We start from the raw sequence: 144,179 nt of genomic DNA, 5'->3' as shown, positions 1-144,179 counted from the left end.
TACCTAAGAGGATCCCTGCCCACGGCTTTTGCGGCTTAAGGCCGAGGCCGGACGGCATGGCGTTCTTTCTTTTGCGGTAGGAGGTCCCCTCAAATGTTATTCAATGTCTTTGCCTTACCTCCCGGCAGGACCTGGATGCCTTCCTCTGCTGACCAGATACCAACCGCCGCACTGCAAGACCTCACCTCCCACGGACGGCAGAAGCGGAAGTGTACGTGACATCCGGGCATCCTGCCCACGGCCCGCAGGGCTGCCAGCAAGGGCGGCGTGGCGTGACTTTTCTGTGGCGCCCTCTTTGTTATGGAGTAGTAGTAATATTAAGTCCTCCTCTCGGAAGTAGATTCGTATTTTCGCTCCTAGTTCATTGACTAAAAGCTCCTTAGGGGAAAAAAATCACCAAACAAGCCCTGGACAGTTTCGCAACATAAACCCTTACGGACAATGGGTCTGCGTACCAGGGTTGACGGGAGAAGAGAGGCTGCAGCAAAAAGGTAGGGTGCCCAAGACAGATTCTGAGATGTCAGAGTAAGTGCATTATGACCCTGGGGTCTCTTCACTGGCCAAATGTAGACATTGGGAACTTTCTGTTCTAAAGGATCTACTTTCTATAGAGAAGCCACAGGTGTACACAGGTTTTTGAGACCCGGATCTCTTGACTTTATCTAACTTTGCATTGTATTGTGCAGTGAAATTCATTTTAATTGTGATCTCATTTGTTCCACCAAATATGTTATATGCATGTTCTAATACTACTGCTTTGTGCGGCAAGGTTTTTGATTTTGCTACAGTGATTTATACACCACTTTTCAGAAGTCATTTATTCATTTGGAACGGGTGTGGTTTTTCCTTTGGATTTTCTAAAATGATCACATTTTCACCAAATAATTTCTATTTTTATTAAATATTTCCAAGTTACATTTGTTTTTATAGTCTTATCCTCTGGCCATGTATTCAGCATACATTTATGTCTGGTTCCTTGCTTTAATGAGAATGCGTCCAACATTTAGCATTTCACATTTAAGTTTGTTTGCCACAGGTTTTAGGAAATAAAAATTATCTTCTGATGTTAGTTTGTGGAATGTTATCAGGCATTTGTGTTGAATTTTTGTTTTGAAAAATTTTTCTGTACCTCAGTACATGATCAAATGCCCATTAAAAAAAAATCTAACGGCCGAGCACAGCTACTTGGGAGGCTGACACATGACGATTGCTGGAGCCCAAGAGATCGACACCAGCCTGGGCAACATAGTGGGAGTCGGTCACTATAAAAAATTAAAAAAAAAAAAAAAATTAGACGGGCAAGGTGGCGTGCGCCTGTAGTCCCAGCCACTCTGGAGGCTGAAGCCCAAGGATCTCTTGAGTCTAAGGAGGTCGAGGTTGCTCCAGTCTGGGCGACAGAGCAAGACCCATCTCAAAAAAAAAAAAAAAAAAAAAAAAAAAATTAATAATCTAATCTGTTAGTGTGGGAATATTTTAGGCAGTTTTTCCTAATGTTGTATTTTCTTTACATTTCATGGATGCAGACTTTTTTTTCCCATTGAATTAACTGCAATATTGGACCTGCTATGTGTTTATTGAGGATCTTTGCCTCTGTGTGGGTGGACTTGGCTCAATTATTCCCCTCCCCTTACCCAGGGTATCCTCAGCTTTTTTTTTTTTTTTTTTTTTAAATCAAAGAAAGCTAGCCTGGGAAAATGAGTTGAACATCATAAGATGGTGGTTATTTTTGTGTTTACATAAGATGGTCAGTTTTTCACTGATTATTTGGTAGAACTGGTCCCAAAATATTTGAGGGTGGCTGGATCTTTGATCAGTTTCATTTTGCATTTCTCAATTACAGATTTTTATTTCTATTTGGATTAATTGGGCCATTCATATTTTCCTAAATAATGGTCTGTTTTCATTTGGGGTTTCAAATTTAATGGTTATATATATTCTTTTTATTGTAGAAATTCTCAAATATATTCAATTGTAGAGAGAATATACCTGGAACTCAGAATCATCAACACATGTACAATCTGGCTTCATCTATACTCACACAAAACACCATGTCTGCCACTGGAATAATGTGAAACAAATCCCAGACATCACATCATTTTATCTTTAAATATTTCAGTATGTGTTTTTAAAGGCAGAAATATCAACCGATAACACTATCCCACCTTAAAAAGTTAACTCCTTCATGTAATTAACTGTCCAGTTATTTTCACATTTACCCACTGACATCATTTAAGTGTGTTCTTTCTTGAACCCGGGTTCAAATAAATCTAATCATTATCATTGCATTTTATGACCATTAATTTATACATTCTTCCCCCCAACACACATACATTACTTCTTTATCCCTGCAATCTTGGTTTTTACAAAAAAACAGATCTTGTGCTCTGTTCAGTTTCACATGGTCTAGCTTTTGCTTTGTGCAACATTAATGTCATTCTTCTCTGTATTTCTTTGAATTGGTAGAGGTTTTATCATATTAAAATTTAATTTTTATTCTCTCTCTTGTTTTATTTGGAAAGATCACTTCATAGGTGATGTGAACTTTCATTACAAGGAAGTAACTTCCATTATGTGGGAGACCGAATATTTGTCTCCCTTTTTGTTGATGTTGGCAGTCTTTGGAAAATTAGTATATTTATCCACTAATTAATTAGGGGTTGCAAAACGTTAATTTTTCTAATTCTACCATTCCTTCTGATTTCATTAGATGAAATACATCTTTATGTAGAAATCATCCCTTGTCTATCATTTGTTAATATTTACAGTGTTCTCTTATGGTATTCAAGTTCCTTCTGCACCTATATTTTGTACAGTATTTTAAAACTACTATCACTTAGTTTTCTTTTGTAATGAAGATGTCTATAAAATTGTCTCCTATATAAATCTTTTAAAAGAATAGGCTTTTGTTAGTAGGCTCCACTGTCTTAATTAGCCATTTCTGCATTTATCTTAGTTATTTCCTATGTTTTATTTCTTTGGGTAAAATATGGTTTTATTTCTCTAGCTTCTTGAAGTTTTGCATGTTTAAAATAATTCTGTTTTTTTCTAATCAATTTATTTAAGGCTGTAAATATCCCTTTGTGTACCACCTTATTAGTTTCCCACAGGTAATGCTATAGAGTTTTATGTGCAGTGCTTGACTATTTTACAAGCTGAATATATCTCTGTATTCCTAATGCTCTTAGAATTTTTTGAATATGTGTGTGCAAATGCTGGTGAGTGCAAAAATTATTTTGGTGAATGATGTGAAGAAGAGAGACATAGTTATTTAGAGGAGGTTTCAGTCTCCCGGGGTGTTTTGTTTTGGTTACATATAATATAAAAGACTTGAACACATTTTACTGCTAGTGACTAGTTGAGTCGTTCCTATGAATGAAATGGTCTCACATTAGAAAAATCAATCAGTGTAATTAGCCAAGTATAACTGTTAAAGATTATCCAGGAAAACAGAAATTACTTTAAATACATAAGTCAGGTTGAATATGATGCACGAAATTGGTTACTCAAGTGATGGAGAAGCCAAACAGGGGAGAGGTGAGCAAGCCAATATTTGGCAGCTTAAGAAATTTTCTTCAGTCTCTAGGGTAGAAACATAAAGGAGATAATGTTAATGGAGCCTTGGAGTTGGGGTCAACAGGATCTGGAACTAAGGTGGATAAGTATGATGAGGGTGAGAGCCATGGAGAAGACAGTTGAAGGCAACTAATGCAGAGAGAGAAAATAAAAAATAAATTTTAGCTGCTTCTGTCCTCCTGTACTGTACTAACCTCCTGCTGGTGCCTTATGTTACCTGAACCATGATGGCAGCCAAATGTTTGAGAACATAGGAATTGCAGCCTGCAATCATCTCCTGAACACTGGAGAACAGAGCAAGGAAAGAGTGAGAAATGGATCTGAGGCCAATCAGGTCAAGGACTGGCATATTGCCTTGACATATTGTGAGAAAAATCATACCTAAATTGATACAGAAAAGTATTTTGTAAAAATCAGCATTAATTCATGATAAAAAGATATGTTATCAAAGTAGATAAAGGATATCTACCAACATCTATAACAAATATTACACTTAGTAGAAAAACATTGGCTATTGGAAAATAAATAAGAATAACTGCTATCACTCTTTTTATTCCACATTATAATGGGGGTTCCTGCCAATGCAGTAATGGGAAACAGATGAAATAAAGGATTGGAAAATAAGGTGATTTAGATGTCAATTCTCAAATTATCTTTAATCAAAATCCCAGAAGGATTTTTGTAGAAGTTAATACACTGACTGTAAAGTTAATATGGACATGTTATCGACCAAGAATAGCCAAAACGACTTTGCAAAACAAGAGCAAAATAAGAGGACTAATACTACCCAATCTCAAGACTTATTATAAAATTAATCATGATAGTGTGGCATTTTTGTAAAGACAGGCAAATAGATCAGCGAAACAGAATAGAAATACCAAAATGTCAAAACTTATCAAATTGTATGTAGTTTATTGTATTCCAATTGCATCTTTAAAAAGCCATTACAAATTCTGGAACAAGCAAATCTAATGTACAGTTGAAATCAAAACTGTAGAGGAGGGATGATGTGGAGGTGTTCTATTGTGAAAGATGTGATTGACCTTTATGATGCACTAAAATTTTACTCTATATTTTGATTGGGGATTGGTTACACAGATGTATGCATATGTACATTTAGGTTCTGGCATATGTCCTATTAATACTATTTCACAATAATAATAATACACATATTGTATCAGAATAGAACCACAAAGAACTTTAAGGAAAACAAATATCCAATAAGCTATATATGGGTTATGCTTAATTAGCCACTTTATTTAATTTGTTAATAAGCATAGGTCAAATATTACTTAATTATTTTTAGCTTTGTAGATGCCCAATATTTGAGTAATTTCACTAGATTTTCAATTTCCTATAACTGTGATAGTATTGTATATTATTCAACTGATTTTTGAAATCTCAGATGTTTTAAGACTCACTTTATTGCTTAGTCTATAAATGATTCCTAATATTGTTGGTCATAATTAAGCAAATTCCAAATTTCACAATAACAAAAATAACAATGTGATGGTGCTTTGTAATTAATGCTAAGTAAGTTCTAGGTGAGTAACTTTTTGAGGCCAGAGCTATTATAAGACAATCATATAGGTGGCGTAACCATGTAATGTTACTAATAAACATCCATTCATATACCATAATGGGGCCGGGAGCGGTGGCTCACACCTGTAATCCTAGCACTTTGGGAGGCCGAGGCGGGTGGATCACAATGTCAGGAGTTCAAGACCAGCCTGGCCAAGACGGTCAAGCTCTGTCTCTACTGAAAATACAAAAATTAGTGGGGCATGGTGGCGGGCGCCTGTAATCCCAGCTACTCAAGAGGCTGAGGCAGAGAATTACTTGAACCCGGGAGGCGGAGGTTGTAGTGAGCCGAGATTGCGCTGCTGCACTCCAGCCTGGGCGACAGAGTGAGACTCCATCTCAAAACAAAACAAAACAAACAAACAAATAAAAAAAAAACCCCATAATGGAAGCCTATTACTGAATAATTACCACAAAAGTATAAGAAATATTCAATACGTTATTTTAAACAAAAATAATAATTAACTTGTCATGAATAAACACATTTCTGTGGGCTAAAATAATTATGCACAGCACTTACAAGGCATAAGCCCCAAAGAGAGTGAGATATAGTATGTGACCCATGTGTATATTGGCTAGGCCTTGCTTAGAAGGATTAGCTTTTTGGCTGTTCATATCACATATAAGTGATACTTTGCTCAAAATGGGCTATTCCTCTTTGAGAATGGCAACTAGATTGATAGCTGTGCTTTACTGTGCTTTACCTATGTATTTGATGTGGTTATTCTCATATAAATCATATTTTGATATTCACATTGATTTTACAATCACAAACCAGCTATTAAGATCTAAGATTATTTTGGCAAGTAATTCGTGCAGAAGGCATCCATCCTGCCGGGCGCGGTGGCTCAAGCCTGTAATCCCAGCACTTTGGGAGGCCGAGACGGGCGGATCACGAGGTCAGGAGATCGAGACCATCCTGGCTAACATGGTGAAACCCCGTCTCTACTAAAAAATACAAAAAAAAACTAGCCGGGCGAGGTGGCGGGCGCCTGTAGTCCCAGCTACTCGGGAGGCTGAGGCAGGAGAATGGCGGGAACCCGGGAGGCGGAGCTTGCAGTGAGCTGAGATCCGGCCACAGCACTCCAGCCTGGGTGACAGAGCGAGACTCCGTCTCAAAAAAAAAAAAAAAAAAAAAAAAAAGGCATCCATCCTTTTACTCACTTTCTGATACTACCACCATTCCTGAAATCCTTATCTAATCAGTGCCTTTATGGACATTACTTCATTGACAGTGTCTCATGCCCTGATATTTACCACCTCCTTAATCTTTGTCCCATTATTTAAGCTTTAACCAATTACTGACCCAGTTTCTATATGTTTCCAAGAATTAGACTTCGGGATGAGTTGAGATATTTAGCAGTATAGAATTAGTTTTAAAAAGAAAGTAAATACTTTCATCATTTATAACTTAGATATTCCAATCATCAACATTTTTGTTTTAATTTTTTTTATTTATTATTTATTTATTTTTTAAAATTAATTTATTTTTTTATTATTATTATTATACTTTAAGTTCTAGGGTACATGTGCATAACGTGCAGGTTTGTTACATATGTATACTTGTGCCATGTTGTTGTGCTGCACCCATCTTAACATCCATATTTTTTTAGCATACTGCCTAGAAATTAAGTGCAAATGTTAGTTTTGCCTTTTCTGTGAATTTCTAGGTCTGAGAACAGGAGTAATACAAGAGGAAGCAAGGACATCAAACATCCTCAAACTAATAATCCTGTGGGGGAATGCCCAAACATTTCTTTTCTCATGTCTACTTATGTCTGGGTTTTTAGGGTCTAGTCCTAAGCGTGGAGTGATGCTGAGACTAAATCTGAAGGACGTTTAACAGTATTCATAGTGTACTGAGGTAGAAAAGTTTCTTAAAAGTTCAAAAATATAATCCAATTTTATCTTCCAAGATTACCATAAAGACATCAAGTGTAACTGCATAAAAATGATTGACTAAAACTATACCTGTTCTTCAGGCAAGTCCTTGTTCTTTGGTGATAGAAACAAATCTGTCATCTTGCCCAGAGCTCTAACTCCACCAGCATCAGCATTCTGATTAACATTGGGGCCAGCAAGTTAATCCTGATGATATTGAAATACAGAGAGATGGTATTCTAGCAAGCATTATAGTGGTAGATAACTGTGACATGGAATTAGTAAAACTACTTCCCATGTGCATGCAGAACTCAACGATAATATTTGCAGTACCACACAGGCATGTAAAACTGCACGTCCTCTCTTACAAGAGTAAATGTTTGAAATTGTGCAGTACCTGAAATTAAAAAACAAAATCATGGAGAAGAGAGTAGGACAAGAACCTATGACAGAAAGTCATGCAAATTTTCAGTAGTTAAGTACCTTTGTATTCCCCTATATTCTTGAATATAATCCAATGAAAAAGTTGCATGCAATTATCTTAGAGAATTTCATAAGATAATCAATGCAAATTATAAGTAGAATGAATTGTTCCCTACCTTTCTTAATTGTCTATGTTACGTACTCATAGAAGAAAGAAGACAAAAATTTATATAAGTAATTAACAAAGGAACTTAGAGTGATATGGATTAAATATTCACATATATTTCTCCAACTGTATATTTACATATACAATTTAAATATTATACATAGTATAATAATTTATAAATTATACTATTTTTAACATTCTGACATTTAAAGTAAAAATGAACATAAACAAGTAAAAATAATATATGTAACAATATAGAATTTATGTACGTATGTAGGTATGTATGTATTTATTTATTAGAGACAAGGTCTTGCTCTGTTGCCTAGGCTGGAGCTCAGTAGGAAAATCATAGCTCACTGGAATCATAGCCCACTGCTGGGCTCAAGTGATCATCCTGCCTCAGCCTCCTGAGTAGCTAGGATAACATGTGTGTGTCACCACACCCAGCTAATTAAAAAAAAGTTTTTGTAGAGATGAGGTGTCGCTATGTTGCCCAGACTTTTCTGGAACGCCTGGTCTCAAGGAATTCTCCTGCCTCAGCCTCCTAAAGTGGTAGGATTACAAGCATGAGCCAGTATACTGGGTCTAGAATTTACTTTTATCATGATTTCTTAACCTCAGTGAGCTTGGTGTTCTGTTAAAATGCAGTACTATAAGCAGACACGTTAAAATAGTTGTAAATTCACTTTGATAAATAACTGATGTCAAAACTGTATTCCTTGTTTTACTTCTACTCTTCACTGTATTACATATATCAAATTTTAATGGGCTATTTTAAGCCAGTTAATTGGCTTGAAGTTTGAACTGGTAATACACATTAAGTTGATCATAACGCAAAACAGGAGAAAAATGAAAAAAATTTAAATGTTATCTATGTTTACATCTCCTAAAGTCTATTAATAGGTTTTCATTTACAAACAGGAAAAACAGATATGTGGTTGCTGTCAAGAACTGTAAAGAGTCTGAGACTTTGCCCTTCTTGCCAACTAACAAGTTAGCCTGCCACTGTTTCATTTATGCTGGCAGAAGACGCAAAGCTCTTGGGTAAGAGACAAAAAAACTATTAACCATAGCAGTAGTACTAGCATTTTCTTCCACTGATCCCTTTACCCACAGTTCCCACAGGGTATCAGCATTTTTCAGAGTATCAGCATTTTCTTCCACTGATTCCTCAATCCACAGTTCCCACAGGGTGATGTGAAAAGGTCTGGGTGACACAGGCACATGCGGTGGATTGCATTACAGGAGAGGAATCCTGAGCCTAGGAAACTGATTTTGCATAATGGGCAGCAAATGTAGCTTCCCTGTGATCTGGAGATGTTATATGTGTTTTCAAGGCTGTTCTCTACACAAACTTCCTTGAAAAGATAGTCTAGAACAAAGGGCAACTAGTGTCTCACAAGATGTGCAGAAATGCACGTGACCCATAGAGAATTGTCTCCTAACAGTGGCATATTTAATAGTGTGGCTGATTTTCTCCTTCTTTCACTTAAACTTTTGGTAATATAAGTGGATTTACTTGGAGGGGGGGAACACCGCTACAAAGACGATTGTCTCACCTAATTCGTTTTCTAAGCATCCATATGAATATCATATGTTTGGGAGAAAAGAAACAGTAGGACATCAGTTAAAATTCACATAAAGAAATTGGTTTGAATTATTATATGTTTAAGTGACAAGTTGCAAAATGCATTTACTATTGTAAAACTTATTTCAGATGAGTTTCTTCAACAGAAGGTTATAGTTTAAGCAAATTGTAATAAGGTCCCTTTTTTCCATTTTATATATAAAATAAAATATTTTGTTAAAATATGAGTCACTAAATGAAATGAATTGAAGCTATAAAAGACAGATAGGTGAATATAATGGAAGTCGTAGGGTTGGGAAAACTCTTCATCTTACATTTTACATACAATTATCATTAGTGTATGACAGGTAGATGTTCTTAATTGTTCTTACCTCAAGGTTTTAAACTTCTCAATGGCACAATAGTAAGCATTCATTCTCCTCCACAATGAAATATATTGCATGGTTTCTAATATTCTATGAAAAAGTAATCAATTAGTTGTCATGATAAATGACTCCTTACCAGTTTCTAATGGAAGTAACTTCTGGTTACAGGGAGATTTTTGAGGCATTAAATATAAAATTTGATGTAAAGATTTAAAGATTTACAATTTAACATTCTAAGCATTGTGATAACCTCCTTACAAAAAAAAATCTGAGTGGTCTTCATTACTTAGGATTCAAAAGAAAATTTCTCTATTTGTATGTTTGAATCCACTAGTGACTTTCACAGATAAAATTTCTTGTTATGGAGGTTGAGGGGGTGCTTCTGGAGCAAATAGTCATCAGATCAACTCAAATCACAGATATACACAAAACTGCTAAAAATCTTCTGGTTATTATGTCACTTATCAGAATGTGTTGAAGCTATGTTTCAAAACCAAATATAGTAACATTAAAACTGCCTATAAAATTGTCCACAACATATCAGCTCTGCTTCTAAAAATTCAAAAGAGCATAAAAATAAACACTGCATATACCATGTTAGGTTGAAGATCCGTTATGATTACTTTTTATTTCTTGCTACAAGTTTGTAAACATGCCAGTAATTACTGCACTAAATGAAAAAAAATCTTTCTTATGAACTGACCATGATCAAACAAATACAAAAGTCTACATTTTAAAAATATCAAATCAAATTTCTTTTAACACTGACATAAAAACAGGCAGTGACTAGAGTTGCATCAATCCTTCCCAACTGTCTCAAAAAATATGTGCACTGTTACAATAAAAACAGTTCACCAGCTGTTTATGTAAAAATTATTTGATGAAAAACAAGCATGGCCATATGGTGCACTAGCTCTGCTGTGGGAGCATGAAGAATAATTTTGTAGGCTGTAGTACATAATGGTCATGCTAAGTAGGGTGTCAACTATTGCAGGCACATTACATTAATAGTTAATCTGTCCTTTTATCCTCTAAGTACTTACATATCTTAATAGCTTGTAGTTTGGAAACAAGTTAACAACTCACTGATTAAGAATTAAAATTTTGGAGTTCGTGACCAGCCTGACCAACTTGGTGAAACCCCGTCTCTACTAAAAACACAAAAATTAGCCGGGCGTTTTGGCGCATGCCTGTAATCCCAGCTACTTAGGAGGCTGAAGCAGGAGAATCACTTGAACCCGGGAGGCTGAGGTTGCAGTGAGCGTGAGCTGAGATTGAACCATTGCACTCCAGCCTGGGTGATGGAGCAAGACTCCGTCTCAAAAATAAATAAAATAAAATAAAATAAAATAAAATTTTGGAAATGACAAAATATTTGATGTAATGTCGACATACATAGTATTCATTTGTTAATTAAATATATTGTTTAAATCATATATTAATGGAATGATATGAATGTGATAGGACAGCTGGTTCTCATTTCTGATGAGAAGTTCCAAAACTATGGAGGTACTACTCCACTGATTTAGAAGAAAAAAAAAAACCTAGTTAGAAGAGGCACTTCACGTAAGAGCCAAATCAACATACACACTTGCATTCCTAGAGTGTTAAGAATTGTACCTTACGCACCTGTATATATCTATTGCTGTGTCTGCACATAGTAAACATGAAATAAATATTGGCTGAATAGAATCCTTTTAGAAATAATGAGTTATAAATGCCACCAGCAGACCCTCGAGTCTCATAAGTTTATTTTGAAATTCTGGAATACATCCGAGAACAACTCTTATCCATTACTTACACTGCACACATGAGTATTTATTAGGTTTTGAAATTCCAGTATTTAACTCTCATATCAATATTTCCTTCTTGAGTTGTTTACATATTGAGAGCTAGAGTCAATTGAAAAAAAAAAAAAAAAAAAAGACTGAACAGCCTAGCTCTCATTCAGCAAATCAGAGTGCTTGACTTAAGATCCTTTAAAAGAAGATGGAAACCAAAATGGAAAAGGAAAAAGTGAGGCTAGAATCCAGTCACTCACATTTGTATGCTTTGGTGGATACCCTGACAAAAAGTTCATTGACATGTGGCACTATCATTAATAATTTCAAAATGTCAGTTGAGTGTCATGATGACATTAATAACTGAGAAAGAAACCACAGCAGAGATAGTTCTGTAAGAAAAATGTTGCAGATGTGCCATCTATTTCTAAAATGCTCATTCTCTATGGTTTTCATGGTTCATTTGATACATGAATGTCTAGTTTAAACTCATGATCGATGTGATTTTTTTCACTTACACCAATTCCAAGCCAAATATATTACTTTTTAATTTCAGAGAATTGGAACGCCATATTAAAGAATTTCAGATTGGTAGTAATATCCTTGTTTACAAGTGGCAAACAAAACTAGTGTGTAGGTGATTAAGTCTCAAGACTCATGGTAAGAATGCTAGAAACTCTGGTATGGATACACACCTAGTATTAGTTCATGGAATATAATAGTCATAATAAGGATGTATTAGGAAAATCACTTCAAAGAATATTTTAGGGAACAAAGTAATTAAGTTGATAGAGACACAGATAGGGAGCTCTCAAGGCTTAATATTTGAATGATGGGACAAATACTGGAATCACAGAAGTGTCAGTACTTTAGTAAATGACAGTAGCAGTGGAGCAAAGCTCACAAGATTAGAAGAGACTGTAAGATATAAAATTATTATCTATGATATTGATGTTTAAGGAAGATTAAAGTTTTTAGTTTAGTTTGTTTTACATATTACAAAAACCCTATTAAAAAGACAGTTTTCCTGGAGTGCACATCTTTTTATTGATTTTTACTATGGTATGTGATTAGAGTGATTTTTATCACTTTACAATATGTTTTTATAAAACAAGAAAACCTGCTGTTTATTTGTTGACTGTGACAAATAGTATCTTTAGTAAAATGTTAGATATGTATTTAAGATTTCAAGGGTACCCAGAAAAGTTGAGAAGGCAACAGTTTGAATGTTAAAATATGTATTCACCCAGAATGGAACAATATGGGTAGTGTGAGGTAATGGGTGATATTATATGGTGAAGTACAATTCTAATTAGTGAAATAAAAGTCATCTGGTATTAAGAAATAAAAATATGTTTGAAGTAGTGGTTGAGATTTCTTGATTTATGAATATATATTTTTAAATATTCATTATATGCTATTCAGATATTTACACTCAGATGTTTATTTTTAACAGTAAGGAATTGTTCAAAGAAGAAATAAAAATTATCATAATTTCCTAACAAGAGATAGCCAATATATGTATTTTAAAATGTATTAACAATATTTTAAATTTTCTGTAATATTAGTTGCAGATACTTTCCCACATATATTTTTACATATGGAATTATTATTATTATTATTATTATTATTATTATTATTTGAGATGGAGTCTCACTCTGTCACCCAGGCTGTGGTGCAATGGTACAATCTCGGCTCACTGCAACCTCTGCCTCCCGGGTTCAAACAATTTTCCTACCTCAGCTTCCCGAGTAGCTGGGATTACAGGTGCCTGCCACCACGCCTGGCTAATTTTTGTATTTTTAGTAGATCTTTTTTTTTTTTTTTTTCTTTTCTTTTTAGAGATGGGGTGTTGCATTGTTGCCACGGCTGGCCTGGAACTACTGGGCCCAAGCAATCTTCCTGCCTCAGCCTCCTGCCTAGCTGGGACTACAGGCGCACCACTGCACTCTGCTTCCTTTTTATATGATTTCTGTATTTGAAGTCATAAAGTTTGTTCTTTCTTCCAAATGTTCTTTACTATTATTTCAAGACTTTTTTAACCTTTAAATTTATAATACATTTACCAGGAAAAAAAAATCATAAACTGGTGGTCTGCAGGCTGGATTTGGCCAGGAATTTTTTTTTTAATTCACACAGTGAAGTTTTTGTGGTTGTTGTCATTAGTTTGCCTTAGTTTGTTAATGTGTCTGCTTATATACTTATTACTCAAATATAATATACACAGGAACAGAAATGTGAACAAATCACAAATATACAGCTTGATGAGTTTTCAGTTTCAGCTTGATGAGTTTTCATAAACTGAACACACTCATGTAACCATCATCCAGATCGGGAAAGAGAACCACATCACAGTACTGTAAAAAAAAAAATTCTGCAGACATGCCATCTACGTCTAAAACTCAGGACCCCCCACACACCTTCCAGTTGCTATCGCTTCCCAAAGATAACTACTATCCAACTTCTTAAAGTTCTAAAAGATAAATATACCAGTTTTAAACCTTATGTAAATTGAAACGATGGAAATTACTGTGTTTTGTATGATTATTGGCCATTTTGATATCCTCTTTTGTGGAGTTCTTAAGTCTTTTGTTCATTATTTCTATAGGGTTGTCTCCCTTTTACTTATTGCTTTATAAAAGTTATCTATGTATTTTGGAAATAAGAACTTTGTTGGAAGTTTATAGTCAATCTATCTCTACTTATGCTAATCTTAATATATTCTAATTGATCAGTTTTTACCATTTTTGATTATTTTTTGTCCTGGTTAAAAAATTGTTGCCAACTCCATGGTTATGAAGCTGTTCTACCACATTTTCTTCTGAACACTATATTGTTTTACCTTTCACAGCTAGATAGGGAACTCATCTGGAAGTCTTTTTTTATTATGTTAATTAGAAGTCAAGGTTAATTTTTTCCTCATAAATATCTAGTTGATCCAGGACTATATACAAAAAAGATAGTCCTTTCCTTACTGCATTCCAATTTTCATAATTCAAGTGACTATATATGAAGGTTTATTTCAGTACTTTCTAGCCTTTTCCATTGGCCTACTTGTCTATTTTTCTGCAAATATTGTATTGTCTTAATTACTGTAGTTTGGTATGTAAAATAGTATCTGGTAATTAGTGACAATTCATAGCCATTTATTTTTTTCTTTTGAAACCTTATGTCTCAACTTATAGTATATAAGTAAGTATTTTTGCCTCATTGAACTGACTGGAACAGCTTTTAAAATGATAAATAGAAGTGATAGCAGTATTATTAACATGAGTATTTGTCTTGTTTCTGATCTAAAAAAGAAAACTTTCAATTATGTTTGCTCTGGTAATTTAGATGTTCTTCATTAAATTCAAGGCATTTTATTCCTTTTCTATATCAATAGCTTTTATCAGTAATGAGTACTAAATTTTGCAAATACATTTTCATCATTGATATATACGATTTTCTTCTTTTGTTCCTGTTCACTTTATGAATTAAAATGTTTGATATTTTTAACGTTAAATAAATCTTGTATTCCTGCAATAAAACCCTCTGGTCAGGACATATTATCTTTTTATTTATCTTTTAGTCTATATTTAAATTTTATTCATCTTTATTTATTTACATCCACTTGGTAATGATGTATTATCTATTTTCCTTGCTTTTTTATTATTTAATTTCTTCATTTATCACTAGATTTTAATTTGCTGATAATTTGTTTAGAATTGTTGTATCAGTGCTTATGAAAGGAATTAGTTTTAATACTTTTTCATAATGTCTTTTTCAGGGTTTGATGTTATAGTTATACTGCTATTATAAAATGAGATGGGATATGTTTTCCCTTTTTCTGCTCTTTAGAAGTACTTTTGTATAATGTTGGTTTTGTTGTTCCTTAATGAAGCCATCTAATTCTGGAGTGTGCTTTGAGGGAATTTAAGTTATGGATTCTGTTTCAGGATTTTAAACAACGAAATTACAAATTCATTATTACACATATTTTTTATTTCTTTTTTGTCAATTTTATTTAGACGTGCTTTTCTAGGAATTTGGCTTAATTTTTCAAGTTTTCCATAATATTGTTGTTGATGCTATCATATAGTATTTTATATGGGTGTTGGATTTGTAGTGATATTTCTTTTTCATTCTGACAGTGGCTTTTTCAGCATTTATTTTTTTCTTTTTCTTTTTTTTTTTTTTTTTTTTTGAGACGGAGTCTCACTCTGTCGCCCAGGCTGGAGTGCAGTGGCTGGATCTCAGCTCACTGCAAGCTCCGCCTCCCGGATTTACGCCATTCTCCTGCCTCAGCCTCCCGAGTAGCTGGGACTACAGGCGCCCGCCACCTCGCCCGGCTAGTTTTTTGTATTTTTTAGTAGAGACGGGGTTTCACCTGTTAGCCAGGATGGTCTCGATCTCCTGACTTCGTGATCCGCCCGTCTCGGCCTCCCAAAGTGCTGGGATATTTTTCTTAATCATTCTTGCCGAGAGTTTATCTGTTGAATTTATCATTTTAGAGAACTAACCTTTAGTTTGGTGATACTAAGTAATGAATTTGAACTCTATTTCATCAATTTTTGCTCTTATAACATTTTGCTTTATTTTCTTTTGCTATTTCTTTTCTTTCTTTTTTTTTTTGTCGTCGTCTTTTTTTTTTTTTTTTTTTTGTTTGAAATGGAGTCTTGCTGTGTTGCCCAGGCTGGAGTGCAGTGGCTGAAATTTCAGCTCACTGCAACCTCAGCCTCCCGGGTTCAAGTGATTCTCATGCCTCAGCCTCTTGAATAGCTGGGATTACAGGCACGTGCCACCACGCCTGGCTAACTTTTCTATTTTTAGTAGAGACGGGGTTTCACCGTGTTGATCAGGCTGGTCTCGAACTCCTGACCTCGTGATCAGCCTGCCTCAGCCTCTCAAAGTGCTGGGATTACAGGTGTGAGCCATTGCGCCTGACCTGCTATTTTCCTAATATGGGTGTTATTTTGTTGTTAGTTCATCAATTTTTACCCTGTCTTATTCTCTAACATATGTCTTTTAAACTGTAAACTTTCCTCTAAGTACATGTTGAACATTATACTCTAAATGTTATGGTGTATTTTATTTTTCAGTCATTTCAAAATACATTCTAATTTCTGTTTTTTTTTTCTTCTTTGTGGTTTATTTAAAGTTCATTTATCAATCTCCTAAGTTCTTAAGTTAGGAAGATTTTGAGGTTTTTATTATTGATATTTACATTTAATTACACTGTGATTAGTGACTGTAATTTATAATTTTCAATTCTTTCAAATTATCTTAAAGTTATTTTATGGCCCAGAATATACTCAATTATTTAAAGTGTTTGCTGTCCGAAAAAAAAAAAATGTGTGTTATGCATTTTTTGGACAAAGTGTTTTGTGTATATAGTTTGCCTCAAATTTGTTAAAACTATTAAAATATTCTCTATTTTGTGTTCTATTTGATCTGTGTGATCTACCAATTCAGGTAGGTATATTAAAATCTCTTGTTATTATTTTCTGAGATGGAGTCTCACTCTGTCACCCAGGCTGGAGTGCAGTGGCGTGATCTTGGCTCACTGCAGCCTTCACCTCCTGCGTTCAAGGGATTCTCCTGCCTCAGCCCCCTGAGTAGCTGGGATTACAGGCGCCAGACACCATGCCCAGCTAATTTTTGTTTTTTTAGTAGAGATGAGATTTCACCATATTGGCCAGGCTGGTATCATACTCCTAACCTCTGGTGATCCACCCTCCTCGGCCTCCCAAAGTGCTAGGATTACAGGCGTGAGCCACCGTGCCTGCCTCATTATGATTTTAAAATTTTCTATGTCTACTTGTAATTTTGTCAATTTTTGCCTGTCTATGTAGAGTCCATTTTATCTGAGGTATGATAATTTAGAATAGTTATGGCCTTCCAGAGAATTACATTTTTGATCATTCAGAAGTAATTTCTGTATATCTATTATTGCTTTTTGGCTTTAATATGTATTTTATCTGTTATTAAGGTAACTATACTAGATTTGCTTTGATTAGTGATTACATGATAAAACTTTTCCTATACTTTGTCAACCTTTTTGTACTTTTGATTTCACACAATTCTCCTGTAAATAGCATGTAGTTGATTTTAAAAATCAAGTCTGAATTGTTTTCTTTATTTTGTAAGAGTCATTCTATTTCCTTCATTAGCTAATGTGTTCAGTTTATAAATACTATTTATTATTTGCATTCTTATTGTCTCACTTGTTTTAGGAGTCCCTTTTTCTGCTTCCTTGCATTATTTTGAATTGCACATTTTTATTATTCCTTGTCCCTCTATGATGCTTTTAGTTTTATATTCTTTAATTCTTCTATTCATTTTTCTCTAGAAATTACAACATGCATGATGAAATCACCAAAATCTATTATTTGTTGATTATTTTATTTTCCTCTCAGAAAACAATGAAAATGTAGACTCTTCATTACAATTACTTCCTTTGTTGGTTTACATACTATTATTTTTGTGGATTTTAATTGGTTAGTAATGGATTTTTTTTTTTTTTTTGGTCAGTCTACGTCTATATTTCACATCCATCATTGAAGGATACTTTTGTGAGAAATAATTTGTGTTGGTAGTCATTTTAACACATTGAAGTCATAGTCCTTCAGCTTCTGGATTTTATTGTTGTTGTTGCAAAGGCAGCTGCCCTTTTGACTGTTGGTGCTTTAAATGTGATCCCTTCATTAGCTACTTTTAAGATGTCCTTTGTATTTCGTGTTGGTTTTCTGTAGGTATACCATAATATACCTATTTCTGATTTTCTTTTGTATATCTTTCATGCAATTTGTTGTGATTCTTGAATATGTGGATTGATATTTTCCATTAGTTTTGGAAAATTTGTAGCCCTTTTTTTGTTTCAATTTCTTTCTTTCCTTATAAACTTCAATTAAATGTGTTTTAGAACTTTTCATTACATTCTCTGTTTCTGTCTTTTTTTCTGTATTTTCTCCACTCTTTTGTCTTCGTGATTCATTCTGGGTAGTTTCTTCTGACCCATCTTTCCAAATCATAAATGTTTCAGCTGTATTAAATATGCTGTAAAATCCACCTTCCATGTTCTTAATTTTTGCCATTGTATCTTTCAGTTCTATGATTTCTGGTTGGTTCTTTTAAAAATTGTATTGTCAGTTTTTACACTTTCTTATTTCTTGGTAAATATTTTAAGTTCAGTACTTACCTCCATGATCATAGTTAACATAACTATGTCTGTTAATTATAATATCTAAGTTCATTGTGAGTCTGTTTCAATTATCTTGTCCCCTCATGTGCTAGGTTATGATTATGTATTGATCATTTTTGTACACATTTTTAGATATTTTATTGTGTTCTGAATATGAATTTGATGCCTAGATTCAGGTATTTGTCCTAAATCCTCTAGGGAGGATTTTTTTCTGTATAGTGTTTGGAGGCACTAGCAATGTATTATCACCATAATCCAGTTTCAGGGTTTGAGATTTTCTAGAGACCAAATGACCTGAAACTGAGCTTCAGCTCATGCGAGGGCTTGTTTCCTTCTATTTCACGCTTACTCCTGTATGCAGGTTCGCAGGAACTATTCTAAATAAAGTATACCTTACAAGACTGCTCTCCATCTTGGCAGGACCTGGAATTCATCTTTTGATCACCTGCCCTTTGAACCTATCACAGGCATTACTTGGCCCCTCAGTAACCTGTGAAAAGTGGCATCAAATACTGCAAGTACTGCTTTCACTTCTGTGGGTTTCTGTCTTCCCCAAGATAGTGTCTCTTCACTTCCTCATCATTTTGCTACTTTCTGATTACATATTTTTCTTGTCCATATTTTTCAGTTATGTTTATTGGGGTGGAGGTTCTCAACTATGTAATCCATCATTTCAGTAAACTTCACTGGGCTTTTCTCAGTCATTATTTTATACTATTGATACACAAGGGTTGGAAATGAGTATATGTTCTGCCTCCAGTAAGATTTCCTCTGCCTCTAAATTTGATAGGGCAAAGACTATGTATGAAACTTTCTCTAGAAAATACAAAAATTGGCACATATTTAGCAATGGTTATATATAGAATATGCAAGAAAACTTTTTGTCACTTTCTGTTAGCCTTTAAATTCTGTCTTCTATTTTTAGGCTTGAAAAGATACATTGTTGTCACATTAATTCTCTTTAATGTAAATCTTGAAATATGTAACAAAAACATAAGCACAAAGCTTAAACACATTTGGCTGCTGGCAGGATGGATGATTCTCCTTGTTTGCCTCTAGAAAATCATACTGGGACAAACTGCAATAAAAAATGCTGATATACTGGGCATCTTGAACCATGCTGAATTTCTCATCTGGGCATTTAATCACTTTATTTAACAACTTTTAATAATAGCTATCATGTGAGGGTATAGAACATGCAGTTCCTGTTTTCAAAGATGCCAGAGTCTCATGGTAGCAATTGTTCAGTAAAGAGATACGTGTAAAAGAATGTAGTGAGTTATCTGGTAGGGGCATTGACAATCAGTTCTCAGAGTCCTGATGATAAAAGTGTCAATTGACAACAGCACAGCTCTGAGAAACTGATGTATCTTTCCACTTATCCTAGCTAAGGATGTGCCTAAAAGCTTATTCCAAAGCCAATCCACCTTTATCCCCTCTCTTCTGCTTTCCAAGGGAGAATGGCATCATTTCTAGGCTTTCTTTGCTACTGCATGCCACATTCACAAGTAGAATACTAAAAATATTTAAATAAAAATCACGAGCAAAAATGGCATATAAAAATGTAGAAAAAGAGGTGACAGAAGTAATACTAATCAAACACATCGTTTTTGAAAAATTATCAAAGAAAAACAATGCATTAAGGAAATACAGCGATTTTTTTCTTTGATGACTTTACAATCTTTAAAGTAAATTTTAAATACTTTTCTGAAATATTTCAGATCTTATTTCCTTTTATGCATTAATTTACTGGCAATTGTAATTGTAGATATTGAGTTTATTACCATACATAATATCATGAGTTTCAAATTCCTTCAAAAATGAACCTTCAAATAAAAGTGAGTTTTTTGAAATAAACTAACTCATGGCATCACTTCAACTCAGAGACTTATGAAGTGTGTGGAAAGAATTATTTTGATTACTTTTAATTAACTTTGGGCCTATGCAAGTTAAATATATTAACAAAAGGATTTGATTATTTTAACAAAGATAAAGGACCACCATTTGGAGGAAAGTACAGATTCAAAACAAATCTTCTTCAGTAAATAAAGGGATATGAAACCAAATTATTTGGACTCTACACTGAAATAGAAAACAAAAGAAAAGTAATAAAATGAATTAACTTAGATCAATGGTGATACTCCAGTTAGCCATGTATTCTTCCATATTAATTTCTTTCCATTATTCCAAAAATGTTAGCATATGAATCTCATTTTAAAATATACTTGCATATGTTAATTTCAGTCTGTCTTCCAAAAAATATGAAAATTTGCCTTTAAAAATGAACATGACTAATCTAAGAAAAGTATGTTAAAAATGTAGGTTCATATATTAAATAGTACAAAGACAATATGGTTGAGGATTGCTTCTTTTTCATCATATAACACTTCTGTGTTTACTTATATACCCTGATGACTTTTGATGAAAATATAGTTTTAAAGTAGGAAAGCTTTTCTAATACTCAGGCGCATGGCCTCATAAAATTTCCTTTTTGTACCACTGATTATATAATATTTATCAAATGTAGATAGAATTAAGCTCATTGATTTCATGAGTATGTGAGGAAATTCACTTTGTACATCTATGCTGAGAATTAACATACACAAATCTATACATATGAACTGTTGTACCCCTCTTTTGATAATGTTATTTCATTTAGTAGATATTGAAGTCCTTTTTAAATTGGATGATGGAGTTATTAGATAAAAGGAAGAGCAGAAAAAATGTTAAATATTTGTTTCAACCTACTTGGATGATATCTGCCTTTTCACCTATGTGTCTGATTATTAAGTAACAATTTTAATTAAAAATATATGTATCAGTCAGGGGCCAGGCATAAAAAGATAATTTAAGCTATGGAGTTCAATAGAGGGAATTTAAATTGGGAATATTAATGTCGAAAAGTGTTAGAAGAACTGAAAGGGCAAAAAGAGGACCATGAGGCAATCTGGCTGTCAGCACTGAAGGAAACAGGTCCTAGTGCTAGAGAGGCAAGGATACAAGGTGGTGTTACCAGGTGATGTTACCAGGTAGTGAACAGAAGTGAGGGCCTTCTGGTAGGAGCCAGAACTTAAGAAGGGGGAGCGCCTCTGGAAGCTAGAACCACATAGGAGAAGCAACCATATCCCAGAAGGCCATCTGAAGCAGTGAGAGGTGGGAGAAACACCTTAGGTTCTCCTCTCCATTCATTCTCAAATATCTGGCCAGTAGCTTTCAGTGGCAGAACTCAGTCAGAGGCTAATTGGTAAGTAATTGGTAAACTAATCAGTAAAGGATGTACTTGTGGGGCTCAGTCACCCAATACACACAGTAGAGTAGGAGGAAAGAACGGCATGGCTCTAAGTGCATGCTGGCTAACAAACAGAACAGTATATTCAAAATAGTCAGTAGAAAAGAAAAAAATAGCATTATATAATATTATTTATATAATGTTATTTATAACATAACAATCTCAAATTCATAGAAGACTGGAAGAAATCAGACTAAAAAATGACAAACTTTAAATGACTGCATGGGTTTGAGGTAGTAGGAAAAGATTTTTAAATAAAAAATTTAAACAGTGTACTAAAAGGCACTTGATAAAAAGAAATGTTAACCTCTTCTGAAAAATTAATAAATATAAATACAAGGATTATTGCTTAATGTCATAAGGAATACCTTTGTAACAGCTACATTGTCAAGCATTGAATTTACATTTAATTCTGAAATTAGACAACATCGATATTGCTACTGTATTTCTTGGTATTGCTCTGCTAGTCCTGGCCTATGGAACAGTGTGGCAAAACAAAATGAGATATAGTTAAGTGAAGGTAGTGAAGAAAATTACCATTATTTCCAAATAATATTATCTGTATAAAAACTCAGGAACTTATATGAAAAAATGTTTAAACTTAAAGTGTGTTTGATTACTGAGAGCAAAAAATAAATAACAGTTGCTAATAAAACTTTTATGTATTATCACAATTAATGTGGTGGCTGGGAGTGATGGCTTACACCTGTAATCCCAGCATTCTGGGAGGCCGAGGTGGGGGGATCACTTGAGGTCAGGAGTTTGAGACCAGCCTGGCCAACATGGTGAAACCCTGTCTCTACTTAAAAAAAAATTCAAAAATCAGCCAGACGTGTCTGTAGCCCAGCTACTAGGGAGGCTGAGGCAGGAGAATCTCCTGAACGCGGGAGGCGAAGGTTACACTGAGCTGAGTTTGCACCACTGCACTCCAGCCTGGGTGACAGTGTGAGACTCTGTCTCAAAAAAAAAAAAAAGAAAAAAGAAAAAAAGAAAAAGAAAAGAAAAATTAATGTGGTAATATAATGAAAAAAAAAAACAACACTTCCATTCACAACAATAACAAAAAGTAAGTACCTAACTACATATAATACGTTGGAATAGTCATAAAAAAGGAATGTAAATTTCATGGAAAATTTTACACAACTTTAGATGAGACCTAAAATGTTAAGTAAATAGAGACTTATGTCAGGTTTTTGGATTAGAAATCTTATTTTAAATATCAGAATTCCTCTTAAGTTAATGGGTTGGTTTATTACAAGTTTATTCACATTCTCACTGGGGTATTTTGGAGGGATAGTATTGAAAATGATGCCAACTCCCATTTGGAAAAGAAGTTAATGATTGAAGTCAAAAATATTGTGAGAAAGAGAAGTATGAGATTTTAAAATGTAATATCTCTTTTCAATTCCACATGACAGGCTGAGCAACTGTGACTATCACCCCTGACTCCCTATATCCACTTAAAATTGCAGACAGCATATTGGTGAGTGTGTGTGCATATGCAAACAAAAGAACATAATAAAATTGTCAATTAAGAACATTTTATATACGTAGATAAGAGAGTTATTGGTAGATAGAAAGTTGATGGGTTCAGATTGAAAGGAAATTCAGAAGTGCCAAAAGTGAAGCAAATACCCGAGGTAAGCAGATTTTCTCAAGGAAACCCTGGGGAAAACAAAGCTGAGAGTGCACAAATATCAAAGCCAGACTAAGCCATAGGACAATCATCAAGATAATTACTGTAACAAATTTTATTGAGAATAACTGGATGTTTGTGCCCCCGTGTCTCCAGCTCATCGACAGAACAGCTGGTTGTAGTGAATTTTGTACTCAAAATAAAGCCCAAGAAATTCCTCTGGATAAAATAGTCTGTTCGAGGGCGGGGTTACTAGTAAGGGGATTGTAGCTTGGAGAAGGAAGCCAAGCTTAAGTTGGGACAATCCTCAAGAGATTAAAAAGCAAACAATGCTGCACAAAAATAAAGAGAAATATATTGGATATGTTTCTTTCCAGAGTAAAACTCTTTGGTTTGGCAATTATGAAGACTTTGAGCCTACCTTCTTGTCTTCTCACCATTCACACAAAGGTCAATACCTGTCCCAGAGTGTAACTTGTTTACTTATGTAGAGTCTGTGGTCAGGCTTAATTACAGAAAAGTCTTATTGTATAAATACACCTACAACCACTGTGGAATCCAGCATGCTATGCTGTACTTCATTTGTAAATATTAATAGACCAACACATATGATAAGACATTTGAGGAAAACACAGAGTGTGAAGAAGGGAGACAAAGAAGAACAAACAGAATAATATAATTAACAAATGAAAACATTCAGAGGAAAAATAATTCAAGGAGAAAATAAATTAAACCCGATTGAGATCATGAGAGAAAATTGTGATGAATATTGCTTCCATGAAACAAGAATGCTTGTCCATGCAAACAGAAGAAGATACAACAATTAGAATACGGTTTTTTGAAATGTAAAATTCAGTAAACTGACTAAATTACTAAAGTACATAAGTTATGACGTTATGACTGAATTGCAGATCTAGACAGTATCATAGAATAATCAAGACAAAATCAAGGCAAAGTATGAGACGTGGTGTACAGATTCAGGTAATTCCAGAAGAAAGAGGAGCTAATGAGCTAAAAATATGTCTCTGAACTATAGAAACATGTAAACTTTCAGATTTAAAGGATTCATTTACTGCCTATCAGAATAAATAAAATAAGCCCACACTTAGCAAATTTCATCACCAAGGTCAAAATAAAAATCCAAAACATTTCATAGAAGGAAAAAAAGTTTGTTTACAAGGAAAGGAAAATTTCAGGGAGGTAACTAGTATTCTCATAAAAATACAAACTCTTCAAAAAAATGATACAATAGCTTTATATTTCTATGAAAAATAACATTTTAAAACTATAAGTATATACTCATATCATTAGTAAGTCATGAGTGTCAAATAAATATACTTTCAGACACTTAAGAGCAGAGAAACCTAATGCCTGTGAAAAGTTACCCAAAACATATTCCAACACAACAAAAAAGGTGGCGACATGTAATATAAGAATGATTGGTATCATAGTATGGCCTAGAAAATAAAGAATGATGAAGTTTACTTCAAAGAAAATCCATTATATGTTTAGAGTATTTTTTCACTTTCAGCAGGAAATAATGATTCAAAGGTCTGGTGAATTGTACTACTTAATTCTATGACAGACATGATTTGGCTAATTGAATAGAAAGTGCTGTTTGTTACTTTTCGTGATTTAATATCAGCATATAGAGGAAATCTTTAAAAATTACAGATAGAGAAAAAAGTATAAATATTACAAATGTCACACCATACATATATGATGAACAGAAACGGAAAGTATCATGGGAAAGTGTGGTATACAGAAGCATGTTAATTCTAATTTCTTTTATGAATAGCAGAGTTATGTTCTAGAGGTGAGATCAAGAAGTGCAAGTTTAAGTACATTGTTTAAATTTTACAAACCAACCAACAGAAAAACTGAAAAGAATAAATGTAATACATTCCTCTCTTTTCCCAGAGAAGAGACAACAGAAACTGTATCTTTTATCTTTGGCAAATAAAACTATTTACAAAGATATAATCATAATTATCATAAGAACTAAGCTCAAAATCCATTATCTGTGAGTGACTCTAAATTGTGTGTGTGAGAATGTGAGTGATGCAGGAAAGAAGAGGCTTTGACTTTTTTGCTTTAGTTTCTTCTATAATATTTTATTTTTCTTGAAATTTACATGCATTATCTTCATAAGGAAATATCATTTCATAAGGTTTGAACTTTCTAATAATGTATCAACAAATTATTTTAATTGAAAGTGTTGCCTGTCTGAGGATGAAAAAAAAACTTAAAAAAAAAAAAAAAAGGAAAAGGGCCTGATATAAAGTCTAAAAGTTCTGTAAGGAAAGGAAGTATTTGTTAAGTAAACATTGCTAGACTATTTAGAAAATCAATAAATACAGAGGCATTTCTCATGAATCATATGTGCATATTTGTATTTTTATGTGCGGAAATATTTTTATTTTTCTGTGGTGTATTTTGCTTTATCATGCATTAACATAATTATAAGGGCAGATAAAAATTATTTAAAGATTTTGATCATCTGTAATTCTTATCTTGTGATGACCTTTTTTTTAAACGAAAATAATGATTTGTAAATCTTATTCAATCTAAAACAAAGTCAGAATGTGTAGGCCATACATAGGAGAGAAGGCATCCCCTGATACCCCAATAACTTATGGAAAAATAAAATAAAATAAAAGAACAGCTGTGGAGATAGGAAACACTCCTTTAGGGTATTTTTTAAGATATTCAAATAAAATGGAACCTTCTTTTTTGTTTGTTTAGTTGTTTTTTCAGCTTCATTGAAGTATGATGGACAAATACAAACTTTCTGTGCATGAAGACAATGTTAGGTGACAGAAGGTATATATTGTCAAATTTCATTTTTTTAAATACCACAAACAAAAATATACAGAAAATATTAAAATAGAGAGGAAATAATGTAAAATATATTTTATCAAAGTTACTAAAGGATGCTGTTATTATTAAGGAACACTTTATAAAGCAACGGAAACCGACTTTCATATAAATAAGTTATGAGTTTAAATTTGTAAAAGAATATGGATGGTCAGTAAATATATAAAAAAATTAAGTCTCAGTAGTGCCCACATAGTTTTAAAATACCATTTAAGATCATCAGATTAGCAAATGTTAAAGTTATAAACACATTTTTGGAAATGAGCATTTTTTTCATTTCTTGTAGGAGTATGTATAAGCATAACCTTTTTGAAAGCCCATTTGCAATAAATATTTACTAGCATTAACAAGGCTATTGCTGATCAGTATAGCAAGCATTTATCATCAGTCCTGTGAAATACAAAGAAATACAGTCAAAGACATGCGCAAAAAGGTCATTGCATTATGCTTTATATAATAGCAAAACAATGGCAAAATAAGCCTCTCCAAGTAGTGAAAGAGAAATGTATAAATACATTAAGAAAAAAACTATTTTCTTAAAAAAAAAATCTGAAGCAAGGACTAAGTTGCTTACATTTCAATTAGGATGTGCCAACTCAGTGCTGTGATGATGAGGACAAGAGGGAAATGAGTTAAGATCCAAAGTAATGCCAAACAATGCATCGCTGTATTTGCTACTGCTTCAGGCAAGCCACTAAGAGAGTTCACCGTGACAGAACAGATCACTCAGGAAGCATATTCATTTAGCATCTGAGATTTCTCTGGAAGGGTAGCCAGTCCTGAGAGTAGTCCACAGGAGAGAGAATATAGGGGTACTTGTCAGCCCTTCTCTCTATTGTTTCTAATTTTCTATTGGCCAAAGGCGATCTTGGGATAGCTAATCCCCCAATACCGATTTGGTGATCACTCTGGAAGCCAGATTCTGCCCTTAACAACAAACTCTACTGTTCCATCCAAGTCCAAACAGGGATGACATGATCTGGAATGGCTTGGCCACCAGCCAAGAAAGTGAAAAATTAAAATAGTCAAGGAAATATGAAAAGGCATACAAGGTTGGCATTTCAATAAAATATAGTTGAATAATTATCATAGAACCTTTATAATCAAGTTTTCTAAAAATTAAGAATGACACAGAAGTGTTTATGAAATTATGTCAAATTTTAAAAAAGCAGGAAAAAGTGGCTACATGTTTGCTATGAACCCAAGATCGTGAGATAGATATGTGGGTAGATAGATAGGCTGATAGTTAAATTGATAATCTAGAAATAAATTTATTACCAGTGTGTTGCTTTCTGTGTAAGGTATTTTTACTTTAGATTCATTTTTTTCCAAATAGTGACTGTGATATTCTAAAATTTCACCATGATTTTGTATTAATTTTATAATTCAAGTAAACAATAAGCATTAGCACACATGAAAAAAAAATACAGCTGAAGTTGTTATAATGGGATCCAGTTTTACTAAATTTTAATAAGCTATTCTTCAATATACATATAAAACTTCAGGAAACTTCAGACACATGAATATAAACTCCATGGGGATGCATAAAATATGGAGTTTAAAAAACTAGTTGATGTGACAGATGTTCCTTTTCCATCCTGTCGGATAAAACTACCATTATACCATTTTTAGGAAGAATTGTTTTTAGTAAAGTTCACTAAACAAATAAGCTACATTGGTTTGGCATACTAATAGAAAAAAAAATAAAATATTTCACATTTGTGGTCCCAAGAACCCTTAGACACATAAAATAAAATTATCAGTTGTAGTTCAGCCTTTATTAAAATAATCTGTGGTACTTTAATCTAGAATATGTAAGGGGATTGGAGAAAATTCAAAGGCATTTAATAAAGGGGATATCATGACAACAATTTACTTTTGGATGATGGATGGAAAAGGAGACATAAGCATTTTAGCCTCTCTGTAGTTTAACCAAATCTATATTCTTCCATCTTTATTTTGATCAGATTTACACAAAACCACCAAAACTAATGTTTTAAAACAGAACAAAAGCCAGCCTTCTGTCTAAATACATTTGTAATTAGATGGTGAGAAAATCTTACAAACGTCAATAAAATCTTCTTAAAGCCCAACTATAGATATTGTTTTAGTTGTGCCTTCCTTTCTATTACTTTGTTTGTTTTCTGAAATGTTCACCAGCACTCTGTGAGCCCTAAGTAATGCTCCTGTAGCAAAAGAAAAAAAATGAATGGGTAAAAAAAGAGGCATCATAATCATAATAGCAGATATTTAATGAACATCTTATAATTGCCAGCTATAATTCTCAGTGCTTCACACACATTATTAACTCATTTAATACTGACAAAACCTATGAGGTATATGAGGTGAATATTATTATTGTCATTCCCACTTTACAGATGGGAAACAGGCAGAGAGAGGTCAAACAGGCAGATCCAGGATTTGAACTAAAGAAGACTGGCTCCAGAGGCTGTGGTATTAACCATTATAGCACATGCTACCTCTCATGTCACTTAGGCACTTGCTGAAAAAAATAAATTATGCATTACATAGAAAATAATCTGCCACAAGGAATCTCTTTGACTTCTCTTTGTTGCAGATGCCTAATTATAGCTGACCAAGAATACGTTTATGGTACAGATATCTACAGAGCTGAGATCTTACATCTGCTTTCCTGGTCCTTGTTTCTCTAAAGCACTTGCCAACCCATGAAAAGGAAGTAATCATGCTGATTTGTGTAATTGCTCTGTTTTATTTCTTAGTACACTTCCCATGAGTAATGACTACTAAATATTATAACCCTTTAGTCTATTGATTTTACCATTCCAAGGTTTAATTCCAGGAAGTATGACATTTAGCAGTAACATATTTATAGTTTACGCAAATTTTGAATTTTCAATTTATTATTAATTTCAGAGAAATAAAAATTAAAATTTGTTTTCTTAAAGTCATCTATTTTACTACCAATAACATGCAGACCATTAAGAAAGTATGTAAGTTTCATTTTTGCAACAAATAAATTTATAATTATAAGTTAGTAAATTGTAACTTTATCAATGGTTAAGTGTAGTGAAGATTTCAGAAATGAATGCTTGGTTATTCTTTTTAATTTAAATATGGGGAGAGGAAAATAGAATAAAATTTAAATGAATTGACAGAAGTAAAACAGTACTTCCAGACGGATATGGCACTCACATCTTCAATATAAGGCTGACTGTACACCTGAAAAAACATCTAAAAATTAGGGAAGATCCAATAATGAGCTATTGAAAGAAAAATTCTATTGTTTAAACAGAAGGAAGTAGACTCAAAAAATACGTGGCCTTGACATGCTCTTTAGTTACATATATAAATGAATGTAGAAGGAAAGACAGGACTGATAATATATTTTCCTTTAACAGGTATAAGAAGTCTTGTGATTGCTTACTCAGCTTTCTAACTTTTAAAATGAAATGAAATACATGCAGATAAAAATAACCCAAGATCTATCTCAAAGGACTCAAAGTAAAGTAAATCAATGAATGATGTTTGTACTCCTTAAATTAAGATTAATAATGATAACACTGAAAAAGGTAAACACTGGACTTGTCAAATTAAAAGATGAACTTCCTGAAGAATCAAACGTGGCATCTTGATGTACCAGAATGGGAAAAAAATACTACAGCTAGAGAATATTTCATTCTTTCATTCTGTAATTAAGAATATTGAATATTATTGAACATCCATTACTGTGGTACTATTTCATGATAAAAAGTATGATACATTAATTATTGCCTTATTGTTGGATAGTTAGATTTTTGCCAATTTTTCTTTTATTGAGCTAGGATAAATATCTTTAAACATCCCATAGTTCTGATGATTTCTTCAGAATACAGCATAAGAGGTTTACTGGGATAATTTTTATAGGTGATGTAAAAGTAATTTCCATTGACCTGTTAGAGGAATAAGTTGTGACATAAGTTATCATTTAACACAACTCAACCATGAAAAAAAGGGTTGTCTAGTATTTTGTTTATCACTAAACTTGAGTTATGTAACTTGGAAACCCTTACATAGTTGAATTTGCAATTTCCATTTGAAACATCTTCACAAACATTTTTCTATGACACCTACACTGACTTCACTAACTCAAAAAGTGATTTTTTAAAATAGGTTTTAAAAAAGTTTTTAATTACATTTTTTACAGGACATGACTTGTCAAGAATGAGAGGAAAAGCAGGAAAAATTGCCTGTTTGCTTGATATCTAGATCATGGGACAGTGCAAGCTAAAAACATGTTTGTGGCCAAATTTATGTGATATAAACGGCTAATCCTAAGAATAATATTATATATTTTATTTATATTTCCTTCGATTTTTCTTAAATTTAGGATGCAAATGTGACCTGGTTATACATCAGTATGTATGTCTTAAAAGTAAGCTGTCAGTCCTAAAAGTAGTTACCCTGTGCACTGTTTACTAAAATGTGACATGCTGATTAAAAGAAACAAAGCTAAACAACAAAAAACAAAGAACAATTCTCAATGGCCCAGCACACTTACTGAGAATCCAATTCAAAGCTCATATCCAGGCCTACAACACTTTACAAAGCCTCATGCTCTGGCTCCTGGACCCCTCTCCAAGCGCATCTCCTGTCACTCTTCCCAGTACCACTACCTTTATCACCATCCCTCTATCACTTGTTGTTCCCTCTATCAGGAACCTTCTTGTAGATTTTCACATGGTTCAGCCTCTTAAATTTTTCAGAGCTCTTGATAAAGGGCTTCCCTAACTATCCCCATCATTCCATAAGGCTTCAACTGCCTTGTTTTAGTTCTATAGCATTTACCTGCACCTCACATTATATTATGTGTATGCTTCTTTGTCATTTTCTTCTTCCAATGAAATCTAAGCTTCATTAGGACAGAGGTTGCTTTCTTAACCACTGCGCTTCTATTACATTGGACATTGTTTGTGGCATAGTAGGTTCTCAGTGAATATATATCCAAGGAGTGATATAACATGATCTGCTGGGAGTCAAGAGAGACTAGGTAAAATATTTATATTTTCCATGTGAACTCAGCTTTGTGAAGTGGAGAAAGAAGTCAGCAAATTATTGCTTAAATTAATGTATATAATCAAGTGATAAAATTTTAAAAATCAGTTGTGTGCTTCTTGTAGTAATTATTTCATGAAAAGCTCTTATTAAATCAATGTCATGGCATTATAATCATGACATCTTTTATATGTTGAACACATTGTTAGGTTATTTTCATTGTTTCAGGAGAGGACTCAGAAAGCAGAAAAGAGACTTTAAGTCTCTTCTGGATTTAGACACATAAAAGATAAAGTTCTTACACAGAGAATGTGTTGAACATTGACAAAAATGGAAGAAAAATCACAATGAGCAGCGTTTCTTCATTTTCTTAATTTTCTTTACCCAAAAATATGTTCCAAGTTTTAGGGTGGGAAGAAGACAGTACGTAGAGTGATATTCAAAATATAGAATAACTGATGTTGGTCTGCTGTTGACCTACCAGGCACATCTGTTGGTTGTGTACAATCTGTGTTAGCTATTTTGAAGGTAACCTGCTAGACAAGAATCTATATGTTAGAGTGTCTCTGAGAAAAGGGCAATCACTGGGAAAAGAGAAAGTCTGCAGGGAAAAGGATGGCTCCACAAAGGACCTAGATGCCCTGGATCTTCGGTGACCTAACCAATAACTGTCTTTGTAACTTTTTAGCAAGTTTAAGTACCCAGGAACTTTGACCAAACCTCCAGGAAAGAGGATAAAGACCCAGTTGACTGAGAACAAGTTTCCACTGCTCCAGAAGAATGGGGATCTTAAATATAAATTAAGCTGGTAAAAGAAAACAATAAAATAATTGTATTTTGTGCTCAGCTATACTCTATACACTGGCTATCCACATTACATATACCCAGTGGTAGATCTGCTGCAAGAGTAATGAAGCTTAAGCTTCAAGGCCTCTCCCTTGCACCTGTTTCTAGTAATTCTCAGAATTGTAGTGTGTGGGAACTCATTTGCACGAAAAGCATTTCTCTACAAGTATTTCAGACCCCAGACGAAATGAATATGAATTGTTAAGTCTCCAGTCATATTTTATGATTTCTTTCCTTATTCACACACACACACACACTTCCTAACCTAATTATAAATGTATAATTTTGTAATTTCTTATTTTTTAGTAAGGTCCTAAAATTGTATAAGTTTTAGATTCCACTTAACCTGGACTCACCCTTGTATATACATAGAACTTTTGAAGGATAGCCACCAGGTTGATAAGTGTATTGATTTTGGAGAAGTAATTGTGACAGACCAAGGAGGGACAAGTTTTTCAAATTTTACCTCATATGCTTTCACAGTTTTTGACTGCATCGTGTTTTGTATCTCTCCTTTTAAGTTCCCTGATAAAGAGAAACAAGAGTCTCATTTCTTCAAAATAACTTAGCTTCCAATAAAAGCTGCCAAAACAAACCAAAACAAATGAAATAAAGTGTTTGAATATGTCAGTGAGAGAAACTGATACCACACCTTCCTCATTTTATTCAGAGCCAAATTTTTATAAAGGTTATTATTTTTAAGTTTATTATTGTATAATTTATATATAAATTATGTTTATTATTCATAAAATTTTACAAATTATGTCAATTCAATGGGTTTTTTAAGTGAATGTATAGACTCATGCAATCAGTATCACAATCCAGAAATACTCTTATCATCCCCCCAAAATTTCCTTGAGCCAGTGTGCACTCTATAAATTACTATTTTTAAAAATTTGTTTTTATTTAAGAGCTATTGTCTTCACTTCTCCTTATTTAATCCCTTTTGACTTCTGCTGCTTCACTCATTGAAGCGTTTCTTGCCATGATCAGTAATAAATTCTGTTGTTATTGTTAAAATTAGTGGATGTTTTTCAGCTTTTATCTTACTTGATCTTTCAGGTATTCTTGTATTGTTGGGAATTCTTTGCTTTATAAAATACTCTTAGAATTTGTGGCAGTAAGTCATCCAATATCTATTGTTTCTTTCCTTTCTCCATGCTAATAGAAACTGTAGGTAAGATGTTACCAAGTGTGGAGCTCAAGTATATAAATTACAAAGAACCCTTGCATTTGGCGGGGTGATGTAAGAAATTGGCTAAGTATTTCTGGGAAAGATTTTGATTTCCTGATATAGATGCCACCTCTTCTTGCTTCCCTCACTTTCTTCTTCCTGTCTGGAACACAATAGCTTATTGAAGTTTTATGGATCATCTCCCACCACCATCATAAGAATGGCAGAGCATAAAACTAGAAGCTCCTTGGGATATTGAGGTCATCACGTAGCCTTTATAACAGTCCTGAACTGCTTATCTATGGACTTGTTGAGATGAGAAAAAATAAACTTGCATCGTGTGAATCCCCTGATATTTCAAAATTATCTTACCAACATCTGATTGCACTCACTAACTAAAATAGCTTAGATGGCTTTTCTCAGTTTGAACCTATGGGTAATAGTGCCACCTGGAAGAGTCTTTATAGAGAAAAACCAGGGATGTTATCTGATGACTCTCTTTCTGAGAATATCCTGTTATACGAATCCTCTTCTATTTGAAAGAATGCAGTTTCAACATTTGGTTGTCCATGTCTAGTAGCTAAATATATGTGAGACCACGGATTTTAAGAACTACAATTTTGTACATAAGAACAGACTGGTATGCTAAGTCAGTAAACAACTTTGTTTAGAAAATCAAAGGTACCATTTGTACATTAGCGTTATAGCCCTGGGGGGAAATATCCTTTGGCTATCCAAGATACCAGGATGAAGTTCTTTTTAGAACGATTCTCTCTCTATCTTCCCTCCCCCATTAATAAGCCCAAAAGAGCATATATGGGGATGACTAAAAGATGACCAATACTCATTTTTCCCACTTTGAGATATGGATTCTTTTCACTGTTTTAAATCCAATGAAACAATATATTTTGGCTATTATAAACATATCAGACAGAAACAAAAGGATAAAGAGAGTAAGTATCATAAGAAAATTTCAAAATAGAATTTTCACGTTTACATAGTATACACAGTGTGAGGAAACCAGCATGCCTTAAGTTGTCGATTGGAGTTAAAACTGAAACAAATGCATATGAGGACATATTGTACAGGAAAAAAAACCCTTAATCTTTTATATATCATTTAGCCCAGCAATGCTATTTCTGTGTATTTATCCTAAAATAATTCTGCAGAAGCCTATTTGGAGCAGAGCTTGGTATTAAAGTTAAGATCTTGCTTAGCTATCATTCTTGTGCACCAGCCAGGCAGTGAATGAAGCAGGATGGGGGAAGAGCACTCTCTTTCCTTAAAACATAACAGATCTCTTTTTTCCACAATTAAAAGTTTTTATGAAACTTTTTATTTTGATGAAAACCCTTAGCTACATCCTGTATTTTTCTCTATACCTACTGCAAAGTGGTTTGTTTGTGACCTAGTTTGATAATTAAGGTCAGGGACAAATTGCTTCCTATATTCTGTACAGTCATCATTAGAATGGCGTGCCATACTAATTTTCCTAGGAAAATGTTTAAGATGTCAAATTTAATAAATCTGAAATTCTGTTTTTATTAACTATATGGGAATATCCACTACCTATAATTGAGGCCAGAGGGAATATTTGAATGGAAAATTGTATATTTTTATTGATCATAAAATCACTCAAGGAAATACTAATTATATGAGGTGATATAAAATTTCCTTAAAATAAGTACTTATATATCTTGTAAACATTTTTTCAGGTATTTAAAAATATTCATGTTTTGTGAACGAGACCTCTGAAAGTGATTCAGTTTACTATCTTCATTTTTGTTTTTTTTTAACCAAGCAACCAAGTAAGAAAATCATTCAGTGCAGCATGATTGGGGACTTTCTTTTTGCCCCTTGTAATGAAAGTATGTATGGACATTTATTCCAGAAAACCATTACTTATAAACACCAACCAACTTCCTTCCACCTGATCTGAGATTCTTCAGGGAAGTCCTATCACCACAAAAACAGAGGATGTAGCCTTCCCAAAGCTATAGGACTCAGTGGGTTTTAGAACTACTGAACTGTATGACCCTCTGGGATTTTCAATTGTTTTGCATTGTCTTCTCTCTATTCAAATACCTTCTTGGGATCTTTATATGAAGGTGATGCCTCAGGGTGAATTGCCAGAAGTTCAGTACCTCACCCTTTCATTTTGGCTATCTAATCTAGAAGATCAAAATCCCCTAGAACTTCCTAAGCCTGGGATGCCCAGCCTAAATCTAATTTGTTCTTGAGCACACTGAAGCCACATGATTCAAACAGTGAAGGTTAACCGATTTTTCTCTGCCCAGCTTCCACCGCGCTTCCCCACTCAACAGTAATAGGGAAAGTTTATGCCTATCTTTTATTGGTCATGACCATCACATCCCTTAGATTTGTAAATATGTTTTTCCTCTTTTTAAAAATGACAGTAATAGGAAAATAGTTATAAATATGTTTTCTGTAAAATTTAAAAAATAATGAATCAAGTGCTTATAAATCATTTACATATCTCAGTGTGTTTTGATGAAAGGATAATGGAATTTCAAAGTATCCTAATATGCACCTGGGGAGGGCAGTGTCAGGAAGTATGTAAAATTTCACAATTTAAAGTGGTAGCATTGCTAATATTAAACTTCTAAAAATCCCAAAAGGAGTAAGGAATGTGAATTGTTATGGCATAAAAGATAAAAAGTCTTCTGCCTCTCGTGCTGATTAGTCTATTTAATAGAAGAAAAGACTTGCAATGATGGTACAGCACACTATTGAAGTGTTATAATATGGGTCTAAAAGTTACTAATATAATGCTATGGATAAGAAAATATGTATAAAATTACAAAAGAAAACTACATTTCTACCAGAAAATATGTGGAACGACTAGTAAAACAGAGTCAGTAAAGGAATACTGAAATACATAAGACAAACTGAATCATATGTGCGAGGAAGACTGCTACAAAGGGTGGAAATTAATGCAAGGATGTTCCTTGATTAGAGAGGATTGACAGGGAAGAGTAGAAAGCCTTGCATAAAACAGTAAGGTGATTATTTGGCATAGTGTAGTAGAAGCTGAGTATTGAATACATGTTCTTCCTTGTTGAGACCTCATCTCCTCCAACTTGAGCTAGGGAATGAGGAAACAGAAGTATTTGCTCCCTTATGATTTCAGGTATTTTGTCGCTTTTTTAAAAAAAGAACAGCACCTTCCCATAAGAATAATTACCTTCATACTCCACCCTGTTCCATAACCTATCACTGCTCTAGAAATGGGGAATGATAACCAGGTATCTTATAGAGAGACAGAAGATTAATTCAAGATCCTAAAATAACAAATATTGAGATGGATAGTAGAAACGGTAAGAAAAGAGGAGATAATTAGATGTTCCAAAAATACGTCCAACAGAAATTTCAGAAAGAGGAATAAGTCAGCAATAATAAAATAACGTCTGATCAAAATGAAGAAAGTCATGAATCCTTAGTTGGAAAGGGCCCATTCTATATATGAGCCCTGTTTACCTCCATCCTATCAATGAGAACTGTGAAATAATGTGGAAAAGTACACTTGGGAAGTTCTTATAGCCTAGGTCTGGGAATGGAATGTATGTTTCCACTTACATCTCTACTGTCACGTGGTCATACATCACTGAAAGGGAGGCTATGAAATAAAGATGAACTCTGTGTTCAGAAAAAGAAAATTTAGTTTTGGTAAACCATTGGCAGTTCCTCCCATATTCTGTACTTCAGACTACTAAATATCCATTTGGACTCTTCTGTTTTAATAGGAGGAATACTTTTGCCCATTTATCTCTGTGTCCCTTGGCTCTAACCTCAGGAAGATCTTGCAAACCCATTATCCTACTTGGCCAAATCTGAAACGGATGTTGGGGCACCGGGGATTATACCAATAACCATACACTTTACACATATACTGAATAATTATACCTAAAACATTTACCATACCAAGTCCTTACTCAGTCACTTTGTTTATTCACATGTTTTTTGCTTGCTTGTTTACAGCTTCTTTACCTCCATCCCATCAGTGATTGAAAAATATTAGATAATGATATAAAAGGATATTCAGAATATCTTTGCGGTGGATAAATGCCTAATATGATCCTGTGGTAGGCAGCCTCTGAGACAGCCCTAAATGATATCCTCTTCCTGGCATTCATGCCTTTGAATGTGAGTAAGGTTTACTGACTCACTTCTAGTGAATAGAACGTGGCAGAGGTGATGACTTGAGAGACTAGGTTACAAAAAGACTGCAACATAGATATTTTGCCCTCTTTCACTCACCTCTTTGCTCTGATGGAAGTCAGCTGCCACGTTGTGAGCTGCCCTATGGGGTGGTCTACTTAACAAGGAACTATTGTCTCTAACCGTCAGCTAGTAAGGACCAAAGGCCTGCCAACACCCACATGAGTGACCCTGGGAGCAGTTCCTTCCCCACTTGAGCCTTGAGATGACTGCAGCCCTGGCTGAAACCTTAATGGCAGCCTCATAAGATACTCTGAGTTAGATAACTTGACTCATAAAAATGTAAAATTAAGATTCAAATGTTTGTTGTTTTAGGCAACTAAGTTTTGGGTTAATGTGTTATGCAGCTATTGATAACTAACTCAGACCCTCTTTGAGTAAAATTTTACAAAATAGGTGTGCTCTTATATCCTTAAATTATGTTTCATGAAAAGGTTCAAGAAGTTGTCAGCGCTGCTTATCTTCAACAATAGAGTATGGATAATTGGGGAATTAATTTTACTTTACACTTCATATTGTTCTCCACTTTTTGGATATTTTACCATGAAAGTGGATTACTTTTTAATCATTATATAAAATAACTAGTTAAAGGTAACCTTTGTTTTAATGAGGAAATAATAACTAACATCACATGCTTTTTAGAAAAAAATTAGGACACTATATATTAAAACCTATGGAGTGTGCTCTAAATCACATTCAGAGGAAATTTTAAAGAACTGAACAGATTTGAACTATAAAAGAAAAATTAAATATAAAGAACACAGCTTTCTGTTTAAGAAGAAACAAAAGAAATAAAACTTGGATGAATTGAAATAAAGCATTAATAAATATAACTGCAGAAATTAATGAGGTAGAAAATAAACTGTCTGGAAAAAAAAAACACAAACCAGTAATCTTGACCAGTAAAACCAAAATCTACTACTGAGAAAATACTGATAAGATATATAAAATATCGACAAATACAAACAAGAAAAAAGAGATAAGGCACAAATTTACACCAAGAATGAAAAAACTCAAATGATTACAGATTAGAAGTATTCCCGTTAACATTAAGAACCAACAAGGATGTGTGCCAGCACTGCTACCATTTGACACTGCTTAGGAAATCCCAGTAAAAATAGGAAGCAATAAGGGAGAAATAATAGTATAAATATTGCAAGAGGAGAAATAAAAGCGTAACTGATTAGAGATTATATGATAGCACATATAGACAATTTGAGATCACACAGTTAATAAATGATTAAAACTAATATGAGAGCTTAACAATGACCATTTACAGAAAGCTCACATGTGATTCCTACATTTAAGAACAATTCCTTATTGTCTTTGCTCTTTAACTGTCTCTAAAATAGCAATTGCCCTGACGTGGTTTCTGATTCCAGTGGACAATTCCAGCCTTTAATGATGATCCTATTAGACCCATTCTGTCCTTTAACAGATATCTGTACTCACTTAGAAATCGAGGGAACTATTTTGCTGAACTTTTTCTTTATATATTACTCTGGACTGTATTGGAATGGTCATTTTCTTATCTCAGGGCATGTAATACTCATTACAGAGATTTCTTAGGTTGTACTCCACTATGTTTGAGAGCCAGTGTTAATCTTACTGTGTTTCTAAGAGTACCAGAGCACTGCTATCTACTATGGTACTCTGCAGAAGGCTTCTTTCCTGATGACTCTGGGAAGGGCCTGGATTTGTGTATCGCTGGAGTTGTGAGCACTCTCTCAATGTACATGTGTCTGCATAATTAACAGACAGCTCTTTAAACATTTTGGTGGGAAGTTCCAATTACATAATGAATTCTAAACGAAGCTGATTTGATATGCACGTGGATACCATATAATGTCTGTTACCTAAATCAGGCAGAGACACCTCCCCTGTCTCCAGTGAAGTGAGGTTTTAATGCACTTAAAATCAATTTTTAAGCTACATCTGTATTTCAAATAAAATGTCCTTAAGGTGATGGCCAAGGCAAATTGTTTTGTTTTTAGAGACAGGGTCTTATGCTGTTGCCCAGGCTGGAGTGCAGTGGTGCAATCTTGGCTCACTGCAGCCTCAACCTCCTGGGCTCAAGCAATCCTCCCATCTCAGCCCCGCGAGTAGCTGGGACCACAGGCACACACTACCACTCCTGGTTAATTTTTGTATATATATATATACAAAAATTTGTATATATATATACAATTTTTTTTTTGTAGAGATGGGGGTCTTGCTATGTTGCCCAGGCTTGTCTTGAACTCCTGAGCTCAAGAGACCCACCTGCCTTGGCCTCCCAAAGTGCTGGGATTACAGATGTGAGCCACCATGCCCAGCCTGTCAAATTCTTTTAGTTACGACTTTATTTTGAAAATTGTGAATTCCTTGAAAATATTATATTTTCCTAGGAAGTCCGTTTTCTCACTTTCTAAGAAAATTATGTCCAATTTTATCCTCTCTTTTCAAACTTTTTTTCAAGAAAATTCTTTCCCCCACAAAAGTCTAAGCCAATGGTCTTATCTCACATTTTACTAGACAGAAAGTCAAAGCAATAACATCAGTATCCTAACACCCATCTTCCCACCACCAAACCTGTCGACTCACTTGACTGAATTTACTTTGTCTGGCTTGGTCCTAGAAAAGGCCATTATTCCACTAGTTTCTAGATCATATATCCTTCTCAAGAGCTGGAATCCTGGAGTTTTCCACTCCTTCCTACATCATTGATTTCTCTCTCACATTCAGATATTTACTATCAACAATTTTTTTCTAATATATTTCTTCTAAAAACTTCCCTAATTCTACATCTTGTTCCAGCTGTAACTCCATTTTTCTTTCTTTCTACACAGCAAAACTTCTTGAAAGATTTGCCTACACTCGCCATTTTTACTTCCTCTCCTATATACCCTTCAACCAACTCACATCTGACTTTCACTCAATCTCTCTGCTAAAAATGTTGACAACATTTTACAAACTGCAAAAATATATATGTTTTGTGGTAAATGATCAGTGTTTAAAAAAAAGCAGTGATGTGTGAATATTTTCTAAGTCCTTATTTACTAAGTACTTTACAATTTTCTTTGGTGATAAGTCTCCCTTTAAGGAAATTTCTTTTAGGAATTTACTAAACATTGTCCTTTAAAATTTTCATCTTTATTTCAATTTACAGCTTTTATTTGACTTTTTTTAGAAGCAGCTTACCAGAAGCACATCATTGAACAAAACAGTCAGAGTGATAAAAGGAAGAACATTTTCAAAAGGTCACAAATAATGAAAATTACTCAGCATGAATCACAAAATAAGTAGAGATTTCAAAAACCAAAGAAACTGAATTATTTCTACTCATAAGATAAACTACTAGAATCATGATAGCTACTATAGTTAGGGAGTTTTTCCATGGATATTTTTTGCATGTAATAATTTCTTACTATTTTGAAATAATTTTAGATTTCCAAAGATTTTTCCCACATATCCCTCACCCAGTTTCCTCTAAACTTTACATCTGACATTGCCATTGTATATTTATTAAAACTAAGAAACCACCGCCAGTTCATTACCATTAACTAAACTACAGACTTTATTCAGAGTTTACCACTTTGTCAACTAATGCCCTTTCTGTATTCCAGGATCCCATCCAGGCTACCACATTGCATTTAGCCATCATGCCTCATTAGACTCCTCTGATCTGTGATAATTTTTCAGCCTGTCCTTGTTTCTTGTAACCTTAAAAGTCTTAAGGATTACTAGCCAGGTATTTGTAGAATGTTCCTCAATTTGGAGTTGTTTTGTACTTTCCTCATGGCTAGACTGAAGCTATGGTTTTTGCAAAAGAATAATCATAGAGGTTAATGTCCTTATCTTTATATCATATTGGAGGCATATGATATCAACGTGACTTATCACTGGTGACGTGAACTTCTATCACTTGGTTAAGTGGTGTTCATCACATTTCTTTACATAAAATGACTACTATTTCCTCTTTTTATACTCAGCGCTTTAGATGCAACACACTAAATTCAGCCCACATTCAAACGGGGAGGGGAATCAATCTCCGTCTCCCGAAGAAGGGAATATCTACTGTTATTTCGGATTATTCTGTGGAGGGAGATTTGTCCCTTCTCCCTTATTTATTTATTTATTTATTTATTTATTATCAGTATGGACTCATGAATATTTTATACTTTGGGTTGTAGTCTAATGCCACATTATTTGGGATTTTTTGGTCAAATTATTACAGCTTTGGCCACTGAGAACTCTTTCAGTTGGTTTATGTGTCCTTTTGATAGACTCTCATCCCTTTGTTTTATGAGAACTTTCTGACTCTCTAGCACTACAAGATGCTCCACGTTCCTCTTGTATATTCACTGCCCCAGCTTTAAAATCAGCCATTTTTCTGAGGATTCCTGGTTCTTTTTATTGAAGAATGGGGTTAGAAATCAAGATCTGGGTGCTGGGTGTGATCATTGCTGCTGAAGTGTCATTGCTCCCAGAGTCTCTCCGTAGAGAGAGCAAGAAAATGTATGTATGTACTCTAACCCATGTATATACACATTTCTTTAATTATTTCTGCATCTGTCCATCTCTCTTTCTCTCTGTTTCTCTCTCTCTCTCTCCATATATATATATATATATATGTGTGTGTGTGTGTGTATGTGTGTGTGTGTATATATATATATACTAGGGCAAGAACCCCTTGATACAGAAAGCCCTCTGTCCTTGCAATAAGGCAGAGGGTCTAATTGAGCTGATAATACAAGCCATCTGCAGATGGCAAAACTGAAAGAGCACACTGTAACACACACCCACTGGGGCTTCGGGAGCTGTAAACACTCAACCCTAGATGCCACTGTGGGGTCAGAGCCCAAAAACACTCCCCACGACCTGCCCTTCTGCATGCTCCCCCTAGGGGGTTGAGCAATGGGACACCAAAGAAGCAAGCCACACCCCTGTTACATACCCAGAGAGGCGGATAAGGGAAATCTCCTCCCATTTCATATATAAAGCTAATTGTGAGTTCATAGTGATGTCTCTAACTCTAATTTGGTACTACAGAGTTCATTTCACCTTTATTTCTTGTTTATCTATAATCTCCCTCTCTGACAGTGAGAAACCTGGTTCTCAACATGCATCATGAATTTACTTATTTATTCAACCCTAGACATACGTGCAGGTTGAGAATTAGTAACCACAATCCCAGTGAAAAATAAATTCAGCAACTAGAGTTCAGTTTTTATGGACCATTCCTTTTGTCTTTAGCTTTCAGTTTCCTTCAAAACACCATTCAGCAAAGTTATTTATGCTAACTTCTTTTCCCCCACCTGCTTCAGCGAGGTTATGTCAAACACTGTAATAAAGGCAGATTTAGTTGTCATAATCTATATTCCATCCTGAGATCCCCTGATATCCTGCTGATTTTTTTTACTATGCATACATTAAAATGTACTCTTTTTTGACGTACGGTTCTATGAGTTTTGACAAATGCATTGAATCATATATCCACTCAGTGTTTTCAGTAACATACAGATCAGTTCCATCATCCTAAAATCCTACAGATTTTTGTTGAGGGGGGACTATGAGAAAGCACTTGGAACAAAATCTTTTTTCCTTTAAATATTTGGTTTTATGTGATGATGTTAAGGTCAGTTTATTTCCATATTTCCAAAAACATGTTTAAAACTTTTACAAATATCCTTACTCACCAAGAGTTCCTAATTACAGACTTTAAAAAATATTTATAGGTGTGATTATTAATTGTCAATTATAAGTCTTAACAGAGTAACACTGAAGGCCCAAATACTGTGTCTTACTTTGTAACTCTCACTGCAAAAAAGAGGAGCTTGTCTATAGGATGCAAGCTCTTAATGGTTACCTATCATGAATCTCAGTCCCTCACAGTGTTTGTCATACCACTATCTAGCAAAGAAATATATATTCAGTGTTCCATTAAGACATGAGATCTAAATTTGAAAATTCAACCCTCTCATTTTACTGTTGAGATTAAAATTGAGAAAATTTAAGATAGTGAAGTTCCTAGAAGTCAATCACAGGATGGCTAAGATTCAGTCTATTGTGAATTTATTGCATTATGCTTTTGGCTCACAACATGGGAAAATAAGCACTGCTGACAGTCACTGTTGGACTTTGACAAATCTTCAAAATTGTTTTGGCCTACCATTTAGCAATTATGCTCCATTATACATATTTTTCATCTCTATTCTTTTCCACACCTGTCTCCTTAAGAAATGGCTGCCAGAAGATTTCTTTTTAAAAGTATAGTTTGGCATCTCTCACAACTTTATGCAGATAAATCCTGTGCATAATTAAGAGACAATTACAATATTTCATAAAGGTCATGAAAACCTACACAGAACTGTCCTATAGACAACCCACATTGGATGAAAATAATTGGTGTTGAAAAATTAAAGCTAAAGGGGCAGCTTCACCTGCTTATTGAACTGACGGAATTGTTAGTTTTGCCCAGTATCTCATAGCTGTCTGGTGGTTGTATTCTGTTGCTCTCTTCTATGTGCTAATAGGAAACATATGTGCATACATTAAAACCATAACAATTACTTCATTTTCTAGAACCTAAAAAGCATATCTCAGAGATATTGCACGTTCAGTTCCACACTACTGCAATAAAGTGAATATCACAATTAAGTGAATCACACCATTTTTTGTTTCCCAGTGCATATACAAGTTATGTTTATACTATACTGTAGTCTATTAACCGGGCAATAGCATTATGTCTTAAAAATAATGTACATACCTTAACTAACAGTATTTATTAATAAAAATGCTAATGATCATCTGAGCCCTCAGAAAGTCATAATCTTTTTGGTGGTGGATGGTCTTGCTTTGATGTTGATGACTGCTGACTGATCAGGATGGTGGTTGCTGAAGATGGGAATGACTGTGGCAATTTCTTAAAATAAGACAACGATGAAGTTTGCCACATGAATTGAATCTTCCTTTCCCAGAATATAGTGCTTTCAAAAAATGTGATGCTGTTTGATAGTATTTTACCCACAGTAGAACTTCTTTCAAAACAGGCATCAATCTTAAACCCTGGCACTGTTTTATCTGCTAAGTTTATGGAATATTCTGGATCCTTTATGGTCAATACAACAATGTTCACAATGTCTTCACCAGGAGTAGATTCTGCCTCAAGAAACCACTTTCTTTGTTCATCCATAAGAAGTAATTCCCCATCCATTCAAGTTTTATCAAGAGACTGCAACAATATAGTCACATACACAGGCCCCACAATTAATTCTAGTTGTCTTGCTATTTCCACTACATCTGCAGTGACTTCTTCTACTGAAGTGTCGAACTCCTCATAGTCATCCATGAAGACTGGAATCATCTTCTTCTAAACTCCTGTTAACATTGTGATTCTGACTACCTTCCATGAATCATGAATGTTCTTAATGGCATCTGGAGTGGCAAATCCTTCCCAGAATAATTTCAATGTACTTTGCTCAGATCCATCAGAGAAATCTGCATCTATGGAACCTATAGCCTCATGAGGCTTATTTCTCAAATAACAAGACTTGAAAGTTGAAATGGCTCCTTGATATAGGGGCTGCAGAATGGATGTTGTGTTAGTAAGCATGAAAACATTAATCTCCTTGCACTTCCCTCTCAGAGCTCTTGAGTGACCAGGTACATTGTCAATTACCAGTTTTATTTTGAAAGGAATCTTTTTTCCCTGAGCAGTAGGTCTCAACAGTGAGATAAAATTATGAGTAAACCATGTTGTAAACAGGTGTGCTGTCATCCAGGCTTTGTCATTCCGTTAACAGACCACAGGCAGAGTAGATTTATCATAATTACTAAGGGACCTAGGAATTTTGGAATAGTTAATAAGCATTAGCTTTAACTTAAAGCCACTAGTTGCCTCAGCCTTTGATAAGAGATACAGCCTGTCCTTTGAAGCTTTGAGGCCAGGCATTGACTTCCATTATCTATCTATGGAAGCAAGCCCTAGATGGCATCTTTTAACAATACAAGGCTATTTTGTTTACATTGAAATCTGTTTAGGCATGGATGCAGCTGGAAACCATCATTCTTAGCAAACTATCACAAGAACAGAAAACCAAACACCGCATGTTCTCACTCGTAGGTGGGAACTGAACAATGAGATCACTTGGATTCAGGAAGGGGAACATCACACACCGGGGCCTATCATGGGGAGGGGGGAGGGGGGAGGGATTGCATTGGGAGTTATACCTGATGTAAATGACGAGTTGATGGGTGCAGCACACCAACATGGCACAAGTATACATATGTAACAAACCTGCACGTTATGCACATGTACCCTACAACTTAAAGTATTATAATAATAAATAAATTTAAAAAAAAAAGAAATCTGTTTAGGCTAGTCACTTCCATCAATGGTTAATATGGTTTGGATGTTTCTCCCCTACAAATCTGATATTGAAATGTAATCTTCAGTGTTGGAGGTGAGGCCTGGGGGGAGGTATTTGGGTCATGAAGGAAGATGCTTCATGAATGATGGCTTAGTGACATCCCACTGGAGATGAGCGAGTTTTCACTGTGAGTTCACATGATATCTGGTTATTTAAACATGTGTGACACCTCTCCCCTCTGTCTCTTGCTCCTGCTCTTGCCATGTGACAACCTGCTCCCACTTCACCTTCTTCCATGAGTAAAAGTTTCCTGAGGCCTCACCATAAACCCAGCAGATGCTGGCATCATGCTTGTACAGCCTATAGACTCATGAACCAATTAAACGTCCTTTCTTTATAAATTATCCAGCCTCAGGTATTTCTTTATAGTGACATAATGGACTAACACAGAAAATTGTACTGAGGACGTGGGGGCTCATGCCTGTAATCCCAGCACTTTGGGAGACTGAGGCAGGCAGATCAGGAGTTCGAGATCAGCCTGGGCAACATGGTGAAACCCCATCTTTACTAAAAATAGAAAAATTAGCTGGGCATGTGGCACATACCCGTAATCCCAGCTACTTGGGAGACTGAAGCAGGAGAATCACTTGAACCTGAGAGGTGGAGGTTGCAGTGAGCCGAGATTGCACCACTGCACTCCAGCCTAGGCGACAGAGTCTTAAAAAAAAAAAAAAAGAAAGAAAGAAAGAAAAAGGAAAATAAAAGAGAGAAAATTGCACTGAGAAATGGGACATTGCTACAAAGATACCGGAAAATGTGGAAGTGGTTTTGGAACTGGGTAATAGGCAGAGGCTGGAAGAGTTTGGAGGGCTCAGAAGAAGGCAGGAAGATGAGGGAAAGTTTGGAACTTGTTAAAGACTGGTTGGGTGGTTGTAACCAAAATGCTGATAGAAATATGGACAGTGAAGGCCATACTGATGAGGTCTAGGTTGGGAATGTGGAAGTTATTGAGAACTGCAGTAAAGGTAAATCCTGTTACACCCTAGCAGAGAACTTGGCTGCATTATGTTCATGTCCTAGAGATCTGTGGAAGTTTGAACTTAAGAGGGATGACTTACCATATCTGGCAGAAGAAATTTCTAAGCAGCAAGGTGTTCAAGAAGCCTGTTAGAAGACTAGATGCTTCTAAAAAGCTAAATCAGGAGCAAAGGAATGACTTAACATTGGAACTTGTATTTAAAAGGGAAGCAGAGCATAAAATTTAAGAAAACTCACAGCCTGGCCCCTTGGTAAAGAATCCAGGCAGGCTGCAGAGCAACCACTTCCTAGACACAGTAGCATAACTAAAAGGCAGCCAAGTACTAATATCGAAGACAGTGGTAAAAAGGCCTTGAAGGCATTTCAGAAGTTTTTAAGACAGCCTCTCTCATCACAGGCCCAGAGGCCTAGGAGGAAAGGGTTGTTTCAGGTACCAGTCCCAGTGTGTTACTACCCTATTCAGCCTCAGGAAACTGCTCCTCACATCTTGGCTGCTCTGGCTCCAGCCTTGGCTCAAAGCGGCTCAGGCACAGCTCAGGCCACAACTCTGGATGGTGCAAGCCATAAGCCTTGGCAGTGTCTATGTGGTGTCAAGTCGGTGCATGGAATGCAAGAGTGAAGGAGGTTTGGAAGCTTTCCCCTAGATGTCAGAGGATGTATGAAGAAGCCTAGGTGCCAGTAAGAAGCCTTCCACGGAGGCAGAACCCTCACAGGGAGACTACTAGGAAAGTGCAGAGAGGAAATGTGGGGTTGGAGTCCCCACAAAGAGTTCTCCCCACCAGTGCACTGCCTAGTGAAGCTGTGAAAAGGGGGCTGCTGCCCTCCAGACTCCAGAATGGTATAGCCATGGACAGGTTGCATCCTGAGCCTGGAAAAGTTACAGGCACTCAACTCCAACCCGTGATAGCAGTCACAGGGGCTTCAACCTGCAAAGCCACAGGGATAGGGCTGCCCAAGGCCTTAGGAACCCAACCCTTGCCCCAGTATGCCCTGGATATGGGACATGGAGTCAAGGAGATTATTTTGGAGCTTTAAGATTTAATGCCGACCCTGCTGGGTTTCAGACTTGCATGGAGCCTATAGCCTTTTTCTTTTGGCCAATTTCTTGCTTTCAGAATGATAATGTTTATCCAATGCCTGTACCACCATTGTATCTTGTGAGTAAATAACTTGTTTTGACTTTATAGGCTCGTAGGTGGAAGATGAGTCTCAGATGAAACTTAAGACTTTGAACTTGATGCTGGAATGAGTTAAGACTTTTGGAGACTATTGGCAGGGCGTAATGGCATCTTTCAATGTGAGAAGAACATGAGATTTAGGGGGCAAGAGGTGAAATTACATGATTTGAAGATTTATCTCCTCTCTTATTTTGAAATGCAATCCTCAATGTTGGAGGTGGAGCTTGGGGGTGGTGTTTGGATCATGGGGGAAGATCACTCATGAATGGTTTAGCACTGTCTCCTTGGTGATGAGTGAGTTTTCACTCTGAGTTCGCATGAGATCTGGTTGTTCTGGTTGTTTAAAAGCATGTTCCCCCCACCCCTGCCACCTTATTCCCCTTTTTTGCCGTGTGATGTGTCTTCTCTGGCTTCACCTTCTGACACGAGTAAAAGCTCCATGAGGCCTCACCAGGAGCTGAGCAGATGCCAGTGCCATGCTCTTACAGCCTGCAGAGCCATGAGCTAATAAAACCTTTCTTTACAAATTACCCATCCTCACATACTTCTTTATAGCAATGTAACATACAAACACAATGGTTTTAGTTATATTTTCTGGATAATTTGCTGCAGCACTTGTTGCTTTACCTTGAACTTTTATGTTATAGAGATGCCTTCTTTCCTTACACATAATGAACCAACCTCTGCTAGCTTCATGATTTTCTTCTGCAGCTTGCTCACCTCTCAGCCTTCATAGAACTGAAGAAAGTTAAGGCCTGCCTGACTCTGGATTAGGTTTTAGCTTAAGGGAATGTTGTGGTTGGTTTGATCTATGCAGATCACTCAAACTTTCTGCATATCAGCAATAAGGCTGTTTCAGTTTCTTATCATTTATGTGCTCACTGGAGTAGTACTTTTAATTTCCTTCAGAAACTTTTCCTTTTCATTTACAACTTAGTCAACTATTTGGCACAAGATGCCTAGCTTTTGACCTATCTCAGCTTTTTTGATGCTTTCCTCACTAAGCTTAATCATTTCTAGCATTTGATTTAAAGTGAGAAACGTGTGACTCTTCCTTTCACTTGAACACTTGGAGGCCATTGTTGGGTTATTGATTGGCCTAATTTCCATATTCTTGTGTCTTAGGGAATAGGAAGGCCATAATAGAGGGAGACAGACACCGGAATGGCTGATCAGTGGGGCACTGAGAACACACACAACGTTGATTGAATAAGTTCATCATGTTATAATGGGCACAGTTCATGGTGTGCCAAAACAGTTACTATGGTGATATCAAATATCACCAATCACATCTTGCCTGTAATCCCAGTTGCTCAGGGGGATCACTTGAGGCCAGGAGTTCCAGACCAGCCTGGGCAACACAGCAAGACCCCACCTCTAACAAAATTTTGTAAAAAAATAGGCTAGCCAGGGGTGGTGGTTCAGGCATGTAGTCCCCCTACCTGGGAGGCTGGGGTGGGAGGATCCCTTGAACCCAGGAGGCTGCAGTGAGCTATGATTGCACTACTGCACTCCAGCCTGGGTAACAGAACAAGACTGTCTAAGAAAAAAAAAGAAAAGATCATCAATTACAAATCACCATAACAGATAAAATTATAAGGAACATTTGAAGTATGGCAAGAATTATCAAAACGTGGCAGAGGCATGAAGTGACCACATGCTGTTGGAAAAATGGTGCTGATAGACTTGCTTATTGCAGAATTGCCAAAAAACTTCAATTTGTAAACAAAACAAAAGCAATATCTGCAAAGCACAGTAAAGTGAAGTGCAATAAAACAAAGTATGCCTATACTACATCAGCTTCATTGAGAGAGAGAGAGACAGGGAGAGAGAGAGAACGAGGGAGAGAGGAAGCCAAGGAGGATGACTAAGAGGCAGTCGCCCCCGGCCAGGACTAGGATGAGGTGTAGAGGCTGTGTCCCCCATCTCCAGGGCTGGACTGAGGCCCGAGCACTCCTGCAGCAAAGCCAGCCTTGCCAAATAATGTCTCTATGAGACCGGAGGACTTTCTTTTCTTCTAGGCAGGTTTGGATTTGGGGTGGATTTTAGTTTTGTTTCTCTCCCCTCTTCTTTTTTAATGGTGTATTATCTTTGTTATTTTTATTTTATTTTTTGAGACAGAGTCTTGCTCTGGAGTCACCCAGGCTGTAGTGCAGTGGTGCGATCTTGGCTCACTGCAAGCTCTGCTGCCCGGGTTCAAGTGATTCTCCTGCCTCAGCCTCCCAAGTAGCTGGGATTACAGGTGCGTGCCACCATGCCCAGCTAATTTTTTTGTGTGTTTTTAGTAGAGACGGGGTTTCAGCATCTTGGCCAGGCTGGTCTTGAACTCCTGACCTCGTGATCCACCCGTCTTGGCCTCACGAAGTGATGGGATTACAGGCATGAGCCACCGCGTCCAGCCAATGGTGTTTTACCTTTGATTCACTTTTAGACCTCACCCCTGGTTGTTATCTTTCTTCATCAACATCTTTTCCCGATTTTGTCCCCTTCTCTCCCCAGATCTCTTAGCTACCTTCCAACCCAGGGAGCAGCAGTGTAGACAGGAAGCCACAAGCCTGAGACTCCATCTCCTCTCCTTCTTAGAGCCTGGAGCAGGCCAGGAGAAGGAGGTGGTGTTCTCCAGTTCCCCAGCACTGAGGAAGAATGGGGTTCTTACCATGTCACCCTTCCCTTTGTCTCCTGCTCCCAGGACTGGGCCACTTCTGAGTGAGTCAGCAGATCCCAGCTCAGCTCACACTGAGAATGTAAGAATGTGTGTGTGTGTGTGTGTGTGTGTGTGTGTGTGTGTGTGTGTGTGTGTATCAAGTTCAACTTCTCCCTTTAGGGACCTATAATTCCTCCAGATGGCAAATGTCCAAGTCTAAGTAACCAGGGGATTTATTCAGTCCAAAGCATGTGGGGGAGGTTGTATCAGTCAGGGTTCAATCAGAGAAACAAACACTCTGATTGAACAAATATAAGATGATACACATATGGGGGTGATACACATATAATAAGGGCCTTATAATAGGGTCTAGGCCTTATTGAATTGTGAAAGCCGGTTAATCAGTCTCAGTGAGGCTTTTGTCTTTGCATCATATGCTGGAACCTGAAGTCAGCAGGGAATTCAGGAAGAAGAGATGTTGCAAAGTAGAGGTAGCAAGGGTAAATAGAATCCATGAGGAATATCTGGTGCTCTCAAGGACTGACTGGGACCCATGTTGATCTTCCACTGCCTCTAAACCTCCAATTTCAATGACATGAATGTCCTGCCAAAAAAAGTGGGCATTCTTTTTTATGGAGCTGGTGAAGAAGAAGGAAGATATGAAGGAGAACTGGAGCAATTGTGGGCCCAGCTGCTGCCCCCACACCAAGGTAAGCCAGGATATAAGCAAAAATATTCATGAGCTGTAGTAGCACCTTTCTTAGCATAAAACAAATGTGGCTACTACTTTACCTTTGCCTCCTAAATCTTTTACCAAATGCCTCTTGTAGCACAAGCTATCTCAGAACCATTCAGGGAACTCTGAGTAAAGTTTTAGTTCAGCTAAGTGAGCAGAATATATATCCCCCAGAGGCAGACCTTCTAAACAGCAGGTGGGGAAAGAACTGCGTAATTTATCTGCTTTCACTTTTGCTAACACTGACACTGTCACTTGAAATCCCAAATGATTTTTTAAAAATGTTTTGTTAATATTATTGCTGGTATGTATCCCATGAAGTTATACAGGGTGCCCCAAACTTGGAATTCTAGTTTTAACGCTCTTCTTATGGACTATAAATTCTCTTTTGGGACTCTTAAGATCTTTTCCTGAGAGCAGACCTTGGTAGGGGCTTCTTGAGGCTCCCAGACCCCCAGGCAGTTGTCCCTAACTTTGGATCTCAGTGAGTAGGAACTTCGGTCGTTATGTTCCACTCTAAATTCTAATCTCATTATGCAAATTGCTCTACATTTTCCCAAAAACACAGAGATAATACTCATTTCAAGAAGTATTATCAAAGAAAGCCATTGTCAGGACACAGGATGTTTCATTACATCCTTCTTTCCCAAGAAAAGTCTACAGAGAATGGTGTGGTATAGTTCATGGGTGTTGGGGAAAAGGGGATCTTCTGAATTCATTCACACAAATAACACATATAAAATAAAGATGAATATTTTTATTGAGCAGTAATTGGACATCCAGTGCCCTTATTTAATTTATATTAAATGAGGCATAAAACAATTTTTAAAGCAATTTAAACAGCAGAGAGAATTTTAAGCAATGTGAGGATGTCAAATAGGATTTTTCTACCAATTACACCAGATGGTTATGTGTAAGTATAAACAATTTTTATTGCAACTTGTTCTTAAAAGTTAATTAAAATGTATTTTCAAATATGAGAGAGTCTTATACCAGTAGCTGGCATTTACAGGAAATAGCTGTCCCAGGAGGACTTCCTGGAAGGTAACCCTGTAGGAGTTCCCAACCTTAAAACTTTAAGAAAACTTAATGCGCAGAGTAAACAATGTCATGTGATCAAATTTAATTTAATTCTTACCAGCTACAGTGTACTCAAATTTTTAAAAATTAATATATGGATTCAGAAAATGTAGACAATCTCATGTTATTTATTCTGAGGGAATGAATTATCTGGTTAGGAATTAATCTACACACTACTTCTTCTCTTTTCCTTTTCTGAGACTGTGTGTGTGCATGGCCAAGTGTTAGGAATTAATCTGCACACTACTTCTCTTTTCCTTTTCTGAGACTGTGTGTGTGCAGCCAAGTGTCAGTATCGACAGAACAAAACTATAGTTTGTCTTATTTTACTTCTAAAGAAGAAACATATTTCTGAAATTTTCAGGTTAACTGAAGAACTTGATCTTCAGAAAAAATTGTTAAAGATGAAAAAAAGTAAAAAGGTAACTGTTTTCAGAATGTCAGATTTGAGTAGATGCATCTAATAAGGGTATTAATTTTTTCAACAAAATTCAGAAAATCTAGAGGTCAACTATAAGGGAACAAGGGAAAAGAGGCATAAATAAGTTGCGTATGCACTCATGTAAGAATAAGGGGTAACAAAAGAGGCATAAAGAAACCAAGAGGAAAGGAATGAGAGAAGGAATGTATGGAAGAAAGAAAGGAAAGCAGAGAGGAAGGAATGGAAGAGATGGTTTTCAGCATATATTGTGGAAATTAGAAGACAAAAAGCAAATCTATTAATCTATTGACAATTCTAAATTAGTCAAACTGAATTTTAAAGTCCAGTGTACTTAGGTGGCATCTAGCTGGACTGGGTATGAGGCCTTCAGGATGGCATGCACTGCACTCGGTCTTGGCCCTCCTCCTCGGATGTCTCTGAGGTGCTGGAAGACTCATCCGATTCTTCATCTGGAAATTCGGCTTCACCACTTCTCCAGCCCCGGTGATGACCTCTCTGTGTCAGGTGACGCATGAGGAACCAAAGCATGTACTGGTCAAACAGGCTGGCATGGTGCAAGCTATCTTCATCTCGTTCCCACTTGTTCTTCTTAATCACCTTCTTTAATCCAGTAAGCTCAGTGGCAGCTTTAGCTGTGGGTGTCCAGATCTTCACATTATGATCTAGGCCACTGGTCGCCAGCACAGGTAGGTAAGGGTGGGGTTCAAGACAGTTTATTGTACCTTCTCTGTTCCCCTTTAGGAACTGGATGATCTGGCAGGATGATTTCTCCCAGAAGAAGATATGCCCGCAATCACTACCGCTCACTACAAACTCACTCCTGGGGCCATAGAAATTAACACCTTTGACTGTGGTATTATTTCTGTGCCCCTTAAATCTCTTAGTGTATTGAGCACCATCACTGTGAGAGGAGTCGAAGAGGTAAATATCTTCATCATTGTAGCTGGCCAGAAGCTCTGTGCCATCGTAACTGTACACAACACAGGTGATGTTTGTTGGGAAAACACAATTAACCAGATGATGAGGAGTGAATTTCTTGAGCACTCCATTGTTTTCTTTCTCATCAATTCTCCTCTGGTCATAAATTCTTACAAACTGATCTTGTCCGCCCACTGCAAATTGGTAGGTATTGGCGGGATTCACAGTAATTGTATATAGTCCCACTTTCTTATCCTTTTCTCTTGTTACCACAACTTTTGAAGCTGGCCGGTCTTGTCTGAGGTCAATGGTGAAGACAACAGCATCTTCACCTGAAGTGAGGAACTTAGAAGGAGAGTCAGGCACCAGAGCCAACTTGTGGGCAGGTCCCCTGTGCTGGGCCACACACTTAGTATTCTCGAAATATGATGCATTAATTAGTTCTGCTACCCGTACCTGCCCATCACGGGCACACATGGCCAGGGTGGAATCACCACAATTAGGAAGGAATTTGGCCTGGAAGACATTATTTGTGTGACCACTTTCAAAGTTGAGTACTGGCCTCTGCCGTACCCAGTCCCACACTATCACCTTTAGATCATCACCGCTACTGGCCAGCCGGGTGCCACGCTGGTTAAAGTGTACAGTATTGACACAACCGACATGGTCTGCAAGACGATATTGCAGGCGGAAACGCTGCACAAAGGCTCTTGCCCCACAGGCCTCATATACAAAGCGGGGACGTGAACCCAGCTGCCGCTGGTGAAGAGCAGTAACGACCTGCCAGCGAGGTAGGGGCAGGGCAGATGTCTCTGAGGAAACCCACTCCTCCAGCGCCCGATCCTCCTCTAACAAGTACTGCTCATGGTTGGCACCACTGCATTGTGGACCCGCCCGAGGCTGTTCTTCTTCCTCCTCCTCCTCCTCCGCCTCCTCCCCTCCCTCCGCCTCTTCCCTTCCCTCCTCCTGTATCTCCTCTTCTTCATCCTCCCTTTCTGTCTCCTCCTCTCCCACCAAAGGGTAATGGAATAAACTTTCACCACTCATGAGGAAATGCTCAAAGTCCTCCATGCTGTCAAGTTCGATGTCTTCACTTGCACTTTCTCGGTCTGAGCTTCGATTTTCTGTGCCGACATCGTTGGGGAATCCACCATCCCTGGTATCACTGTCATCTCCGGTCATTGTCACACTCTGCTCTGAGGTCGCTATGTCAATGTCTGAGGAGTCCTCTGTCGCCGCCACTGCTCCAGACTGCTCCTCTGGGCTGCTGAACAGGCTTTCAGTCCCTAAGTCTGGTAAGCCATCTGTGCTTCCCTCTTGGTGGGACATCTCGAACGATCTTTGCTGTAGTTGATCTGGAACTGCAAAGGCCAGGCCCCTAAAAGCTCTGGGAAGAAAGTTGGCCTGCGGTTAGGACTGATGGTCGTGAAGGAAGTAAGCGCGTGGCAATCAAACGCCAATCTGATTGGCTAAAGGGGACAATAAACTATTCTGCCAAGGCAGTTGCCAGTATGGGATCCCATGAGGTTCAGAAAGCTTCTTACCTGCTCGCCTCCTCGCAGCATCCAGATTGCTCTAGGTTTCCCAGGCCCAGAGCCCCACCCCGACAGGCATCTTACACTGTGAGTAGCTGCGGGTTTTTGAAGATGAAACTTGCTGCACCTTGGAAAATGTTCTTATTAGAGAACCATGAGCAAAAGTGATCCTCTTTAAGCAAAATAGTTTTTAGAAGCCTCTCAGTGTTTTGCTTGAAGGTAATGTACTCTATAAAATGAAGATGTAGGCAAGAACAGTGAAAAGTTAGCTAAGTGTCCCACAGCTAGTGACTTTTTGACATACAAGAAATATCTTAAATCGAGCAGCTTGAGGGAAACCTTGAGTGCTCTAACTGGTAGAATCGATATAGGGTTGCCAGATAAAATATGGTATGCATAGTTAATTGCATTTCAGATGAAGGATGAATACTTTTTTTAGTATGAGTAGGTCTCAAATATTACATTAGATATATTGCCACTAAAATTTTATTTATTATTTATCTGAAATTCAAATTTAACATGGTGTCCTCTATTTTTATTTGTTAAATCTGGCAGGCTCCTTTAGTGAAAAGAATTTAGACCCTCAGTGTAATGAGGGCTGAAATCAACTGATCAATTGAAAGTGGACATTGAAATGAGTAATGGCTTCACCTATTTGAGATAGAAGTAGTACTTCCTTTTTTTCTTATGCCACTAGAGTTCTTATATATTTATTTAGAGTTAATTCAATTTAAGATACTTAGGGAACACCAACACAATTTTATGGAAAAAGAAATTATGTGATGTCATAGAACTATAAAATCTCTTACATATCACCCACAATATGTCAGAGGTTTCTGTGGGGCCTCTAAGGAACAGAAAACAGCTCTACAGAGACAGTTAATTGGCATTACTGTGTTAATTTAATAGTTTCTGTGAATGAATTATCTAAGGTGATGTCAGCATATTTTCAAAGGGCTACAGTAAACTGCTAACTAAGAATGCCAGAATGAGGAAAACAAAGTTTCCCTCAGAGTAACTGCAAGATAAATGCAAAATTGATTAAAAGTAGAAGTACACAGTCTTCTAAAGAAAGCGGATGGTTCCAAGGCCAATAGTAACAGAAAGATATGTAAAAGAGTATTCATAGCAACTTGTAAAGCCTAGCACAGCAAACTGAAAACCACTGAAAAGCCCATCAGGAATAACATGGATATATAATGGAATAATGTACAGAAGTGAGTAGACTAGACTAGAATTGAATACATGAGCATGGATGAATCTTTAACACAATGATGAGTGAAAACACAATTAACAAGGATAGTCAATAATTTCAATTTTTTGCAAGTCTATATTATTTTCATATAAAATAACATCATTTAAAAAGGCAAGGGAGTAATTGATTCACAACTCAGGATGATTAAATTTCAAAAAGAGAAGAAGGTTGAAATCTGAGAAAGATGGAACTTCAAAAATTCTTGGCATTATTTATATCTTATCCTCAGTATAGGTGTCCAGTTATTCTTTTTATTATTTATTGCTAGGCATACACATTTTATGTGTATGATATATTGCATAGTAATTATTTAAAAGAATTCATGTTCATAAACAAAGGGTCTTGCTCAGCCATGGAACACAAAAACAGGAAACCTAGAGCATCAAAGCCTAACATACCCATAAAGGAATTGTCCAGGAAAGGAAGTGTCTTAGTCCATTTTGCTTTGCTCTAAAGGAATAGCTGAGGCTGGGTAAGTTAGAAAGAAAAGTGGTTTACTTGGTTAAAAGGTCAGCAGGCTATACAAGAGGCAGGCACGAGGTTCTGCTTTTAGTGAGGAACTCAGGAAGCTTTAATCATGGCAGAAGGAGAAGGGGAGCGGGAGTGTCATGTGGTAAGAGAGGGAGCGGGAAAAGAGGAGGTGCAAAGCTCTTTTTAACAATCACATCTTGTGAGAACTAATAGAGTGAGAAATTACTCATTACCTGGAGAGAAGGCACCAAGCCATTCATGAAGGATCTATCCCCATGATCCAAACACCTCCCACCTGGCCCCACTTTCAACACTGGGCATCAATTTTTTTGATAGCTTTTAATTGTGCTTTTCTTCAGCTTAGTTCATTAAAATATATTTATTTTAAACATCCTATAAATAAAGTGACCACCAACTAATATGGAATATAGGTCACCCTTCAGTATGATATTTGTTTTAAGCAGTGTTTCTCATAGGAATTTTATTGATTGTACAGTAGTTACAGTAATGTCAAATATAATGATGTATACAATTTAAACGAGATAGGCCAGTTAAGAACTTACATAATATAAAAATATACATATTAAAAGTTAGCCAAGTGGACAGATGCATGTAACAGGGAGAGCAGGTAACAAGAACCCCTTTAATAATCAGTCAAGGGCCCAGATGCAGGAATCTTGTTTTCCCTTCCATTACAGTAAACAACGTTCATTAACAGATACAGGTCTTCCAGATACATCTAAACACACAGAAGTAAGTTGTGAATTGCTACGTGTACAGTCTAAAGTGCTGTAATTGTGATCTTCCTGTGATACTCCTGAGAAAAAGTAAATAGTGAACCCCAACAAGTAGTAGGAAGCATTGGTCTTTTATCATAGGTTGGACTTGAAGATATTTAACTCCTGACATTAATATCTGTAAACAGGCCAGGCATGGTGGCTCACATCTATAATCCCAGCACTTTGGGAGGCTGAGGTAGACATTATCATTTGAGGTCAGGAATTTGAGACCAGCCTGGCCAACGTGGTGAAACCCCATCTCTACTAAAATACAAAAAATTAGCCAGGTGTGGTGGTACACACCTGTAATTCCAGCTACTTGGGAGGCTGAGGTGGGAGGATCACTTGAGCCCAGGAGGTGGAGGTTGCAGTGAGCTGAGATCACACCACTGCACTCCAGCCTGGGCGACAGAATGAGACCCTGTCTCAAAAAATAAATAAAAATTATAAATAATAAAAGCCAGGCATGGTGGCTCATGCCTGTAATCCCAGCACTTTGGGAGGCTGAGGTAGGTGGATCACTTGCAGTCAGTAGTTTGAGACCAGCCTGGCCAACATGGCAAAACCCCCTCTCTACTAAAAATTAGCAGGTCATGGTGGCGTGAACGTGGTCCCAGCTACTTGGGAGGCTGAGGCACAAAAATCACTTGCACTCGGGAGGCGGAGGTTGCAGTGAGCCGAGGTTACGCCACTGCACTCCAGACTGGGTGACGGAGTGAGACTCTGTCTCAAATAACAAACAAACAAAATATTCGTAAACAGCGCATGCCCCCTTTTATGTTTTCTCCAAAAATGGCATGGACTTAGGGTGGGAGAATTCTGATGGTCGTTTGACCTAACAGTGAACTACTGAACTACTGTTTAAAATGTGAGAACCTTTCAAAAAAATTAGACAGGTGTGATAGCACGTGCCTATAGTCCCAGCTACTCAGAAGGCTGAGACAAGCGAATCCCATCCCTTGGGCCTGGGAGATCGAGGCTGCAGTGAGCTGTATTTGCGCCACTGCACTCCAGCCTGGGTCATGGAGTAAGACCCTATCTCAAAAAATAAAATAAAATGAAATAAAAAATAAAGTGTGAGAACCTTTTAATACTATTTAGTTACACAGTTTAAAAAATGGGGATCATCCATAGCTATAAGCCAAAAGGTAGAAGGGAGTGCATCTTAATTTTTATGCTTTTAGTTTTACTGTTCTGTGGTTTCTATGGCTGTCCTAAAGAATGACACTGGTACACTGCTGGTTTCTTTACCAACGCAGACACTAGTTAGAGCACTTAGAGCAGACAAAACCTGAAATAGAAGAAATGCCACTCTTTTTCTCTGGGATATTCTAAGAAACTAGACTAAAATTATGAATTATTTAAGTTTCCTATTGAGTGGTGGTGTTTTTATGTATGTAACTATCCAGAGAACAAATCAAATAGCTGTCTAACACTTGCGAGAGCATAGACTTTTGGTATACTTCTGATAGGGATCAAGAACCCCGAGCAGCAGTCAGAGTTCTTTTCTTTTTTTTTTTTTTTTTTTTTTTTTTTTTTGAGATGAAGTCTCGCTCTGTGGACCAGGCTGGAGTGCAGTGGCATGATCTCAGCTCACTGCAACCTCTGTCTCCTGGGTTCAAGCAATTCTCCTGCCTCAGTCTCCCGAGTAGCTGGGATTACAGGCGTGTGCCACCACACCTGGCTAATTTTTCTATCAGTAGAGACAGAGTTTCACCATATTGGCCAAGCTGGTCTCAAACTCCTGACCTCAGGTGAGCCATCCACCTCGGCCTCCCAAAGTGCTGGGATTATAGGTGTGAGCCACCAGGCCTGGCTAGAGTTATTTTCCTACACACCCCATTTACCCTGCGCTTGTGCCAACTACTATGATATATGCATTTTGAGGGATTATGGTTCACAACGTATGCTTAAAGATCCTCTTAGAGAGATTTCTCTAGTTGAGTAAAAACCCCTCTATAAAAAGGTGGCAGGTTCTGTGAACCTAAAGATAAGACTCAGTGTCTCTCTGAATACCTTTAAATTACTGCTAGAATGGGAAGTTCCTATTTAGGGGAAAACAATATTAAAATAACTTGAAAGTCTATTTTATTGGTAACTTAGAATGCAAAATATTTTATTTTAAAAATTCTAAAATTTGGAAGCAAGCTAGCCTAGGTTAAATAATATAGTTTCTAGACCTGAGTGTGTTCATTTGGGGCTCAGTTTTTCTGTTTAATTACAAGAACAACTTCCTAACTTCCTAGGTGGGAACACTACTGTTTTGGAGATCTGCAATTAGATAAACTGATCCATCTCAGTTGGTAACACTTCTTTTTTTCTTTGGTAATGGTGTAAAATTCTAGAATAAATGCATTTTTATCTAGTTTTACAGTGACAATTTCATTCCAAAATCTATTGGGAGGCATATACCATATATAGGAAGCCATCTTCATCCTTCTCACTCTTCATACACCTCTGAAATCAGCGAGGTGATGCTCATCATTCTGTGCCCAGTCACCAACAGGAAGAAGGCTTGATTAGCACAAGGAACTTTGTTTCATCCAGAACAGGCAGCTGCTTCTCACTCTTGTATCCTGTTATCACAGGGATTCTGGTTGGATGCTGCTCTCCGGTAAGTGAGACATCTACTCTTTGTCTTAAGGTGCAGGCTGCTTGAAGGTCTTCTGAGGCATGGTGCTGGGGCCTGGGGGTGGGGGCAGGGGGGGCTAGGCTGAGGAGGCAGGCTGCAGAGACCCTGAAGGTCTGGTGGCTCTGGAGAGGGGAAGAGAGGGAGAGTGGTGGTGGCTCTGACTCTCTTCGGGATCAAATTTTAACACAAGATTTGAGGGTACAAATATCCAAATTATATCAGGAAATCTTAATCGGCTTTGGATATGTCTTGACCCGTTGCAAAGAACAGTTCCAGTGTTAGAGGGTGAATCAGATTACTTTAACCTGATGCTATTTTATCAATCTGCTTTTCATATTTGCTTATTAGGCAAATTTTGACTATAAATTGGCTTTTCATTTAAGTTTTTGTTTAAGTTTGGCTTTACATCTCATCAATTCATTTTATATATTTCCATTCTCGTTCATTAATCCACCATGCATTTATTTAGGACTTCTATGTGCCATGTACTATTCTAGGTACTGATAATACGGTGGTGAATAAAAGTGGCATTCCGTTGACTCATGGAGTATGTAATATAGTGGATGAAAGAGAAAATAGACAAATTAATATATAGATAGACCAGATGAAGCAGTAAGGAATATTATGGAGAGAATTAAAGTTGTGTAAGTGCATATAAAATATGAGTTGTTATTTTAGATAGCACATTCAGGAAGGACTCCTTAATGGGGTGACATTTAAGTAGAGGGCCGAATGAAAAGAGAAATAGATCCTTAAGTACCTAGAGTAAGAACATTCCTTATAAAGTGATACTGAGTGCAACTTATCTGAAGTAGGATCACAATGTGAGTGTTCATGGAACTTCAAGGAGGCTGTGATTCAAACAGTGCGAGTAAGCTTTAGGGAGAGTGACAGGCAATGAGATTGGAAGTAGCCATGGCCAACTAAACAGAACCTTGTTGACCATTATAAGGAATTAGAGTGCTTTATTTTATTCTAAGTGTGCTGGAAAACCTTTGGGAGCTTGCCAGCAGGGGAATGCATTGTGTGACTTACTTTTTAAAAGGATGACACCAGCTATTGTATGGAGAATAGCATGGGAGGAGAAGAGAGAACAGATGTACTAAACTATTGCTCTAATCCAGGTGAGAAATTAAACTGGATTAAACTAGTGTTGGAATGGTGTAGGTGGAGAAAATTAGTTAAGTTTGGAATATATTTTGAAGTGGAAAAGGCAGCATTTGCTGATGAGCTGAATATGAGTGTGAGGTGAATTAGCCTGTCAGCAAGAAACATACCAGTTGGGTAATTGGAAGCAGTTCAACAAGTGGGCTCCTTACAAAGGTGAGAGCAGGCTAAATCACAAGGGAAGCATGCGGACATCATTGCTATTACGAACAGGAAGACATTATACTCCTAAGCCAAAAGGTATAGAAGGCAGAGAGAAGTTATCAAAAACTTGAGACGAAAAAGGGAGTGTGGAGAGTCTGGTGTGACATAGCCATTCCTCTGTGAACCCATAGAGAGGCAGTCAGATAAATAAATTCCCCAGATTTATTCTCCTTTCTGTGCTCTCCTGCTGGTGCTTCCCACTCAATCACATTAAGAAGGGAGGAGAAGGAATCTGGATGTGTAAATGTAAGCTATCCAGCCTCTGGTGGACAGATAGGAATCAATGGTAACTCCTAAGTATTTGACAGGAATAATGGGTTAATGGTGGTGACATTTACTACAGTGAGGATTAGGGATGAAGATGGGGAATCAAGAGTTCTGTTTTATTTACATCAAATATAAAAATGTCCACAAAACATTGAGAAAACAGAAGCACTGAGTTGGCAATTGGATACACATGTCTGGAGTTTACAGGAAAGATTATAAATATAGATATAAATTTAGAAGTCATTAGCCACTGGGAGTAAAGGAGATCACCTAGGGAATGAATATAGTGAGAAAGCAAAGATCTGAGAACTAGGCATTGGAAAACTCCAACATTTATTTTAGGAAGAAAGGAGAAAACAACCATATGGAGCAGAAGGAGCAGCCAGTTATGTAGGAGAAAAATATGAGAATATGAAGAAAGTGTAGAATTTATTTTACAAAGTTGGGTGTGATTGACTGTACCAAATATTGCCAAGAGGTTAAGAAAAAGCCTTGGAAGTGACCACTGAATTTGGTAAGAGGGAGGTAACCAGTGACTTATTGTAACTCTTTTTATAAGACTTACGAGAAAAAAGCTTGGCCAGGAATGTTTGGGGAGAGAAAGAAGAGGGAAGAAGTGATGATGGTGAGTGAGGAGAGACAACCCTTATAGAGTTTTGCTGCAAAGAGAAGAGAACTAGAGTGATAACAAAGCGAAATGGGGTCAATAGATTTTTTTAAAAATCAGGTTTATCACAGGATGTCATATACTAACGATAATGATTCAGTAGTGAGGGGAAAGTTGTAATGCAGGGGGGACAGAAGTTTCTGAAAGTCTTAAATAGGGGAGAGAAAACAGGATTCAACGCACAGGTGGAGGGGTTGTAGCAGGAGAGGAGATGAAATATTTGGCATGGAGGCAGGCAGGTTGTTAGATCTGGTGGTGAAAGAGTATATGCATGTTATCTTCTAACTGCTTCCGTTCCTGAAGTGAATAAAGAAGCAAGGAAATCACTTATGAATGAGAAGGAATACTTCTGTGCTAGAGCTTTGAGACAGAAGAAGGTTTGGAACTGCCAACTCAGAGAATGAGAGAATTAGTCCAATAGAGAAATGGAGATTTGTTGCCTGGAAGCAGATCAGACCACTTTTAGTTTCATAACACAAACATAAAGTGAGACAGCATTGCTACTTGTTTTTCTCTAACCATTTCAGATACTTGAGGACAGAAATGGAGTAGGCAGATACCTGGATTGAAGTAAATTCCAAATTCTTTTGCTAGTTGATGATGACAGAGAGTTGGGGGTGGGGGACAAAGGAGCTTAGATTTTACATAGTGAAATTTTATAATAACAAACCATGAAATTTAACTATATTAAAAAGGGAATTAAGGACTTGAGGAAGAAGATGGAAATGGCAAATATGATAGGGTCAGCAGGTTGGAGGTCCTAGGGAAGTCAAAGTTTGCTCTGATCAGCAAATGTGTTCAACTAGGCCTGCAAGTATATATGAAGCTTAGGAGGACAGGATGATTCAGAGCACTGTCATGTGGACTCAAGCTATTAAGGCAAAACAATTCGATTAAAAGAGTAAAGTAGTTCATTCTAAGATGTGGCTCAATTTTCTTAGAAGCTATTTTCTTAATCTAAGGGGAACTTCCTACTCTGGGGAAGATGCTTTTTAGACAAAACCTTCCAGTGCCACTTGAATATCCCAGGACATTACCGTAACTACTCTTGGAGACCAGAAGTATGGCAGCCTGATTCTGAAAATGTCAATCAAAGAAAAAGATGGGTTATTAATCTGATTGCTTTGGTGGGTTTAAGGATTTAAAAGACAATCATTTCTAAAATGCTATATCACCTTCCTTATGTAGTGGGTTTGTCGTGTTTTCTGCCCTCATGGAAATAACATCCCAGTGGGAGAGATACATTTGCAAACCAGTAATGATTTTAAAGTGAAATGCATACTAAGATTAGTAGAATTTTTTGTGTGACGATTTCATAAGGTGTTGGCAAACCTTACATTTAAATGTGCTTCCTAGATTTTAGAAACACTTATTCAAATTTCTGGGAAGTCCATTAACTTCAGACTGTCATTTGGAAACAAAAGAGGCAAAAAAAAAAAAAAAAAAAAAAAAGATTCTCTATATTCTAGAACAATTTCCATTAAAAACAATTAAAATAGCCAAATATATGCTAATTGAATTATTAACAGAGGGTCCTGTGAAAGTACAGTGAAAGGAGATACTGTTTTGGGGTAGACATAGTGTTTAGATTGGCTTCCAGAAAAGATATTTGAGCAAAACATTGAAAGCAGGAGCAACAGAGCAGCACATAGCCACCTAACGTGAATTTTCTTCTGGGCCCTTATGTATGCATGCCCATGCTCCTCTGGCTCAGACTCACTTTGTTTCAGTCCCTTTTCTGCCTAGTATCCAACAAGGTGGGAAGCAGGTGGAGGTGGGAAGCCTCCTGTGACAGGAGGGAGGAAAGAGCATGATACATTTTGGAAAATGGAAAATCTTAGTATGGTTGGAACACAGAGTAAATGTAAGCAGCAATACAAGACAAGGCCAGCTCACAACTTGGCATGTTTTAATGCAGCATTTCTCAAACTTTTTGGTCTCAGAGTGCCTTTACGCTCTTAAAAGTTATTGAGAATCCCAAAGGGCTTGCGTGTGTATGAATTATATCCATTTATATTTGCCGTACTACAAGTTAAAGCTGATAAACTTTTAAATATTTATTAATTTATTTTAAACAATAATCAACCCAATACGTGCTAACATAAATAATACATTTTATGAAAGATTTTTTCCCAACAAACCAAATTTAATAAGGAGATTGGCATTGTTCTACAATTTTGCATATTTTTATTGTCTGGTTTAATAGAAGACATCTGGATTCTCATATCTGCTTCTTCATGCAATCTGTTGCAATATCACACTTTATGCAGTGTCTGGAAAATTCGACTGTACATTTGTGAGAGAATGAGACTGGAAAAAATAATATTTTAGACTTACCATAAAATAATTTTGACCCTGCAGACCCACTTAAAAGGTCTCAGAGACCACCCTCAAGCTCCCCAATCACACTTTGAGAACTGCTGCTTTCTTATAAAGGCATGCTGAGAAGAAGTTAAATTTTAACTAATGCACAGATAATTTAGGCAAAGGATTACCTGATAGGATTTGCATTTTATAATTATTGCTCTCAGGGTGGGAAATGAATTGGAGGCAGGCAAGGCAAGATGATTGGAAATTAATTACATTTGAACAATTTCTCACATTCTATCTGAAATAAATATTTTTACAAACTTCTATAAAATGCCGGTAATACTTTTTATGTGTCTAGTTTACTTTGCTCAAGAGAAAGTTACTTGAAAGCAGATACTGCTTTTGATTCATCCATATGACTATGGCTTTTGGTAACGTGTACAGAGTAGGCACCAAGTAAAGATTTGTTGAAAATAAATGAAAGAACCAACTAAGTGGCTATCAGAATAGTGCAGATAAAAGACGATATAGTCCTGACCTTAATGGCAGTGGCAAAACAGAGTGCAGATAAAAGACGATATAGTCCTGACCTTAATGGCAGTGGCAAAACAGAGGAGTAAATTCAAGAGAAGTACTGAATTCATTGTTGACTGCCTGGAAATGTCACTGACCTACTTGACAGATAAGTGCTATGAAGGAAAGAGAAGGTACGCCACCATGTCGGCCATCTGTCTGCTTCATGTGGCCCTGATTCAGGAAGTAGTGAAGGGACAGAATGGGGTGGAGTATGAAGGGGTGACTTCTGGTTTCATTTTGAATATGAATTCCAGATGCCTATAGGACTTGAGCCACCTGTAGCACCTGAGGCTGTTTTAAAGTTACATAAGTGTCTTATCTAATTAAGCCAAGATCATAGTGTATTCTAATATTTGTTCTCAATGCTTTAATATTTTAGCATTTGTTTTTAGTACTTTTGATGTTTTAGTGTTTATTTTTAATGTCTTAATATTTTAAATATTTAATCAGAATTCTTGGATTTTTGCTGGCCTAAATTTCCGATTCTATTAGTGGGTGCCCATTTACTGTCAAACACATGGGATTAATTTGGCTGCTACACAGTGGACGCTATTTTGCTTTCTGATTCACTGTAATGTACTTCTAGATTCCATCCAGAGTTTGGGAAGCTGAATTCCTCCTACAACTGTGTGAAGGAATCTGCAGACCCCATTCTTAATATGCATGTATGGTAGAAAGTAGAAGACGCAGCATTGGACTTATTTACAGAAACTGATCGAGTCTCCTGTCACCATCCTCCCACTTTGCAAGTCCTAATTAAAGTTGATGACACATTTAAAAGTACAAATATCTGCAAGTATGGATTTTACTAGTTCACAATTCATTAGATAGACAACATGTGATTGAAAATAAAGAAGCATTATGCAAAGAGTATGTTTTGAAAAACTTAAAATGAGTTCAGAAGGAAGCAAAACAAACTGGCTTTATGTTTCCAAGAGAGTAGCCCCAATAGACAGAAAGGAAGCCTTTAAACACTAAAAGAATTTAGTTCTCATATCCTTTATTGCTGCTTATCTTTTCATCTGGTTGGAGTTGCTGTTTTATCCAGTACTTCACTATTTAGCACCATCCTGTCTTTATATTTTGATTCCAATCTACTCTGCAAGCCTAATTGTTGCCCTGTCCCAGGAGGATGTGAATCATTTTAAAGTTAGAAAGAGAAGCATCTGCATAGATAGAAAATAATTGTAATTTCATTATAATTACTCTATTTGTTTTTCTCTTAATTATGCTGAAAATGTATCAATATCTCCAAAGAATGAATGACTACCACCTGTCATAAATGTGGAATTTGTTTTTAGTACTTTTGATGTTTTAGTGTTTATTTTTAATAACTCTAATCACTTTCATCACTTCAAATTAAAACTATAGTGTTTATGAAAGTTTGAGCTCTTGATATAATTTCTATTGGTTGCATAATTTAGTGAGTTACAGAAATTGTACCATTTAAGAAAAATAAGATATACTTTGAAAAGTATATTTTGCTCGCTCTTCACCAGTTATTAATTGTGTGTTTCATAAAGCACATATTGAACACATAAAACTGCAAGAATTTCATTAGAGACATTTATATACTTGAAATGGAATACAGGACATTATTTCTAAGACTGTCCAAGGATACTTATGGTAATGTGTAAAATACAGATATAAAACTAAAACACACAAAGTTTCTGGGGTCACCTAACAGAATTTTTATGCTCCCCAATAGAGAATTAGGCAGATAAGTTTAAAAAGTAACCAAAGGTATATTTTATCAAACATGTCATTATTATTATTGAGAGTGGTGCCACAATTTCTTTCTCCTCTCATTTACACGCTCAAAGGAATTTTTGCTCTTCTCTGTTTTTGGAAATTCTGCCTTTACTCCTAATGTGATACTTCAGACTTTGAAATATGGTGGGTTACATTTTACTCTTGCACAGAGTCATGGTTCATGTGTTACAGACCCTCTTGCTCTCTCATTTGCCTCAATGCTCAGGCACGAAGGGCACTCTTGGGTTTTTTGTTAATGTGCTTGGACAGTGCCCAGGATCTAGTAGGAATGCTGGCCCTCCTTCTTACAGCTACTCTCTTTCACCACTGATTCTATGTGTTAGTTAGACCAGGCATCTGCAAACAGGGATATTTTTACTTCTTTCTTTCTGATGTAGATAGGTTTAATTTTGTTTTCTTGTCTGATTGCCCTTGCTCATACTTTTAGTACTATGTTGAATAGAAATGCCAAGGGTGGTCATCTTTTCCTTATATGGGATCTTAGAGAGAAAGCTTTCAGTTTTCCACTGAAAACTATGATTATTATGTTAACTGTGGGCTCTTCATAAATGAGTTTTACTGTGTTGAGAAAATCTCCTTCTATACCTATTTCGTTGGGAGTTTTTTATTTATCAAAAAATGATGCTTAACTTTGTTAAATACTTTATCTGCATCTATTGAGATGATCATGTGGTTTTTATCTTTTATTCTGTTAATGTTGTATATCACATTGACTGACACAGAAAAATGGAACAGAACAGAAACCTTAGAAGTAAATCCAACCACACATGATCAACTAATTTTTGAAAAGGGCACCAAGAACACACAATGAGGAAAGGATAGTTTCTTCAATTCATGGTGTTGGGAAAGCTGGATATCCACATGCAAAATAATGAAATTGAACCCTTATCTTATACTATACACAAAAATCAAATGGAAATGGATTAAAGGCCCAAATATAAGAATGAAATTGAAATTTCTAGAAAAAAATACATAGGGGAAAAATTCCTTGACATTGGCCTTGGCAATGACTTTTTGTGGCATATCATACCACAAGCTCAAGCATCAAAAGCAAATATAAAAAGTGGGACTACATCAAACTAAAAAGCATCTGTAGAGTAAAGGAAACAACGAAATGGAAACACAGCTTATGGATTAAGAGAAAATATTTGCAGACCATATATTTGATAAGAGCTAATATCCAAAATATATAAGGAACTCACTCTAATCAATAGCAATAATAAAAATAATATCCAATTAAAATATGGCCCAAGGACATGAATATATATTTTTTCCAGACATAACTAAATATGGTCAACAAATATATCAAAAGTGCTTAATATCATTAATCACCACAGAAATGCAAATCAAAACCAAAATGAGATATCACCTCACACCTGTTAGGATGAATATTATAAAAAAGTCAAGAGATAACAAGTGTTGTTGAGGGTATGGATAAAAGGGAACCCATGGCCGGGCGCGGTGGCTCACACCTGTAATCCCAGCACTTTGGGAGGCCGAGGGGAGTGGATTACGAGATCAGGAGATTGAGACCATCCTGGCTAACACAGTGAAACCCAGTCTCTACTAAAAATACAAAAAAATTAGCTGAGCATGGTGGCACGCACCCGTAGTCCCAGCTACTCAGGAGGCTGAGACAGGAGAATCACTTGAACCTGGGAGGTGGAGGTTGCAGTGAGCCGAGATTGCACTGCTGCACTCCAGCCTGGGCAACAGAGCGAGGTTCCGTCTCAAAAAAATTAAAAAAAAAAAAAGGGGGGAACCCTTGCACACTGTTGGTAGGAATGTAAATTGGTATAGTCATTACAGCAAATACTATGGAGATTACTCAAAAGATTAAAAGTAAAATTATCATATGACCCAGCAATCCCTTTTCTGGTTATATACCTAAAGGAAGTGAAATCAGCAACTTATGGAGATATTACTGCAGCATTTTTCATAGTATCCAAGATATGGAAACGACCTAAGTGTCTGTTGATGGATGAATGCTTAAAGAAATTTTGATAGAGTGTATATATGTGTGTATATATATACATACATAATTTCTGCTATGTGAGGACATAATTATAAAGAGGAATCTAATCAGCTGGCACCTTGACACACACACACACACACACACACACACACACACGAAAATTATTAAGCCTTAGAAAAGGAGATCCTGCCATTTGCAGCAACATGGATGAACCTGGAGGCCATTATGCTAAGTGAAATAAGCCAAGGACAGAAAGAAGAATACTGCATGATCCCGTGGATATGTAGAATCTAAAAAAAGTGGAATACATAGAAACAGAGTAGGATGGTAGCTACCAGGGTTGGTGGGAGAGGGAAATGGGGAAATGTAGGTCAAAGGGTACAAAGTTGCAGTTAAGTAAGATGAATAATTCTAGAGATCTTATGTACAGCATGAAGACTATAGTTGGTAACATTGCATTGTTTACTGGAAATTTGCTAAGTCAGCAGATTTCTGGTGCTCTTATCACAAATAAGGTTAACTATGTAAGGAGACGTATATGTTAATTTGCTTAACTGTAGTAGCAATTTCACTATGTGTATGTAGATCAAAACATCATGTTGTACAGCTTAAATATATACAATAAAAACAACAACAACAACACGGGACCCAGGACCAGGGTTTGAATCATGGTCTTACCCTTTTCCAATTGTATCATCTTGGGCAAACTATATAACATTTCTATGTTTCTGTCTCACTGTATGTAAAGTGATACCGATTATACCAATTACTTCAGAGAGAATTGTGGGATAAATAAATAAATGTAAATGGAATAAATTATTAACATTAAATAAATTAATAGTTTTGAAATGCTTAAAACGTTTCATGGTACATAGTGAGCACGATGTAAAGGTTAGCTGCCATTATTAGTGTCAGCCTGTTATGTACTGTGTATTTGTATCTTCCTAAAATTCATATGTTGAATCCCTATGCCCTAATGGGATGCTGGAGCTTTTGGGAGGTGATTCGAGTTAGATGAGGTTATGAGGATGGAGTCCTTATTTGGTAATGCATTTATTAAAAAAGGAGGAGACCAAGGATATTTCTCTCTCTCTTTCTGCCATATGAGGATAGAATCAGGAAGAGGGCTTTCACCAGCAATCTAATCGGCTGGCACCTTGATTTCAGACTTCCTAACCTCTAGACCTGTGAGAAGTAAAAGGGTTTTGTGTTTGTTTTTTGTTTTTGTTTTTGAGACAGAGTCTTTCTCTGTCACCCAGGTTGAAATGCAGTGGTGCAATCTTGGCTCACTGCAACCTCCGTGTCTCCAGGTTCGTGCCTCAGCCACCCGAATAGCTGGGATTGCTGGCATGTGCCACCACGCCTGGCTAATTTTTGTATTTTTTTTTCTTTGTAAGTAGAGACAGGGTTTCACCATGTTGGCCAGGCTGTTCTCGAACTCAGGAGTTCCACCTCAGGAGTCCTGACCTCAAGTGATCCACCTGCCTCAGCCTCCCAATGTGCTGGGACTACAGGTGTACCATGCCCAGCCTAAATGTCTGTTGTTTAAGTCACCCAGCCCATGGTATTTTTATTACAGCAGTGCAAACTGACTAAGACACAGCCAGAGCAAGTTCGGTGGTCACAAAGTTCAAGATACTGTACTTGATTCTAAATATTTCAACATTTGTGTCAAAAGTTTGAACAATGATATTAAAGGCCTGTGATACAAAATGGGAGCTATATCTCTGATGCTAGGCTAAAGTCAATGACATGAAATATGTTTAGGTCCCCCAAAACAAAGGTTTACATGCCAAATATTTGCCAGCATTGTGATATATTTATTTTAAATATATGAGTGCCATGTTGTGATCTGTTTCACAGCTTGAATTGCAAATACAGCTAAACAAACTTTGGTAAGTTTTTATTTTCTTTTTCAAAAATGAAATATGTGGCTGTGTGCAGAGGCTCACGCCTGTAATCCTAGCACTTTGAGAGGCCGAAGCGGGTGGATCACCTGATGTCAGGAGTTGTAGACCAGCCAGGCCAACATGGCAAAACTCCGTCTGTACTAAAAACACAAAAATTAGCCAGGCCTGGTGGTGGGCACCTGTAATCCCAGCTACTCGGGAGGCTGAGGCAGGAGAATCGCTTTAACCAGGGAGGCGGAGGTTGCAGTGAGCCGAGATCGTGCCACAGCACTCCAGCCTGGGCAAAAGAGCGAAATTCTGTCTCAAAAAACAAAATAAATAAATAAAATAAATAAAATATGTGATTCAGTTATGTAAGATGAATAAGTTCTAGAGGTCTGCTGTACAACATTATCTGTGGTTAACAATACTGTATTGTGTACTTAAAATTTGTTAAGGGTAGATCTCATGTTAAATGTTTTTATCACAATATATAAATAAGCAAACAAACAAACAAATAATATATGTGATTTCAAATGTCATAGGATGAAATTAGTAGAAAATCCAATATCTTTTCTCCTCTCACCACCTTTACCTCCAATTTGTTGAAAACTTAGGACTTATAGAGACCTAAATATCTTCAGGTGTCATGGGAAGGGTGGGTCATTCCAACTTCTAAACCCACACGAGGATTATGTAATAAGTTCCTTAATGTTTTGTCTTATCATTGCTACATAAAGACATTTTTGACAACCAGTCTTATAACATTATGAATTCCACCAGCAAGAACCTTTGAGGGAGACTGATCCATTCCTGCAGTGCTTATCTCAACCATGAAGCCTCTTACTTTGGGTACCCATGGATATACTTCTTAGGACTCAGTATTTTTCATCTCGTATTCAGGTAGGAGTACAGCATCAAAATTGGTTTAGGACTGCAGTGGACTGAATGCTTGTCTTTCTGTAAATTAATATGTTGAAATTCTAATCTCCAAGGTGATGGTATTAGGAGGTAGCACCTTTAGGTGGTGATTAGATCATAAGAGTAGAGCCCTCATGAATGGGACTAGTGACCTTTTAAAAGAAACTGCAGAGAGCTAACTTGTCCCTTCCACAATGTGAGAACCGAGGTAGAAAGTACCATCTATCAACCAAAAGCAGGCCTTACCACACACTGAATCTACCTGCACCTTGACCTTGGGCTTCCCAGCCTCCAAACAGTGAGAAACAAATTTCTGTTGTTTATAAACTACAGTATTTTGTTACAGCAGCCCAAATGGACTAAGATGGGATGGCAATAGGAAAAAGAAAATTTAAAGATCAGTTATTTACTACCGTACAGCTGGGGTCAGCAGAGAGGACTGAGTGCAAAGGAGCATGAAGGAACTTTTGTGTAGATGATGGAAATATTCTGTCTATATCATAATTGCCTTGATAGGTATATGACTGAATACATTTCTTAAAACTCATCAAACCATACAATTAAAATGAGTGGATTGTGTTGAATACAAATTATACCTCACTAGAGCTTCCTCCCCCTGTCTTCTTCATTCCCACACCCTAAAGAACTGAAGACTCCTCACTTTCATCTTGCTAAACATGAAGTGTCTTATAGTACTCTCTCTCTCCAGGGAGCTTTATATTCCACCTATTATTTAATTTTATGTTTTAAGTTAAATTTAATAAATTATTCTTTCAATGGTTATTTCAAACATTTTCTTGTTTTGCTTTCTTTTTACATATGTGGAGGGATGTCCTTTCCCCTTTAAAAAATTCACTTGACAAGATATTTAATGAATCCTTACTAAAAGTCAGGCAGTTTTATAGGCACTATGGATACAAGAGTGGGGAAGACATGTCCTGATAAATTAATATTAGATGATATGCTAAGTAGAAAAGTAAAGCAGAAGATAAGGATAGGAATGACGGGATGGGGTTATGTTTGTTGCAATTTGTTAAAGTCTGGACAAAAAGACATCACAGAGAATGTACTGACTGAACAGACTTTAAGAAGAAAAAGGAAGGCACATGGAGATATACCTAAGTATCTATAGCTGTATCTAATAGTCCAAGCAGAGAAAGTAGCAAACATGACTTTTTTGAGAAGAGAGGATATCTGGAGTGACTGAAGAATAGCACAGGGGCCAGAATGGCTGGAGCAGACTCCAAAAAGGGAAGTGTAGAAGACATGAGGCCTGAGAGGTAGCAGGAGGCCAGATTATTTACAGCCATATGACTCACTTGAAAGGGTTGAGGCTTTCCCTTAAATAGGATGGTGAGATGTCTTGACAAGAAAACTGATTTTGGAACAAAGGTTTGTGTGTGAGTCATTTATTGGGGGGGGATGTGCTCAGAAAGTGGCAGTGAGGACCAAAGGAGATTCCAAGCAGGGAAAAGAGGAAAGGAAAAAAAAAGACATTGAATTGGCCATTGCTACAAGTGACTAGTGGTTCTATCCATGGGATCATGTAAAAAAATTGTATTAAATGTGCCCCAGGAACATTCACGCAGGGGGGAAAAGGGAGGAGTTTTTATCCTTGAGATTCCATAATTTTGTTGAACCTCCCTAAGGTGCATTAACTCATCTGAAGTTCTGTGTTGCCTATTTACTGTAGCACCCCATGCCCAAATTTAGTAGGCAAGCCCGAAGCAGGAGGTGTGATATGCAGAGTAAGGTGGAAATGTAATGTTCTCAGGACATTACCCCATGAAGCTGGTCGGAACCCAGGCAGAACTAGTCATTGCAATTGTATTTCTATAGACAAGATACAATTGGAATGTGAAATTTATAATAATGGTGCCATTTACAATAGCATCAAAAGATGCCAAATGCCTAGGAATAAATATAATTAAACATATCCAAAATCTCATAAGAGAAAACTATAACTGAAGGAAACAGTGCAAAAAGAGATTAAAAATACAGAAGCAAATGAAGTTATATTCATGTTCATAGATTGGAAGACTCATTATTGAAAAGATGCCAATTTTCCCAAAATTGATTGGTAAATTCAATACAATCTAAATAAAATTTTTAGCACAGTGTTTATATGTGTGTTTTGGGGCTAGGAAAGGAAAATCTGAAAAATTATAAGTGATTCTAAAATTTTTAAAGAATACAAGTACAGATAAAATATATTTGAAGAAAAAAAGTTGGAGAATTTATATTTGCAGATATCAAGATTATGATTAAGATAGTGTGCTGTTGATACAGCGACAAACAAATAGATCAATGAAATAAAACAGAGTCCAGAAGCATGCCCACACACATAAGGGCATTCAAATGATTAAAAAAGTGGGCATAAATGAGTCATAGAAGAATATCTTTATGAGCTTTGGGAAGAGGAAAAATTTCCCAAAAGATAAAGGGAAAGACTGATATGTTGGACTATTTTAAAAGGAGGAACTTCTGTTCATGAAGTGATACCATTTAAGATTTTTAAAACCAGTATATTTGCAACCCATATACACAAATGAGACATATAGATTAATGAAAAAAGTTGGAAGACCCAAGTGAGTAAAGGGACAATAAATTTTTAATATCCTCTATAAAATATAAAAATAGCTTATGATCCTATGGAAAGATGCTCAACCTCTTTCTTAACCAGGGAAATTCAAACTAAAACCACAATGAGATGTCCACTAGAATACTACAATTTAAAAGACTGAAAACATCCAATATTGTTAGTAAAGAGCTTTCATTTCCTTCTTATTTAGGGTGTATGGTGAAAAGAACTATTTTGGGAAATTACTTGGCAGTATCTATTAAATTTGCAGATATGCAGATCCCCTGATCCAACAATACCACTATTCAGTATATACCCAACAGAAAAGCACACATATGCGCATGAAAAAACATAGGAAAGAATGTTCATACAATCATTATTCATGATATCCTCAACTTGGAAACAACCAAAATGTCATGCAAGAATGAAATGGATAAGTGAGTTCACGCTATACAGCAATGAAACAAGGACTGCTACTGCACAAAACATTATGGATAAATCTCACAAACACATAGAGCAAAAGAAGCCAGATTAAAAAGAACTCAATTATGTGATCGCATTTGTAAAATGTTCCAAAACAGGCAAATAATCTGTTGTTGGAAGGCAGGACAGTCATTACCTTTTCAGAGAGGGGAGGGAGTATGATGGGGCCTCTGGAGCAATGGTAATATATTATTTCTTAGTGTGAGTGCTTTATGTGGGTGGTTTTACTCTGTGATAACTAATGTTCTACACATATGATTTGCTTAGCTTTGTATGTATAATACATAATATTTAAAAGCTTATAAAATTGTTGTACCTACCTTAATATGTTCCTAAAAATAAATGAGACAATACATGTCTCATGGCTGGCACATAATTCATGTTAGCTAGTGGCATAAAGAAAGGAACTACATAATCTTTGGTTTTAAGTAGAACTGTAAATTAGCTTAGAGAAAGAAAGAGTTGTTAAGAACGAATTTCCCAAATCCCATTCAGATTACGAGGTTATGAGAACTGAGAGGGGAGAAAAATAATCACTTAGCTGCCACTGAGAATATTTATTATGAGGGAAAGGACTAGAGAGAAATGCCCTGCAGGGCACTGAAACATGAATAATAAGTGGCAGTTTTTGGTCAATGTTGTGATATAAGTTATCAAGCTTGTGTTAGACCAAGTAAGGTACTCAAGCAAGAGAGTATAGCTATATAGATTTAGATAATACCAAACCATTAAGATAGGTTGCAAACTCATTTCTCTTTTTCTTTTCAAAGATAGCTATATTATTGTCAGAAAATAAATTGAAAGAACATTTGTATTTGCAGTGTTTTGTTTTTAACAGAGGTTCTGATTTATATTTATAGATATATTTATTTCGTATATTTATTTTATATATTACGCTTAAAAGATGAGCAACCGATTTCTTGTTCTGAGCATTTTCATAACATACTTTGAATTATTCTGATACGCTTATATTTAGCTTCAAATATTATTAATTTATAATAATTTTAATTTGCAAGTTATATTATTCTACTTGTAACACTGTCCTCTGTATATATGTTCAATTACATTTAAAATGCAATTTATAATATTTGTCTTTACAATTTTTAATCATGTATATTATTGGACCCATCTAGATCTTTATAAAACATATTTATATTTTAACTCTGAAAACAAAGACTTAAAATATAAATACATTATGTTGTCAAAATGCCATCATCTATATTCAGCAGGTCAAATTTATTATCTGTCGTTATCACAAATAAATATTTTTGGGTGGATAAAAACAAAATTCTCCAATTCTAGCTACTATTAACTCTCAATGCAGCCTCCATTTGGGGATTGCTGAGCTAAGAGTCTATCTTAATACTTAAATAGTATTTGCAGTATCTTTGAAGGGAAATCCTTTCCTTGGGCATTTTGCATGTCCTTGGAAATGAGATTAGTATTTGATTTTTGTTTTCCTAAATATGACCAATGTAACCATCGCTGGGGATGAATCTTACAGAGCTGCTTGCTGAAAGATTCAGCTAAAAATTCTGACTTGGCGTATACAGTTTTCTCTTGTGGATGGAGTCTTTCTGTCTTGCAATTAGAATGTGCCACAACTTACTATCATGTCTCTTATTTTTAAAAAAAGAATTTATAAATATGGAATTGCCAACATGAAATCTGGATGCAATATTTGATATGAGTCTCATAACAATATTATATTTTATTTATTTTCCTTAATAATTATTTAGAGTCAAATAAGTTTAAATATTCAAGCTGTTAGTCCATTTTCTCAGAAACGGAATATATACACTTACTTATAGTAATGTCATATAGGTAGTTCTTTTTGGCTAAAATATGACTTTTTCCCCTCCCACTTTAAAGTATATGTGAGATGGCTGAATTTGAAATAACAATATACCTAGAATATACAAACAGACAGAATTTAGTTAAAAACCTGGCAAAAATCTATCAAATTGTTAATAAATGTGAATATAAATCTGTTACTTGGAGAATTGATTCTGTAGCTGTGAAGAATTGAATGTGCTTACATCTTTTGTATTTTTTAAAAAAGAATTAACAAATAGATTTTTATAACATGCTTTTCTGTTGCCTGATAAATTTAATATATTCCACTAAAGTTAGTATACAGGTAACCCAGTATATTAGTGACTTCTGGAGTAGGAACAGTTTTTTCCCCCTTGTTCTTCCTAGCAGAAAATTAAAGAATTTTTATATTCCAAACAGTTACAAGCTCAGTTTTCCAGTAGTTTATCCCAGTCTTCAATGATGTATGAAATAAACAAGTGATACTGTTCCCAACAAAGAGGTGGAGACAATAATTAACGTTTGTTAATTACTCTTTGTTGTCTTATAGTTGAGAAATATATAAAGCCTCTTACATCAAATGTATCCAGTAAATCTTATTTTTCTTCCTATGTAAACATATCTAAAATGAAGTAGAAACATAAATTTAAACTACTATTTAAAATGATACTTCAAAATAGAGAGCAGGGCCATATTCCTATGATTGTTTTTTAAGAGTTAATTTTTTGAGTAGATAATAGATTTATTCAAAATCATATGAGATGCATGTTTGGAAGTCTTGTTGCTATCCACCCTCTTAACCCACTCTACTGCACTGTGTACTGAGAAATATTTTTATTGCATTTTTCTTATCCTCCTAGTGTTTAATGCAAATATATGCAAATAAGAAAATATATTCACTAGCTTCATTTCTTAGGAAAAAAAGGTAGCACACCAAACAAGACAATATTTTACCTTATTTTTTTTACTCTAAAATGTTATTGGAGATCACTCTTTCTTGGTACATAAAAGCTATACTCATTCTTCTTACAGATGCATAATATTCTATTATGTAGATATAGCTCCAGTTATTTCATAAATTTCCCATGGTTTACTTACAGTTGTTTACTATTACAGTGTCTCAATGACTAATCCTGTTCATATATCATTTAGAATGCATGATCATTTTTGTAGGACAAATACCTGGAAGAGGAAATCTGTGGTCAAAGGGCAATTGCATTTGTATTTTGGTAAATAATGGCAGATTGTCCTGGATAGGAGTTGCATCATTTTCCACTCTTAGCACTAATGTATGAGAATGGTGTTTTCCCGTAGTCTCAACAGCCATATTTTGTTAAAAATTTGGAATAGGATAGGTAAGGAAAAGCTTCTCTGTAGAGTGTGTTTGCATTTTTTAATTTATAAAAACCTCAGAATCATTTTCTATTTTAAAATTCAGTTTGTATTTGTTTTGCTAGGAATCATCGGTTCATTTCTTTGCCCATTTTTTCTGTTTTGTTGTTGGTCTTACTAGTCTTGATTTCTAGGAGTTTTTTTTTTTTTATTCATTAAGCAGGTTAGTCTGTTTTCTGTGGTACAAATCGTAAAGATGTTTCACAGCTTTTCATTTGTCTTTTGACTTTGCTTTTGATTTAAAAAATAGTTTAGAAACATTTATTACTCTTTTCATTTAGGCCTTCTGGATTTTGATTTTTTATTATTTATAAATTTTATAATTTATAAATTAACTTTGGGGGAATGGACATCTTTATATTGCTCAATCTTCCTAGATAAAACATGGCATAGTTTTCCATACAAATATAATTCTTGCATACTTCAGAAAACCTATAGTTTTATTTCAGGTTTGTTTCTCTATATATTCTCCTGTTCTGTTGCCATTGTAAACGAATACAATTCTTTTAATGATTTTTAATGGATTTTGTTTGTGCATATATCTATTGATTTCTGAATACTAATTTTATAACTCAATAACTTATTTTTTTTCTAGTAGCTTTTCAGATCATTCTCCTGGGGTTACAGTTACGCTTTCTTATTATCTGTTATATGAAATACTTTTACCTCCTTGTTTTACATTGTTATACCTCTTAATTTCTTTCCCATATTAATCTCACTAGCTAATGCACCTTATAAAATGTTAAGTAGCAGTTGTGGTAGTGAGCATTTTGTTATCTTCCTGTTTTTGTCTGGAACACAAGCAGTATATTATAATAAACATGTGCTTTAAGATTATACACATGCACACATACATACACACAGAGACAATCCTCAACTTATAATGGTTCAACTTGTGAATTTTTGACTTCATGATGTTGTGAAAGTGATACACATTCAGTAGAAACCACACTTCCAATTTTGAATTTTGGCTAATTAAAAATTCAAAATTTGAAGTATGCTTTCTACTGAATGTGAATTAAACATTCTTCATTATAAAATAATATTTGCATTAGAGGGTTTTGTCCAATTTTAGACTAATGTAAGAGTTTCGAGCACGTTTAATATAGACTAGGCTAACCTATGATCTTCAGTAGGTTCAGTGTATTAAATGCATTTTCAACCTACAATATTTTCAGCTTATGATGGGCTTATCAGAACGTAACCGCATCGTTGAGATTTATCTGCACATAAATCATTTTAATGAAGTATCTGTTGAATTCTGTTTTATTTTACCAAGGTGTTTTTATTTTGTTTTCTTTTAAAAAAGGACAGATTTGAATCCAGTAAAAATGTCTTTTCAACATTGTTAGAGATCAATCATATTAATTTGCATTAAATTGCATAAATGAGATGCCTCAATGAGAGATAAATGAAAATGTTCTGTGGTTTTCCTTTTTGTGCATTTTTCAGGTTATGGATAAAATGTCATTCGTGCTTGATAAAAATAATTTTAATATATTTCAGCTTTTTATGTACTCATGAATAGGTGGATTACCATCAGAATGATCTGTTCTTTATGGATTTGGTAGGATTTCATGTGAAACCATCTGAGCTTGGTGTTATTCACAGGGAGGAGGGCATTATTTTATTTACAAATTTCTCCAGTTGTCTAGGGAAATTATCTGCTTCAAATTTCTCTTCTGGTAATTATTCTTCTATTGCATTTTTCTAGAAAATTATCCATTTAATTTAGATTTTTTATATAGGGCTGCATAAAATAGTTTGTGAGTGATTTTTTAAAATTATGAGTTACTTGATTGACTCCTATTATTTCTTATTTTGTGTTTTAATGCTCTCTTTTTTGTCTCCTATGTGAGCTAAACTACTTTGTTATTTTAAACAATCTTATGTTTTCTTATTTTGCAGATTTTGTTTTCTAACTAATTTCTCTTGTCCATCAATTCATTTTCAATCTTTGTTTTATTCCATAGATTAGAATTAGGTTTGCTTTGTGTTTCAATCCTAAACTAAAAAATTATTAGGTGAATTATGTCCATTTGTATTTATTTAAATATGTTTAGTATTTTGTAGTTCTTCGATATTTAGGACTTTAAAAAATCCTTGTTCTATATATATTTATATGACATCCTTAGTCTTTTGTTTAAAAATTATGTATCAGAACCTTATTATGAGCAACAGTGAAATTAATTAGCTTTTAACTTTTCCTTTTTGCTCTCCTCACGCACCCATTTTCTTAAATTGGATTAGCTTTAAAGTATTTGCTACCATTATATTCAACATTATACTGGAAGTATCAGGTAGTGCAAAAAGATAAATTGAATGAATGGATAAATAAATAAAAGGCCTACAATTTGATTGAAAAATAAAAAAGCAAAGCCATCTTGATTTGCAGATAATCTAATTATGTATGTGGAAAATCCTTTAAAATCTACAAGATAGTTATTGCAATTAACAATCACATTTTTGAAGCTTACAATTTATAAGACCAATACAAATACAAAGACCAATACAATATAAATTAATTGTCCTTCTATAAAATAAAAATTAATATATAAGAAATAAATTTAAAAATTCAAATTTTAATAATGTAAAAAATAAACTATTTATAAATGCATTTAATAAAATATATGTAAGGTCTGAACACCGAATTACAAAACATTGGTGACATTAAATTAAAGAAGACACACATAAATACATATAGTTTTCATAAATTAGAAGACTAAACTTTTTTGAAATGTCAGTTCTTCTCAAATTGATCTATAGATTTAATGGAGTCCTAGTCAAATTGATAGGCTGATTATAATAAATATATGAAAATAAAAATAATCTACAATAGCTGAAATAGCTTTGAAAAAGAATAACTTTGGGGAACTTTCACTATCTGATTCAAGACTCGCTATAATGATAAAATAATTAATGCAGTGTAGTACTGGTGTAATAGACAATATCTAAATGAAACAAAGTCAAGATTCCAGAAACAGACCTACATATATATGGTGAAGTGGTTTTTGACACAAGTATTAAGGTATTCCAGTAGGGGAAAGATACATTTTTAGATAAATATTACTGGAACAATTGGATATCTGTATGGTTAAAAAAAACCTTGGACTCAAAATCATATACAAAATTTAGCTTAAATGAATTATAGACCTATATGTAAGATGAAGATATAAAATCACTGGAAGAAAACATGGAAAAAAATTTTTGTCATATTGACTTTGACAAAGTTTCTTAAGCAGGACATAAAAAAAGCATAATCCGTAAAAGAAAAGAAAAAAAAGACAAATAGACTTTTGTTCTTTTACAGACATGGTTTAGGAAACAAAATTGATTGCCGTACACTGAATAGAAGAAAATATTTGTAAATCATAAATTTAACAAAGGTCATGTATCCAAAAAATATAAAGAACAAATTTAATTCACTATCAAGAAAATAACATTTTTGACCTGGTACAGTGGCTCACGCCTGTAATCCTAGCACTTTGGGAGGCTGAGGTGGGCAGATCGCTTGAGGTCAGAAGTTCGAGACCAGCCTGGGAAACATGTCAAAACTCCACCTCTACTAAAAATACAAAAATTAGCCAGGCGTGGTGGCAAGCACCTGTAGTCCCAGCTACTCAGGAGGCTGAGGCAGGAGAATCGCTTGAACCCAGGACGCGGAGGTTTCAGTGAGCCAAGATCATGCCACTGCACTCCAGCCTGGGTGACAACAAGACTCCATCTCAAAAAAAAAACAAAAAAAATTAATAGGTAAACGATTTTAAGAGGTACTGTACCTCTTAAAATACACTTTCTTTATATATGTTTTATATTTTACACATTTTCCTTAACAAAACAAAATAAGTCTATGGCCAATTATAATATGAAAAAGTGTTCTATGTCATTAACCATGAGGAAATTAAAATTAAAACTACAATGATATATTCACTAGAATTGCTAAAATCTAAGAAATGGAAAATACTAGGTTTGGACAAAGATGAAGCAACTGCATTTCTCATACATTGCTGATGGGGATGCAAAATGTTGCAGCCATTTTGAAAAAAATTGACAATTAAATATCGGCATTATATGCACTTTTCATCAGAAGTCCCACTCCTAGATGTTTGCCCAAGATAAATTAAAAAATAGATCTACAGAAAGACTTTGTACTAGTCAAAATTCTTCAGAAAAACAGAAGCAATAGGATATATGTGTGTGTGTATGTGTGCCTGTTTTATGTATACATATATACATACATACACACACATGCATATGTAATAAGAAATTGGCTGAGAAGCACCAAGACCTGCAGTTAGCAAGACAGAGACCCAGAAGAGCCAATGGTGTTGTATTAGATTGAGTCTGAAGTACCGAGAACCAGGAGCACCAAGATTTTAAATTCCATTTGGAAAGCCAGCAGGCTTGAGACCCAAGGATAACCAATGTTTCAGCCATGGTTTGAAAGCCAGAAAAGAGTAATGTTGCAGCTCAAGCAGTTAAGCAGGCAGTGTTCCCTCTTGTTCTCAGAAAGGTTGGCCTTTTTTTTTTTTTATTCTATTTAGGCCTTCAGTTGATGGGATGAGGACTCCCCCCACATTAGGGAGGGCAGTCTGCTTTACTGAGTCTACCATTCAAATGTTAATTTCATCCAGAAACACTCTCACAGACACACCCAGAATAATGTTTGACCAAGTAACTGGGCACCCGGTGGCCAAGTCAAGTTGACACATAAAATTAACCATAATAGGCTTATACACAAACTAGAAGGGGGGGAATTGTCCTAAAAGTGGTGATCGAATAAACAAATTGTGGTATATTTATACCATGGAACAAAACGACCAAAATAATGATATACACAAAAACATGAATGAATCTCACATGATGGTATGTTAGAAAGTGAAACATGAAAGACTGCATACTACATGATTCCATTTATATGAAATTCTAGAAAAAGCAAAACTATAGTGACAAAAAACTGATCAGTGGTTACCTGGGGTGGAGGATGAGAAGAGGAAATCTAATTCAGAGTCACTATGGAATTTTTGGGGTTTATTTAAAAGATCTATATCATGTTTGTGGGAATGGCTACACAAATACATACAATCACCAAAACTCATCAAACTATACATTTAATATGTGTTGGTTTTATTTTATGTAAATTATTTCTCAAAAGTTAGGAAAAATGATGTTAATTATAACATTGTTAACAAGAGTAAAATATAATATTTTATAATAGAGAAATGACTAAAGTTATGGCAATTCAACTGAATAAAAAATGATGCCCTCTTGAAAATTATAGGATTGAAAATGCAATCAGAACTGTACATGGTTGGTAGACTATGCTTGTATGTATTTTTAAAATTTCACATTTCTCTAGAGACTGAAAAGAGAACATGGCTATTTTTAAATATTGTTTTAAGGAAACAAAACATGTATCTTAACAAAAGCAAAAATTGACAAATGGTATCTAATTAAAGAGCTTCTGCACAGCAAAAGAAACTATCAGAATGAACAGGCAACCTACAGAGTGGGAGAAAATCTTTGCAATCTATCCATCTGACAAAGGTCTAATATCCAGAAGCTGCAAGGAATTCAAACACATTTACAAGAAAAAAACAAACAACCCCATTAAAAAGTGGGCAAAGGACAGGAACAGACACTTCTCAAAAGAACACATTCATGCAGCCAACAAACATATGAAAAAAAGCTCATCATCACTGATCATTAGAGAAATGTAAATCAAAACCACAATGAGATACCATCTCAAGTCAGTCAGAATGGCCATTATTAAAAAGTCAAGAAACAACAGATGCTGGTGAGGTTGTGGAGCAATAGGAACACTTTGACACTGTTGGTGGGAATGTAAATTTGTTCTACCATTGTGGAAGACAGTGTGGTGATTCCTCAAGGAGCTAAAACCAGAAATACAATTTGACCCAGCTATCCCATTACTGGGTTTATAGCCAAAGGAATATAAGTCATTCTATTACAGAGATATATGCACACATATGTTAACTACAACACTATTCACAATAGCAAGGACATGGAATCAATGCAAATGCCCATCGATGAAAGGCTGGATAAAGAAAACGTGGCACATATACACTATGGAATATTATGCAGCCATAAAAAGGAAGGAGATCATGTCCTTTGCAGGGACATGGATGAAGCTGGAAGCCATTATCCTCTGTAAACTAATGCAGGAACAGAAAACAAAGCTCCACATGTTCTCACTTGTAAGTGGGAGCTGAACAATGAGAACATGCGGCCACAGGGAGGAGAACAACACACACTGCAGCCTGTCGGGGAGTGGGGTGGGAGGAGAGAGTATTAGAAAGGATGGCTAATGCATGCTGGGCTTAATACCTAGGTGATGGGTTGATAGGTGTAGTAAACCACTATGACATACCTTTACCTGTGTAACAAACATGCACATCCTGCACATGTCCACCAGAACTAAAAACAAAAAAGGAGTAAATGTAATCCTAAAGCAAAATAAAATACTTGGGTATCACAAGTTTTACAGCTCAGAAATACATATAGTCTCAGTTTCCCGTTTTTAAAATTGAATGACACATTTCCTATGGGAGCTGATGGTAAGGCTTGGAAAGCCAGTGATATAGACACAGCGGCACATTAAACTCTTATAAAAGCGAAGATTTTATAAATATGAGCAAATTGTAAACAGATAAAGAAAAGGTTGTTTGCGTTATTTCTGATTATTGTTGTTTCATTTTGTGACAAGATTTACCTTTGTGTTTTTCAATTGCTTTGTATTTTTCATGAGTTATCATAGTTAATGGGAAAATGTATCTGACACAAACTAATATTCAAGTACTTTTATTAGGCAAACTATTATTTGTAATGCCTTCACAGTTTTACATTTTAGTTAGATTCTTCCTGTGCCTAAATCATTCTCTGTTAATGACTTTGGCACTAGAGGCATATTAAAGCTTTTTAACCACTAAGTAATCACAGGTCTTTTAGGAAATTGCTGCCGCCATGCATAATTTGCTACCCATGCCACTCACCTGTGTCAGTAGCAATTAGAGATTTCCCCACTGATTCCACACCATCCTGAAAGAGTTAATGGACCTCTGCAACAGTGCAACTTCCTAACAGGATAAAATAAATTGTTTCAGTGCAAGTCTAATCAGATTTCTTAATAAAGATAATAAACTAACCAAGTCATTGGATTTTAGTTTGTCCAATACTGATGAAGGGAGAACGTAACAAATTTAAGTTTAAGGTTATGCAATGTGTAGTTCAAACATATGTGACAATAATAATGTTAAAAGCTCTGAGAAAGAAAAGCAAAAATATTTATATCCATTCTGAAGAAAGGACTATCATTAATTTAGCATTAGTCATCTCTGAAAGTCTGATGTACTTGTAGCTAAAGTTATTGAAGCGGAAATGACCTGGGAGCATGAATACTTAGTTTTTATTATGACATAGCTTGACGCGGTGATACCCCCAAGCTCTTTTCCTGGGCCACTTTCTTTTGCATCAATAACTTCCCCTCATGCATTATTTATTTAGTTTTTATTTAACTGACACTTATTGTGCTATGTACTGTTCTGCGTTTTTGACAAGTATTAAAACATTACTCCTTATGATAACCCTATGAAGTGGGTATTACTGATTTCTGTTTTACAGATGAGCAAGCAGAGATCCTGAGGCATAAGTAACTTTCTCAAACTTGTAAGTCTGGATCCTGAATCTGTGCTCTTAACCATTGAGTTAAAGTGCCATGACGGTTTATTAGTTTTTCCAAATTCCACCACAGATTTCAAGAATAGATCTACTCTCAGTTCCCCCCCCCTTTTTTTTTTTTGAGATGGAGTCTCGCTCTGTCACCCAGGCTGGAGTGCAGTGGCGAAATCTCGGCTCACTGCAAGCTCCGCCTCCTGGGTTCATGCCATTCTCCTGCCTCAGCCTCCTGCCACCAGCCCAGCTAATTTTTTGTATTTTTAGTAGAGACGAGGTTTTACCGTGTTAGCCAGGATGGTCTCGATCTCCTGACCTCGTGATCCACTCGCCTCGGCCTCCCAGGGATTACAGGCGTGAGCCACCGTGCCTGGCCTACTCTCAGTTACCTTTGACTTCCATTTCCACTCAAATATTATTTTCCCTACAAATTATTGTACACTATATCTTGTGAAGAGAAAAATATTAGTGTCATAGTAAAACCATTTTAAGTCCCCAACACACGGATGAGAAGCTATTTTCTGAAAATTATGTCTGAACCCGGAACTACTTGCCTTTAACTAAAATAATAATAATAATAATAATAATAAATCCATGTGGTTTCTACTTTAAACATGTTTTATAAGGTGGCTTCAGGGTTCTTACTCAAAAGACTGAGGTAATATGGCCTTAAACCTGACAGAATCCAGGGCACTGACATTTGCAATTACTTCAAATTTTGGAAGAGTAAGGAAAATGGGGAGGCTAGAAAGACCTGTCAATATAGTCAATCTCAGAAAACATGATTTTCTCAAATATCTGTATTCTCGTTGCTATAACTTTTGCAATCACTGTAGTTTACAGCACCTTCTGTAATGTAATGTTGGCTGCCATAGAAGTACTCCACCAAAATAGAATGCCTCCTAAATCTTAGTGGTGTTAAAATGTAGTCATTTTATACAATGGGAATAAACATTTCTCTATTAAACTAAGCATATTTAGAGAAAAGTTTTTGAAGTCAAATAATGGTTGGGAAAGAAATTGCTAGGAATATTTTCTTTGCCTTATTATGATACACAAACAGGAAAAAGATGTTTTAGGTGCATTTTTAGAACAATCTCAAGTTAAAAAACACACACACACACACACAATGAATTACCATACATTTAGAATCTGGTTTGGTAAAATCAAGGGTTAACAGTAATTCTAACCACTTGATTTCTTAGACTGTTCTATCGTTTTAGGTGTTTAATGAATGAGAAGCAGAATTAGTGTTATTTGAGAAACCATTAAAAATCATTTTGCATTTTCCTCTCTTTTTTTCTATTATAAAATGATTCTGTTACTGTTAGCAGAGCCTGGAATAGGGGTTGGCAAAGCTGAAGATGTTTATCAGGGATAGCTAGGATAATTAAGATCAAGTGGATGACTTAACATTTCCTAACATGGAAAAACAGAAGAAATCTAAAGGAGAGTTGTACATGCTTCTACAACCACCATCTACCATTCTACCTGTATAAGGGTCATATTTCACCCTAAATTCTATTAAAATGGATGAACTTTTTCTTTTTTGATCAAATGATGATCTCTCTACTTGTATATTGGATCCTCTCAAGGCTTGCCTACTCAAGAATTTAATTTCTGATATTACCCTCTTTTCTCTTAATATCAGTGGCCAGCAAACTAAGGTGCACAACCCAACCCTGCCTTTCATCTGTTAGTAAATCAAGTTTCATTTGAACACAGCCATGCCCATTAATTTACATGTTACATATGGTTGCACTTATGATAGAGCTCATACAGCTGACAAAGTTTATAATATTTAATATCTGTCCCTTTAGAGAACATGTTTGCCAACTGATGTCCTACATCTTCCATTTTCTTTTCCCTTGGTTAGATAACTTCTGGCAGCAAATAAACATTGTGTATTGTTACTTTTAACATTAATACCTTTTTTACCCCAGTTATCTCCTTCAATTACTGCCCCATTACTCTGTTCCCCTTTACAGAAAATCTCCTCAAAAGGTTTGTGTATGTCCTAGATATTTCTGCCTCTTATTACCTATTTTTTTCTTGAATCTCCTGAAGAGTTTCTTTCAACCACTTCATACACACTGCTCTTTTAAGGTAATCAATAATGTACATTAATCCAATTTTACCAGCCAATTTTCAGTCCTCATCTTATTTCATTCATTAACAACATTTGGCAGTATTCTAATCAAATTTTCTTGAAGCATTTATTTGATTCTCCTCATACCTTCCAAGTCCATTATTTTATTCTCAGTCTTCTTTCCTTGTTTCTTCTTATTTTCCTGGCTCCTAAAGCTGTGAAATGTCTCATTTCAGTCCTCAGACTTTGTTCTTCTTTACATAAAATTATTCCCTTCATAGTTTAATCCAGTATAATTCACTCAGATGCCATACATTCTATACACTGGTGATTACCAAAATTCTCTTTCCAACTCAGACCTCTTCCTCAAATTCTGTACACCGGTCTGCCTCAGCATACCTACTTGGATCATAAATACGGATTTCACTGTTAATAAATTCAACACAAACTCCTTACACATATTTTCTGATGGGTCCACTTTACTAAGGCTCATGCCTTTGCTCAATCCCAAGTGAATACAGTCTATCTCTACAGAAACAGATAATTATCTGTTTTAAAGATTCCACTTGCGGTTTCTGCTTCCATTTTGGAGGAGTAAGCGCCTAACATATTGATCCTCCCACAAATATCAGCTATAAACATTAGACAAAAATAAACAAACTCAAATACCTGGGGCTCTAGAAACTGTACAAATAAAAACATTTTTAGAAGGGACCAAGTGACCAGCACCGTGTGAATATCCTGTATTTTTACAGTTTTACCTGAGAGTAGCTGCAGTCACAGAGGCATGGAAGCAGCTAAAACGCTAATGGTAAACTAGAAATGTTTCTGGTAGTCAAGTGAACACAGAACCCTGGAAAGAAAATAATCAAGAGAAACTCTAAATTTTGTGTTTAAACTCACTTCAGGCTGGGCACGGTGGCTCATGCCTGTAATCCTAGCACTTTGGGAGGCCGAAGTGGGTGGATCACGAGGTCAGGAGATTGAGACCATCCTGGCTAACATGGTAAAACCCCGTCTCTACTAAAAATACAAAAAAAAAAAAAAAAAAAAAAATTAGCTGGGCGTGGTGGTGTGCACCTGTAGTCCCAGCTACTTGGGAGGCTGAGGCAGAATGGCATGAACCTAGGAGGCGGAGCTTGCAGTGAGACGAGATTGCAGCACTGCACTCCAGCCTGGGCAACAGAGTGAGACTCAGTCTCAGAAAAACAAACAAACAAACAAACAAACAGAAAAAAACCTCACTTCAACCTGTGAAGCATGCATATGTAGGCAAAACTGGAAACAGCTTTGAACAACTGAAATTTGAGCCACTGACCCCTTCAGTTAGGATATTTTGCAGTTTGGGTCTAACTATTTTAACTACTTACTGGAAGAGAAACAAATTGCTACTGTTCAGAGCAATATAACAGAATTCAGAGTGTCTACAACATGAAATTCCTAGTGGCCATGATACAATTTGAAATTATCTGACACACAAAGAACCAGGAAACTTAGACCCCACTTCAAAGGAAAAGACAGTCAGCAGATGCCAATTCTGAGGTGACTCAAATGACAACAATATGTTAATTGGGTTAAATACTCCAAAATAAAATAACACCAAAATCTGGTTCTTGGAAAATATCAACAAAATTCATGACCCCTAGCTATACTACTAATAAAAAACGATAGAAAGAAAATACCAGTATCTTGAAGGAAATAATGAATATTACTGCAGATCCTATATCTATTAAAAGGATAATAAAGGAACATCATGAACAACTTTATGCAAACCAATTCTAAAACCTAGATGAACAGACAAATCCCTTGGAAGATACAAGCTCCCAAAACTCCTTCAAGAAGAAATAAATAACCTGAGTAGTGCTAGATATATTAAAGTAACTGAATTCATAGTTAGCTATCTTCCCTCCAAAAGCCTCCATGTTTCTGGTGGCTTTTTTGTTGAAATCTAGTGAACATTTGGGAAATTATACCAACCTCAAACTCTTTCAGAAAATTCAACGGAGGGAACACTTTTCAACCCATTTTATGAGGCCAGCATTACTCTAATGCTAAAATCACAAAATGATATTATTAAAAAAACTGCAGATCAGTATTCCTTTTTAATTATTTTCTTTATTCTTTATTCATTTAAATCAATTTTATTGTGTATATTTGAGGCTTAGAACATGTTGTGGGATACAAATAGTAAAGTGGTTACTATAGTGAAGCGAGTTAGCATATCCATCATCTCACATAGTTACTTTTGTGTGACAAGAGGCATATATATATATACACACATAAGCACTTTTAAACTGAAGAACAAAGCCAAATATACACACACACACACATATATATATATATATACACACACACACATACACACACACACACACACACACACACACACACACACCCCTACAGATGTAGTGGAAAATTATTCACCCATAAAAAGGAAGAAAATTCTGCTATTTGTCCCAACATAGAAAGACCTGACGGACATTATATTAAGTGAAATGAGCCAGACACAGAATGAAAAATATTGCGTGGTCTCACTTACATGTTGCATGGTCCAAATATTACTGAATCTAAGTCCACCATATATAAAATAATAATACACTCTGACTAAAGAGGGTTTATCTACAGAATTCCAGTTTTGTTTAATACTGAAGTAATCAGTTAATGTAATTAGCAAACCATATTAAGAGAACAAATGGAAAAATAATTGTCTTTTTTATTATTTTCAATTTTTATATTTTTAATTTTTGTGGGTATGTGTATATTTTGTCATTTTACGAGATGCAGAAAAATCATTTTACAAAATCAGATAGCCATTCATGATAAAAATATTCATCAAACTAGTAATAGAAGACAACTTCCTCAATTTGATAATGAGCATCTACAAACAATGAAAATCCTACAGCTAACATCATACTTAATGGTGAAAGAGTAAATCTTTTCTTCTAAGGTCAGAAACAAGACAATGTCCCCTTTCAACACTTCTCTTAAACTTTGTGTTGGAGGCCTTAGCCATAGCAATGAAGGAAGGAAAAAAATGAAACTGATAAAAATGTTAAAGGAAGAAGTAAAACTATATACACATGCAAAGGAAATAATTGTTAAAATAGGAGAATGCTGAGGAATCTGCATATAAATTCTAGAAAAAATAGGTGACTTTATCATGGTCAGAGACTAGATTAATATACAAAAATGAATAAAATATTAGTTTGTGTTTACAATAGTACCTAAAATCACCAAGTACTTATGATTAAATTTAACAAAAGACACGAAAGACAGAACAATTGAGACTAGAGAACACTGACAAACAGACTAGAGAATATTTAAATAAATTAAGAAAAATACTCTAATTCTGGACTGGATGACTAAAATAGATAATATACAAAGTTACCCCCAAATTTATATATTCAACACAAAACCAACCAAAATTTCAGAAGTTTTAAAAATTTATAGAAATTTGAAAGTTGATTCTAGGATGTATATGGGAATTGAAAAGACCAAGAATGCCTGCCCAAAGTACTTTTAAACTGAGGAACAAAGTCAAAGGACTTACACTACTTGATTTGAAGAGTTACTCTAATGGTGCATTATAACATTGGGCTACAGGATAGGCACGTAGTCAATGAAACAGTACAATGTGCAGAAAATGGATAGAAAATCGATGGGAAAAGAATCTTCAACTACACTTGAACAACTGAACATCTACGTGGAAAAAAACTGAGCATAGGCCCTTAATGCAAACCATATACAAAAATTAATTCAAAACACATTTCATAGAAATGTGAAAGCCAAAAATAAAAAAATCCTAGAAAAAGTAGGGCAAATTATTTGCAAAGATTTATTAGATAAGACACACAAAAAGCATAATCATAAAACGAAACAAAAATTGGACATTTCCCACATTTAATCTTTTGCTTTTTGAAAGACATTGTTAAAATAAAATGAACATGCCAGCCACAGAAACAGTCTATGAACATGCCAGCCACAGAAACAGTCCACAGACAAGGACTGGTGAGGAGACAAGATTTAGGCCCCCATGATCTTTAACCCCTTTAGCCCATGGTGTTACTTCTGCGATTTTTATGTTACATGGCAAAAGAGACTTTGTAGATGGAATTAAGATTTGCTAATCAGCTGACAATAGAATAGAGTGGTTATTCTAGATTATCCAAGTAGGCCTAACGTAATCACACAAGCATTTAAGAGTGGAAAGGGAAGGAAGAAAAGTCAGTCAGAGAGATACAGTGTGAGAAGAACCCCATCACGGCTGCTAATATTTTATTGTTTATGGCGTAGTTTAAAATCAGCTGGTTCCTTGCCTTACTTTTCATGTAGACCTTGAATCAATCAACTGTAAAGAAGTTCAGTTTTTTCTCTCTCTCTATGCACTAATCAGCAAAATAAATTAATATAATGTTATACAAAAAGTGTTACAACATAATGCAAGGAAAATACAAACACAAATGAAAGTCCTTAAGGTCCAGTGAAGAGAACTAGCCCAGAATGTAATAGAGTGGAAAGGTACCAACTTAAGAAGCAGTTGGAACTGGCCGGGCGCGGTGGCTCACGCCTGTAATCCCAGCACTTTGGGAGGCCGAGGCGGGCGGATCACCTGAGGTCGGGAGTTCAAGACCAGCCTGACCAACATGGAGAAACCCCATCTCTACTAAAAAAATACCAAATTAGCCAGGCATGGTGGTGCATGCCTGTAATCCCAGCTACTTGGGAGGCTGAGGCAGGAGAATTGCTTGAACCTGGGAGGCTGAGGTTGTGGTGAGCTGAGATCGCACCATTGCACTACTCCAGCCTGGACAACAAGAGCAAAACTCCGTAAAAAAACAAACAAAAGAAGCAGCAGCAGCAGCAGCAGGTGGAACCAGAACTATGAGAAACTCAACTGAGCTAGTGAAGAAAAGAAAATGAAATGAAACACTAGAGGCATTTTCCAGTAATGGAAGAGTAAATGGGTAGTAGAAAGAAATGCTACTTGAGATTGGGAATATTAAATAGCAGAGGATAGCAGTGTTTTGAGGAGAAGGGGAAGATACTTGTCCTCAATAGATCGGTAGGGGTTTCACCTGAAAAATCTTCTGTAGCAATACCTTTGGCATCTACTAAAATCAATCTATGTAGGCTAAAACAAATGGGTAGACAATAGTACAAATATTCCTTAAAACATCCTTGAAAGAAGATTGCATATATGTAAGCAATTATAAAATCAGAGACAGTAGATATAGCTAAGATAATACAAGATTGAAAATGCCACCTTATGAGAGTCGAGTGTAGCACTATGTGACAGAAAGGCGAAACTCCCATCCAAGAACTAACCAGGCATGACTCTGCTTAGCTTCTGATATCAGACACGTTCAGGGTGGTATGGGTATAGATGTCAATGATGGACTGGATAAACAGAAGGTGGTATATATACACCATAGAATACTATGAGCCATTAAGAAGAATGAAATCATGTCCTTTGCAGCAACATAGATGCAGCTGGAGGCCATTATCCTAAGCAAATTAATGCAGGAAACAATACCACATGTTCTCACTTATAAGTGAGAGCTAAGCACTGAGCACATATGGACATAAAGATGGGAACAATAAACACTGGTAGCTATTAGAGGGGGAAGGGAGGCAAGGGTTGAAAAAGTAACTGTTGGGTAGTATGCTCACTGCATGAGTGATGGGAATCAATTGTACCCCAAACCTCAGCATCACTCAATGTATCCAGGTAACAAAACTTCACATGTACACCACAAAACTAAAATAAAAGTTGAACATTTTAAATAAAGTAAAATAAGAAATGTGAAACTCACAGAGAAAACACATACTAAAAGATTTTGAAATTGGTGGATAGGAAAGAAAAGCACCTCAAATAAGATGCCATTTTTATTTATCATAACTTCCATAATCACAAAATTCTACTTTGTCAAAAAAGCAACGGTATTTCCAATAACGCTCTCAGTAACTAATGTATCTATAGTTTTATTTTCCCTCCAGATATTATAACCCCCTAGTGCAAATATTAACATATTATGGGAACAAAAAGCCCAATTTAATCCTAAACTCATAGACCATGGATTCCAAGCAACAGTAATAGGCTGATTAGCATCCTAGTGAAATGAAAGCCAAGATGATTTCCATATATGCTCTTTTCCCTAGATATTACCGAGTTTTCATTCTGGATTGCAACACTCGGTTCTGGTTTACAGAACTATAATTTGGCTTCAAATTACTTTTTTGGTATTTTTCCATCATTATATTTGAAATTTTTCAAACATATAGAAATGCCTTATCCATATAATTGCCACCTAAATTTTATGATTGTTAACATTTTGCTGTTTGATTCATCACATATCTGTGCCTCTAGCCATCTACCCATTTATCCAATTATCAATCCATAACATATTTGATCAATTTCAAAGTCAGTTTCAGATATCAGGAAACTGCATCCCTAAAAACTACAACATGCACATTATTTATTTTTAAACAGGCTGACTGAGTTATTAACATTCAATAAAAATCATCCATTGAAAGTATACAAATCAATAGTTTTTAGTATATTCACAGAGCTGTGCAGCCATCACCACAACCTAATTTTAGGACATTTTCCCCACCCCAGAAAGAAACCCCATGCTCATTGGTAGTCACTTCCCATTTTCCCCCATTCACCTAGCCTTAGGCAACCACTTTCTGGCTCTACTCACTTGCCTATTCTAAACATTTTATGTAAATGGAATAATACAATATGTGGTCTTCCGTGACTGGCTTATTTCATTAGCATAATGTTTTCAAGGTCCATTCATATCGTAGCATGTATCAGCACTTCATTCCCTATTTTTGCTGAATAGCATTCCATTTTATGATATACCACATCTTATTTATCCATTCATCAGTTGATGGATATTTGGGTTGTTTCCACATTTTGGATATTGTGAGTAATGTTGCTATAAACATTCATGTACAGGTTTTTGTGTTGGCATATGTTTCCATTTTTCTTGGATACATAAATAAGAGTGGAATTGCTGGGTCATATGGAACTCTATGTTTAACTTTTTGAGGAACTGCCAAACTGTTTTCCAAAGCAGCTGTACCACTTCACAATCCCATCAGCAATGTATGAGGGTTCCAATTTCTCCACGTCCTTGCCAACACTTTTTATTGTGCCTTTTTAAATTTATAGCCATCCTAGTGGGTGTGAAGTAGCATCTCATTGTAGTTTGATTTGCATTTCCTTAATGACTAATGATGTTGAGCATCTTTTCATGTGTCTATTGCCTATTTATGTATCTTCTATGGAGAAATGTCTATTTAATTCCCTTTCCCAGTTTTTAGTTGGTCCATCTTTAGAGGAAGAATCAATAATGTTAAAATAGTCACATTGCCCCAAACAATTTACAGATTCAATGCTATTCCTATCAAACTACCAATGAAATTCTTCACAAAATTAGAAAAAATTATTTTAAAATTCCTATGGAATCAAAAAAGGAGGCCAAATAGCCCAGGCAATACTATGCCAATAATAATAATAATAATAAAGAAACTGGAGGCATCACGTTATCCAACTTCAAACCATACTACTGGGATACAGTAACCAAAACAGTGTGGCACTGGTACAAAAAACAGGCACATAGACCAATGGAACAGGATAGAGAGCCAAGAAATAAGGCTGCACACCTACAAGTACATGGTCTTCGACAAAGCTGACAAAAACAAGCAATAGGGAAAGGAGGGCCACCTATTCAATAAATGGGGCTGGGATAACTGGCTAGCCATGTACAGAAGATTGAATCTGAACTCCTTCCTTATACCACATACAAAAAATCAACTCAAGATGGATTAGAGACTTAAATGTGAAACCTAAAATTATGAAAATTCTGGAAAATAACCTAAGCAATACCTTTCTGGACATAGAAACTAGCAAATATTTCATGACAAAGATGCCAAAAACAATTCCTACAAAAACAAAAATTGACAAATAGGATCTAATTAAACTAAAGGACTTCTGCACAGCAAAATAAACTATCAACAGAGTAAACAGGCAACCTACAGAATGGGAGAAAATATTTGCAAACTATGCATTTGATAAAAGTAAACTATCCAACATCTATAAGGGGCTTAAGCAAATTTACAAGAAAAAACAACCAACCCCATTAAAAAGTGGGCAAAGGACATGAACTCACTTTTCAAAAGAAGACACTCATGCAGCCAACAAGCATATGAAAAAAAGCTCAGCATCACTGATCATTAAAGAAATACAAATCAAAACCACAATAAGACACAAGTTTGCATTCAGTAGGATGGCTATAGTGAAAAAGAATGACAATAATAAGTGTTTACAGGGATGTGCAAAAACTGAAACCTTCATATTTTGCTTATGGAAATGTAAAATGGTCCAGTCACTTTGGAAAACAGTTCTTCAAAAAGCTAGTCATGGAGTTACCATATGATCCTATAATTTTACTCCGTTATATACCTAAGAAATGAAACATATCTCTACAAAAAAACTTGTATAGAAATGTTCATTGCAGCACTATTCACAATAGCAAAGACATGGTATCAACCTAAATGTCCATAAATGGTAGACTGGATAAAGAAAATGTGGTATATATACACCATGGAATAGTATGCAGCCATAAAAAAGAATGAGATAATGTCCTTTGCAGGAACATGGAGGAAGCTGGAGGCCATTTTCTTTTGAAAACTAACACAGGCACATAAAAACAAATATTGTATGCTATCATTTATAAATGGGAGCTAAAATGATGAGAACACATGAACACTAGGTAGGGAAGAACAGACAATAGGGCTGTTCTTTTGTCTGTTGGGGACAAAAGAACAGACAAAAGACATGGAGGGGAAGAGGAGGGAGAGGATCAGAAAAAATTCTTATCGGGTACCATGCTTATTACCTGGGTGACAATCTGTACACCAAATTTTTGTGACATGCAGTTTCCCTATATAACAAACATGCATATCTACCCCTGAATCTGAAATAAAAATTTTTGAAAATTTCATGTAATTTTTAAAATTTATTTTATTGCATATTGTTAAGGTGTTTAACATGATGTGTTGCTATACACATACATAATGAAATCATTACTACAAACTAACAAATTAACACATTCATCATCTTCCATAGTCACTTTTTTTAGGTAAGAGCACCTAAAATCTACTTTCTTAGTAATTTTTCAGTATACAATAAAATACTCTTAACTATAATCCTTATGCTGTACATTAAATCTCTAGACTTATTTATCCTACATAAAGGATCGTACCCTTAGACATGCTTCTTCCCATTTCCTCCCCCTCTTCATACCTGGCAACCACAATTCTCTAATTCTATTTATTTGACTTTTTAACAAAATTCCACATCTAAGTGAGATAATACAGTATGTTTCTTTCTGTGTATGGCATATTTTATTTAGCATAATATTCTCCAGGCTCACTCATGTTGTCACAAATGGTAGTATCTCCTTTATAAGGCTGAATAATATTCCATTTTGTGTGTGTGTGTGTGTGTGTGTATATATATATATATATATGTACTGCAGCACTATTCACAATAACCAAGATATGGTAACAGCCTAAGTGTCCATCAATTGATGATGTGTATCTTGATTTATACATATATATATACACACACAATGTTATCTTTACATTATGGAGTCATAAGAGTTCTTTATGTATGCTGATCCAAGTCCCTTATCACTATATGATTTGCTAATATTTTCTCTCATTGTGCAAATTTTCTTTTCACTTCCTTTATGGTAATCTTTGAGTGCAAATATTTTTAATTTTGACGAAGTTTAATTTATTTTTCATTTATTGCTTAGATATATACTTTTGGTGTCATATCTAAGAAAACATTGCCTATTTTTCTAAATACAATACAAATAAATACAAATATTTATTCCTATGTTTTCTTTTAAGGCTCTCATTGTTTTAACTGTTACATTTATGTGTATGATGCATTTTGAGTTATTTTTGTGTGCATGCATGGTGTGAGTTCAGGGTCTAACTTCATTCTTTTGCATATGGATATCCAGTTGTCCCAGCACCATCTGTTGAAAATCATTATTTCTCTATTGAATTGTCATGGCGCTCTTTTCAAAAATCAGTTGACCATGATTGATTTTCAAAAATCAATTGACCAATTCAAAAATAAACTGACCATAAAGTAAGGGTTTATTTCTGAGCTCTCAATTCTATTCAATTAATCATCATGTCTAACCTTATGCCAGAACTTTACTGTCTTAGGTACTTTAGCATTGTAGTAAGTTTTGAAATGGGGAAATAGTGTCCTTTGTCTTTGTTCTTCTTTATCAAGATTGTTTGGGGTATTCTGAGTCCCCTACATTTCCATATAAATTTAGGATCGGCTTGCCAATATCTGCAAAAACGCCAGCTGCGATTTTGATAGAGGTTGTAGATTAATTGGTAAATATTGCTATCTTAAGAATATTAAATCTTTCAGTCTGTCAACATGGGATGTGTTTTCATTTATTTAAATCTTTCATTTCTGTCAAACTGTTTTGCAATATTCTGTGTACAATTCTTATACTTCTTTTGTTAAATTTATTCCTAAGAATTATGTGATTTTGATTTATTGTAAATGTGTTTTCTTAATTACATTTTCAGATTGTTCATTGTTATTATATAAGAATACAATTGATATTTGTGTATCGGTTTTGTATCCTTCAACCTTGCTGAACTTGTCTATTAGTTCCTATACTTTTCGAGTGGATTCCTTAGGTTTCCTGTACACAAGGTCAGGTCATCTGAAAATAGAGTTTTACTTCCTTTTTAATATGAATTATTTTTATTTATTTTTCTTGCCTAATTTCCCTGGCTAGAACTTCCAATACAGTGTTTAAGTGTCAAGAGCAGACATTCTTGTCTTGTTCCTTATCTTAGGGAGAAAGCATTTAGTTTTTGACCATTAAATGTGATGTTAGTTATGGATTTTTATTAGATAACTTTTATTAATTTGAGGCAGTTATCTTTCATTACTAGCTTGTTAAGATGCTTTATCATGAAATGTTGAATTTTGTGAAATGTTTCTTCTGTATCTATTAAGATGATTATGTGCTTTTTGCCATTTTTACCTATTAATATGATATATGAAATCAATTGCTTCTTAGATGATAAACCAAACTTGCATTCTTGGGACAAAACTTATTCAGTGATGATGTGAAATTATTTTTGTATGCTCTATATTCAGTTGTCTAGTATTTTTTGAGGATTTTGGATCTATATTCATAAGGAATATGGCTTGTAGGGTTTTTTGTTGTTGTTGGTATCTTTGTCTGGTATTTCTATCAGGGTAATACTGGACTCAAAGAATGATTTGGGATCTGCTCCATCTTCTATTTTTTTTCAAAGAATTTGTGAGGGAATTGGTATTAATCTTCTTTCATTGTTTGGGAGAATTTATAGTGGGGTCTCTGGACCTGGGAATGTTTTGTGTATTAGTGGCAGAGGAGTTACTTACTAATTCAATCTCTTTACTTTTTATGTCTACTCAGCTTTTCTATTTCTACCTGAGTCAGTTTCAGTCATTTATTGAAAGCTGCCTATTTCATGAAAGTCATCTAATTTGTGGCATGCACCCTTATTCACATTATTTTCTTAAAATTATTTTCTCGTATCTAAGGTCAGTAGTGGTATATTCTCTTTCATTCCAGATATTAATAGAAGAAAAGTCTTCTCTTTTCTTGATAAATGTAGCTAAAAGTTTGTCCGTTTCTTTTTATCATTTCAAAGCACCAACTTTTGGTTTCATTGATTTTCTTTGCTTTTTTTCCTCTCTAATCTCTGCTTCATTTATGTTCACTCCAATCTTTATTATTTTGAGCCTTTTGCTTTATTTGGATTTAGTTTGCTCTTATTTTTCTAGTTTCTCAATGTGGAAGTTTATGTTACTGATTTGAGAGTTTCTTCTTATTTAATAAAGGCATTGCAGCTATAAATTAAGCACTACTTATAGCTGTTCTTTGGACATAAGTTTTGGTATGTTTTTCCTTTTTTTTTTTTTTTTTTTAACCTAAAAGTGTTTTCTAATTTCCCTTGTAATTTGTCCTTTAACTCATTGGTTATTTAGAAGTATATTGCTTAATTTCCACTTATTTATTGATTTCTCATATTTCATTCTGTAATTTATATCTAGTTTCTTTTTTAGTAAGAGATCATATATTTTATTGATTTCAGTCCTTTCACGTTTATTGAGGCTTGTTTTATAGACTGGCATATGTTTTATCCTTCAGTGTGTGCTTGAGAAGAATGTATTCTGCTTTTGTTGGGTGGAGTGTTCTCCATGTCTGTTAGGTCTAGTCACTTTATAGTATTCTAAAGTCTTATATATTCCTGTTCTTCTAACTTGTTCTATCCATTATCAAATTGTTTGGATTACCTTTCTCTCTAAAATTTGTAGCACTGGATACAATGCCATGATAATGTTCCCTGTTCCTTTACTTTAATCCATTGTTTCTTTGACTCTTTAAAAATTAAAGCACGTTAGGATCTTGGTGTTGAATTAATAAAAACACTGCCCTGAATTATACTCATCCCAGTAAGAAACATCCCATAATGAAGCTTCTAAATGAATTTTAGTTTGGAACTATCATGAAGAAGCCTCCTGAATGAGATTTTTGCAGGATGAGAGATTGGGAATATAAATTATGGATTTTAATTTCTTTGGATCTTTAACTCATGAGAGGAAGGTGATTTTATTCGTGGGGTTTATTCAGGACTTTAACTTACAAGGAATTTTAATCTGTGAACTCTAATTTCTTCCCAGGAATTTTATATGGGAGTGATATGATTTTTATTTAAGTTTAGAGTGGCTTTATATTGGCATTTTATTATTAGAGTATTTTAATTGTGTCATTTTATTCTGTTGCAGAACGTTTGGCAATATGGCTAGAAATAATGTACAGTGAAAAAAGAAAAATAGTGAGTGAATATTGGTCTTGGCTACAAAGTAGACTTAGAACATAATAAATGTAGTATTCAGTTCCACTTCAGGGGTTTCAGGTGGAAAAATTCATATTTCCCAGTAATTCTCCTGGAAGGATAACCAAAGAAGCAGTGAGCACCATCCAAGAAAGAGTCTCATAAAGGTGAGAAAAGAAAGGTCCTGAGAGATAATCAATCAACTCTAATAGGAGAATGAAAAACTGTTGCTTGGTCAATGGTTTTCATCAATGGTAAATAATGCAAAGAGAAAAAAATATTAAGGGGAAAGGTTCTTCCCACTCCTTATATATCCTTTCCCCTCCTATGAGGATGGATTTTTTTTTCCTTAACACTTATGACCCATCTCCAGATGTGTTAATACTCCTCAACACATAAAATGCTTTAATGATCGTTCCTCCTTTTTCAGTTAGTTTCATGTATCCTGTCAAAGTTACAGCACTCAGGAGAACTGGTCCCTTCTCCAATTTAGGAGTGAAAGGCAAAGATCTAGATACATTGGTCTGAAGACACAATCTTTCATTGGATGGGTTGATCCAAGGTTTAGACTAGGGGCCAGGAAACTATCAGTCCATTTTGGCTCTTATGATAGGCTACATGCTCCAGCCTAGATTTTATCAGTATAAAATAAATATAGGTAATATTTTGGCCCTGTGTTTTCTCCCTTCCCCTTCCCTTCCCTTCCCCTTCCCTTCCCTTCCCTCCCTCTTCCCTCCTCTCTCCTCCCTTCTTCCCTTCCCTTCCCTTCCTTTCCCTTCCCTCCCTCCTCCCCCCTCCCCTCCCTTCCCCTCTCCTCCCCTCCCCTTCCCTTCCCTTCCATTCCCTTCCCTTCCCGCCTTTCCTTTCCTTTCCTTCTCTCTCTTTCTTTTTTTTTTGGACAATCTGTCACCCAGGTTGGAGTGCAGTGATGCAATCATAGCTCATCTTGATGTCAAACTCCTAGGCTTAAGCCATCCTTCTCCCTCAGCCTCCCAACTAGCTATGACTACAGGTGCACACCACCATGCCCAGCTATTTCTTTTGTTTTATTTTTATTTTTGTAGAGATGGAATCTCCCTATGTTGCCCAGGCTGGTCTCCATCTTCTGGCCTCAAGCAATCCTTCTGACTTGGCCTCCCAAACAGTGGGATTACAGGTGTGAGCCATACACCCTGCCTATATTTTGGCAGTTATCTGCTTAACCTTTTCATTTATATCCTGGTGGTCTCAGAACCTGAGCATGGAAGCAGGTGCTATTTAATGGATTGCCTTAACACTTCAGAAACCCACTACTTTGATGCTACCACTTGGCTTGAGACATCATTGTCTCTGGCCTGTGTAATTGCAATAACCTCACAATCAGTTGTTCTCTATCATTATTTGCTCCTCCATAGACCCACTTTTTGCCATATAAACCAAGTCATGTCAATCTGTCAATGCTCAAAACTTTACAGAGATTTATCTTTCTTAGAGTGATAGTCATATTCCTTAAAAATGCCTATAAGGCCTTTTCTCTCTCCTAAGTCATCTCTTGCTTTTCCCTCCCTTGCTGACTATATTATGCTCACTTTAATATCATTGTTATACTTTGAATGAGACAACAATATTTCTACCTAAGGGCATTTGCCCTTTCTGTGCTGTCTTCCTGGAACATTATTTTTCTGCAAATATCCACGTGGTCCCTTACATCTATGAATTCTTTTCTAAATTATCCCCTTAACATGGAAGGCTTTTATAAAGACACTATAAAGTATAACATCTTTTTCCATCCCCAGCACTATCTTTACACTGAATCACATTTTTTCAAAACATTTCTTGCTTTGCTTATTAGCTATTTATTTATTAGCTAATTATTATTTTCTGCCAATTTTTGTTACAATATAATCATCATGGCTTTTTTGTTTGGTACTTTTGGCCTAGTCCCTAGACCACAGCCTGAGATTCCATAACTTCTCAATGAATATTTGGGCAATGAAAACCCTTTTGATAGATACTGTGCTGAGAAAAAGGTTTTAATTAGAAAAAGGACATTTAAAATAGTCAAAAGAATAAATGTAGAATATTTTGCATAGTGTCTGCCCCACAGTAGTAGCAGGTTCTCAGAAAGCATTAGTTCCAACTTTCTCTGCATCATTCAATTGTTTCATACATTTGAGAGTTTGAGATTTCCTACACATAAAGCAGAAAGAAGTCATTTTTTAAAAGAAAAGGTCAGATGGTATACAGTTAAGATTCATTCAACAGCAAGTGACCAAATACGCAAATAATAGTGGCTTAACTACTACAAGCATATTTTTTTTTTTTTTTGAGACGGAGTCTCACGCTGTTGCCCAGGCTGGAGTGCAGTGGCGCGATCTCGGCTCACTGCAAGCTCCGCCTCCTGGGTTCACGCCATTCTCCTGCCTCAGCCTCCTGAGTAGCTGGGACTACAGGCGCCCGCCACCGCGCCCGGCTAATTTTTTGTATTTTTAGTAGAGACGGGGTTTCACTGTGGTCTCGATCTCCTGACCTTGTGATCCGCCCGCCTCGGCCTCCCAAAGTGCTGGGATTACAGGCTTGAGCCACCACGCCCGGCCAAGCATATTTTTTTTAAGAAAAAGTTTAAAGTAGATGATTAGTCCAAGGCTCAGGGGCCCAAGTCATTATCTCTGTAAATCTCTTGATGAAATGGTAGCAACATGACCGTAGCAAATATAACATCTTCACACTGAAATGTCTCTAACTGGAAAGAAAGCAGTTGTCAAAAAATGAAGGTCCTCTCATGTGTCCTCTCCATTTGTATGAAGGAGATTCAGTCCTACAAGCTCCCTGGTAGTCAAACCCCCATATGCCAAAGGCAAGAGACATTGGTGTCTTGGCCCAGTAGGCTCAGGAAGTGACTATCTTTTTGGCCTCTATGCTGGGAGACAAATCAAGACAGAAAAGGGATGCAACAGTTGTTGCATCAACAAACAATAGTGCCTGCCAAATTAATAACACATATAAATAAAACAAAACCTTTGTTTGCATTTCATGCCCCAATATTAAAGAAAATTTATCAAATAAGGAAAAATAATCAAGATAAACATCATACAAACATTTTCTTGAATTTAAATCATTATGTGAATAGAATTCCTTTTTTCCCACCATACACACTGGGAAAAATGTATCCTGCATAAATGACAAGGAAACTGTAAGGATAAAATCAAATAGTTAACAAAAAATAATTTTAAATTTATAAAGATTCAACTATAAGGTTTTTGAACTCTTTTGCTCCTGAATGCCAAGAGTTCTTATATATACATATACTTATGACGATTGTATGATTCTTACATATTTATGCTAATATCATTGTTCTTTCATTCTTTTTCTTTCTCTCTTTCTTCTTCCCTTTCCTTCATTTACTTTGTTTCCTTAATTGTATTAAAAATAATATTCTCCCTCATTGCCTAGTGGATAGCCTGATTATAAAGAGGTATTCATTGACTAATTAGACAATGATTCATTCTAGTCTACAAAGTAGCTAGCTTATCTAGAGACAGTCTATTTTCAAAGTTTTAAGAGTCTCTTTGCTAGACATTAAACATTAAGGGAAATAGGTAATATTTAATTGCGTAAGTAAAAAAATAAATACAAAGAGTAGAATAATTGACAAACTAGGTAAAATTTATCTATTTTGTTGGGTTTCTGTTGAATTGCTTTGCAGAGTTCCTGAAAAATATTACAATCCTCCAATTTTGCACATTTTAATATATAAATTTAACAGAACACAAAGAACACTTACTGAAAGGTGTACAGAATATGTGTGTTTCTCATTTTATCACACATTATTGGACATCATTCTCATTTCCCCAATTCCCAAAGCTATTAGGAAACATAAACAACTTTATGTAAAGACTATACATATCACGGCATCTGGTTTGAGGGAGAGGATTATATGAATGTTGAAAAATACTATAAAATAGAAATATTGAATTGACATAAGTAGATTTGCTTTAAGATTTGATAACTCAACTGTAGCACATTTTTATCACCTCTATAAAGTTCTTTCTAAGCCTTTCCCTGTCAATCATACTAGTGAAAAACCATGACCTCTGTTTACTTTGCGGAAAATTTTTACCTGAAAAGAAGTGCCCTTCTGCTTTTACCCAAGTACCAGGGGTTAGGTCAGGTTAAAAGAATATTGTATACATTTTTTACAGAAAATATGTTAAAACTCTTCATGGCACATGCAGTAGTGCCCTCTTCAGCCCCTTCTGACCTGATAAAATGATAATGCCAGACTGAGCTTCCCCATTTAGTTGTATAAATAACCTTTTGGGGATATTATTCTACAATAAAAAAAATCTGCTGCTTTAAAGGACATGAGGGTTTCCAACTTCCCTCTAAGTGTCTTCACTGCCATTGTGGTTTTTTGTCTAAGCTGCCCTATGGAGTCTATTTAAAGAGGGATTCAAGTATCAAACCCACTGACAATCTTTCAGAAGGATTTGCTATTGCACTTGACAGGAAGTGACTTGTCAATCATCTGAAGATCTTTTGCTTGAAAAACTAATATTTTGGAGGAAAAGTAAAGCAAATCTTGAGGGTCATTTACTCACAACTTGTTCATGTTTATATGCCTTAAATTATTCCTTATGCTAAAGGAATATCTATATACAGATTTTGGAAAACTATGACTATTTATTAAATAGCAAATATGAGGACTAGGTATCATAAAATTATGGAATTAAAACAAAGTGAATTGTGCAGGTATCCAATCTAAACGCTCATTTCTCTCATTTTATTGAAAACACAGCTGAACAAGGTGTATCATATTGTTCAAGAAACCACAGTTAGAGTCAGGCTTGGCTGTATTCTTCCTAGCATGCCATCCGATGCCTTCCATTTCAATTTTCTTTTTTTTTTTTCTTTTCTTTTTTTCTTTTTTAGACGGGGTCTCACTCTATCCCTCAGGCGGGAGTGCAGTGGCACGATCTCGGCTCAGCGCAACCTCTGCCTCCCAGGTTCAAGCGATTATCCTACCTCAGCCTCCCGAGTAGCTGGGATTACAGGTGCGTGCCACAAACCTGGCTAATTTTTGTATTTTCTTTTAGTACAGATGGGATTTCGCTATGTTGGCCAGGCTTGTCTCAAACTCCTGATTTCAAGTGATCTGTCCACCTTGGCCTCCCAAAAGTGCTGGGATTACAGATGTGAGCCACCACGCCTAGCTCCATTTAAATTTTTGACAGTAATATTAATCTACTTATATTGAATTATAAAAGTTTACATTTACATGTGAATTCAAATGTAAATGTTAAAATGTAATATTTGAAATTTGAAAAATACTTCCTGGTACACTGCTGAAGATAAACTGGAGAGATTCTATTATAAATTCATATCTATAGGCATTAAAATATCTATATTAATCAGGACACACATGTTAATTTCTTAATTATAAAGTTATTATATTTATAATGGTTATTCACTATGATACTATTTTATGCCAGGCACTATGCTAGCCTGTAAACATTTTATGTTGAGAAGTAGGTATTGTTATACACATATTTTAGATGAGGACATTGAGAATCAAAAAGGTAAAGGACTTGTCAAAGATACCTATGTAATGAGTGACAGAGGACTGATTCCATTTCAAATCTGCCTGATTTCAAATTCCAAGCTCTTAACCATTTTGATAACTCCAAAATGCCATTCTGCAGCCCATTCCAATAGTGAATAAGAACTTATTTCATTTCTGGTTTAGTTTAAAACTTGTTCATATACTTTTGTTTTCTATTGGCAAGTAAAATTGCTCTGCATAAATTCTTATATATTACTATAAACACAACTTGCAAAAATAATAGTAACCTTCATAAAAGGTCACCTTTTAGCATTCTCTTAACAGAACACAGAATGGTATACCAAGGAAGAATCTTATACTTTATGAAGTAAACATCCAGTAATTTTCATAAGTGGAAACTGAGGCCTATTACTGTGAAGGGTCATGAAGCCAATTAAGTTTTAGGAGGGTGCGAGCTCACACAGAGGGCCAGATCTGAAACCCAAATCTCCAAACTGTTCTGTCTGCTCTGTGTGCTGCACAAACTGATGTGGTTGAGGTAGAAAAGAAGGAAGAAAAGAGCAATTTAAAACCCATTATGTAAGCAGAATTCAGCTCTATGAGGTGGTCCTTCTTGAATAAAAATATCCTACAGTGTAGCTGGAGTGTCATTATACAAGGCATGTTTACATTTCAAGTGCAGTCATGTTTCTATTGTCATTATAATGAGAGACAAGAATGGCATGCGATGCTTAAAACCTCATAGATATGTGACAAGAATAATGCATATGAGTAATTGATATCCTTGGATACCTGAAAGTTTTCTATGAATATTATTTTATTTTTTATTTTTTATTTATTTATTAATTTTTTTTTGAGACGGAGTCTCGCTCTGTAGCCCAGGCTGGAGTGCAGTGGCCGGATCTCAGCTCACTGCAAGCTCCGCCTCCCGGGTTCACGCCATTCTCCGGCCTCAGCCTCCCGAGTAGCTGGGACTACAGGCGCTGCCACCTCGCCCGGCTATTTTTTGTATTTCTTAGTAGAGACGGGGTTTCACCGTGTTAGCCAGGATGGTCTCGATCTCCTGACCTCGTGATCCGCCCATCTCGGCCTCCCAAAGTGCTGGGATTACAGGCTTGAGCCACCGCGCCCGGCCATGAATATTATTTTAAAATTTAAGTTTGTTTTCCCTTATTAATAGAATTACCAATGCACAAAAAAGAAAAATATGATCTTAAGTCTTTAATTAGGTAGACAAAAAGAGAATCTTTTCAAATAATTGAACTTTCACTGTTAACTTGGCAGTAGCTATTACTTGATATGTTTTAAAGAAGCAAGAGTAACATCATCTTTCACATATGCATTAATACTGAAGTGCATACTTGATAAGAAACATTGCTAATCTAAGATTTAATTACCTACCAAAAAGATCAGTTTGATAGAAATGTTAATGTTTTTTAAGTTTTCAAATAAATATAATCATGGTTAAATGGAGATAAAGATAAAAATAGAGGAAATTATTATTTTAAAAATAATTTCCATTTTTATGTTAGATTAAAAGAGTACATATGCAGGTTTGTTACAAGTGAATATTGCGTGATGCTGAGGTTTGAGGTATGGATGATACTATCACCCAGGTAGTGAGCATAATACTCAGTAAGTGGTTTTTCAGTCCTTTCCTCCTCCTTCCCTCCCTCATCTAGCGGTCTCCAGTGTCTATTGCTCCCATCTTTATGTTCATGTGTACTCAATGTTTAGCTCCCACTTATAGTTGAGAACATGTAGTATTTGGTTTTCTGTTCCTACATTAATTAGTTTGGAATAATGGCCTCCAGCTGCACCCACTTTGCTGCAAAGGACATGATTTCATTCTTTTTTGTGGCCGCATAGTACTCCATGGTGTATATGTACCACATTTTCTTAATCCAGTCCACCATTGATAGGCATCTAGGTTGATTCCATGTCTTTGCTATTATGAATAGTGCTGTGATGAACATATAAGTGTATATATTTTTGGTAGTTTGATTTATCCTCCTTTGGCTACATACCCAGTAATGGGATTTCTGGGTTGAATGGTAGTTCTGTTTTGAGTTATTTGAGAAATATCCAAACCGCTTTCCAAAGCAGCTGAACTAATTTACATTCTCATCATCAGTGTATGAACGTTCCTTTTTCTCTACAGTCTTGCCAGTATCTGTTATTTTTTGACTTTTTAATAATAGCTATTCTGACAGATGTGAGATAATATGTCATTGTGGTTTTGATTTGCATTTCTCAGATTATTAATGACCTCATTAAAAAAATGAGCAAAGGACATAAACACATCTGAAAAAGGAAATTATTAAAAATATGATAAAATTATAGAACAGGTTTCTATATGTACAGGAACATAATAAACAAAGGAAAATACTTATTTTAAAATTAAACCATTTAACTAGGGTAAAATAGGAGGGAATAGAAGTTATATATAAGGTGAGAAAACCTGAATGATTCTAATATGAAGACTAGTAAAACTATAAATTAATAATTTATGAAGAACTTGCCTTTATTTTTCTCAATAATATTTAATTTTTAACTCAGAAACGCATAGACATGCACTAGTGGCTACACTTTATAAATTTCCTGATTTATATAGCTAAGTTTCTGGTTTTTTGTTAATGAGCTCCACAGTTTTACTGATGAAACAAAGCACATGGGAGTTTAATGTCCATTAATTTTAAGCAGCTTCAAAAATATCCTTTCAAATATCCATGTGTGCTTATTTTTTGTATTTTTAAGAGACAGAGTCACTTACTGTTAGAATATTCTATTAAAATGATACAGACTTTTCTTGGCTTATAATATAATTCACATGTGAATTATATCAATCAGTGACCTGGTTTAAAAATTGTTTTATACACTGGCACATATGTTGCATAACAAAATATCGAAGTCTTTTTCTTTTATATTATCCTAGAACTCTGCAGGGATGAAGGCAAGCTTTCTCAGTTTCAGCACTATTGACATTTGGGGCCGTATAACTCTGCTGGTGGGGGACTATCCAGTGCACTGTAGGATGTTTAGCAGACTTCCTATTCTCTACCCACTAAATGGTAGTAGAACTTCTCCCTATGTTATGATAATCAAGAATGTCTCCAGAAACTTTCCAGTTGTCCCCTGGGTGACACAGTCACCACAGTTGAAAACTACTAGGTTAAGGATATAAAATATCTCACCAAAATAGATAAACAATTTTCTCTAAGTCTCTAATTCTTCGCTGTTTAGAGTCGTGAAACCTTTGAGAATCAAACTCTTTCAGAAAAATTCCACAGAGAAGCAACATTGTGCTTATTAAATCTTGGTGATAAGGACCTTTTAAACCCATCCATGCTCTTTTGTTTAAAAGTCTTCTCTAGATAATATTTATGAACAATAGATTTGAATGGAAATAAAGAATAAATTGTGAAAATTAGAGAAAACACATTGTTTAGGCACTTAATACATTAAATTCTTTTACAAAACCCACTGGGACACCAAGAATTCATTTCAACTGCCAATCTTATCATATCCTGTATGGCTGTAAGTGAGTAAATTCTCTTTTTCTCACGATACTATGAAAAGTCCATGTCAGGCTATTATTTTTCCCTTGACATTCATATTAAGTTAATGTTTAACTTTAAGTACATATCTCCAAGAAGCCAGAAATCTGAATGTAACACCTTCAATGACAAGCAATTTTGTAGTAAATGTAGGTATGTTCATACACATAAAGTGAAAAGGAGAGCTATGTTATTTGGAAGATATTTGGAAGATGCCAGTCACTGTTTGAATAAACTATACCTCTTTCTCACCAGAATAATATTCTACATCACTACTCTTATGTTCCTAGCTGATTAAAAATACATTCAACCATATCAAATATATGACCATATGTTCAACAGAAGCACGTTATGATCAACCTCTTCAAAATAGAACTAGCATTTTTCGAAACTCAAATCTAAATCCTTCTTATTTCTACGAATGACATCTTCATATTTTCAATCTCCTAGGCTTCAAATCTGAAAAGAGAATTCCACTCCCTGTTTCTCACTAGGCACCACCTATCCTCATTCAGGCTGTCCACATAATAAGATGAGTTTTAAATTTTAACAATCTTAGTGTGAATTCAATCTCTGTCACTTGCTGGTATGCAATTTTTGGCCAATTATGGACACAGCATTCTGAGACATCCCTTGTTTATAAAATAGAAATAATAGTACATTGGTAGCTTGATGAGGATGGCATTGAATCTATAAATAACCTTGGGCAGTATGGCCATTTTCACGATATTGAGTTTCTTCACAGAATTGGAAAAAACTGCTTTAAAGTTCATATGGAACCAAAAAAGACCCCGCATCTCCAAGACAATCCTAAGTCAAAAGAACAAAGCTGGAGGCATCACGCTACCTGACTTCAATCTATACTACAAGGCTACAGTAACCAAAACAGCATGGTACTGGTACCAAAACAGAGATATAGACCAATGGAACAGAACAGAGTCCTCAGAAATAATACCACACATCTACAGCCATCTGATCTTTGACAAACCTGAGAGAAACAAGAAATGGGGAAAGGATTCCATATTTAATAAATGGTGCTGGGAAAATTGGCTAGCCATAAGTAGAAAGCTGAAACTGGATCCTTTCCTTACTCCTTATACGAAAATTAATTCAAGATGGATTAGAGACTTAAATGTTAGACCTAATACCATAAAAATCCTAGAGGAAAACCTAGGTAGTACCATTCAGGACATAGGCATGGGCAAAGACTTCATGTCTAAAACACCAAAAGCAACAGCAACAAAAGCCAAAATTGACAAATGGGATCTAATTAAACTAAAGAGCTTCTGCACAGCAAAAGAAACTACCATCAGAGTGAACAGGCAACCTACAGAATGGGAGAAAATTTTTGCAATCTACTCATCTGACAAAGGGCTAATATCCAGAACCTACAAAGAACTCAAACAAATTTACAAGAAAAAAACAAACAACCCCATCAAAAAGTGGGCAAAGGATATGAACAGACATTTCTCAAAAGAAGACATTCATACAGCCAACAGACACATGAAAAAATGCTCATCATCACTGGCCATCAGAGAAATACAAATCAAAACCACAATGAGATACCATCTCACACCAGTTAGAATGGCGATCATTAAAAAGTCAGGAAACAACAGGTGCTGGAGAGGATGTGGAGAAATAGGAACACTTTTACACTGTTGGTGGGATTGTAAACTAGTTCAACCATTATGGAAAACAGTATGGCGATTCCTCAAGGATCTAGAACTAGATGTACCATATGACCCAGCCATCCCATTACTGGGTATATACCCAAAGGATTATAAATCATGCTGCTATAAAGACACATGCACACATATGTTTATTGCAGCACTATTCACAATAGCAAAGACTTGGAATCAACCCAAATGTCCATCAGTGACAGACTGGATTAAGAAAATGTGGCACATATACACCATGGAATACTATGCAGCCATAAAAAAGGATGAGTTTGTGTCCTTTGCAGGGACATGGATGCAGCTGGAAACCATCATTCTTAGCAAAGTATCACAAGAACAGAAAACCAAACACCGCATGTTCTCACTCATAGGTGGGAACTGAACAATGAGATCACTTGGACTCGGGAAGGGGAACATCACACACCGGGGCCTATCATGGGGAAGGGGGAGCGGGGAGGGATTGCTTTGGGCGTTATACCTGATGTAAATGACGAGTTGATGGGTGCTGATGAGTTGATGGCTGCAGCACACCAACATGGCACAAGTATACATATGTAACAAACCTGCACATTATGCACATGTACCCTAGAACTCAAAGTATAATTAAAAAAAAAAAAGTACATATATCATAAGCTAATTCTGATGATTTTCATTACATGCAAATCTTTGGATATTCCATCGCTCAATATCTTCATAATAACATCCACACTTTTAATGAAAAGAGGACAGAAAAACAGAAATAGATGTTTCAATGAAAATTAGCTATCACCATTAATTTTTTGATACTTCTCTTACATGCAACCACATCTTTCCAGCAAATAGCCAATAGTTTAGCAGTGGCACATATAAAATGATTTAGGTAGAATTTTAAAACTGTGTTTTATTTCTTAATGAATTGCAATTATGTCTATTTTTTATCATCTTGACATGGATTTAAATTTGCCGTATAAATGCTTTGGAAACAACATTATCTGTCATCTATATTTCTCCTAAAACAACTTTTCAGAAATAAGTGAGACAAAAACCCACATCTATTTAACATAAAAAATGATTTATAGTATAAAATCAGCTATTTTATGAAGAGTTATAACCTTGTTAGATTCATATGTTAATGAATTGCTGCAATTTGATTTAGATCTTAAATGTGATAGTTTGTTAGCTTTTTTCCTCAATATATTAAATGTCATTCTGATAGAATGATAAATGTGCATATATCTAAAGAAGTTTCAGGTAAATGTGCAGAGAAATACAGAAAAATTGCTTGGCACAGGGAAATGCATTTTCGTCCTTCATTTTAAAAAATGCTTATTTCAGTGGTATTTGATGACACACGGGAATATTAATAGACATGAGCCTTTATGCTCTCAATTTGTAGTTCTCATCTCAGTCAAGAGAAGCTTCAAATTATTTCTAATTTAGGGATATTAGTTGTTCTAAAAAAATGACTTTTTGTGTCAATTCAATTGAGTTGTAAATAGTTTATACCAGAGTGACTACTAAATGTGTAGGTACAAAAGAGAAAAAGAGCAAAACTCAGTTTGGCATGCCATAGCCAGTGAAGGGCATGGTAGAAACAATGAGAAAAGAGAGGAGGGAAAGGCCAGATTAGAAGATTTGTAAGCCATTATAACAATCTGGCATTTTATTGTGCTTATAGTAAAAGGCTATTTTTTTTCTCCTTTTAGTGGTGAACAATTTCATGTAATTCATATGTCAGCAAGATCACCTTAAAAAGATCTGGTGGTCAGCCCTTGGTGGGCAAGAGTGCCTAACTCTGGTAAGATAAGGCCAGAGAAATGAAAAATTGTATCTCTTTCTACACTTTGAAATGTATTTGTCTGAGAAAAAATTAAGAGCCATAGTCAAGACATGCATTCTGTAGATAATCACATGCTCTTTAATTCCCCGTACTTTTTTTAGCCAGCCTGATTTACACATTTTTGTTATTGAAATGGCTATGGATGGCATTTGGGGTTGCAACCCAAATAAATATTCAAATTAGCAAAGACTATACTACTGCTCATAAATTGCATGCATCCAAGCTCTTGACCTCCTCTAGTTTATCTTCTTTTATTATTTAAAAAATAATGTGTGTGGTAAAAAGAGTTAAAATGTACAAAATTTACATCACAGAAAGTCATAATTAACAATATTAGTATCTTAAGATTATTTTCTGTCATGATTTAGTCCCTCAGTCTCTCTTCAGAAGTATCCCCTACTGACAGACAGGGTCTTATGTATCCTCCAAAAAAGTCTCTTGAATATATGCATATATAATTATATGGAATATATACATTTTCTTTACTTTTAACATGAATAGGACTATAATAGCCTAACTCTATTTCTTTATTTTTACTAAGCAATATATACTTTTGTTCCTATTTTCTTATTTTTCTTTATGGCGCTTAATCACTACATTGCATTATATGACATTCATTATGTGTTTGTTTTTCTGGTTAATGTCTGCTTCTGTCACCACATTTTGAAATCCATAAAGGCAGGAACATTGTCTTGTTCATGGCTGCATCAGTAATGCTTGGAATGTAGTATGAACTCATATATTTGCTGAATGTATGAATGAATGAATCATTTATATTGTCTGCTGTTAGCCTGTATCCTATTCTTCCTAATGGCTACATGGCCTTCCATTCGACAAGTAACAGTAATTCATACAACCATCTTTCAATTGCTAGTTATAAAGGCTATAATGTGGCAATGTATTCTTGTATGTATATCTTACGGTTGTCTGGGCACGGTGGCTCATGCCTGTAATCCCAGCACATTGGGAGGCTGAAGCAGATGGATCACCTGAGGTCAGGAGTTTGAGACCAGACTGACCAACATGATGAAACCCGTCTCTACTGAAAATGCAAAAAATTATCTGGGTGTGGTGGCGTGCACCTGTAGTCCCAGCTACTTGGGAGGCTGAGGCAAAAGAATTACTTGAACCTGGGAAGCAGAGGTTGGCAGTGAGCCAAAATTGCACCACTGCACTCCAGCCTGAGCGACTGAGTGAGACTCCATCTCAAAAAAATCTATCTATCTATCTATCTATCTACCTACCTACCTTGTGTATATGTGAGTGCATTTGTTATATACGCATTTTGCATACATTCAGTCAATAAAATGCTAAAGGAAAATTGATAAATCAAGGTATGTGCACTTTCAAATTTTGTAGATATGGTCAAATTGTACTGATAAAAAGAGGGAATGATTTAGAATCATAGCAAAATACTTTTCCCATATACTTTTGAATCATCAGTCTGGGGCCTCTGATGCCAGGAATAAACTGAACACATCAGGGAAAACTTTAACAAGATATTTCATCTTTTGGAGATTTGAGTTTCTTATCTAGAAAGTGGGGTGATAATAAAACCTATCCTGAGTGTGATTTCAAAAAGAGGAACTTATTTTTGGGTTAAAAAAATAGCAAATGAAAACCAAAAACAAAAAAAAAACAACAACAAAAAAACAACTCCATGTAGTTACTCACCAAATATACTTATATATTAATAATTTAGTCACAATTTTCTCATTGTCATCATTAGAGACTGTACATTTTCTCTCATGGGGAAAATATACTTTTAACATTTTAAAGTTTTCTAACTGGACTTTTACACCAAATATGGCTCACAAGAGATACTTCTAGAATATCCTTTTTTTGTTATTGTTAGACAACATGTTTTAGAAGAAAAAGCACTAGGCAATAATAATAATACAACAAAAAAGCTACTATTTTTGAATAATTATCATAGATGGTCATCATATTAAATGTTTTGCAAATATTTATTTGATACTCATAGTTGTCCTTTTGGGTTGTACATTATTATTTCCATTGTATGAATACAAAATAAAACAAAGCAATGCACAAAAGCTTTAAATAGCTTATCCAAGGCCACAGACCTAGCCTTGAAGTTAAGAACTCTGAGCTCAAGTCCTACATTTGCCCTTGACTTGCTTAGGTGAATTAAGCAATTTAATTTCTGTGTTCATATTTTGTGGTCTCAAAAATGAAGAGGAGAGATTGGATGGTCATATATGTTTCCTTGCAATTCTAATATTTATAAATGTTATCGCTGTAAAAAAAGATGCTAAACTTCATCATGATGGGCCCATTCTATTTTTTATCAATTAGATAATTAACCAGTTTTTCATATGTGACTGAAATCTTTCTCTATTTTATCTAAGCCCATTTCTTTTTATCTGATACTCTACATACAGAACAGTTTTCCACTCAAAAACAATAATTAATTCACTCTTTTTATTCTATTTTTTGAAGAGGCAAAAACTTTATTTAGCCATTTAATACAACCAGATTTCTCCCTTTCAGTATTTAAAAAAATTCTTGGGCATACAATTAAATTCTTCATATTTTTAATGAAAATATAGACTCAAATTAAATCTAAAACTCTAATAACAGTTTCAGCTAGGGAACTAAAGACAGATACCTTTATAAAGATGAGTACCTTTATAAAGACAGAAGGATCTCTTATTCTTTTCAGAGACAGGGTCTCAGTCTGTCACCCAGGCCAGAGTGTAGCACCTCCTGGGATCAGGCTATCCTCCTGCCTCAGCCTCCCAAGTAGCTGCGACTACACACATGCATGACCAGGACCAACTATTTTTAAAAATTCTTTGTAGAGGGGATCTTGCTATGTTTTCCAGGCTGGTCTTGAACTCCTGGCTTCAAGCAATCCTCCCATCTCAGCCTCCCAAAGTGTCGAGTTTACAGGCGTGAGCCACTCTGCCCAGCCCTGATTTCTTAATGCCTTAGTATCATTGTATTTTTAACACTTCCCAGATTCATGTGGATTTTATTATTATATTGCTGATATAGTTTAAGGATGATTTTTAGTTGCCTTTTGCTATTTAAAAAGAATTTCAGTACTTGCAACTAGTTATTGATATTAGTTTCTCTTGCTACCTTATTTTGAAGTTTTGAATATCTGTTTGTATTTTTCCTCATGCAACTTTATTCACTGAACAGGTTTCCCCCCTGTTGCTCAAGTACATTTTATTCTAAAAATAACAACGTGATCAAGAACTTTGATAAATATATTTTACTTCATTTAGACAGTCATTTTCCCTCTGTGCAAAGATTTTATTTTCATGGGCACATAATAATTGATACATATTTATAGGCTACACAAGATATTTTGTTATATGCAGAGACTGTGTAATGATCAAGTCAGGGAATTTGGGGGTGTCCATCACCTACAGCAGGAGTCCTCAATCTCTGGGTCATGTACTGGTACCTGTCCGTGGCCTGTTAGGAACCAGGCCATACAGCAGGAGGTGAGTGGCCAGCGAGCATTAATGCCTGAGCTCCACCTTCTGTCAGATCAGTGGCAGCATTAGATTCTCATAGGAGCGTGAACCCTATTGTGAACCGCGCATGCAAAGGATGTAGGTTGTGTGCTCCTTATGAGAATTTAATGCCTGATGATCAGAGATGGAACAGTTTCATCTTGAAACCACCCCTCAACCCAGTCCGTAGGAAAATTGTTTTCCACAAAACCGGTCTCTGGTGCCAAAAATGTTGGGGACCACTGACCCAGAGCATTTATCATTTCTATCTGTTGGGAACATTTGAAGACTTTTCTTCTAGATATGTGGAAAAATACAATACATTGTCATTAACAATAGGACCCCTAATCTGCTTTTGAACACTAGAACATATTCCTTTTATTTAAGTGTACATTTATGGCCATTAACTAACCTATCTTCATCCCCAACCCCTTCCCAGCCTCTGGTAACCACCATTCCATTCTCTATCTTCATGAGATACACTTTTATTTTTTCCAGCTCCTACATATATATGAGTGAGAATGTGCAATATTTGTCTTTTTTGCCTGGATTATTTTACTTAATATAATGACCCCCAGTTCCATGTCGCTGCAAATGAAAGGATTTTATTTTTTATAGTCAAATAGGATTCTGTTGTCTATATATATATATATCACATTTTCTTCATTCATTCATCTATTTATGGACACAGGTTGATTTCACATCTTGTCTATTGTGAATAGTGCTGCAATAAACATGGGTATGCAAATATCTCTTCGATGTACTGATTGTCTTTCTTTTGGATATATAACTAGTAGTGGAATTTCTGGATCATACGATACATCTATTTTAATGTTTTGAGGAACCACCATGCTGTTTTTCATGACGGCTTTACTACACTGCATTCCCACCCACAGTGTACTAAAGTTTCCCTTTGTCTGCATCCTCACCTGCATCTATTTTGCTTTTGTCTTGTTTTTGTCTTTTTGATACTAGCCATTCTAACTGATGTGAGATGATATCTCATTGTGGTTTTGATTTGCATTTCCCTGATGATTACTAGTGTTGAGCATTTTTATGTTTGTTGGACATTTATATGTCTTCTTTTGAAAAATGTCTATTCAGTTATTCTGCCCATTTTGAAATCAGATTATTTGATTATTATTTTTTTTTTGCTATTGAGTTATTTGAGTTCCTTATATATTCTTGGTATTAATCCATTGTCAGATGGAAAGTTTGCAAATATTTTCTCTCATCCTGTAGGTTGTCTTTTCACTCTGCTGATTGTTTCCTTTGCTCTGCAGGTTTTTAGCTTGCTGTAATCCGATTTGTCTGTTTTTGCTTTTGTTGCCTATGCTTTTGAAGTCTTACACAAAAATATATTTGCCCAGACTAATGTCCTGAAGTGTTACACCAATGTTTTCTTCTAATACTTTCAAAGTTTCAGGTCTTACATTTAAGTTTTTAATCAATTTAGAGTTCATTTTTGGTGTGTAGTGAGCGATAGGGATCTAGTTTTATTCCTCTGACTACGAATATTTAGTTTTCCCAGAACCATCTATGACAGAGGCTATCTTTCCCCACTGTATGCTCTTGGCATCTTTATAAAAAATAAGTTGGTTGTAAATGCATGAATTTACGCAGTTATTGATACAGTAATTGAATGAAATTGTCTTATGGTACAAAGTCTTGTCACCGACAAATTATTTCTTTACCCCAAATTATTATTAAACTATTGACAGATGTTCTCTAACGGCCTGCCCCTAGTGTTCTCCTTTCTTAAGAATGATAGAGGCAATATCAAACTTCTTTATCTTGTCACTTAAATTTTTCCCGCCTCGATGTTTTTTTTTACATATTTCTTTCAGATAGAATTGGAAAACAAAAACTCTTCTTGATTTATTCATGAGGTATCCATTTCAAAGCAAGAAGTTTCTTTATAATACTCTAAATTGAAGGGGATATGCCGTGGAGTCTCAGCTTAGTGCACAATGCTGATGAGAGGACATTGCATCCTGTTCTTAAACTGATTAGCTACAGTGATTCCCAAGAATATTGACCAAAAGGGTCTCATCAGAAACAGAATGTGAAAGTAAACATGAGTTGACATTCTAAGAAGATAAAAAGGTAAAGATAGGTATGAGATTAATGGAGGAAAGTCACAATGTTTGTAATTCAGCTGGCCTACAAAAGATCGGTAATATGAGTGAGTGAGCATTGGGTCACTAAAATGCTAAAAAGAAGTCTGCAGAATCATATGTAAGAGCTCATATCTATGTAGATGGATAGCTTGGACTTGATGGCCTATACAGTTGTATATATTTAGTTCACATCAAAGATGTCCTACCATGTAGAACATTATATTAAGTGGAGTCATTTTTGACATACATTCATGATACATGGTTCCATCTACTGTAATAGGATTCACCGTACATTCTGAATGCCCTAAATGCAGCATATTTATGGTTCTGACATTCATTAGGGAAGTTGTATTTGCTATTAGTCTCTGGACTAGTCTCAACCTCTTTTTTATCATCCACCTGTATATTTTACCTATTTGTGCCACTATGAAGCCTACTTTCACTGGGCATAAGCTAGTCTTTGCAATTTAAGCCTGCAACAACTTAATGAGTTTTAATACATATAAAATTCTGCTTTAGTCTTTTCTGATGAAAATAGATGCTGGGATAGGAGCTATAAGTGTCTAACGTATCTCAGATGATGAGATCCTGTGACTCTGATGCTCAGAAAATGGCCCTCCTTCCCATACTGCTGCTTCTTTGTTTCCTAATGACACAGCTGTGCAAATCCTACCTGTGGTCATGTTTGCTGTCACTGCTTCTCTTTTGGTTCCAGACATCGTTAGCTCTTTGAGGGTAGAGATAATGGTACTGTCTTCTTTGGATACCTCTCACTACTTTCAGTTGGTATTCAATGCAAGGTATTCAATGAAAAAAGGTATTCAGTGAAAGGTCATGCAGTTAATGCAAAGAACTCCGATATTCTTAGTCTTGCCACTAGGCGGCGATATTTTGACATGACAGTGAGGTCTCTACTATAGGTGTATCCTAAGTTAAACATAGGCTCTGAGATGAGGATGTATGTTTGATTAATTTAAGAAAATGATCCAAGGGGAGGTAGTGGAAGCCAAGGAACAGTGCAATCTCAGGTGAACACCCCTCAGAGGATAGCTTCAGCGTGATCCTCCTGGGGAACTCTAGAGAGTAAGTTATGTCTGAGTTATCCTTATACCAGGCAAGGGAGTGAACTTTCATACTTCTACACTGTTCAGTCATTGGTTAAAGGCCACACTGGGAGGGATGAGCATATCAACTCTCAGATGTCCCAGATGCTTTACAATCTCTTCACCTGTGGGCAAAAGCCCCTTCAGCAGCTTGAGGACTAAAGAGCTGTACATTAGTACTGATGCTTGGAAGGGAAAGGGAAGTAAATGGTACAAAAAGGGATTTGAAAGGATCTTGCAGGAGCATGAACATTAACAGCCACAAGGTAGCTAATACAATGACTATTAGAAAGGGCTTTGTTACTACTGTGTATGTTGATGAAAGTACAACTTAAATAAAGCTTTAAGAAGTGTATAGAAGCCTAATTTGGAAGGTGAAACTAAAACTAAAGTCATGGTGAGCAAATACTATTCACTTCCCATATCTTGTTCAATGATGGTTCAAATCCCACAGCCACCATACCCCTCTTCATGCCACTTGAATGAATAATATGAAGCAGAATGGTGAAGAGCAGAGACTGACAGTGGGAAGGGTGTTTGAAGCTCTCAACAGTGACCACTGGTAAATCAGCACAGATAAAGCCAATTATTTTTCCTTTTGTTTCATGTCATAAAAAGAAAGATTTGCCAGTAAGAAACTGAAATTTAGATTAGGAATGCTCAAAGCTAGGAGGACAAAACTTTATAGAAGTACTCAACGTTCAGCTACTAATTAGTCCTTTTTGAAGACACTAGTTTCAAAGAAGCCTAGTATGTGTTTATAATGATCTCTGGACAAACTGTTACATGTTTATGTGAAGAGTGGCTGGGTATCATTGTAACAGTTGCCAGCTACTGCTTGTTTGTGAGGACTAAAGTTTTAAAGGATTATTCAAATAGAGCAGTGACCCAACTCAGAACCTCCAATTCAATATCTTGTGGCTCTAACAGGAACTATTAAATGTGTCAGAAAGACAAAGAGTCAATATAAAGCACATAAAACTTTACAGGATTTTTTTTTCTTGAGAAATACAGTCTTCTTCCTTTAAATAAAGGACTCTGGGAAGACTCTTGGCAGCTTAAACAACATATAAAAATACTCATTTTGCCAACATCGTGAACTTGCATTGACTTGAATCACAATGACCCATAATCTTTTGTCATATGGAAATTTAATCTCTATTAATCTACAACTACAAACAATATAATTCCATTACATAAATGAAATTTACTGACAAATGTGAGGTGTTTACTCATTAAATAGACAGAAGAGTTTTATCAAGAAGGTCTAAACCAGATAAAATAAATTACTCTAAAGTAAAAGGGAATAATATGTCATTATTGGATACTCTTTAAAAAACAAATTATTGTATTTTGTTTTATCGTATATCCTTTACAATATTTGTGTTTCCTTCCTTAATTTCATAAGAAATTCCTACCTTCAGAGACCATTCTTAAAATTCATTTACTAAATACATCATCAATTTAACCTTAAAAAACGATTTTACGTGTCTGGAGAGTCTCATTTTAAAATTAAAACCAGCTGGGCACAGTAGTTCATGACTGTAATCCCAACACTTTGGGAGGACGAGGCAGGAGGATCACTGGATGTCAGAAATTTGAGGCCAGCCTGAGCAATATAGTAAGCCCCTCTCTCTACAAAAAATGAAATAAATTAGTTTGGCCTGGAGGTGCGTGCCTGTAGTCCCAGCTACTTGGGAGGCTGAGGTAGGAGGATTGTTCAAGCCCAGGGGTATAAGGCTGCAGTGAGCTATGATCACACTACTGCACTCCAGACTGGGTGACAGAGTGAGACCTTGTCTCAAAAAACACCACCACCAACAACAAAAAACCAAGAAACACGACTCCATTTTATTTTCATATTCTGTGACTGCAAATAATTCTCTGAATTTCTACAACATGTTAATCATATAATAAAATTAATTTTTGTAGCGTAAAAATAGGCTCTGGGAATTTGGGGTTAGAAAATATGTAGTATCTGAGCAATCACATAGTTTAGATCACTTATAATAAGAAATCTGGGGTCCAGAAAGATTCAGAGAGTAAATGCTTAAAATGTTGACTATTTCTGAAAATTATTTTAATAGCAAATTGTTCACAGAATTGATATATTACTTCAGCTACGACAATATAATTTTAATCCAATCACATAAGGTAAATATAGAGCTCTTAAATAAAATGTATTACTACTGACTGATATTTTATGTAATGAAATATACAATAAATGATTGACTTGACTGAAATAGATGTACTGTATATTTTTGTTGCTTTAGTTTGTTTTAATTAGTGAGATAACACTTTAGAGTGGACTTCCCAAAGAACATGAATTACATTTAGGGCAGTGCAGCTCTAATGACCTGGTTACTTTGTCACCCATTCGAGAGAAGAGACCTAATATCTCACAATCTAGAGATACAATATTACATCAGACCTATTCCCTGTCTCTACTTCTACTTATTGTTTCTACTTTTGCCACCACTTTACCCTCTTTCTACACTTAACTTTATTGTACAGTCTATAATGACTCAGGGTGTCTGCTTACTTAACATGTGGTGTGTTTGTGTGTATTTAATTTCTACCTTTGCCTTTGCTATAAACTGCTGTGTCAAGCCCAAACTTACACAGAAGACTTGATTGCTTCTTTTATTCACTGCTGAGTAAAAGGCTTCTCCATTAGCCCAGCTCAAAGGCATGAGCCAACCTATAGATATCTACCTCTAAAACAGTACTCCACCTTTGTTCAGTAATCATTGGCCAGAGAACCTCTTGATTTTTCTCTAGCATTATCTTCAGTCCAACCTTCAGCAAAGTTATCCCTGAATGACTTCATCTCCCCAGAGTGTGCTTCTAACTGAACAAGAATGCAGATTTAACCTTCTGGATCCAGCTATCTAATCACCTAAAATTGACTAAATCAAGTTTCTTTTCACAGACAAAGAGTTTTCAAACGTATCAAGATCTCAAATGTATCTCCACTTGCTTGGCAATGCCTGAAATTCCTGTATTACAGGACACAGCTTTTCAAATAACAATTGAAAGTATTAAAGTGCCAATTCTTGGCTGAGGTAATGCAAGGAGGTCAATTAGTCAGTCGTTCAACTATTCTAAAGGCTTGAGTTTCGATACTTTCCAGTTTAAGAGAAAAATCGGACACTGGCATTGGATGGGCAAACAAAAAAATAGGGATAGGGACAGATAACCTGTGAAGTATAGAAAAAAATGTAGAAAGGGAAGGCCAAGCCTCAGCGAATACAATTTTCAGTACTTAAGATATTTTTTAAAATTATTATTCTTTACTTCTAACTTTGTGCAAAAGGAGAGAAGTGATTTACAGAGTGTTTTTATTGTTTTTTCTCATACACATTCATACTCATGCTTACTTTAACAATGCTATTATGATCCTGCATGACTGCCAACAGTGGTTGACATGCTTTATGAAGTCTTTTTTTTCTAACTCAACTGCATTGTAGAACGGTTTTATTACCTTGGGACTTGCAGGGCAGGAGCAAACTTTCACAATCCTGCCATAGAGATATGACAACTCTTAGGCTCTGTGCCACTGTTTAGTCCATAGGGACCCTAACAAACTCACATTCTTATAGGTCATTCTGATGAACCTCTAAAGTGATGAATTTTTGCTATAGGATCTAGGAAGAAAGAAATAAATGGCACCCTAAATGTTTGACTGTCGTGCCAGGGATGGATAGAGTGATAGTTTTTTTTACTACCCCAGAAATTTTTTCTGGAGTCTTGTTCATCTGATACAAAATAAAGGATATATTTACACATCTTGATTTCCACTTAACATTCTTGGGGTACCCCTTGAGGTATTTGAGAAATGTGTCATTTAATGTTGTTCTAGCTAGATCTATTTGCTGGATAAAGCAAGAGCCTGTTCATTTTAGTGGGGCTCAGAGCAAAGAATGCCTCTCTAGCTGGTCTAAGGTACAGGACAAATATCTTTGCCAACTGATCCTTATAAAACAGCATATGCTGTGTTGCTTGAAGTGTCAGAGGCAGGTGGCAATGTGCAATCAAGCCTACTGTAAACCGTGAAAGAAGAATAGCGGATGAGGACCCAAGACTTCTGTAGCAAAGTCAGGCCTGCTTTACCAAGTTTATTTTCTTCTTGAGAAGGAGCTCTGGATCAGCTCACAGAGGTTGAATCTTAGGCCCGGGGAACAATGTCCCGGGATATCTGACCCCAGCTGCTTGTCATGAGCTGGATACAATCTATTTCTCCTAGCCGTAAAATGTGCTATACTCAGAAGCTCTTAAATATCAAGTGAAAACAGCACTGAGCCCAAGCAGGTTCTAAAGGCATTAGTAATTTGCATAGGCAGATAGCTCATACATCCAGAGTGCCTTACTCCTGCCAAATTACTTCCCCTTCTTCAAACCACATCTGTGGCTTGATGGGTAATTTCCTATGACAAATTAAATAGAGGGAAAAAAAAAGCTCAAACTGGAATTACAGAGAGCTTTGCCTTACAGCAAAAATGAACTACTATAGCATTACAGTCCCAAGGAGGACTCTTCAAGATAAATGAGAAATAGAATCCTTCCACCAAGAGGGATTCAAGTAGCAAGGAACACTACTGATCTTTGGCTCCTAGAAATATTCACTCCCTTTAACTTATCTGACACTTTTCTCCTTTCTCTTTTTGTCTTCCTCTCACATTTCTAGCCATCCCATCCCTGTCCTTTCTGAAGACCAGTCCTCCCCATAGCCATTATTGAGTTCATCAGCTTTAGTTCTAAATTCTCTTTTCCTTCCATCATACATTTCCATCCACATACATTCAAACTAGACAATTTTACATGACTTCACTTGTCATAAACACAATGATGACACTTTCATTTATATCTTTAGCCTAGGACTCTGAGCTCCAGATCTACATACATTTTCCATTATGGAAAAATACATATAACATAAAATTTACCATTTTCACCACTTTGAAGCATATAGTTCAGTGGCATTAAGCACATTTACCTTGTTGTGCAACCATCAGCAACATCCATCTCCAGCACTTTAAAAAATCTTCCCAAACTGAAACTCCATACCCATGAAATAACGCCCTTCCAGCCCCTGACAACCACCATCCTACTTTCTGCCTCTACAAATTTGCCTGTTCTAGGTTCCTCCGATAAGTGGAATCATACAATATTTGCTCTTTAGTGTCTAGCTTATTTCACAAAGCACAATGTTTTTAAGGTTCTTCCATGTTGTTTCCATGTTGTAGCAAGAATCAGAATCTTATTCCTTTTTAAGGATGGATAATATTCAATTCTATATATACCACATTTTGTTTATCCATTTATCTGTTGATAGACATTTTTGTTGTTTCCACCTTTTTGGCTACTGCGAATAATGCTGCTGTGAGCATTAGTATACAATTATATGTTTGAGTCCCTGCTTTCAATTCCTTTGGTTATATATTCAGAAGTGAAATTTCTGGATCATATGGTAATTCTATGTTTAATTTTTTCAGGAACTTCCATATCATATACTTTTGATATATTTACATGCCCCTTATATTTGAAAGTGACATAGACACTTCAAAATAAAATAAAATAAAATAAAATAAAATAAAATAAAATATTTTGTCTTTCCTCTAAAACATAGTCTTTCATTAGTGTTCTCTTGGAGAATGGCACTGCCAAGCAGGCAGATAAGCAAACCAGAAAATAAGAAGTCACCTTTGATATAACCCTCTTTCTCACCTTTCATATCATCATCTTGCCAGTTTTAGCTCTGAAATATTTTTGAATTTATTTATTTCTATCTCTATCATCATTTGTCTAGAAATAAATCTCATTATGGTTCATCTGATTATTTTAACAACCTCCTAACAGATTTATCTACATTCACTCTTACCTCCTTATTAGCACCGCTCCACAGTATGGTCAGAAAGTTCACATGTGATATGATTTTCTTCAGTTAAGAAAACACATCTGCAACAGCAGCAACAGTTAGAGTCAGTGTCTCATTAAGGTTATGGTAATCTACTGTTCTTCAAGTCCAGTAAATATTCTGTTACCCACCTGCTGAAAATGTTCAATAGTTTAATAATGTTAGGATAAAGAGCACGATTCTTAATCTGGCCTGCAAAGTCCTGCATGATATGGCCTCCACTTTTTCCGCTTTTCCTACTTTTCCTAAGCTTTATTTCTCACAAACCCTTGCCTCATTTTCTGATCTCCCATCATACTAAGCTTCCTTGGGTTTTCAATTAATTATTTCCTACTTCAAACAGGACCGCAGTGAACAATATTCTCTCCAACTGGGAAACTATCCTCCATTCCTCATCACCACATGGAAGCTATCCTTTACTTCTAAGATCAGGTGAAACTCCTCTCACAGGCTCTCAAAACATTTCTCTTTTTCTTAGCTTAACATAGAGACATTTCTACATTTTATTTGTTTGGGGTTTTGATTAAAATATATTTTTCCTATTAGAAAATAATCATCAGGAGTGCATCAACCATGTGTACTTTTTCAAACCTTTATATGTCTAACAGGTAGAATAGTTCCTGGCGCAGAGTGAACATTCAGTGTTTGTGGGATGAAGGAATGAATCTGTTTATGTCTCTGTGTTCCTCACCAGAATTCAACTGCCTTTATCAGAGAAGAGCCAGCCATTGACTTATTCACCTTGGCATCTCCAGCATCTGGCATATTTAGGGCTGAACAGAACACCATAATTTCAATTTCAACAGGGTCTTTCGAATTAGCCATGAGCATACCCTTGTCAACAGTTAGGTTTCTGCTCCTCTCATAACAAGGAAAATCCTACAAACTACATCCCTTTTCCTTTGTAGAGTAGTTGGCTCTCTCTTCTTTTTCCTGGAGGAAGAAGAAAGCATTTGTTTAAGCAAAAAATTAAGATAAGCAAAGAAAAGTCTGGAGAGAGCTGGTAAAGAGAGCCAGTCTAGGCAAACTTGTCCCGGGGGGATGCAAACTACTTCTAGTTGTCTCAATTTGTTGAAATAGAGAAAAATGCATGCACAAAATCGATAAATGAATACTGAATGCCAAGAGCTACAATAATTTTCTTCAGTTAAGAAAACACATCTGCAACAGCAGCAACAGTTAGAGTCATTGCCTCATTAATGTTATGGTAATCTACTGCTTTTCTTCAAGTCCCATAAACATTCTGTGCTGACCAAACTGTGCTGACAATGACCACTCCTACTTATTTGGACTCTTTCTAGGTGGTTCTAATCTCTGCTCTTCCTCCAGGGATGTCTTATTCACTATTTTGGCAGAAAACATGAGGTTAAAAGGCTTTTATTTGAAATTTCATGAGGTAACACAGTTCCATTGTTAAGATTCTAATATTGTATAAGTAGACATGCATTTATTCATACATACATATATATATACACAAATACTTACATATACTTCCATATCAGACCATGTAAATTCATGTTGAAACTTCCTTTGAAATTTCAGCACTTTAAATTGCTATTCAAGACTATAGTGACATATGTGTCTTCAAAAATTAGTATTAATCAATGCCTTTTACGATTGTACCTGACATATTTGGATTTCCCTGCCTCAGCACCTAGTGACTCAGGTGAATAAGTATAAGTCACTATGAGAAGCCTACAAAGAGATACAGAGTACTCAATTGTGGTGTTACAGGGGAGACTTTAGTGGAATTGAGAACTGATTGCTCTGGGCTTGGGAACTGACTCAAGATTAGAAATGGGGTGATAAACTGTGACTCTCTTTCATGTTGGCTTAAGGCAGGACTAAAGTTTTGTTTTCTTTTGCTCTACATTTAATTATGCAAATTAAACCAGAACTTAAGGTACTTTATGATTAATTAAGCATCGCCAGAGATCTTTGCAAGTCACAGCCTCCCGTGGCAGCGGATTACTCTGCTTTCTGTGCTACCTGCTGTGATAACTATGTCCACTTTGTTTCTAGTGGTTTACTGTGCTCTACGACCTTATGATCCCATGAAGCTCAGAAGACAGTCAAATTGCATTTCATCCTACCAGCATCCCTGGCCTAAAGCCAATAAAGCACTCTTTAAATCTTCATGTGTTGTCATCACCTATGTCTTTCTCAAGGCCTTGGTGAAGCAAGACTCTTTAGGTTTGAGAGTGGCTATGTGAGTCACACAGCATTCTTATTCTTAAAGAATTTAACTACCTTCTATACTATGTCAATATGATTCAAAGTGCTTAACATAATGACATCCAAGTTTGCACTAGTCAACTAGAAAACCATTAAAGTTTCAGCCAGCTAACCAACTAGCACATTGGATACACACCTTCTACTAAATTAATACATGTAAAATAATCAGTCTGGTTTAGAAATACATTACACTTTCCCTTGTCTGACATTTTCACAGTCTGTTTTCATGATTATTTGCCAAAATTTTTACAATGTTTTTTAGTAAACTCCTTCAAATAGTTTTGCTTGAATGCTTCTTTTAACTATTTTTGCTCTATACTTCAGTATCTCTCCCCACCAGGTCACGTTGAATTTGGATGTTGATTCCCAGTCAAGCAACCATTGTGACAAAAAGGGACATGTTATCTTCCTCAACTAAGAGATGGGAGACAGTTTATGGAGGCAAAGGTGATATAATGGAATTTTAGAGAGTGTTTTGGATATTCCAATTCTTCTGTGTCTTCTAAACCTAACTATTACATTTACTAAAATATTACTCTTTTTCAGGTCTGGATTCCAAATTTCACATTTTTAGAGTTTGACTTTAAATGATAAAAAAATTACTTGGAACAAGGAAAAATCACATGGAATATTCATAAAAGCAATTCCATTTTTGTTCTCTTCAGTACCTATAAGTGAGTGTAGTTCACTTTCCATTGGATGTTAAAAAGGGCAGGTCCCTTGATTTCTCAGCTTACTCTTAAAAAGCAGAAAGTCCTATGTTCACACTAAGTCACAAATAAAGCCTCAATTCTGAATTGAGACTACCCGATCCAAAATACTGTTCAATCCTTTCATCTCAATTTGTAGATAAATCTTCTTTGACCTTTCTACAACTGCGGCCTGCTGCAAGTGGAAACCTGTAATTTGAAAAAGGGAATATGGGTGGCAACATTTTCTTTCCCTGCCTAACATTTCTACTCCACCTTCGGATTCCTGAATCCCTGCCAATGTCAAAGCATTGGGAGAGACGAACAGTAAGGGAAACAGGAAAGTTCTCTCCTGACTGACATTATTGTACAATGGCTTCATGCTGTCTGAACATGAACATGAGAAAGTCAGTGTGCACATCTTTATAGGTTTTTCAGAGGTACTAACTACTGCTGGGCTCTCTATCTCTCATTGGCAGAGGTGATGCATTCTATTTCTCCAGCTTCTATCAACCTTTAGGCCCTAGTTTTCTAGTATTTTGCTTTTTCTAATTTTGTCTAGGCAGAAAAATCCCACAAAATTAATATTATTGACCAATATGAATTTTATTTTTACTAGAAATAGGCAGAGGGGGCACAATGAGTAAAATAAATACCGTCGATCAGTATTTATTTTTGAAATGTAACAAGTTACACTCATATACACTTTCACACTTTCTTTAATCTCTTAATAATGACAGGTCTGTATTCCAGTTTTACAGAAAATTAAACTGTTAAACTGAGGCATAAGAAAGTTAGCTTGCCAAATGTCACTCAACATAATAAGTGGGAAAGTATATCTGACATAAATATCCATGCTTTTAACTACTATGCTATTCTAATTCACTAAACCAACAATTAATTTGATTCTAATAATCATCCATATTTGTAAAAGTTTGGAAATTTGTGGGCTATGGTGGGTGATTAAAGGGTGATTAACCCCATGAATATATACATGTACTATATTCCCATAAAATAAAAAGTAAAGAAATGAAAGTGACTAAACGCCCCAGGGGCAAGCTGCCTGGTCTGGTATTTCAAATCTTCTACTTTCTAGCTGTGCAAACTTGGACAATATACTTAAACTCTGTGCCTTAGCTACCTTATCCATAAAACATTGATACACATACACTATTGTATTTTCTGAAGGGTTGTTATGAAAAATAAATGAATTAATACATGTGAAGTACTCAGAAAAGTGCTTGACATATACATGTAGTATATGTGGTTGTGTGTATGTATGTGTATATATACGTATATATTTATATGTATATATGTATGCATATTTATATATAATACATACATATATACATACATACACACAACCACATATATACACATATATATGTATATTATATATGCATATATATGTGCATGTGTACATATATGTGCACATATACATATATATGTATATATAAGTTAGCTCAGAAATTTTTCTACATATAGAAAGATTCAGTAAAGGTTACAAATTATTATTATCCTTACTAATATTATACCTAACCCCAAATCTTTTTTTTTTTTTGAGATGGAGTCTCATTCTGTCACCCAGGTTGGAGTGCAGTGGCACTATCTCGGCTCACTGTAACCTCCACCTCCCGGGTTCAAGCGATTCTCGTGCCTCAGCCTCCTGAGTAGCTGGGACTACAGGCACCCAACACCACGCCGGCTAATTTTTGTATTTTTAGTAGAGATGGGGTTTCGCCATATTGGCCAGGCTGGTCTTGAACTCCTGACCTCAAGTGATCTGCCTGCCTCAGCCTCCCAAAGTGCTGGGATTATAGGCATTAGCCACTGTGCCTGGCCCTCAAATTTTATCTAAAATTCAGGTTGATATTTTCAGAAAATAAAGTATAATAATATAAATTTAACATAAATATTTAAAAATACTTCCTAGCCAGCTTGCTTTAGGAGTAGTGTGTGCATATTACTATGTGTGAGTGTGTATTTGTGTGTGTGTATGTGTGTGGCGGGGCTGGGATGATAAAGTTACCCAAAACTTCTTCAGGGCTTGTGGGGACTCTGATAGGCCTCAACTGTGCATTTAAGTGAAGATGTCCTAAGGAGAAATTTCATCTTTCTTCAATCTAAAATAGTATAGCAGCAGTTGCTAGCTTCGTAACTAATTCAAATAATATGCAGACATTTTTTTCTTATCACTCCAACTGGAAATTCAAATTTGACACGTGAAAAGGCAATGTGAGAGATTTTGAGCAAATAACTGTGAATTACACTTTATCTGAAATTGAGGGATTTTATTTATCAAATATAAAGGTTTGCCCTGTAGTTGTCTTGGCCACAAGTCTTCAGACTGCATTAGTCAGAAATAACTTTTTGCCAACCTTGTTTATTCCTGCTATAGGTGAAGGCCATTTTCTCAAAGTGATTAACTGGCAGTAGAACTCAATCCATTTATCCTTCTTAGGCTTTCCTATTGTAATGCATTGCAGTACTCGCCTCTATCTGTGAAGCTACAAAGAGGCAATGGCTGTGAAACCTTGAAGGTGGAGTTTCTTAAAATGAAAGTCTAAGACCTAATGAAATTGTTCCAACATTATGTTGGGAAGGTGTAGGAAAACGTAGTGTTCTTCATCTTCTTGAGTGGTATGCTTGGCAAATGTTGTATTTTAACTGATGGCAAGCCAGGGAAAATGATGCAAATGTCACTGAATAATTAATTAGTATAGCCAAAGGAATGTTTAAAAACGATTACCCAAATAGCCCAGGCCCTGTGCTTGGCATTACCTCAGTCCCTTGACTACCTTTAGATCTATACAAACTGGAGCGCTCATTGAACATTTCCATCCTAATAATATTGACAGATCATTTTACAGTAAATATTTTTGCTTAGAAGCAAGCACTGTTTGATATAGAATCTTTATATATGTGAAAGTTGCTTTGATATATTTCAGCATGCTTCTCTCTAGTTTGTCAGTTTCTAACATTGTATACAGAATTTTGTTTTCTCTTAGGATGGTATTTTCATTCTGAAGATTTTCGTCCTATATTAAGATAGGCTGTTTATGAACTTAGTTAAATCCACTTTTAGTATAGCCTGTAAATTTCAATACTTCATACTGGGTTCACTGTTTTAAAAATTGACATGCTTTGAGATTTCAGTGAACTCATGACTTATTTTGAAAATGATGCTCCCTAAATATATTAATACCACTGAGCAATTCTGTATTTCAGTTAGAATTATTTTAGTTGAAAGTGACAGAAAACACAGACAAAATTATATTTAGCAAATGGGAATGCATAGTCCAAGAAGCTCTGAAGACCAGGTATGGCTTTTTAAGATCTCAAAAGTATCTCTGGGTCTTGGATTTCTTCTGTCTCTTGGTTCTCCTTCCTCTGGATTGACATCATTGAAAGTAGGTTTTTATCTGACTGAGGATGGAAAACTATTATCAAAAGAAAGTGGAATCGATGCCGGACAGATAAAAATGTTCACTATAATATTTAGAAATTGATTCTTCTTGTGTATTCAAGATCGCTTCCCCTTTAAGGATGCGAATTTGGAATATGGCAGAGAAGAGAGTCCTAAGCTTTAAAGCACATTAGAAATTGCTCATAAAGCATTCTTACTAATGTCACAGGAAGTATTACTTAATAGTACTTAAGCATTTAGTAAATTAAATGAGAAATATACAGCAGTATTTGAGGCAGAATAAAGATGAATTTGGTGAAAAAATAAAAGTTATCAGAAAAACCAGAAAGTTTATTTTTTAACAGTTACCAGAATGTATGTAGCAAGGTACTCAGTAGCAACCAATTACTGGTAGAATTTACCCTGTTATTGTGGTAGGCACAAATTAGTATGACCACCTAGATTATAGATTGTTAAGCGGCCATGTCTGTGATTATGGTAACATAGCAAAATCCTCTGTGTTTTGGACAAAGAACATAACCCATATTGGGTAATCTCAGAACCTCATACCACCCCCTCCTCAGTGTGTTTGACCTAAAGAATGGACACAGGACCCGTTTTAGTCCATTTGTGTTGCTATAAAGGAATGCCTAATGTTGAGTAATTAATAAAGAAAAGAGATTTACTTGGCTCACAGTTCTGCAGACTATACAAGAAGCATGGCACCAGCATCTGTTTTTGATGAAGGCCTAAGACTGCTTCCACTTATGGCAGAAAGGGAAGGGAAGTGATGTCAGAGTGATGAGAGAGGAAGGAGAAGAGAGAGGGGAGGAGGTCAGGCTCTTTTCAATAACCAGTTCTTACGGGAATTGAGTGACAACTCACTCACTCCTAGGAGGACAACACAAACCCATTCATGAGGGATCCCTTCTCACAACCCAAACACCTCCCTCCTGGTCCCCGACTCCAATGCTGGGGGATCAGATTTCAACATAAGACTTGTTGGGGCCAAACAAACTATGTCTAAACCATAACAAGACCCAAGCTGGGTTATGTAGATTATTTCCTTGATATTCTTTAAATGGTGTTGAAAGAGCTAAACCAATCCTATCAGCACCCGTCACAACACTAAAAGGATGTAAGCTCAAATGAGCCTGCAGCAACAACCCACTTCATGGGAAGATATTGTTTTGAGAGCATAATTTGGCACTTGAAGACAAGCAGAGATGGGAGATAGAGGGGAATGCCCTACAGCATTTTGCTTACTAATTTTGGTGCTCTTTCAGGCCAACTCCAACTCACCCTCCCCAGATAGTGTAGCCAATAAGCAGGACTTTAGCATAATTGAGTTCAGCTGTATGTTTGTTACTTGAAATAGGGGCCCTGACTGAACCAATCTCTTAGAAATAAACGAAAACATCAGGGAATATTTTAAGAAGCACTAAACAAACAAACAAACAAAAATAAAACCAAACAAAACTCAGGAAGTATGGTAGTCACAAACTAAAAAAAATAACACTATAAAACAAAGATTATGTAATTGAGATTAGAGAAATTTGTTTCTTGCTTTCTTTTTAGAAATACCGGGTAGGTTATTTAGATTAACCAAAACTGGGTAAGTAAATAATCACTCTCTGAGGAAAAAATATAATGGTAGCACTCTGTGAATGAAGCTTGTCTTAGAAAGAGATTCTAACAGTCAGTGATAGTCTTGGGGATTGGAAAGGCCAAGACCAGGGATACTTTTCAACAGAAAGCTCCATAATATTTAAAAGTAATAAATATTTTGTATTATTAATTTGGTAAGCATGCATCATTTTCCCTTTATTGTTTGACAATACCCACTTTTTGTGATGGAGTGAGGCAACATGAATATTATTATTTTAAAAGGCATTTCTCATATTATCTTGTTTTGTAAAATTAGGAGATATAGACTATTCTATGTTATGCTCACATCCTATTGGGCCCTCTTTACTGACTGTGTGCACATGGCTTTCCAGTGAGCTCTTCACTCCTATCAGCCAGTACCTCTGTCTGTCTGAAAAATCCCCTCTGGCTGTAGAATTTATTTATTTTTTTTTTTGAGACGGAGTCTCACTCTGTGTCACCAGGCTGGAGTGCAGTGGCACGATCCCGGCTCACTGCAACCTCCACCTCCCACCATGCCTGGCTAATTTTTGTATTTTTAGTAGAGATGGGGTTTCACCATGTTGGCTAGGCTGGTCTCAAACTCCTGACCTCAGGTGATCCGCCTGCCTCGGCCTCCCAAAGTGCTGGGATTACAGGTGTGAGCTACAGCGCCTGGCCAGAATTGCTTTTTCTGAGTAGAGGAAACCAGAAGTGCCCAGTAATTTATGATCTCCCAGGCGTAGTTCTTAACTAACTGACGGCTTGTCAGCTGTTTGCAGGGTTGTAAATATTCCAGCCCCTTTGCCCTCTGGTTGAGACAACTCTAGGTGTGGGCCACAGTGTGTCCAGAAAATGGTAACTTTAAGACTAACTCAATGTTACCCTCTGTAGGACTTTGCTTGACATGTTTCTTTCTGGCATTTTGTTTTCCTCTTTCCTATTTCTTTCCCATTCACCTACCGTTTTTTCTCATTGTTCGCTTGCTTGTTTGATTTCCCTTACAAAGACTACCTGATAAGCCACTTTCATACAAATCCTCATCTTCAGGTCTGTTTTTGAAAAACCACACTGAGTACAGGATGCATCTTATATGCTGACAAACATGTTAGCTGGCAGGATGCATGTAGAATTCAGTCTTATTTCATTTTTTTCTCATTTCTATAGGCTATTTGTCCCTGGTAGAGATACTTTTTCCCCATGCCCAACAATCTTGTGATTTGCATATTGGTAAAAATGCAGTGATGGGTTACGTGGAAAGGGGCCTTTCCTTGCTTGGGAAGAAGCCTTACTGACTGGAACTACATCTTTATCTTGAAAGCCTTCAGAACCAGGGCCATCACATTAAGAAGGAGCACTCTAGACTGATAACGTATGCCTTGCAAATCTATTCTTTATTATTGAAAGGACATCATGGTTTCTATCAATTCAGTTTGTAAACCTGAGATCTAATTCATGCTATAGAAGTCTGTATATTTTCTATGTAAAATAACAAAATAGCAATATTTGGAATGAAATGTGATAAATTAATCAATACAGTAATGATTATTCAAGAAAAGAATTACTGGGAATTATCTTTCATAACATAAAATGCTCACGGAAGAGTAAAGATGATTTGCTTTCTATTTTTAAGTATCATGAGAAACAGATATTCTCTTTTTCAATCTTCCTTATTATTTAGTATTTTTAAGCAAAGCCATAACTCCAAATAACTGCTTACTAACAACATATTTGAGTCAGCCAGAATTTGATTTGCTCAAGCTGACCTTGACTTTTGTGGCTTCTAGTTTGTCTTTGTTCTCTCACAGTTAAACATAAGCTATCTAGTACTGTGTCCTTCTCTGCCTGAATCTCCTTGATATTATAAAACAGACTTCTAAAACCACTGTTTGACTTATTTTTCCCAAAATAAATCTTACTTTTAGCTTTATTTTTGCTTAGTACATTTCTTTATTTATTTGCGGGTTATTAAAAAGATGGTTTGCATATTTACTCATTGAACTTCCTGTGCAACCTAACCTAGTTGTAGCTTAACAAGAAAAGATGTGTTTCTACTTATTCTTAATAATCAAAGGATTAAAAACAAAATAAAGAATAAACCAATCACTTACAGAATGAAAATCAGTAGGTCAATTTCTGTATCTGTCAGGTGAAATCTGCAACATTTTTTATGGGTTACCTTGTATCATTCCTTTAACACTGCCCTCCCCACCCCTTCCTTTACTCTCCCTCCCCACACACATATCATGAACTTTTTAATTGTAAAGGCTCACTATTCCAAGTGTGGTTCTTGAACCAGCAGTATCTGAAAGTATCATTAGGAAGCTGGTTCAAAGTTCAAAATCTTTGGTTCTTACCTAGACATACTAAATCAGAATCTTCATTTCAACAAGTTTCTTCCATTGATTGATATGTACATTAAAGTTTGAAAAGCACTGGTCTAAAGGACAGGGTCTAGTCTTCACTGTGGAAACCAGTGAGCCCCTTTAATCTCTTGTGTGGATAATATGTTACAATGAAAGGAAATAGCACTGGACTTGTATTAATTTTAAAATGGCATTAAAGCATAAATATGCCATAGAGATAAAAGATGGTACATGATGAAAACAATTCTGTTACAAATTGTCCAGGGTTTTTGCCTTACATCACAGAAGCATAGAAAACAAAATTATCTTTTAAACCAGATTTCAAAAAAATTATAATCTTTCAATTGCTTATATAGCACATTCTACAAAATAATATTGAAAAACAAATATGCTGTGTTAAAGGCAGGTTTTTCTGAGTTAGAAAGATCTAAGTTATTCAGCCTGTCTTGACACTTTTACACCATAGAATATTTTCCATCCAGGCTAAAATGTGATATCTGTTACTTGGATAGATCTGACCTAAAATCATGTAAGCTGTTTACTTGTAAGGTTAAATAGCTATTTCTTATACTATAATATAAAGTAGTAAGTGTATCTTATAGCAACCACATGTATTCAAACATAATATTGGCCTTTCCAGAAGAAACATTTGTGAAATAAACCTCCCAATTTTCTCTGAGGTTCCTTATTAAATAAGAACTGTATTTGCTTTATTGTCTAAAATGTTAGAGGCTTTGCAGAGGTTGCATACAATTTAAGAAAAGACTGGTTTCTTATTTTTACTGCAAACTTGAATAAGTAAGTAGTATTGTAAACGTACACAATTTTAATATTTGTTTTAAGAGGAAATTAAAGTCAGAACACAATAAAATATAATTATTGATGAAAGAAGCTATCACTAGTTTTTATTACTATTTAATTATTTGGAAAACATGACGCATGAGCTTTTATTTCTTAATAGTACATATACAGGTATATGTCAGATATATTGCAGGTTAGGTTCCAGATGACAACAATAAAGCGAATATCAAAATAAAGCAAGTCACATAGACTTTTTGGATTTCCAGTGCATATAAAAGTTATGTTTACACTACACTATAGGCTATTAAGTGCGCAGTAGCATTATGTCTAAAAAATGTACATACCTTAATTAAAAATATTGTATTACTAAATCAATGCTAATGATCATCTGAGCCCTCAGCGAGTCATGATCTTTTTGCTGGTGGAGGGTCTTGCCTTGATACCGATGACTACTGACTAATTAGGGTGGTGGTTCCTGAAGGCTGGGGTGGCTATGGTAATTTCTTAAAATAAGACAACAAAGAAGTTTGTCATGTTGATTGACTCTTCATTTTACAAAAGATTTCTCTGTAGCATGTGATGCTGTTTGATAGCATTTTATCCACTGTAGAACCTCTTTCAAAACTGGAGCCAATACTCTCAAGCCCTGGCATTACTTTAACAGCTAAATTTATGTAATATTCTAAAGTCTTTGCTATCATTTCAACAATGTTTAGCCATCTTCCAGGAATAGATTCCATCTCAAGAAATCACTTTCTTTGCTCATCCATAATAAGTAATTCTTCATCCATTAAAGTTTTATGATGAAATTGCAGCAATTCAGTCACATCTTCAGGCTCCACTTCTAATTCATGTTCTTTCTATTTTCACATCTGTAGTGACTTCCTCCAATGAAATCTTAAACCCCACAAAGTCATCTATCAAGGTTAGAATTAATTTATTTTAAATTTTTTGATAATGTTGATATTTTTAAATCCTCCTATGACTTACAAATACTTTTAATGACATCTAGAATGGCGAATCCTTTCCAGAATGATTTCAATTTGCTTTGCCCAGATTTATCAGAGGAATAACTATCTATGGAAGCCATAGCATTATAAAATATATTTCTTAAGTAATAAGAATTGAAAGTCAAAATTACCGCTTGATCTATAGGCTGCAGAATGGGTGTTGTTAGCAGGTATGAGAACAATATTAATCTTTTTGTATATTTCCATCAGAGCTCTTGGGTAACCAGGTGCATTGTCAGTGAGCAGTAATGTTTTGAGAGAAATCTTGTTTTCTGAGTAGTAGTCTCAACGGTGGGCTTAAAATATTTAGTAAACCATTCTGTAAATAGATGTTCTATCATGCAGGCTTTTTTTTTTCTATTTATAGGGCACAGGCAGAGTAAATTTAGCAAAATTCTTATAGGCTCTAAGATGTTAGGAATGGTAAATAAATTCTGGCTCTAACTTAAAGTCATCAACTGCCTTAGCCCCTTACAAGAGAACCAATATGTTCTTTGAAGCTTTGAAGCCAAGAATTGACTTATTCTCTCTGGCTATCGATGTCCTAGATGGCCTCTTCTTCCAGTAGAAGGCTGTTTAATTTACATTAAAAAATTTTTGTTGAGTGTAGCCACCTTCATCAATTATTTTAGCTGGATCTTCTGGATAACTTGCTGCAGCTTCTCCATCAACACTTGCTACTTCACGTTGCACCTTTTATGTTATGGAGATGGCTTCTTTCCTTGAACCTCATGAACTAACCTCTGTTAGCTTCCAACTTTTCTTCTTCAAGTTCATCACCTCTCAACCTTCACAGAATTGAAGAGTGTTAAAGCCTTGGTCTGTATTAGGCTTCAGCCTAAGAGAATGTTGCGGCTGGTTTGATCTTTCCAGACCACTCAAACTTTCTCCATATCAGCACTGAGGTTTTTCCCTTTTCTTATTGATATGTTCACTAGAGTAGCAGTTTTCATTTCCTTCAATACCTTTTCCCCTGCATTTACAACTTGTCTGACCGTTTGGCAAAAGAGGCCTAGGTTTTGGCCTATCTCAGCTTTTGAAATGCCTTCCTCACTAAGTTTGGTCATTTCTAGCTTATGACTTAAAATGAGAGACGTGATTCTTCCTTTCACTTGAACACTTAGAGGCCATTGTAGGGTTATTAATTAGCCTAATTTCACCCAGGCACGGTGGCTCACGCCTGTAATCCCAGCACTTCGGGAGGCCGAGGCAAGTGGATCACCTGAGGTCGGGGGTTTGAGACCAGTCTGACCAATATGGTGAAACCCCATCTCTACTAAAAAAAACATATATATATATATATACACACACACACACACACAAAAATTAGCCAGGTGTGGTGGCACACACCTGTAGTGCCAGCTACTCGGGAGGCTGAGACAGGAGAATTGCTTGAATCTGGGAGGCGGAGGTTGCAGTGAGCCAAGATCACATCACTGCACTCCAGCCTGGGTGACAGAGCAAGACTTCATCTCAAAAAATATAATATAATATAATATAATATAATATAATATAATATAATATAATATACCTAATTTCAACATCGTTGTGTCTCAGGGAGTAGGAAGGCCCAAGGAGGGAGAGAGATAGGGGGAATAGCTGGTTGGTGGAGCAGTCAGAATACACACAACATTTATTTATTAAGTTTGCTGTCTTATATTATTGTGTGTGGCACTCCAAAACAATTACAATAGTAACATCTCATATCACTGATAGCAGATCACCACAATAGATACAATAAAAATGAAAAAGTTTAAAATATTGTGAGAATTGCCAAAATGTGACACAGAGACACAAAGTGAGTCCATGCTGTTGGAAAATGGCACCTACTTACTTGTTTAATGCAGAATTGCCATCATTCTTCAATTTGTAAAAAATATAAAATGAAACAAAAACTCTCACAATATCTTCCAAGTGCAATAAAGCAAAGCACTATAAAATGAGTTATGTCTATATACAGAGAATCCTTCCCTTTAATGAGTTTTGGTTGTTGTTATATTTTCTTTAATTGCATTACTTTCACTGTATGGGATACCATTGTGAACTGCTGGTAGATTGCCACTGTCTGCTATGATTTATTTTATTCTATGTCTTGAAGCTCAGGTGACCAAAATTATTTTCATGTGCCATTCGCTAATATTACTTTAATAAATATTGAAATATCTATTACATGAAGAATGTAAGTTTGATAATAGGAATGCAATGGGAAATAAAATATCTCTACCCACAACTCATATTCCAATTAGAGATGAAGGTCAAGTAAAAATATAATTATTTTTATATATCAGAAACCTTGAATCATCATAGGCAAATATGAAAGGTACACTGAACTTCTGTGCATCAGATCAATTTTTTATTGCCTTACTCTCTGCAACACAAGGTTAGGAATAATCTCCTAACACTCTTATATGGGTCACCTGGATTATAAATTTACATGACTATTTTGTAAGATATCTGGCCACTTCACAAGTGTTTTGAAGTAAGTGTTAAATCATTTATTTTGAAACAATAGTCCCACACCTAGGAATTTCTATAGATAACAATTAGACGTGTGCACAAAGAGATACGTAAAAGAATATTCACTCCAGTATTGTTTGTGATAAAGAGAAAATGCCACAGCTACATAATGCTATGCTACCATTAGGATGATGTTGTAGAACATATTTAATGGCATTGAAAGGTATAAATAATATATTAAGTGATAAATTTACAAAAGAAAGTGGATAACATTATTTCTCTTTTGAAAGAAAATATATGTGTATGGATGTGTCTAGAAAATTTCAAACAACATATGTATCAAAATACCTCTAGATGGTAATATTGAGGAAAAAATGGGAAAAATTCCCTATTTTCTTTTATATATAGTGCATATATATTCTTCCTAAGAATAAATAGACTCATTTTTATGATTTGATACTTCATAGAGGACATTTTGTTTCATATTTATCCCTATGGATGAATTCTAAAATTATTTATAGATCATCTCCTGCACAGAGGCAAATCTTTACAGACATAATATCTATATTTCTCTATCTCTTGCTCTTCTTTCTTCACTTGCTACACCTCTCCCCTGATCCTATCATCCCAAGAATGGATTATAATATTTATCCCTAAGTGTCCTAAATATTTCATTAAAGTATTTTGAAATTGCCAAAATTTGAAAATATTTATTGATTCTATTTCCAGTATATTTAAAACATTCCCATATCTGGTCTCATTGCATTTTATTTTCCCAAATTGTCTTAGCTAAAAAAACACTAAGTTTATTTCAGTGTAAGAAAAACTGAGTGTCATATAAGTTTCCAGACATCCCAGGAAGTGGTTATTTACTCAAAATCTTCACAGTATTTTTGTGACGCTCTTGCCACAGCATGAGTGAAATATTTCTCACTGATATTTTCCTCTATCATGTGAGAAAGGCATATTACTATATCTCGGTATGCAGGACATATTTTTTCAATGTCAATTTGGGTGGTTAATGAAACTTGTTCATTCCATTTTCCTAAAAGCTAAGCACTTATAAATACTTTTCATGATTCTCATTATGATTTACTGTATCTAAATATTCTTTTTAATTCCAGTAATAATATAGACTTAGATAACATTAAGTTAACAAGCACATATTAATCCCCTACTACAAGATAGCATAATATCAGGAACATTGGGAAAACAAATAAATATGAAAAAAAGAAAACACTAGATTAGAGCTCTGAGAGGTCACCAAGGTGGCTGACTAGAAGCAACCAACACTCATCTCTACAAAGAAGTACTAAAACAACGGATCGATAACCACAAGTCAAATGGAAGGTCTAGCGAACACTGGAATTCACCAAGAAAGTGACAAAGACCCTCTGAGGCACAGAAATGCAAGATGGCAGCATAGAGAAGGGAAGCAGCCAACCAGGATTAGCTCAAAGTCAACAAATTCCTCATTTTGGGGAAAACTTAACTGTAGATCTCCAGCAATCCACATTTCTACCACAGATGCCTGCAATCTTAACTAGAGGGGAGCCCCTCAGTAGTCACAAGCCCTAAGCTTATTATAGAGAGCTCCCTAGAGTCCATATGACTGCATTATCCCAGACAGGGAATTCACACTGGGTCCGACTCACACCCCAGAACCCAGGCTGCAGCAGCACAGTGCCATTTTGAGAGCAAAGCCACCACCAGGTGACATCATGCTCTGGGCCAAATAGCCCCTGCATTTCCACATGCCTAGGTCCACACTGACATCTTCCTACATCCACCCTGAGGGCTACAGTATAACAAAACCAGCTGGAATCAATAATGCTGCTGTGTCCCCAACATCTGAACCCATGCTGTTTATTACACGACAGAAAGGAGGATGTTTGGCACATCAGGAAGGCTGCCCTCAGGATATAGGGAACTAAAGCACATGCTCCCCAGAACCTGAGACTTGCCTGCCTGGGGCAGCAGCCACTGACATTGACCCAGCCCAGTCCAGCAGCAGAACCACCCTACATCTGTGCACTGCCCAGAAGACCAAGGACTGGTCCACCCAAGGCCCAATCCCTCCATTACCAGTGCCCACGTGCACTAACCAGTGGCCTGAGGACTGCACATGTGACATGCCCATCCCCAGAAAAATCACTCCACAGCCTCCACAGGAAAACCACACTCTGAGCCACTGAGGGATTCATAGTAAACAATGTTAATTTACAACTGAAGAAATCATACAGAGACTACACTACTTCAGGCACTAGAACCCAGAGCCAAAGCATCCTACCCAACTGACACTACAGACAAATCTACAAAAAAAAAAAAAAAAACAACCAACCAAACAAACAAAAAACCACCTCCTCCTCTATAAGCTACTTAATAAAACTAGAAGAAGCAACTGTTAAACTAAATACACACATATCAACATAGGGATAGGCTGGGCATCGTGGCTCACGCCTGTAATCTCAGCACTTTGGGAGGCCGAGATAGGTGGATCACCTGAGGTCAGGAGTTCATGATCAGCCTGGTCAACATGGTGAAACCCCATCTCTACTAAAAATACAAAAATTTAGCTAGGCGTGATGGCGGGTGCCTGTAATCCCAGCTACTTGGGAGGCTGAGGCAGGAGAATCACTTGAACCCAGGAGGCGGAGGTTGCAGTGAGCTGAGATCGCGCCATTGCACTTCAGCCTGGGCAACAAGAGCGAAACTCCGTCTCAAAACAAACAAACAAACAAACGAATAACATAGGGACACAAGAAACATAAAAAAGTAAGGAAACATGCCACCTCCAAAGAAACACAATAACTCTCCAGCAACAGATCTTAAAGAAAAGGACATATATTAAATGACTGAAAAGAAATCCAACGTTATGATTTTTTAAAACTCAGTGAGATACAAGAGAACAGAGAGACAATACAAAGAAATCAGAAAAACAATT

At 35.7% G+C, this 144,179-nt stretch overlaps 1 protein-coding gene across 1 annotated transcript; it reads right to left on the bottom strand.

The window, feature by feature from the left end:
- Positions 1–52,301: 52,301 nt before the first annotated feature.
- LOC102129196 (DDB1- and CUL4-associated factor 8-like protein 2) lies at positions 52,302–55,389 on the bottom strand. Its single transcript, XM_045383502.3, has one exon. The coding sequence runs from the start codon at positions 55,329–55,331 to the stop codon at positions 53,451–53,453; it is 1,881 nt and encodes a 626-aa protein (XP_045239437.1). The 5' UTR covers positions 55,332–55,389; the 3' UTR covers positions 52,302–53,450.
- Between the last annotated feature and the right edge of the window lie 88,790 nt (positions 55,390–144,179).

Source organism: Macaca fascicularis, chromosome X (genome assembly GCF_037993035.2).
Source record: "Macaca fascicularis isolate 582-1 chromosome X, T2T-MFA8v1.1".
NCBI classification, from domain to species: Eukaryota; Metazoa; Chordata; class Mammalia; order Primates; family Cercopithecidae; genus Macaca; species Macaca fascicularis.
This window is presented reverse-complemented; position numbering and strand designations above follow the sequence as displayed.

Coding starts and splice junctions, on each gene's coding strand:
- LOC102129196 (XM_045383502.3), bottom strand. CDS start 55,331: ATGTCCCACCAAGAGGGAAGCACAGATGGCTTACCAGACTTAGGGACT.